Raw genomic sequence first — 144179 nt, 5'->3', positions numbered from 1 at the left:
GTACTGCCAACATACATGATCTACACCCAAGGTAATGTTAATGTCTAAAAACTGTAATCGCCCCTGCAAGGGTAGCTCATGCGTGAAAACCAACCCCCGTCACTCCTCTTTAAAGCTGTCTAGGACAGTGCTTACACCATCTGTGTAAGTCAACACGTTCAGTTTGTTAAAAACTATTAAAAAATCGTCAACATACCTGAACACTTTCAGTACACCCTTTCCCGTTAAAATTGGCTCCAAGGCGCTGTCAATACAGGTTAAGAAAATGTTAGTAAGCACCGGGGCTACGCAGGATCCAATACAAATCCCTTGTCTTCGTCGATAAAACTTGTTCTCGAAAGAGAGAAACGTCACATCAAGGTAAAATTCTAGCATTCTCATAAAATTGTCTATTGACACGCCAGAGGAGTTCTGGAACTCTACTGCACCGTTGCATTCTATAGCATCTCTGACAGAACGAAATAAGGCAACGTGAGGCACAGAGTAAAACAAGTCTTCAACATCTACTGAAAACACATAACCAATGGAAGTACCTTCCTCAAGAAACCTAACAACTTCTTTTGAACTCTTTGTGGCGTACGGATCTTGAACTTTAAGGGATGTAAGGTGCTTTTGAAGAAACTTGCTTAACACAATCTGCCAAGTTCCATTTTCGCTGACCACTGCTCTGAATGGCACAAACATTTTGTGCGTCTTGGCCGTCTTGGCCGTGCGTCTTGGTCGCATGTAACCAAAAAGGGCACTCACGTCCACTGGAACGAGTCCCTTCCGAAGGCAAAACGAAACATATCTTGCACGGCATGTTGATGCAACGATGATGGAAACGATGGCATTCAGTTGAAAATCCGACGCAAGGTTGTCACATAAGAAACGGCCCCGTGTTTTCTTGAAAGCAGAGTTGTGGCGGCAGATTAGAAGATTAGTGGCGGCAGGGAGAGGCATTTGCCCTGCAGTGGGCGTAACAAGGCTGATGAGTATGATGATGATGATGATGAATTTGGAGGACAGCAGTGATTAGGCAGCTGCAGTTGGACGAGGCCAGCAGCACAGTCAGTGCTGGATGGTGCGAAAAATAGTCGTGGCCAAAGATCAAGTCAAAGACAAGGGATTTGTATTGCATCCTGCGTAGCCCCGGTGCTTACTAACATTTTCTTAACCTGTATTGACAGCGCCTTGGAGCCAATTTTAACGGGAAAGGGTGTACTGAAAGTGTTCAGGTATGTTGACGATTTTTTAATAGTTTTTAACAAACTGAACGTGTTGACTTACACAGATGGTGTAAGCACTGTCCTAGACAGCTTTAAAGAGGAGTGACGGGGGCGACGGGGGTTGGTTTTCACGCATGAGCTACCCTTCCAGGGGCGATTACAGTTTTTAGACATTAACATTACCTTGGGTGTAGATCATGTATGTTGGCAGTACGCACCTAGAGCACAAAAGGAGCTTCTTCCTTATGCGTCGGCGCATTCAAAAACCGTAAAACGTTCGATTGCAAAACTTTGTCTTGAGTCTGCTCTCGAGAAATCGTGTCACCACGCAATGAGTGCGAGCTTTGACAAGCAGGTTGATAGGTTGGTTACGGCGGGGTTCCCAAGCACGGTTATCACAGCAGTGGCTGAAGTGATCTTGCAAAATATCAAAGGTGCCATGGTCAAGAAACCGTGCGCACAAGAAAAACTAGCTGCAAAGCCGGAAGTGGTTCCGTATGTACATAGGATAGCCCACAATATGAAAAAGGTGGCAAACAGACACGGCGTCCCAGTCGTGTTTTCGGCTCCTCGAAAACAAGCCCAGCTCTGCGCCCGCGTCGCGAGCGAGGGTACGAGGAGCAACTGCACCAAAAAACATGGAAAGCAGTTTGTAAAGTGCTGCACCGGTGTGGTATATGAAATACCTTTGACGTGCGGGAAAACCTATGTGGGCCAAACGGGCAGATGCGTGAACGACCGTGCTGCTGAACATGTGAAGTCGCTGAAAGAAGGAGGTGCGCATCTTTCGCAACATTGCGCAACTTGCACCGTGTGGGACCAAGCGGCAGAACATTCGCCACAAAAACAATGCCAGTACTGCAAGAAGTGTGAACCACGGTTCGGAGAGATAAAGATTCTTGGCAGAAGTAGGGAAACTAAGGCACGTGAGGTTTTAGAAGCATTCCATATAAAGAAAAGAGGAAAAAACCGTGTTAGTGATACTTCCGTGACCCTCTTCAAAAGCGAAATGTCCTATCTGGAACGGTTTGGCAGATGACGCATGATGGTCATTGTGCGCATGTCTGTGTTTTTCCTATATATTTGCTGAATTTTCGGTGAATAAAGATAGATGAAGTTGGCGCTTGTCCTGTGTCGTTCTCCCCTCTTGTGATCGTCTTAGTTGGCGCTGTTCCTTCCTAATTCAAGTATGCACCATCTAGCCCAAATGAATGTTCTCCTGTACCTGATCCTCCCCAGCTGCCTTCCCCCTTTGCATAGCTCCCAAGGCTTTCTTTATTTCTTCCAGCGTTACCTGTGGGATTTCGAATTTCTCTAGATTATTCTATCTTCCATTATCATCGTGGGTGCCACTGGTGCGGTATAAATCTATCTATAATAAATCTCATCCATATTAGTAGTGATATTGCCGTCTTTGTCTCTTAACGCATAAATGTGATTCTCGCCAATTCCTAGTTTCTTCTTCACTGCTTTTAAGCTGCCTCCGTTCCTTAGAGCATGTTCAATTCTATCCATATTATACTTCCTTATGCCAGCTGCCTTAGGCTTGTTGATCAACTTCGAAAGTTCTGCCAGTTCTATTCTAGCTGTAGGGTTAGAGGCTTTCATACATTGGCGTTTCTTGATCAGATCTTTCGTCTCCTGCGATAGCTTACTGGTATGCTGTCTATTGGAGTTACCACCGACTTCTATTGCACACTCCTTAATGATGCCCACAAGATTATCGTTCATTGCTTCAACACTAAGGTCCTCTTCCTGAGTTAAAGCCGAATACCTGTTCTGTAGCTTGATCTGGAATTCCTCTATTTTCCCTCTTACCACTAACTAATTGATCGGCTTCTTATGTACCAGTTTCTTCCGCTCCCTCCTCAGGTCAAGGCTAGTTCGAGTTCTTACCATCCTATGGTGACTGCAGCGCGCCTTGCTGAGCACGTCCACATCTTGTATGATACCAGGGTTATCGCAGAGTATGAAGTCTATTTCATTTCTAGTCTCGCCGTTCGGGCTCCTCCATGTCCACTTTCGGCTATCCCGCTTGCGGAAGAAGCTATTCCTTCCGCAAACTCTGCTAATAACTCTCCCCTGCTATTTCTAGTGCCTATGCCATATTCCCCCACGGACTTGTCTCCAGCCTGCTTCTTGCCTATCTTGGCATTGAAGTCACCCATCAGTATAGTGTATTTTGTTTTGACTTTACCCATCGCCGATTCCACGTCTTCATAGAAGCTTTCGAATTCCTGGTCATCATGACTGGATGTAGGGGCGTGGACCTGTACAACCTTCATTTTGTACCTCTTATTAAATTTCACAACAAGACCTGCAACCCTCTCGTTAATGCAATAGAATTCCTGTTTGATACCAGCTATATTTGTATTGATCAGAAATCCGACTCCTAGTTCTCGTCTCTCCGCTAAGCCCCGGTAGCACAGGACGTGCCCGCTTTTTAGCACTGTATACGCTTCTTTTGGCTCCTTAACTTCACTGAGCCTTATTATATCCCATTTACTGCCCTCTAATTCCTACAATAGCACTGCTAGAGTCGCCTCACTAGATAACGATCTAGCGTTAAACGTTGCCAGGTTCATATTCCAATGGCGGCCTGTCCGGAGCCAGGGATTCTTAGCACCCTCTGCTGCGTCGCAGGTCTGACCGCCGCCGTGGTCAGTTGCTTCGCAGCTGCTGGGGACTGAGGGCCGGAGTTTGATTGTTGTGTTCATATAGGAGGTTGTGGCCAAGTACTGCACCAGGGTTTCCAATCCTGCTCTGGTGAGGGAGTGCGTTACCGGTTCTGGTCACCGGAATCAGGCCACACTCCAGGCCTGTTTATGCAATTTTATGAACACACGGATTTTTTTCTTTTTTTTTAATCCAGTGGAAAATTGCGCAGCACCGGGATTCGAATCACGGACCTCTTGCAAGCGAGGCGGGTCTTCTACCTCTACGCCACCGCTGCACCTTTGAAATTCATCAGAGCCCCTTTTATGTTCTGTAGGCTTCGTACCGCTGCCGCCTCAAGATGCATTATGTACGTTTGACGTGCTTCCCGTTGGTCAATGCTCTCCTTCTACGCACAAGTGCCGTTCCTCATACCATTGTGACTATCGCCGACAACCACATATTTCTTCCTGTTTTAAACTTTGGTCTAAGTACGCAACTTATCCCGAAATACATGTCGCTCAGCAGCGCTCCTCCCGTCGACGATGCTGCCCTCTCAGTATTGGATGCTCCGCCCTCGCCTGCACCAACCTGCGGTCAGATCACTTTCGCAACGTCAGATCCCGGCATATTTTCATAGATGATCGATCATGACCTGCTTCCCGAACAGGTTGCGGATCTCTGTAGCGTCCTAGCGTCTTATCGCGAAGTCTTTCACTCTGATCGCCCGCTGGGACAGACTTCCGTTGTCACCCATAAGATTGACACCGGTGATGCCAGTCCTACCCACCTTTTTTCCATGCCGTCAATACCGACGCATAGCATTTATTCCGTGTCGACATGAACCTTTTTGGCCCCTTCCCCACATCTATAACTGGGAGCAGAAGGATAGCCGCTGCAAGAGACTTTGCGACGCGCTCTACTATTACACATGGCCTGCCCACCAGCTGTGCTACAAATGTAATAAACTTTTGTTTCAGGACGTGATTCTTGACCACGGCGCACTAAGACAGCTGCTGACAGATCGTGACCACTACTTCCTGTCGCAAGTTGTGGAAGACATACTTCGTTTCTGACCTATCGAAGACAAGCTTACAACTGCATATCGCCCACAAAGGAATGTACTGACTGAATGACTGAATCGCCCCCTACGGTACGATTCTTCACGTCGTGATACCACCGGCTTCTCGGCTTTCAACCTTTTGTTTGGCCGCCATCCACTATGTCTTTCGACACCACACTACCTTCGGTATGGCGGAATACCACGGAATACGCCCACGACGTCGTAGTCGGGCTCGTATGGCTCGCCAAATTGCCTGTGACCGACTTACAGCATCTCAGGCGTCACAAGAGACTCGCTTCGACAGTGGCCACCGGAACTTTGACTTCCCTCCCGGAAATCTCGTTCTTATGTGGTCTACAAGTAACCACGTCGGCCTGTCCGAAAAACTGTTGTCACGCTATGCCGGGCCCTACCGGGTATTGGGAAGATTAAGTAACTTAAAGGGCCCCTGAAACGGTTCGGACAAATTTTGTAGGCGCATAGGGTACAGCTTAAGTAGAACATTCGTACCACAATTTAGGTGAAGCGTTACGTATTAATGGAGTTACAAGCGATTAGAAGTTACCCTCCTCCCTAGCCATGCCTTTCCTCCTCAACTCGCTCGCCGAGCGAGCGAGCGGCGCTAAGTTCCGCCTTCACTGGTCCTGCGTCACGATGCGACGTCACATCGTCCACTTCCGGTTGTTGGAGCACGCCTCCTCCCGCGCGAGACCTCTCCGCTGGCCGCTTGGGTGTCGACCGAGAGCCATCGAAGCAGCGTGCGTTGCGAGCATTCTGTCGTAGCGCCGAAGGTGGCCGGTATTCCGGTAACCACAGGCAAGCTGGTCATTTCGGCAAATGACTGGAGGCATAAACTCAAGCTGATGAAGGAACTTCAGAGTAGACGTACGTGAGCAGCCTGATCGGTCTGCACGGTCCAGACACTTGTTGGCGCAGCGCTTAACCAGTCAAACGAAGCGCTAATATTGCTCTAACCAAGTGTAAAACATTTTAAACATTGTGGGGATTTGGGGGATTCGATGCGCCATTGCGCTGGCGAATTTCACCCATGTCTGTAATCCTAAGCCATGCCGTTCTTGCTCCGAACCAGTTTTAGCGGTGGCGCTCCACTCGCCATGGTTCGTGGGTGAGGGCGGAGCTAGTGACGTCACGGGAGTGGCCCCTCGTGGCTACTGCCGTGACGGTAGGGGCTCTCTTCTCCTTGGGGACAGCGCCCGGTACGTACGATGCTCTCTCTCATCCGCCGACACCTTTGTGACTAGGATTGAGCTCACGCACGGCGCCTTTGCCCGTGCGGGGAGCGCGTACCTCGTGTTGTTTCCTATCCCGACGCTAAGCCTAAGAACGGGTGCCTAGTGCTCGCGCGAGGTCGTACCACGCCGAGCCGCACTCATCGAAGGCCCAAGCCGAAGGAGATTGCCCGAGCTCTCGCGAGTTGGCCCATTGGTTATCGCCAGAGCGAGTAGCATAGCCGCCGGGACTTTTCCTAGCGGCGCGTCCCAGCTTGAGCCTGTGCTCTCGCAGCGACGTGCTACAGGCGCCCCTAGCTGTATTTTTCGCCCTTGGTGCGGGACCCCTTTGGTTCCCCGCCGTCCCGGGACCGGGCGTTTGTGCAGTGTTGGGTGCCGTTGGAAACAATAAACGGTTTCCTTCATTTTAGGGCAATACTGTGTTTTTGCGTGCGTCGCTCGGTAGCCCCTTGTGGCCTGAGCTCGCGCGCAGCGGCGCTAGAGGCTGACGGCTGACGCGGCCCTGTGGCTCGCTAAGCTCGAACCCGCGGTGGTCGGTACTCCTGTGAGACCCGAAGACCCACACTGGCGCCCAACGCGGATTCAAAGGCTCATTAAGCCTTTGTCTGTGCTTAGCCGAGTTAGTACGCCTTTGCATATTATACTTGCCGCGTTATGTCTGCTAGGCCGAGTGACCTTTGTCATTTGTTAGGGGACTTTTGCCCTTTGTTACCGCGAGCAGACGCCGCGTTGCTCGATAACGGGGGGGCCAGTGCTCCCCTTGAGCAGCGAACTTATGCACCCTCACCTGTCGCAGCCCCCTGTGGGGACCACAACACGAGGCGCTACGTACCAGCTCCCATCGGAGCAGTAGCGTTGTTTGGGAACGGGGCCAGAGCCCTCCCCGAACAGTGCACACCAGCACATTCGTCTGCCACAGCTCCCTTTGGAATGCAAGGCAGTGCGATGTCGCAGCGCTCTCGATCGGCTCCCTGTGGAGTTTACGGAGCGCGGCACGGAAACGGGGCCTTAGCCCTCTCCGACGTTTGCCCGATGGCTGCTACTCAAATGAGCAGCCAAAACCAGTGGTCTGCCACGGCCCCCTGTGGGGATTACAATGCTGCAGCCACGAATTTCGCTCATTCGTCTCCCTTTGGAGTACATTCGGTTGTGCCCAGTGGCGCAACCTTCGAGCGCGCACCTGTTTTGTCGACGCTGGCTGCAAGCGGCCTAAGCAATTCACGTATAGCTGCCTCAAGTGGCAGCTGTGAACGACAGCAGGCGCACCCCGCTAGGAGCCCGTTTTGCTCTGGGGCTGGCGGCGCCGCGGCCGGTATCCCTGTGGAAACCGCGCCGCTAATCGAGCTGGACGACTGTTCACCCTTGCTCGACCACGCCGCTAACGCGCCAACGGTTCCCTTTGGAGCAGGCGCACAGACGCTGTTGCAAAACGCCGCTGAAATGATTCAGTCACTCTCGGGGGCAGTTAAGGCGCTTTCGGCTGTCCCGAAATGCGCGCACCCCGCTGTACGGTTGGCAGTCCCGACTTACAGCGGATACGGTGACATGCTCAGTGCCAGGGATTATTGTGACTCCCTGGTACGCTACCAGATGGCAAATCGTTTGGAGGATCAGGAGGTGCTGGAACGCGTCGTTCCCGTAGCACTTACTGACACGGCGGCTAGGTGGTACCGGCTTTCCGGATACCGTGCAACAACCCTCGAGGAGTTCCGCGTGGCATTCCTGCGCGAATTCCTGCCCGCTGACTACCAGAGTAGGCTGCGGCGAGAGCTTGAGCTACGTACACAAGCTCCTGACGAGTCGCTTCAGGAGTACGTACGCGCGATGCAAGACCTTTTCTTAATCGCCGAGCCCAATGCTTCGAACGAGGAACGCGTCGAACGGGTGATCAGGCAGGCACATCCGACCTTTTCGGCGTACCTGCGCGGCGGCCGCTTCCGAGATCTGGAAGAATTGGCCGCCGAGGCGAAGCGCATTCAAGGCGACATTCTCGCCGCGCGAGCCTATCGCCCACCGCCGCCCGCCAGCGAGGCCCTTGAGCCAAGCTGCGCGTGGGGAGGGCCTGTGCCCCTCCCCCAACGGCAACAACCCGGCCAAGCTGCCTTTGCGGCTACAAGCGGGTGTGTTTGGGAGCTGAGCGCGCGCGCTCTAGATCCCTACACGTACGGGAGGCGGGCAGCCTGTGCTGCACCACCGCCCGAAATGCATGCGCAGGGACGCACTTCGACCCAACGCATCGCAGAGGTGGACGCTCGTCACAGCAGGCCCTTTGGTCATGCAGCGAGTCGACCCCGGCAGGGAGCTGAGGCCGCTCCGCCTCGGGAAAGGTACCGAGAAGGAGTGCGCTGTTTTCGCTGCCAAGAACGAGGGCACATAGCAAGGGACTGCACCGCGCCCAGGCCTCCTGCGAGGTCGGGAAACGGGAGCGCGGGTCGCTCGTGAAGGCACGAGTGACCGAACCCTTGCTTGTCCCCTCGGCGTATCGAGCAGGTTGTGTTGCTGGGGCGCACGCGCCCTTCATTCCGGTGACCATTGTCGGCCGCGAATTTCCTGCGCTGCTGGACACGGGCGCAAGCGCTTCGTTGTTCGGCGAACAGGTGTTATCCCACTTGCAGAAGCACTCAGTGCGCTTGCGGGATTGCCGAACGACATTCAATCTTGCGAAAGGCGTGGCCCATTCGGCGGGCGCCGCAAGGCTGACTGTCAGGTGGGGAGAGCGAATGAGACGCACGCGTTTCGTTCATCTCCCCGGGCTCAGTGTTCCTGTGATCCTCAGAAGGGACTTTCTCCTTAAAACAGGAATCGTTGTGGACATTGCGAATGGCGGCTATCGCGACGGACCGTTCACGTTGCTAAAGCCGTTCATCAGCCCGCCGGCGTCCGATCTTGCCTGTGCAGATGGGGCGTCGGAAACGTGCCGCGCGCCGAGTTCGGGGGCAAGCCCTCGAGCTGTGCGCTCGCCTGCTGCTACTCCCCTTTGGGAACGAGAGGCACGGCACGAACCGCGTCGCGCGCAGAGTTCGGGGGCAGGCCCTCGAGCTGTGCGCTCGCCCGGTTGCACCAACGTGGTAGCTGACGCGCTATCCCGTGCCCCATTGTGCACCAAGAGCATTCCTCCAGGTGTTACAGCCACTGCCGGTGCCTTTGCGCCAGCAAGCGTCGGGGGCGAAACGAGCGCAGAGAGAGGCGAGTCCGCAAGCGGGCAAACCTGTCATTCCGCTCTCCAGGCAAGCAGCGCGCCGCAAAACGAGCGAGCGGGGGAGCTTCTCGAAAGCGAACCTACAACGCCGTTGGCTGCAGTCCTGAGTGGGGACGAGACCAGACTCCCCTTTGGGAGAATTGGAATCGCATTCAGCAGGCAAGAGTTACTGAAGGCCCAGCAAATTGATTCGTTTTGTCGCGGAGTGAGCGACGGTCTCAGGGAGACGGAGCGCCGAGACGCTGCTGGTAGTGCGGCGGGCGCAGGGGGGCCGGAACCAGCGTGTGTCGCTGGGTCCCCCGCGGATTCATATTTGCTGGATCACGATGGGCTCCTGCTGAAATACATAGCTACCGATGACGAGGCTGTGGACCCGTTTAAGGTGGTTATCCCCAAGAGTCTGAGAAGCGCACTGTTGCGATCATCTCATGACGAACCCTTGGCCGGTCATTTGAGTGGCTCCAAAGTTTTTGCGAAACTAAGCCAAACTGTGACCTGGCCTGGCATAAAGCGTGACATTTTTCGCTATTGCCGTTCCTGCCATGTCTGTCAAACGGTGAAATCAAGGGGTGGCAAGCCGCCCGGGTTGATGAAACCAATTGACAGTGAGCGTCCGTGGCAAGTGGCCACCTGCGATCTTATGGGGCCTTTCCCCAGGAGTAAGCAGGGGTTCACACACCTGATGGTAGTCGTCGATCATTTTTCGAGGTGGGTGGAGTTGTTTCCGCTTCGAAAAGTGACCGCGCGAGCGGTGCTGGAGAGGCTACAGGAAGTTTTTTGTCGGTTCGGCTTTCCGAAAAGACTAATTACGGACAACGCGTCTTATTTCACCGCTCGGGTGTTTGGTGCTACGTGCCGTTCCCTGGGAATTAATCACTCCACCACGTCACCCTACCATCCCCAGTCCAATTTGACGGAGAGGGTCAATAGAACCCTCAAACCAATGTTGGCGGCCTTTGCCGTGAGTCAAAAGGATTGGGCAGACCACTTGAGTGAGCTCGCGTTCGCAATCCGAACCGCCGAGAATCGCTCGACTGGTTTCTCTCCCGCTTTCCTCAATTTTGGAAGGGAGCTGGCAAATCCGGTGACCAGTGTCATTCAATGCCAGCTCGGGGATGAGGAGGCGCCGGCAGACTGTTCTGCGTACGCTTCAGCACTTCGGGACAGGCTTTGCCGGACTCTCTGTAGAGCAAGGCAGAGTTTGGCTTCGGCCAGGGCCCAGCAGAAGGCTCAATACGACCGGAAACATCGCTATCTTTCATTTAAGGTAGGTGATCTAGTCCTGAAGCGCAACCACGCTCTTAGCGACGCGAGCAAGGGGTTCTCAGCCTCGCTCGCTCCTAAGTGGCTTGGTCCGTACCGAGTAGAGAAAGTTTGGTCTCCGCTCGCGTACTTGCTGAAGGATTCCCCTTCGGGAAAACTCAGCCGTGCCCATATCGCCGACCTGAAAGCCTTTGCGTCGCGGTCCGACGAGCTCGCGCCGGTGCCCAGTGGCACCACCCGCAAGCAACAGGGCACACCCGGGGCGAAGGACCGCATTCGGACCACGCACCGGTACAACCTGAGGAGACGGTCACCTGTGTGATATCGCGCCTGACGGCGGACTTTTTCCGCCACCGAAGGCCCTCAGTAACATTGCTTAGCCTCAGTGGGTTAGCTTCTTTGCGGCCAGTGCACGAAAAGAAGCTGGCCCCAGCCCAGCTCTAGCCTTGTTGGCAGTGTTGTGCAGTGTGCATTTTTTTTTATTTTTGGGTACGCATGCTGAGTGTAATTATTGTTTTAATGTCTTAAGTGTACAGTTGTATAGTTCATTTTTGTTACTTGTACATAGATTTTGACCGTTCTTGTTTTCTTCTGTGGGTGCTTTTTTTTCTTCTCGTTTTCGTTTTTTTGCCAAGAGGGGGGTCTGTGACTGGCGTGTCGTGCAGCGCGGGGGGGTGACAGTGGTCCCCTTGACTCGTTGGTGCGGGAGAGAGGGGCGCTTCGCGCCTGGATCGGCGCGGCGCGTTGTGGCCAACGGGCGGCATGGCGGACGGCGAGGAGTGAGGCGCGGTTACCGTGATGCGCGGTGCCACGAGGATTGTGCGCGTGTGTGTGTGTGCGTGCGTGCGTGGGGGCTGTTGCTCGTGGAAGCAAGCTGAAGCAGCCGCGCCAACTCCATCGGATCGCCGCGGATACCGATGGTGGACGGGACCCTATGACATCACGCCAGGAGCTCGGCTCTCTGCAGTCGCCGACGCCGTGCGAACGCCCTGCAGCCGCCGCTGTGGCTGCCCATCCATCCTGCATACGGCGGCGTGGCCAGCTGACCTGGCAGTGTCCTGCCCCGTCCACCTGGAGTTCGGGACCACCACCACCACGAAAGCAGCACTCATCGGGCTCACCGGCAACTTCGACGGAACAACGGTGAGCCCGTTCCTGCGTTAACTGGCCTGCTATCAAGCCCACGATCGCAACTCCCGCGACTTCAGCCACCGCCCTAGCCACAGAACTATACGCGCCGCGTTCTCTTCGCACCCCCGGACATTGTCCCGCGCTAGCAGCAGACTCTTTTGTTAATATTTCTTTCCCCCTTTGCGGCGTCATTTTCTTGTATTTTAGAGTGTATTTTTTGATTATTTTTCCATTATCATTGTATGTATGTTTTCTTGTACGCATAGTGCTTGCTGGGCTGAGGTAGCAATTAGCTAGTGCATGAAAGGCTCAGTTGTCTTTGGTGCATTAGCCCCTACCAGCTTCTTCGCCAGACTGGTAGGGGGGCAATTAAGGAGAGGAGGATGTGGGGATTTGGGGGATTCGATGCGCCATTGCGCTGGCGAATTTCACCCATGTCTGTAATCCTAAGCCATGCCGTTCTTGCTCCGAACCAGTTTTAGCGGTGGCGCTCCACTCGCCATGGTTCGTGGGTGAGGGCGGAGCTAGTGACGTCACGGGAGTGGCCCCTCGTGGCTACTGCCGTGACGGTAGGGGCTCTCTTCTCCTTGGGGACAGCGCCCGGTACGTACGATGCTCTCTCTCATCCGCCGACACCTTTGTGACTAGGATTGAGCTCACGCACGGCGCCTTTGCCCGTGCGGGGAGCGCGTACCTCGTGTTGTTTCCTATCCCGACGCTAAGCCTAAGAACGGGTGCCTAGTGCTCGCGCGAGGTCGTACCACGCCGAGCCGCACTCATCGAAGGCCCAAGCCGAAGGAGATTGCCCGAGCTCTCGCGAGTTGGCCCATTGGTTATCGCCAGAGCGAGTAGCATAGCCGCCGGGACTTTTCCTAGCGGCGCGTCCCAGCTTGAGCCTGTGCTCTCGCAGCGACGTGCTACAGGCGCCCCTAGCTGTATTTTTCGCCCTTGGTGCGGGACCCCTTTGGTTCCCCGCCGTCCCGGGACCGGGCGTTTGTGCAGTGTTGGGTGCCGTTGGAAACAATAAACGGTTTCCTTCATTTTAGGGCAATACTGTGTTTTTGCGTGCGTCGCTCGGTAGCCCCTTGTGGCCTGAGCTCGCGCGCAGCGGCGCTAGAGGCTGACGGCTGACGCGGCCCTGTGGCTCGCTAAGCTCGAACCCGCGGTGGTCGGTACTCCTGTGAGACCCGAAGACCCCACAACATTTACAAGAACAACGTGTTGATGATTACACTCCTGCGAAAAATACACACCAGCAGCAAAGAAGAATGCATTTCGTTGCTGCTCCTGTGTATGGTTGAGCTCTGTGCCAGCAGGTGGCTGCACCGTGCAGACCATTCACATTTACCTTTCTGCTCATCTCATGGCTCATCCCGGCACAGTCAAGCGGCCAGACCCTTTCCCCTTGCGCTTGTGTTTGCCCTAATACCGGACTTGCGAAACGCTATTGCGTTAGTAATCTTCCGCTGTAAAGTGACGGCCACAAACGCGCAAATCCTGGCGCCTATCGGATAGCCGCAGTCCGATGCGCAGCAGCCAGTTCGCTCGTATGCTGCCTTGCAGAGGGACACGATTTCGCAACTTCACATCTTTCCAGTCGCTACGTCTGCAGCGCACAACGCAACAAGGATGATTCATCGTGCTCACGAAAAGACTGATCGACACAGACGGCGGAGCTCTCGTCAAAGACTGCGCACGTTGTAACACAAGCAGACGACACTTGCTGTGTGCCGGAAGTGCTCAAGTGTACTAAAAAACTATTCTTGTGTATTCTCTTTAAGTTATTTTCTTTTTACAAAAACAAAGTAACTAACATTCCAACTATTACGAGCATCATTTGTTCACCATAAAGTTGGAAAAATTATCGACCACGCGCCCTGGTCAGCCAACCAGATAGCTCGGCCATGTGACGTCATATGGGTTATTTGCATCATATGGGTAGTTGCGGCTTAAAATTCCGCCGAGCAGTGCGCTGCGATCGACAGCGATGTGCATTTTTAAAACCTTATAATAAATTACACGCTTTACGCAGAGCCCTTAGATGTGTCAATTAATGATCAGAAGGACCTACTCTAACGACTCAGTACGTTTGTAGAAAATCGCCAAAATCGTTTCAGGGTCCCTTTAAACTACAAAATCGCCTTCGTTCAAGACACCCAGTCCTCATACCAGCTACGAAATGACATTGTCCATGTGTCCCATTAAAAATCACACTGTTCATTTAGTTCACTATCATTCTAAGAAGCTATGGGACGGCGCTCCAGCCATGGGTATGCTGCGGTGCATTTGGACAGGACCATGAGGGCAAGAAAAAAGACGAAGAAATGGTAAACTCTGCTGGAGCTGACACCTGTGTACCATCCTGCGGGTTTGCCAGTGACCTTTCACATGTTGTTGATACGTTTGTTGTATATGCGTTTTTTTTTCGGAGTTGTATACACGTTTATGCATTGGTCTTCCTCTTCGCAATAATATATTTATGCCTACCTGTGACAATACCTTAAGGAAATTCATTTCTTTGCCCGCGAGCAGGTGCGCATCACTTGCAGGAGAGAAATGGATGCATCGCTGCTTGTACTTGTATTCCTGTTTCGCTTGCGAAAATAGGTGAAAAATTCCATTATGCTACACGCGTGTGATATTTGATTATTTGAACGAGGTGCGTGGGCACGATCACTCGAGAAAAGAGGAGGAAGAACGAACTGGGCTCGCGCTGTGAATCTAAGCGGTCAGCGCTGTAACCGCTGTTGTAAATATAACTTGTAAATAGTTACTCGTGTTACCGACTTGTCCTTCGCCTAAGATTGTGATGGAGGGTGCCGTTCCCCGTTCTCGCCAAGGAGCTCCGCAGCGGCCGCACCGTCCCGCTTTCCGCCATGGCTCACCTTGTCTCACGATGTCTTGTCTTTCCGCCATGGCTCACACCTTGTCTCCTTCTACTCCTGCGACCCCGACAACAACGTACGTTGCGGTTACGAATCCCCACGATTCTGGCATATTCTCCAGCCAAGATAATGTCGACGTTGAGGACTGGCTCAACCTACATGAGCGTGCTAGCCAAAACAACCACTGGGACCCTACGATTATGCTAGCGAATGTCCTATTCTACTTGCGCGGAATTCCTCGTGTCTGGTTCCGGACACTCGAGGACGAGATCTCTAGCTGGGATGCTTTCCAGGAGAAGCTCGTCGACCTCTTTGGAAATCCCACCAGTCGGCAGCTGGCTGCTAGAAAAGAGCTTGCTACCCGAGTTCAGTCTTCTAGTGAATCGTATGTCTTGTAGTACATACAAAACGTGCTCGCTCTTTGCCGGAAAGTCGACGAGAAAATGGCCGAGGTTGAAAAAGTCGGGCGCGTACTTAAAGGGATCGCGGACGACGTCTTCAACCTGTTGGTCTTCAACAATGTGTCCACCATCGACGTCGTTGTCAAGAAATGCCGCCGCTTTGAGCTCGCCAAAAGCCGCCGCGTCATTCCACAGTTCTCCCCGCTCCTTAACACGGCTGCGACGTCGTCTTGCGTTGACCTTTCCGCTTCACCACCTTTAAATGAGCACGTCACGCGTATTGTTCGCCGCGAACTCGAGGCTACAAGTCCTGTGCCGTTCCATTCATGCCCACTTGAACCCACCATTGACCAACCAGCCCCAGCAATCTCCCTCATTCAGGCAGTTGTACGGCAAGAATTTGCAAACCTATGTTTTTCTGCTGCCTGCTCCGTCTCCCGACCTGACACCCAACCGGTACCGACTGCTCCGCCTCACGGCGATCTGTATTCCCGGTTGCTCAGTGGCTATGGTGTTAGGCTGCTGAGCACGAGGTCGCGGGATCGAATCCCGGCCACGGCGGCCGCATTTCGATGGGGGCGAAATGCGAAAACACCCGTGTACTTAGATTTAGGTGCACGTTAAAAAACCCCAGGAAGTCGAAATTTCCGGAGTCCTCCACTACGGCGTGCCTCATAATCAGAAAGTGGTTTTGGCACGTAAAACCCCATAATTCTTCTTCTTTCTGTATTCCCCTCACAAATACCGCAACCCGGCCGATTGGAGAACTCTGGACGACAAGCCCATTTGCTTCCGTTGCCTCCGCATTGGCCACGTCGCTCGCCATTGCCGCACCTCCTAGACGTCGCCATATTCGAGCTCCTTTTCCCCGTCTCCTCGCTCCTCAGCCGACCCGCGCCGTTACTCGCCTCGCCGTATGCCTCCAACCTCTGATGTATCCGTTGATGTCAATCGTCCTGCTCGCTCGCCGTCACCTCAGCACCGTCGGTCCCCGTCACCCCAGCCACGCCGCTATTCGTCGCCGACCAATTATGGACCCTCCCGGACGGAAAACTAGGCCATGCAGCTCTTGGAGGTAGTGCTGCATCACGTTCGTCCTGTCTAAATCCTCCGTTGACGCTCCTCACCAACGTGAACCTAATTGAAGTAGACGTAGATGGTGTTCCGTTGACGGCATTAATTGATACTGGAGCCCAAACATCCATAATGAGCGCTAATGTATGTTGTCGCCTCAAAAAAGTTCTTACGCCTGCCATCACTCGAGCCATACGCGTAGCCAATGGCGCCACTGTTGCCGTCACGGGTATGTGCACTGCTCGCATAGGAATTGCTGGCCGCCAAGTTCCAGTATTGTTCACCGTGTTGACCAGTTGCCCTCATGACCTAATCTTCGGGCTCGACTTTCTGATGACGCATTCTGCCCTTGTCGACTGTTCCACCGGTGCGCTGTGCCTCGAGTTTCCTCTTCTTTCAGACGTTCGCCCCGAACAACCAACACCCTCTGCACTACAGCGCTTGTTCGCTTACCTCCAAAAGCCCTAACCTTCGTCGAATTGGCCTCAACGGCAACCGTGCCTGATGGCGACTATGTCGTCGCACGTATTCGTGATGTCCTCCTGGCGCGCGACAATATCAAGGAACGCGGGGAGCTGGGTCTTCCTTGAATACGTGCCTGATCGAACGCATAATTAGAAACTTTGTAATTAACCTTTATGCCCTCAAGAATATATAGCATATGTTTATATTCGAAACGCGTACAATCATTGTTGAATACGACACAACTATGTTAAACGCTCCAGGACTGATTCTGTTCCGAGATATTCGTCAAGTTTCACACTCAATCAACTAATTTCGTATTCAGGGACCTGGATCTCGGCACAATGCCCAGCTCCCATTGTGACGAAGCTTATTGCGTGTGGCACACCGTATGCATGCTGGGCGAAGCTGATAACAGTTGCGCTCTTGCTTTCTACTGGTGAAAGCAATCGATGACTGACTGTTTTTTTTTCTTTTACTCACGCGTTACAGCGTAATCGTCAGGCTTGACGTTGTGTCGAGATTCGCGCCTCTGAATGCTGAATTAGCTGACTGAGTGTGAAATTCGATGACGATTATCTCGGAACCAGAGCACTCAAGTACAATCAAAGTTAGGTTTTGCGCTCTTTGGCCATAACTGGCCGTTCCGCCATTGAAATCGACACATCATCAAAGTTAGGTTGTCTTCATACATGATTTTCCAAACCTTTCAAATGTCGTTAGATCGCAAGCTGTCCACTGGCGACAACTACAAACCAAATCATACAAGAGCCCCATACTAATGCACGCTATTTATCCGGACATATACACAACAGATAGATGCAAGGTGTGTGGCACCAGAGCCACGCTACAACACATGCTATGGGAATGCCAGGAACTAATACAGGGCAATGGGAGCGAAGCAGTGGTGTAGCAATGGGGGGGGGGGGGGGCGGGGGGCCGTGGGCCCCGGGTGCAAGGGGCCTGTGGAGGGGGAGTGTCATATACGTCTGAAGACACCCCTCTTTCCGCCGACTATATACACCCGGGAAGGGGGGGGGGGGTGATAGAAGACCTATGGGCCCCGGGTGCCAGATGACCTAGCTACGCCACTGGAGCGAAGCCTTCATCGACAGCCTCCGCGAGCGATGGCAGGCCACGCTGCTCAGCTCGAACCTGAAAGACCAACTCTGGGCAGTCCAGCGGGCCAAGGAAGCCGCCGAGAGGCAATTGACCGTAACCTCGGCGCGTGCCCCAGCCCGCTAACTCGCCTAACGCGAATCGTTCTGATTTTAAATAAAGTTTTCTCACTCACTCACTCTAAATCAACAATGGTGATATTAGCAAAAAAATATTGAATAAGCTTTCTGGTAATTACGTGTTTGATGACTGTCATATGTAGCGAAAATTGTGTCGCAAGGGCGCACAGACCACCTGTTCAAGGACATTTTGCGTAGCTGGCATATAGCGGTTTTAATAAAATTATTGTTAGGGTAACTTTGGGGACCCGTTGTGCACGTCGAATATTCAGTAGACTGTATTTCAAAACGAACGTTTGGTGCTTTCACAAATTGGCAGGTTTGTATTAGCATGCAGCGCTCTTTACTTTGGCATATAGAAAGCTTGTCGGTGTACCAGAATATTGAACTGGACTTTCTTGACTGTTAATGGTTACACTAAAGTTCCCTTTCCAGGAACGTACAATGACTCAAAGCTAATTCACGCACTGGTGAGTGGTCGAAGGCAGCGTTCTGCCGTCGATCCATTGGGCATTGAAACACTCGGCAGCTGAAGCGTTGCTCACGCTATGTGCCATGACTTAATGCTAAGCGTTGCGCGACATCAGATTTTGAGCTGCCAGCGTTATCACTTAAAGGTCTCAAAAACGTCCACCACACAAGCGCAGAAGGCAAGAAAAGTAGACAAAGGCTGCAATTTTCTCATATTTAGGAAAGCCCGCTGCATCAAACGGTGGAGCATGCCCCAATTACCGCAGATAACCTTGCTATTGTGTTATGTGCTGGAAAGCGGAAAAAGAAGGGAGATTACTCCGGTTTGTGCGCAGCCGCGTTATGTCACCGACAAAAAAGCAGGAAATAAAAAAAAGAATCTTTATTGCTCTCTTCAGCCATTGTTGCACAAGCGCCTTCCAGAAACGCTTGCGGTAACGTTGAACGGCTTCGTGAGTTCTAAATACGACGCGGCCGCGGGACTTTGCATGACCGTCTTCCTGCTTCAGCGTTCTTGGTGAGTAAATGCCCACCTTAGGGACTTACAAAATAAATTTCTTGGCGTGATCACAAAGAGGAAATTTGCACAGCTCGTAGCGATGACCCCCAAGGGCAAATACATCGAAATGCCGACAATGGGATTGTTCTTTTTGTGCGCTTTCATTTCGTGCGCCAGCAATGCTTGGAATAGCAGGTCCCCGATGAGAGTACTGTGCATCTATACACAGCATTATGTATCTAATACTATGCATCTATAGCAAAGTACCGCAGCAGACCTCTAGACTATACGGAAATTGTCCGATGCGTATTAACAATTCACGTGTGAAGGTTCCTCGCCTTTATCGACGAAGAGCTTTTACTGTGCGCATGACGCCGTAAATCGTGTACACTAACTAGAATTTTGCGTGGCTACGTGCTTTAAGTGAGCTTAACCTACTCAGCTGCAGTTGATGTTTGCAGAAGTAGAATGCCTGTACGCTTTTAGCGATTTATATCGTTGGTATTATCCACGTTCGAATAAAAAATATTGGTTGCCAAAGTCATGATCTCATTATGAGACATGTCTTAGTGGGGGACTCCGGAATAATTTTGCCCTTCTAGGTTTCTTTAACATGAACTCATTGCACGGTGCACAAGTGGCTTTGGATTCCGCCCCCATCGGAGCGTGGTCGCCGCGGCCGGGATCGAGCTTGCGACATTGTACACAGCAGCGCAACGTCGAGTCACTTAGCTACCGCGGCGGACGGCACGGTCGAAACTTTCTGAAAGTTGTTTCGTCTATTGATAACGTCGCAAGATTGACACCACCTCACTTTGACTCCTCTGACTGGCTCACGGGCCTAGCGTTTACAATTTCGCTGCACTGTAGTAAGATGATGAGCCATGCAGCGCATAAACTAGCTGATGACTCAAAAAGCTTCACTGAACAAGGCATACTAACATCAGCCATTCTTTGCTGCACTGAAAATGTAAAATTAGAGCTCAGCATATAAGGTTGCGAATTAATAAAGGCGCGAATGCACGGGATTATTAATGCGGAAGCCTTACATGCACCATGACGTGTTAACATCCGGTGGTACCAAAATCCACGTCACCAAGTGATGACGTCACGTTCCCGGCTCTGGACCAGCTACGGCTCGCACTGCGTTATCCCACGGTGAGCAAAAAATTGACCTTGCCCAAGTCGAAAATTAAGTTGACCCACGTTCAAAACCGAGCTGGCCAACTCCTAAACTTTGGGCGGCCCACCCCCCCAAAATTCACTTTGCCCAATTGGAAAAGTGAGTTTACCCACGTTCAAAACCAACCTGGCCCACTTCCACAATTGACTTGGCCCACACCCAAACTTTGGTTGGCCCACACCCAAAAAATTGCCTTTGCCCAATTCAAAAATTGAGTTGACCCACCTTCCAAACCGACCTGGTCCACTCCCAAAATTGGATTGGCACATCTCTAAAATTTGGGTCGTGCACCCCCAAAATTGACATTGCCCAATTCGAGCACATGACCAAGTGAAAGGTACTGCAAGGAAGAGTTACACTGCTTTCGCATTCAATGCCTGTGAGGAGACCGAAGTGTCTCAGTAACTCTTTCCGGTGCAAGAACTCTGTCCTTACCTAGCAGAGTGCACCCTCTCACTTTCACACTTTCATAAGTAAAACGGTGTACGGCACGGCGCACGCGCAAGATCTCCACTAGCACTAGCTTTTGCGAAGCAAGTACTGGTAGTGTTATTGTGTCGTTCTGTGTATGCGTCCGTGGCACAATGGGTAGAAAATTGGGCTCCTGAGCTTCGGAAACCGAGGTCAAATCTCACCAACCGGCACGTAATATCTAAATGCGAAGCATTTCTTGGCGAACATTTGCCACTTTGACAGTAGCTCTCTAGCCGCCTACGTCTTGGTGCTCTCATAGTCGTTTCGTTAACTTGGTATGTACGAAAATTGGCGTAGTATGGCAAGAGTGTATGACGAACACAAATGATAAGTCATGTCATGAATGTCACGTAGGTTATGAAACAGCCGCCTACATCCTTGCATTTATCAAAATTGGCAAAGTATGACGAGAGTGTATGAGGAACATAACTGATAGGTCATCACATGAATGTCATTACATGCGTGTCAAGTAGGTCATGAAACAGCCACCTACATCTTGGTGCTCTCATTGTCCTTTCGTTACCTTGGTAGGCTCCCCGCACACTGTTTTGCATGACGATTCCCCAGGGCGTGAGACACGCCGGCTTCTTATTGAGCGGCAGCTTGTTCTAAAGCAACGAGGCAAGAAATTGATTTGAAACGAGGCCAGGGGGGTAGGAAAAAATAGAGTTTCGCTTAATGATTTCCACAAAACCCAATTCTCTATGCGTTTACCCGACTAGCATTCAAGCAATGTAGCAACAGCGTATTGCTGAAGGGAACTTTGGTTACAATCTGTACTGGTTATTCTGGGACTTCCAGTGCTTCGGATTTGTTACCAATTGCACATATGAGGGATCTGTCGATTATGATGTGTGATAAGTATTTAGGTGCATTAATGGCGGTAAGTTTGCTAGCGAACACATGGCCGATGACCCGTTCTCTTTGTGCTGCGGGTACAAAGTATTCGAAGGCCCTTTCGACATCGAATGCCTCTCTCATAAACTCCGTAAATGAGACATTTGAGTATGGGGATTATCGACATTAATGTCCCCTGTTGTAAACATTGGCACCTTCTGGCGTCCATTCCGTTCTAATTCTAGCTCGACAGCTGATAAAGATCAGTTAGGTGGCATGTCTTAACAGCAAGGGAGGATCTGTAAGAGGTTTCATATATAGTCGGGACTAACGCCATCGCGGGGTCAACGCACAGCTCTTTTGTGTTGTATCAGGTGACCTCGGGCGTGTGCGATTGTTTCATGAGCGAGAACGACGTTTTAAGGGCTAGATAGCAGGCAGCAGCAGCGTGCCAAAATTGCGCGTTAGCGCACTTGTAATCGCTCCTGACTCTGAAACGCATATCGGAGCGGAGACATGGGTTTGGAGCCCCGTAGCAGTTGCTGTGGTGAATGCTTTCTTTTTTTCCCACTCACTTGCGAAGGGGAAGAGAAAGCGACGTTTCAGGAGCTAGACAGCAGATGGCGCATCAAAGTGGTGGAAACAGACTGAACCCCGTATTATGAAATGCCCTCGACTCCAAGCTCTTTCTCCACTCGACCAACTTGAGCACCACTCCGCCCCTCGACTGGCGAAGACGCCACAGTTATAAAGAATTGCCGCGAATGATTATGAAGCGCGTGCCATTTCTGTGGAAGGGTGGCTATCATAACTACATTATCGAGTCAAGGTAGAGTGCTGAATGAAGAAACGTTCTAAAATGGGGGAGTAAGAATGCTACAATAAGCGTTATATCTTGAGAAAACCACTGTAGGGCGGGTTCCTGCAAGTAATAACTGACACCAATCTGAATTCCCAAGTTCCCAATACACCATTCCTTCCTGATACAGTTGTCTACGCCAGTGCTCACAAAAATCTCTCATGACAAAACCGTTCGTAAGAGGAAGTCTCAGTCAATCATGATGCTGATGTTATTATTAGAAAGGCGGTTAGCTGGCGCGAAGGATACTTACGAACAATAAAGCTTTATGAATTCGGTTCCTGATATTCAAGAGCGATTGTCCGTATATTTAGTAATTGAACGCTTTGCCGGAATGCTTCCACATTGCGCGTCACGTAAGGTAACGTGATGCGTACCACAGTAGACCAACTGGGGTTTGCTGGGTAGATCCATGGATAAAGCAGTTGCCATATTAAATGTAATTTTGTGGTGACACTCAAGCGCTGTTAGCGTCCCCGTGCATGCCGGTATCTGCATAGCATCAGTGCAATGTTTCAGTATAACGTGTTCAGATTGGCGAACATTGTTTAACTGCGCGAGCAAACGAACGCAGTTAAACAATGTTCGCTAATACCTACCAACTCGCCCAACAACAAGTTCTACTAAACTGTGTTCAGATTGGCCGCGTTGAAGTTCCAAACGCGGAACATTCTCCCTTCAGTAAAACTTCTTGGGCGAGTTGGTTGATATGTATTGAAGTCATTGTAGCTCAAAGAGGCACGAACAAAGAAGAGGACAGGATTAGCGCGCGTGATCTCCTGTCCTCCCTTTGACTGTGTTTCTTTGTGCTACAATGGCTTCGATACATTCTCTTTTGTATGGCGACCACATTCATTCCGCGCCACCACTGGAATGAAGCTCAAAGTTTTACACCGAAGCTGTCAATGCGACTAGAAGCGCACGCAAAGGTTATATGCTAGCTTCCACGGTTTTCCGAAAAAGAACTTTAACACTCGCCAAGTTTATATCTTAAGCAAATGTGAGGAACATTAGGAGCAACATGCAGAGTGATTCTGAAGCCTGTGTGCCGATGAAGAGTTAAATAATAATTAGTCATTTTTTTTCTTTCCTTCTCCCTCTATTTAAAGGCGTTATATTAAACCCTTAAGGAAATTGGCCGCTTTACTTAAAGAAGGAACACGGCGGAGGTCTCATATATACAACAAATAGGGGCCACTTTATGGGTGACATGCACAGAAAGTTTGACAGCTGTATTTTAATTATTTGCCTTAACAATAAATATTCAGTAGCTATCTTCCAAGTTTCATGCTTTTTACAGACAAATTGCGTGATAAAAGATTCACTGACATAAAGCATTGTACAATATGAAAGGGCATGACACTGATGCGTGCGGGAAAACTAATGAAATTCATTAATATACTCAGACATGCGTGGAACAGTGCCAGATATGTGGCTGCAGGAACTCCAATCTATCTGATAAAGAAAGGCCAAATTTGTAGTTTGAGACGGCGGCATGTACAGACTCTTATCATATCAATTACATAAAACCATAATTTGGTATGAGAACCATATTGAAATAGCACGTAACGGATGGCACTACAGAAAGGAAGACGAATACAGGCGCAATTTAATTAGTTTAATAGTTGATGGTTTTTTTGCCACAATTTGTGCTCGGCCTGTTCACCACTATTGACGTTGTGCGCTACTAATGACCCAGGTTCTCGTTAAGAAACGTTGGTACCTTCAAGGAGCGTTAAAAAACCGGCCGATCGTCGTGATCTGCTGGCATGAGCTATATATTGAGAAGAAACCAATGGAATCGAGCGAAAGGAATCGCTCCCTTATAGAGGCCCTGAATTTAGTGTGTAGTACTCCATACATATGCTCAAATACTTTTTCACGTGGTGCGTAGTACCTTAAGCGGAATAATTTTTACAATCTTTTTGATCAGCTTGTAGTGGGGCCGTATTCATAAAGCTTTTCATTCGTAAATGCTCTTTGCCATGTGCCGGCCGCCTTCGCTAATAGTATGTCCGCCATCAGGATTCCCTTGAATTTTTTCTTAAGAATAGTTATCGAGTAAGAAGTTATCGTGAACACGTGCCCTGGTTTTTGCATCGCATCCCATACCAGGCGCCTTTTACCGGCGCGTTATATGCACCGTTGTGAATGTCAAGGTTCTTGATGTTTGCTTTCATCTTGCTTGCATTAAACTTTGATCGAGCGCGACCAAACACTGCATCTTCTTAACGACAACGGAAAACAGCAACATGCTCCAGCCGATACCTATGGCCAAACTGTGTACGAAATTTGCTTCATGGTATTCCAGAATAAGCCTCTGACAAGATCCCCAAAAAGCGACTCGCACGGACTCTTGACTGATTATATTTATCTTGGCCAGTATTACATTTCTCTTGATCACTGATGACCTCCTACTTGCACTTGTGACTTCATTGCTGACCGGTCTCAAGTCGGCCAGAATCCTGCTTCGGAACATTAGTGATGTACTTTAGGATGCAGCGGTGTGCTGTCAAAGCTCGGCGAGGTCCTGGCACCACCCGTCGGACTGCAAGCCGCTCTTGTTGGGCCATTCGTGTTTAGAAGCGCTCACGTTGCGAGCGCGTACATGGCGGTGAATAGGACCGAACTGGCTGAGGACGAGTCATCACGACGTCATTGGAGACAGAACGCTTCCGGCGACTTGGCCCTGGGACAGTGGGGTCACACTTGTTATCATGCTGTTTGACAGCCTTCTTCATGGTGACGTTCAACAGGACCACACTGCAGAAGTTCAAGTTAGAGTAACCTGCGTTAGGTAGATGTAGATGTGCATTTACATCCTTGGAAATACTGGCACGTCACCACTTTAAACGATTGGCCATGAATCAGGACAGAGTACAAAAAGAAAGAATAAAATTTCATAAAGTTCATGACCTCTTTCTTTCCTTGAACAATTGCAGACTGGAACGCCTTATCTGCTGATGGGGTTGAACGGCCAAATATTGATTCATTCCAACAAGCGATCAGAAATTGTGCGCTGTACGTAGGCATCTTCACTTTTGAAGTGCGTGCGCACGTTGTCATTTTGTGTATTGGAATCAATGTTGATACTTTCGCTTGTACGCATTGGCGCGTGTGTGTCATTTGATGTTTTCTTTTCTCTTGTTATGTGATTTTGTTTTGCTTTAGTGCACTGAGCTTGTATTGGGTTGTATTCCTGTTCCCACTCCTGCCTAAGGCCTCCAAAAATGGCTGGCAATATGCAACAAATAAATAAATTTAATATTATATAAGTTAGAATCAAAAAAGAGAGGTTGAAAGGGCAGATGTTATCAAAATATATACACGAGAACCATAAAAATAAACAGTTTAATTTCAATTTGGTTGAAAGAAAAGGAAGATTAATAATTAAAATTTAGAGTTTAAATCTCATTTATATTAAAACGAAAGTCTTAGCTGGCAGCGCTAGCCTTCCCGTCGCAGCATCCAAGAGTAAAGCCACCCAAGGATAGCAAATTTTGAACACTTAATTCTAATCCAAGACGGCGGAGTGCTTTTTCGTTTTCCTAATCAAATGAATCATCGACGCGAAACTTAAAAATGTTCTGTGGTCTCATGTTCCCTACACAAACGACAAATCGGTGAGGGTACTAGATCAGTCCTGTGGTGGTGGTGGTGAAAACTTTATTGAAAATGCCCGGCGATTTGGGTGGGGTGGGGCCATAAGCACCCCAGCCTAGGTGACAGCCTCGAGTCCTTGGACCCGGGCGGCTTCCTCGGCGTGCCGGACGGCCCACAGTTGATCGGCGAGGTCGTGGCTGAGCAGGGCCGCCTCCCAACGCGCCCCTCGGTTCGAGACTGCCATTTCTATCCCGTTCGTCGGAGACTCCTGCTGCTGGCTACCGGCGCATGCCCACAGCATGTGCTGCAGCGTCGCTCTGGCTCCGCACGCTTTACAGTCGTCGGACGGATATATGTTGGGGTAGCAGAGGTGAAGGATCACCGGGTTAGGATATGTGTGTGTCTGCAATTGCCTCCAGGCAACCGCCTGTTTCTTGTTTAGGTTGGCGTGCGGTGGTGGGTATTTACATCTGTTCAATCTGTAGTGTTGCGTGATGTCTCTGAAAGTGGTCATGCGATCCCCCCACGTCCACTCCTGCATCGCTCTCGCGGTGGGCGAGACGTCGGGATTGCCGGCGGGCGCCGCGGCTCGGCATGTAAGTCCCCGAGCCGTGGCGTGGGCCGTCTCGTTTCCCGAGAGCGGAGGGTCCGTGTGGGCGGGGGTCCATACGAGGAAACGGTCGTTTTTGCGGCAAATATTTCCCTGTTGAATTTGGAGAATGTGGGCCGCTTCCCGGGAGATTCGGCCGCTAGCATAGTTGCGTATCGCTGCCTGCGAGTCGCTGATTATCACCTCGGCATCCGTGGTGGCCACCGCGAGGGCTATCGCTGCTTCCTCGGCCGCCTCCGTCTCTTCCGTGCGTATCGTCGCGCTCGCGACGCAAGTTCCGCTATGGTCCGTGACTGCAACCGCGAAACCACGCTGCCGCTCGTAACGGGCCGCATCTACGTAGACAGTTTCTTTGTTGCTGCCGTATTTCTTTTGTAAATCTCGCGCGCGCCTGTTGCGCCGGCCAGCGTGATGCGTCGGGTGCATGTTCTTGGGCAACGGCGAAACGGCGATGCGCTCGCGAATCGGTATGGGTATCGCAACCTTTTCGCCCTGCTGTGTGTAGTAGCTGATGCCCAGCGTCTCGAGAATGTGTCGTCCGGTTCTGCTTTTTGACAAACGCCCGTACTGCGCGACGTTGTGCGCTTCTATTATCTCGTCTAGGGTATTGTGTAAACCCAGTTCGAGAAATTTATCCGTGCTGGTATTGATCGGCAATCCTATGGCACGTTTGTACGCCTTGCGGATGAGGCGGTCTAGTTTAGTTCGTTCGGCCACCTGCCACTTGAGGTAGGAGGCGACGTACTTTATGTGACTGGTTACGAACGCTTGTACCAGGCGGATATTTTTGCACGGTTATATACAAAATAGGTGTTTAAGATCCAAGGAATTTGTTATAGATGGTAGAGCGAATTCTTGCAGCATAATTTGCCACCAAAATCTTACAAATATGGTCAAGGCTGATGTAGGGAGAACTTTAATGGGTGGGCGAACTATCGACGCCTTCGCCAACAAATCGGTCGTTTCATTTAGAGCTAGGCCCGTATGCCCGGGTACCCAGACCAAATAGACATTAGTTAAGTGTTGAATTACTAATAATTTAACACTCGCAAAACCTGAGAGTCATTAGGTGCTGTGAGCGAAGTACACAAAGGACAAAGAATCATTTACAATGACTACAGAATCTATTCATGAGTTTTTACGAACGGCCAGAACTACTGCTAAAGATTCTGCAAGAAAGGTACCAGGTCTTGAAGCCAAAGGGGAAATGTCCAATCGAGAATAGGGCTGAATATACCAAAACCCCATTTTCCTTTGTTTTTCGCGGCATCAGTCACTATGACCACATTTGTTTGTGATTTCATTAAATAATCCTGTAAAGTAGCACAGGTGTTTCGCATTACTTGAAAAAATATTGCCAAATTGCATGCGAAGAGAACTTTCTCCTTAGCAAATCGGATTCCCCTCCTTGATTGTAAAGATTAACCGATAGAGAAGTGTTGGTACAAAATGAACTTGATGTGCAAACAATCCAGGTCAATCACATCGCAAGACATACCAGGCTCAGAAATGAACACTGTTTGGCGCCGTCTTAACGGTGATCAGCAGTACGGCCTTACAAATGTTTGTACTGTGGGGACTTGAAACTGAGTTACAAGATAAGGAATCCTTGCTTCTAGATACAAAGTAGCATTTGCTACAAATTTATGTAGCCATAAACAGTGTCTTAATGCTTGCTTTTCAGACGAACAAGGGGTTGAGGCTTTTAGGGCGGCGCCCCAGAGTATAGCACACACCAATATTCCAGGACCGAGGGTACATACGTAAGACAGATTAACAACAAAGTGGCTGTGCGCATCCTTGGTCGACTGTTGCTCAGTCTAAGTAATAATACCATCGCTCGAACACCTTTTGTTGCCACATCGTCTACATACGCACGCCATGAAAAAAAACTGCTATATATCAAGATAAGTGACAGCATCTACATGTGAAATGATGTCAAGGTGGCACGAAGGAGATATATGCACTGGGTCCTTGAGAGAAAATACGAGCAATGAGAACTTGTTCACGTTTAAAGGCAGATGAAAGGTACTAAGCCAGTTTTTTAGAACAGATAAATACGTTTGCAGGCTTTCCTAACGTGTCTGAATAACGTTTGAAGCAAGAAGAATGCTATGTCATCCGAATTCGCAAGGACACACGTCCTCTTGGAACGGGATGGAGCTCAGTAAAACATTAGATACTTTGAATAGCACAGCCCTCTGTAGAACTTCTTTTGCCTGCTTATGTGTACGCGATGAAAAGCCGCCCTGAAAACAATAAAATTATCTACCACTTAAATATGCCGTAATCCATGTTTGTAAGTATTTCGGAAAGTTCTCAGAGCCGGCTTATTAATACATCGTGTTCAAATCTATCGTATGCCTTGGTGATGTTAAGAATAACCAATGCCGCATACTGGCCTAGGCGCGGTGCAACTTGTACATGACTTTCGAGGTCCATATGCGCCTGCCACATTGAGCACTCCGTCCTGAGACGAATTTGAGATGGGCTAAGAGGCATTCTATTATGCGTTGCATATTGCAATCACTCAGTTCAGCCCTTGGGCGCGGCCGGGCAGCCACCATTGAGGGTATGAGCCATTGTTCATTGCTGCGCGTCTCATATGTGGGTCTATTCTTTTTTAAGTTTGCTATGCTTGTTATTAAGTTGCTTCTATTTTTATGCGTTGCATATTGCAATCACTCAGTTGAGCCCTTGGGCGCGGCCGGGCAGCCACCATTGACCATTAGCGCAACCACGTGAAGTGACGTCACGACAGCCGGAGGAAAAGCTGGGCCCCTATTCGCGCAATATGCAACGCATTCTTGGCTTAACCAAGCTAAGCCTGGCCATTTTTATTAACAACATTAGTAACACGAATATATAAGCCTCTTTCTATCAACTGTGTTTGGCTGCTGAGCACGAGGTTGCGGGATCAAATCCCGGACACGGCGGCAGCATTTCGATGGGGCGTTCCAGCGCTCATTCCGGCAGTTTTCCAAGAACCTCTTGTACAAATAACAGATTCTCCGATACAGCTGCTTCACCATATGCTTTATGTTGACATCGATGGGTTTGTGAAGGCTGCTATAAAATACGTCCTTTTTGCGCATCATAACATTGATTAACATCTGCTGCAACAGCCCCACGTAAATGAGAACATCACCTGTGTTTACTTACTATGTAGCCTTGGAGGACTATTCAATGTTGAAAGCCAGTCTTGTATTTTCTATTTGTTTCGTTTGTATCAACTTTACTTATCTACGGAACAGCTATGATAGTGCACTCTTTAAAGCTCCTTTTCGTGCCGCTGTGATGCCTGATCGTCACCTCATAAAAAAAAATGTGGAGAGCAGTTCCACTCTGTCAAGGTGAATCACTAGTGAAGCTGTTTAGCACACGACACGAAGGTGGTTTTGAACAATGGTACGAACATATTTATTGTCCTGATCGGTGGTCATCGTGACGATAGGTATGCACACACATTCACCTATCATCTCTCTTAATAAATGCATCGGTTACGCAGGACAATCAATGGTTCATACCCCCTTAATCAATGAGCGTCAACAGAACCCGCTGTGGAAGGAGACGACGACGACGAACACGTGAGCAGTGGCACGAGCGGGTTCGCGAGGTTGCGCCGAGGGGCGCCACCAGGTAATTCACCGGCTGTTCTCCGACGACGGAAACGTCCTAGCCATATACTGCAACATATTGTGGATTTCTACGGATAAATGTTCACCACCTGGGGTTTTCAACGTGCACCTAAGCACCGGGACCCGATCGTTTTTTTGTATTTCTCCCCCGGAGAAGTACGGCCGCTGGGGCCGGGAATCGAGCCCGCGACCTCGTGCTCGGTAGAAGAACGTTATCGCCACTCAGCCATCTCAGCCGGTGGATACATACCCAATATGCCATTGGTAAAAAAAACTAAAAAAATGAACCTTATTTTATGTTTTCTTTTTTTTCTGGCGCACCTGAAAAGATTGCCCAAATGTTCCAGCTACCCCGTTGTTCACGTTGACCGTTCACGTTGCAGTTAAAAGGCTGTTCACGTTGACCGCGATAGATGCCTTCATTTTTGCACTTGTAGTCTAGCGAATAAAGCATATTGACAGTCTGTTCAAATAGTTTACTTATATGCAGCATACAAAATCCCTCTGCTACAAGTATTTGTAGTGAACAATGTGAAACCTAGTTTATGACCATTTTTTTCGATTCTTACTTAAAAAAACAAGTTTTTTTTCTTTCAGGCCATTATTTTGCATCTCCACGTAACATATGTCAGTCACGAGTGACAGTGACGTCTTCATTTTTTCTTTCACGCTGTAAAGACAAAATAGAGAAAACACACCCATCCCTGTGCTCCATGATGGGAGCTTGTGCTCTTTACTACCCCTGAGTTACATTCGGGTAGGAGCAACGCTCGACCGGACTCATGTGCGAGCCTACGGGACAACCGAAGGTTCGTGCGAAGCCTTCCGAGTTCCTGGCCACGAGGTTGCATCTGTACGAGACCTCCATGTTGTCCTTCGTGCACATGCTCGCACAGGCACCCATGTAGAACATCATGCCCTCGGTGACGGACTCCAGACCCGGGAGCACCAGCCGGTAGCCCACCTTCTGGTGGCTCTCTACGAACGCTGCCACCGCCTCAGTCGCCAAAGCCAGTTGAGCCGTAATGTCATTCTCTGGCCTGATGTTCAGTTGCGGCTCCAGTTGTTCGAGACATTCCAGCCACGATTTGTCGAGCGGCGTTCCGCGCAGCAGTGCGGCGGCAAGTTCAAGGCCAAAGGCGCCGTAGTTCAGCGTGGGTGGGAAGTCAGCACCAAACCGTGGAGGAAGGAGCCACGTCAGCGGCACCCGTCCTTCGCCCCTCTGTGTCACCTGGAAAGTTGCAATCTTGACTTTCAAATGAATCAGTAAAACGACCTTTCTAATCAGCAGAGCATGATCATTTCAGCGAACCCACTACAAATCCGTGGAGCAAAATAGTGAAACTCAATCGCCGGTATTAAACAGGTAAACTGAAGCACACCAAGATATCGCACATCTTAAACTTTACGGTGCCTCAAGCGTTCACAGCGACGGCAAAGTAATTACTGCATACCATATAACAAACGTTTACCCGCCGCGGTTGCTCAGTGGCTATGGTGTTAGGCTGCTGAGCACGAGGTCGCGGGATCGAATCCCGGCCCCGGCGGCCACATTTCGATGGGGGCGAAATGCGAAAACACCCGTGTACTTAGATTTAGGTGCACGTTAAAGAACCCCAGGGGGTCAAAATTTCCGGAGTGCTCCACTACCGCGTGCCTCATAATCAGAAAGTGGCTTTGGCACGTAAAACCCCATATATATATATATATATATATATATATATATATATATATATATATATATATATATATATATATATATATATATATAAACGAGAAGAAAGGGGGTTAACCGAGGGTCTCGAATCCGGCTACATTGATGCCTTCAGGTAGCATATGTGGGTTTATTGACCAGTTGCCTTCACCCAAAAAGATCACGTTCGCGTGACGCCTGCGGCGAAAAGGACGTCCCACGTCCGCCGCCATGGTCTGTGTGTGGTGGCGCTGGCTAACACTCCCAGGGTTCTACTAGGACACATAAATACCCGAGAAAGTGGAGGGAAAAACAGCGCCGCGGTTGCTCAATTGGTAGAGCATCGCACGCGAAATGCGAAGGTTGTGGGTTCAATCCCCCCTGCGGCAAGTTGTTTTTTCACCCACTTTAATTGCCATTAATTCTTCGTTTCTTTACTTCATTTATTAAGCCCAATAATTTCCCCTATGTTGTCCTTGGTGTCAATGTTTGTTGGCTTCTTATGATATATATATATATATATATATATATATATATATATATATATATATATATATATATAAACGTTCCAGGATGCGGCGGAGTTTGTGGAGCAACATTTCACCCACTACTTATCAAATGCAGTCTGCAAGGTACTGTTGGCACTGAAACAAGATTTTGAATGCGTTAGGTGCCGCTCGACACCTGGTGAGATGAAAAAATTCTTTTAAAAAATGTCACCTAGCCAGGTGACGTTGAGTTTGCTTACGTCTATAGTGGACCAAATAAATTTGTTTTACTCACCGGGAACTACGATACTCCCTAATACGAATTTTGAACGTAGCTGCTTTTGTTTTTTGAATTCGCGATATAGTGTGGCAAATAATTTGGTTCTGAACTACAAGGTCTTCTGGGCGGCGCCGCTGAGCCTATATGCTCGGGCCGCTCGTTTAGCAGCAGCAGCAGCAGACGAAGCATTTCCAGTGGTTGCACCGCTCATCGTTTAGAAAGGAAGCGGGAAGGCGGGAACACGAGAACGTGTGGCTTGGGTGGCGCGCATCCTCTAGGCGCCGCTAGGGAATGCGCGCCACCCAAGCCATCCGCGAGTTGCGCATGCGCAGTGGGTCCGAAGACCACGCCAGCACTAGCTTGCACGATTTCCGCGCTCGCCGCATGCCAGGTCGCCGCCGGCAGTACGCGCTTTCCTCCTTGCGCGTCGTCGCTCTCGCCGCTTTTTTCATCCCCGCTGCGCGCCGCATATGCTCTCATCTTTCGCTGTCCTCGTTCGTTCGGCCACAAGTGACGCTGACGCTCGCCGCAGGAACGGGCGCATATAAAGCTCAGAGCACACGTACGCTTGCGGACGCGCGCGAGCTCGCGTTCGCGCGTCCACGCATGCGCAGACGGTGCAGCATGGCTCGTACGCGTCGAAACGCGGCGTGATCTCGGGGAACAGCTCCTCTCTCTTATCGCGCGCTTGGGTTGGCTCGCGTCGGCGCACCTGGCTACGCAGCTACGGCGCAGAACATTCAACTCTTATGGTATCTTCGACTGGTCGCCTGTGCGCCCCGAAGCAGAGTCGGGTAGATCGGGCGTTTCCCGAGCTCAAAGGTAGAGGACAAGCGCGCAAGCCGAACGTGCGACTCGCTCTCGGAGGAGGAAATTGCCGATGCGAAACCACGTGACTACTGCCAACGTCCGATGATTCGCCTATCCAAAGCTCCCGGCGCTGCCAAAAACCGGCGGACGTGCCAGCGGGACGAGCGTTCGTCGAGACGCCAGCATGCAGTGGCCTAGGTTGCCAAGGTTACGGTGGGCCGTCGCCAACAGCAGTGACGCGGCGCTGCGATGACGTTTCAAGGTTTCAATCTCGATGACTGCTCCGACGATAGGGCTCGGAGCGCCTCAGAGCGCTCCAAGATGGAGGAGAGCAATCGAGAAGAACCAGCCGAACGCAGGGCGCGCACCCTCTTTCAACCAGCCGAAGCCAACGCCGCTCGCGAGAGCGCTCCAGAGCGTTCAGAAACGACCAGCCGAAGATAGCATTAGTGAAGCAGATGCTTATTTTGCAAGAAAGTGATTCTTCTTTACTTTTTGCGCTGACCTAACAGCTATAAATACATAACAGTTGCGTTCATAGATATTGAAGCATTTTGAAACAATGTCGATAACAAATTACGAAGTGGCGCATGCCAAGGCGGCTGTGAATCAGCCCAGTGAGCGCGCACTGTGTCGCGTCTTTGTGGATGTAAACCGCCATTCCACGCGAGGCGCGGCAGGCGCTAGACGCGCGGACGCGAGCTTGCGCTCGAATGCTAGAAAACCCGCACATCATGATATTAGCGCAACGTGAGCAATAGCACTGTGGTTGCCGCATTCAGCTCATTCGTTCCGGCAGTGACATTACGACTTGGATCTCCGACAAAGGCGCAGCCTAAAGTTTCGTTTTTATTGACCATGTGGTGGTGAGGCCGAGGTTAGGAAGGTGGTGGCGACGAGGCACTTCGAGAACAAACGGCCATAACATTATTTCCGCGTGTTTTGTGCCGATCGTCCCACTTCTCACGATTATAAGTTATGCGTGCCGCGACAGAAGCTGACTGTTGGCAAGAATGCTCGCGCGTCTCTTCTGGGGCGCGCAAACTTAAAGGGACCCTGAAACGCTTTTGACGATTTTCTACAAACGCACTGAGTCGTTAGAGTAGGTCCTTCTGATCATTAATTGACACATCTAAGTGCTCTGCGTAAAGCGTGTAATTTATTATAAGGTTTTAAAAATGCACATCGCTGCCGATCGCAGCGCACTGCTCCGCGGAATTTTAAGCCGCCCCTACCCATATGACCGAAATCACCCATATGACGTCAGTGGGGCGACCTATCCGATTGGCTGACCAGGGCGCGTGATCGATAATTTTTCCAACTTCATGGTAAACAAATGATCTTCGTAATAGTTGGAATGTTAGTTAATTTGTTTTTATAAAAAGAAAGTAGCATAAATATAATGCACAAGAACAATTTTTCAGTACACTTAAGCACTTCCGGCACACAGCAAGTGTCGTCTGCTTGTGTTACAACGTACTCCATTTTGACGAGAGCTCCGCGGTCAGAGTTGGTCTCAGTCTTTTCGCGAGCACTATGATTCGACTTTGTTGCCTTGTGGACTGCAAACGTAGCGACTGGCAATATGTCAAGCTGCGACATCGTGTCCCTCTGCAAGGCAGCGTACGAGCGAACTGGCTGCTACGCATCGGACTGCCGCTATCCGATCGGCGCCAGGATTTGCGCGTTTGTGGCCGTCATTTTACACCGGAAGATTACTAACGCAATAGCGTTTCGCGAGTCCCGTATTAGGGCAAACGTAAGCGCAAGGGGACAGGGTCTGGCCGCTTGACTGTGCCGTAACGGGACGAGCCGAGATGAGCAGAAGGGCAAATGTGAATGGTCTGCACGGTGCAGCCAACTGGTGGCATAGAGCTCAACCATACACAGTAGCAGCAACGAAGCGTATTCTTCTTTGTTGCTGGTGCGTATTTTTCAGAGGAGTGTAATCATCAACACGTTATTTTTATAAATGTTTAACATATTTTACACTTCGTTAGAGCAATATTAGCGCTTTGTTTGGCTGGTTAAGCGCTGCGCCAACAAGTGTCTGGACCGTGCAGACCGATCAGGCCGCTTACTTACGTCTACGCCAAAGTTCCTTCATCAGCTTGAGTTTATGCCTCCAGTCATTTGCCGAAATGACCAGCTTGCCTGTGGTTAACGGAATACCCGACACGTTCGGCGCTACGACAGAATGCTCGCAACACACGCTGCTTCAATAGCTCTCGCTTGGGGTCGACAGCCAAGCGGCTAGCGGAGAGGTTTCGCGCGGGCGGGGGCGGGCTCCAAAACCACCGGAAGTGGACGATGTGACGGCGCATCGTGACGCAGGACCAGTGAAGGCGGAGCTTAGCCCCGCTCGCTTGGCGAACGAGTTGAGGAGGAAAAGCATGGCTGGGGAGGAGGGTAACTTCTACTCGCTTGTAGCTCCATTAATACGTAACGCTTCACTTAAATTGTGGTGCGAATGTTTTACTTAAGCTGTACCCTACGCGTCTACAAAATTTGTCCGAACCGTTTCAGGGGCCCTTTAATAAAGGGTCTAGAGGCAACCTGCGTGCGGAGGCGACGACAGCAGACTGCACAACGCCTGAGAATAGTTGTTGCCCGTCAATATATCGGATAGTGCAGAAGCGCGTCTGAGTCTGCTGAGTTCCTCTCCGGCTAAATGAAGTGCAAACGGCGTGGCCATGAAAAATTGCCTGCGCTTGTCGGCCAAGTAGTGGCGGCAGTGGGTACGAAGTACTGGGCTCCTCCATGTGCACCACGCTGAAAAGCTCCTTGCTGCGGATCTGAGACAGAGCGGACAAGTACTTGTCCACGAACGTCGGCTCTTCTTGCATCCTCTGGTCCTCTCCCAGCTCGCTGTAAAACGCGTCTAGCTGGCCCGTTGTTGGGAGCTTCAGTTCAAAACTGGCATCGCTAAAGTAAGAAAACAAAGAGAAAAAAACGAGGAGAGATTGACGTAAGCAGTCGTTATGAAGGTGCGCTTCTGAGTATGTTTCCTCTGAGAAAGTTTAGCGTCAAGGAACACTGTATACCAAAAGTATTGATTAACGACAGCATACTTGATTGCATTGTAGAGAGTTTGGACGCTGTGGCTGCTCAACAACGAAACTATGGGCTGAACTGCAATTTTTCGCGCAAGCATTGCGCCAGGCCCTCCTAATGGTCTGCGAAGTGCACTTTGAATAAGTAACATGGCCCAGGAAACGTGACCACTCTATTCCTGTTATATTTCTTTTTTCACGCTTTGTTAGTTGTCAGAACCGCGCTTCGCCCATAAGTTGTCAACAGGATCGGCTTTTCATGAGTGGTGGATGACATGTTCGTTGACTCGATATTTCTCCTATGCATAGGATAACAGTCGAGCGATAAAAATCGTTGAATTATACAGTGCCTGGTCTATAGCGAACGCTAGCTGTGCTAACTTCTACCCACGCCACCTGCCTTAAAAAAATCAATGATGCGGAAACAGAGACAGCCACAATGTTCCTCGATTCACGACAGCAAAGACAGAGAGAGAAAACAAAGAGAGCAAAGGCAGGGAGGTTAACCAGAACGAAGTTTCGGGTTCACTACCCTAAGGGACCGCGCTATATCCCAGATTCCTATCGCTTATACTGCACGACGATGTTGCTGAAATGTTCACCAAACCAATTGTGACACATATATCGTGCCCGGCAGCCTGTGGTATATAGCGCACGAGCTCGTCATTATCCATCTACGAAAATGAAATTTTGCCACAGTTAGTATGAGGAACGGGCGTAAACCTTACTGTGTCTGATACGACGAAGCTGACTTAGAAAAAAGGTTGAATTCACAAAGCTTTTTGTTCGTAAGCGCTGTTCGTCATTGGCCGGCCGCATTTGTTAATGATATGTCTAGCATCACGATTGGCTAGCATTTGCTTTTATGAAATGTTTTTGCAAAAGAACTTTTCGTGAACACCGGCTGAGCACAACACGTTCTTACACAAAAACAGTTCATAAAACTATATGTGAGCCCATCGTGGTGTTGGACGTTTCATTTAAGAATGCCGTCGGCCAATGGCGAAGGGCACTTTCGAGCACAGCGAACTCGACCCCAGAGCCTGTATTTACGTATGTGATTTGTATTAGGCAGGTAGCGCTCTGCTGTTGCCTGTTGCGGCGACGATTGTCTTTCTGTCACACCGAACGATATCACAATTGTGATAGCTGTCTGCGTCATACGCATCTGCGGCTTACGTCGCGGACGGGTATGCACCAAAAACTGGGAACTCATTTTTACGCTTCTAGGTAATCGAGTGTTCTGAACATGGTTCTAGGTGCGGAATCCCCAAACCTCTTTTGTGTGTGACAATTATTCTTCCTACATTTTTTAAATAGAAGCAAGCTTCGCTGCAAAAGAAGGAATTAATAGTATTTCAGTATGAGCGGCCATGGTCACTGGTGTGCGAACACTAGCGTCGAAGCTTTATTAATGCCTGGTCTGATAATGAAGTACTACTGTTCCATTTTTTTCTTGTTGTACTCCGCCTGTGGTTGCAGTGGCTCAACACCATCGTTATCACGCCGGACGGAGCCATTCGGCTGCGCTATACGCGCTGTTCCCCAGTGACAGCGACGCATGCGCAGATGGCCATCTCCAGGCGTACCTGCCACGCATACCGGTATGGGGAACCAGCGCTGGCCAGGAGGCGCTACGACATTTTTCATGCGTTACTAAAATATGCTGAAACCGTCCGATAGGGAGGCTACGAAGATGGCACGACATATTTAGCGATAAGAAACGTGCGCCTGTATCAATGTTTGTCTAGCCCGATGCGGCCAGCCAAGTTCTGTCCATGGCCATGCGCGCTGCGTAGAGCGCATGCGCTGCTACGTCCTAGCACGTCGGTTCCCTGCCGTTTGAGGAGCCGTGAAAAGTGTGACTCAAGACAATCGTTGAATTTGCTGACACGAAATCACTGCGTGTGCTACTGGAAACTGTGTCTACCGCTCGCTAGGCTGTGTGTTACGGCGCTGCTGTCGGCACGCGAAGCTTCAGCGCTGGTTGCCCATTGAATACGCCTGCAGGTAAGGGTGAAAGTGTGCCGACGCCAGAATGGACCTTGCGTCAAGACAGAGCATGTTCAGTCTCCGCGCTGCCGACGTTCAAGCGCGCCCAATAACCCTGGTCCTGATGGAGATGTCGGCGCGCCGGACTGTGGGGTGTAAATAGAGTTATAGCCCAGCGAGTCAGTGTGCCAGCAGGCCCAGCAGGCCAGCGTAGACGCCACTGCGCATGTTGCACCGCGCATGCGCACTCCATGGCGTCTACACTGGCCCGTCGGGCCCGCTGGCCCACTGGCTCGCTGGGCTATAATTTTCCATTGTCGTCGACATAACATCGCCACGATAAGCGCTCAACAAACCGGTTGAGCGGCATTGAACGCGGTCAGACGTTGGTAGCGCGGAGTTAAACATTTTCCATCTAGACGTTTATTTAGACGTGGCACAATTAAAACAGTGATTAAATTTTCTGTTTTACGGGGAAAACTACAATATCATTAGGAGGCACTCTGTAATTGGGGACCCAGGATCGATTTTGACTACGTGAAGTTCTCTAATGTACACCGAATCCAAGGTAAACAGGCTTCTTTCTTTTTTTTTTCATTTCGCCCGCATCTAAATACGGCCGCCATAGTCGGGTTTGATTCCGCGTCCATAGTCTTTGCAGCGCCACGCCATAGGCATTATGCCACCGCGGCGGTGTGAATAAATAGACGTAACCGACAATTCTTATTGCCACTATAAAATATTTATCTGACTTCTGCGAAAAATATAATACCACAGGTAGTGCTTAAAGGCTTGTGTACCATCCAAAGAATCCTTGAAGCACGAACAGTGGTTGCCAAAGTCATGATACCTCGTCTAGGAGCATTTGCTGCAGGCACTTGCTTGGCAGCTAGCCTGTATGATTAAGCACTAAAACCGTTTTCGAGTGAGAGCTACTAAAGCTGTCGCAGCACTCGACTGGGCATAAAAACTTTAGTATTTCAATTCCCCTTTTGGGTCTTTTTTATGGTCACCCTAGCAAAGTATGACTAGAGATCGAATTATTTTGCAGACGTTCGCTACTAACGATCCTCCTTGCACTAATAACACAAACGTTATTTGTCATGAGGCAACGCTACTCTTTCTGATTGTTCAATTTTTGTGAAGTTTTCGGTCGGTTTTGAAACACCGCCTTAGAGCATTTAGGGAAACATGACCCCTTTCCTTGCCTGAAGCACTCAACAGGCAAGATCGTTTGTGCGTATCGCCGCACACCAAGCAACTAAGAGGGGCCATGCGTTCGAGGACTTCGTTCGGCAGCTACTGGAACAACTCACCGCTTTTTCGCCTCTCCACCCGTTCGCATTCTTGTTGCATAACTAGAGATCACATGTTAACCAGCTTCTCCCGCAGGCTGCATGCAAAATACACTGTTTTTGGATGTCTGCAAAGTAACCGAATCCAAGTTAAGCAGAACTATATCGTGTGCTGCAGCGCAGCATTTTCTCTCAGTGCCTGCGTTCCGAAGCACCGCATGCGCCTTAGGGACTTCAAATTACGCCTGCAGTGACACAGGCGGGGTCGGAGTGGGAAAAAGAATGCAGTGTTATCGGGAGAAGTGGGGACCGCTAGCCTGTCACACCTAGATCGGCACTTCTGGACGCTTTAGTTATACAGGGAGTTTTAGCAAGACAATGCATACTAGCGCAGGCGTATACTTTAATACCGTATGAGGTATTTTAGCAGCAGCTCTGGTGGTGAAATCTTGACATGATGTGAAAAGTGTCATGTTGCCAGGCTCTTAAAAAAATTGTTGGCTCTCCCGTAGTCGAGACTGGATGTAAGAATGAAATGGCAACCAGCGAAGCAGATTGCTCGGAGATGACACTAGTCACAATCTTAAAATGGATGTAGCGCATGTGCGCAACGCGGCAGAGTTCTGACTGGTATGGTAGAACTCTGTTGCTAGCTTTGCGGGTCAATGTTGCCAGACTGCCTGCCAAATTTGACGGGCAAACCACCGTCAAATATAACGCATGCAATGAGGCCGTTTCCGAAGCACAGAGTTACTAGATCAGGAGTATAACACGCGCGGACGCTCCCAGCTCCCGATAGTACCGTAAGGTCGATGCATAACCCGCGTGCTTTCGAATCGCTTGCTTGTTGCGGGCCCTGTTCTCCGACGGTACGAAGCGCTTTCTTTCGCTGCGCACGCTGTGGCTGGTCCGCGCGGGACGAGGCTTTCGCTGGATCTGAAACTGAGACGCGTTGCATAACACTCGGGGCGCTTTATATCGCTGCGCGCGATCGCAGCAACGGTAGAAAACCACTGCATCGCCTTCCTTTGCATAGGCAGTCTCTTGGGGCTTACGCTGCTCGCAATGAAGGCTTTTGTGAAACTGAGACGCGTTGTATAACGTTCGGGCTGCCAGCTGCCAGCTACGCTGCCAGCTAGAAAAAGCAAACCGGGCAAACGCCGCACGACAGGCAGCAAAAGCCGCCAGGAAGACAGAAACCACTGCCCTGCTATAGAAAAATTTAACTTAAGGGTTTCACGTGCCAAAACCACGACTTCATTATGAGGCGTGCCGAAGTTGGGGACTACGGATTAATTTCGGCCACAAGGGGATTTTTAACGTGCACCCTGTGCATGGGACCCCGTCGTCTTTGCATTTCGCCGCCATCGAAATGCGGTCACTGCGGCCAGGATTTGATCTCGCGACCTTGAGTGACACGATAACCGGTAAGCCCCCGCGGCGTGTAGAAGCGCCTTAAGGAAGCGCCACGCGGTGTGACGCCATCTGTCGAGGTGAAGTTACAGCTTGAGTGATACTGTGAACAAACATCAGGAAGAACTCGGAAGCAATACTTTTTGTAACTTGTTTGGAAAGTAACTAGCCTATGCAATGCGTTCCTGTATAAAGAATGGGGGGCCCGGGAGTGCATTTTTTTTTAAATTTTGATTGGTTGCCCAGATTATCTAGTTTTTTCTCGCAACTTGCCCGGATAACGGCTCTGGCTTTTGGCTCAAGGTCGCTTGAAGGTCGCCGACAGCGGGGGATGAAAGCATTTTATGCTTGAAACACCCAAATATATAGCGGTGCTTATATTAAATCCAATAAATATATGAAAACACTCGTTCACTGCAAAAAATATTAATAAAGAAAGCGCCTCATGCGTTTACACTCAACACTGATGCCACCATCAATTCTCTGCTTATCTCTACGCCCTTCTAGCATTCGGATATTGGCCGCGTGAGCATGCTCAAACTGTCCGATAATTCTAGGTGCGCGTAAAGTGCAAGTAAATTGCGCTCACATTGCCGGAAGCGTGACGCCTCGCTGGCTCATGAAGCTGATCATGGCCTCGGAGACATCCTTGAAGATCATCTCGGCCTCCTCCCAACCCCTGCTGTAGTCCAGTTCCTCCATATAGGGCATCACGGTGGGGTAAGGCATCAGTCGGCTGATGGCCTCGAAGCACTTGGTCTCGGAAATGCCACGCGAGAGCCTTAAATTGAATGGAAAAGAACAGGTACCATGAGAGCAGACAGTTGGTAGAGTTGGCTCTATTATATTCTTAAACACAGCCCAAATATACACACTGTGTTAAGGAGGCATGCAAACTCTAACGTGGCTTTCAATAGAATGAAACGCCCCATATGTATGACTGCTGGCCCCCCTTACTTTAAAACACACTAAAATAAACCAATTCTGAATTAAGCAACAGGAGGAGGAGGAGGAGAAACATTTATTTAAAAAAAAATAAAAGAAAGGACAAGCAGGTGTCTATCTGCTTGTGCGGGAGGCGCCCTTAGTCCAGGGCTCCTGCGGCTCTTGCTGTCTCCCGGGCCCGCCGCACCAGTTGCTGCTGGTTACGAGGGTCCGAACTAGTCAGCACGGCCTCCCACTGCTCGGGTGTGGGGTTGGGTATTTGCGGGGCCGCCTTCACGTTGGGGCACGCCCATGTGGTATGATAAAGGGAGGCGTAATCATTACAAAAAGGACATTTGTATGAATATAGTGTAGGGTGGATTGCGTGTAGTCTGCTTAAATGTGGGTATGTATTGGTTTGTAGTTGTCTCCATGTTACGGCGTCTTCACGTGAGAGGGTCTTGTGTGGAGGTGGGTATTGTCGTCTGTTCAATCTGTGGTGTTGCAGTATGGCGTTGTATAGTAAAGGTACGGGCTCCATGGATGCGTCCGCACCCCTCTCTTGTGGCGCCCGGGTGGCATGAGCTCGGGCTACAGCGTGCGCACGCTGATTTCCACGGAGGGACTCGTGTCCTGGAGTCCACACTATTTCAACGTCCGGTAATGCGGAGGCCTGTTTGAGGAGTCGGTGGGCGATTGAAGATATTCGACCTCTCGCGTAGCTACGGCAAGCTGCCTGGGAGTCGGTAATAATTGTGATGTACTCGTTGGTCAGACTAGAGGTGATGGCCAAGGCGATGGCTGTCTCCTCCGCTACGAGGGCGCTGGCAGTGCGGACAGTCATCGAGACCACCTCTTGTAGGTTATAGTCGACAACGCTGGCCGTCATGGCTGCTTTTTGGGGGTACTGCGCGGCATCTGTGTATAGTGTGGCGGGGGGACTGCCATATCTTGTCTGTAGAGCTTTTGCGCGAGCTTGGCGACGATCGGCATGATGTTCCGGGTGCATGCTTCTGGGGATAGGGGCTACCTTGATGTGCTCTCGCAAGTTGGGGGCCAGATGGATTGCTTGTTCGTGGCCTTTGCTGTGTGTGGGGTAGCCTAGGCGCGCTAGGACTGTTCTTCCTGTTGGTGTGAGGGCTAGTCGTTCTCGTTGGCTTGTGAGGTGGGCGTCTATAATTTCTCTTATAGTATTATGCACTCCTAGGGCTTCAAGCTTGAGTGTCGCTGTTCCCGGGGGTAGGCCGAGCGCTTGCTTGTAGGCTTTCCGAAGAAGTACGTCTAATTGATCTATCTCCTTGGGAGTGAGGGGCAAGTACGGGGCAGCGTAGGCAATGCGGCTGATTATCAGGGCCTGGACGAGCTGTATTATGTCGTCTTCTTTCAGTCCGTATTGTTTGTTGGTGATACGGCTGACCATTCGCATGATCTGGAAGGTGGTCTGCTTGAGACGTTGGATGGTGTATGCGCCTCCGCCGTCCTGTTGTATGTGGAGTCCGAGAATGCGGACGCGGTTTACTGTGGGTATTTCTTTGTCGTCGAGGATGAGTGTGATGTTTGGTAGTTCATTGAGTTTTCTTCGGGATTTCTGTCGAACGACTAATAGTTCTGACTTCTCGGGGGAGCACCGGAGACCACTTGATTTTGCATATTGCTGGACGACGTCGGTCGCTTGTTGAAGGGCGTCTTGTTTCTCTCCTTCGGAACCAGCGGTGGTCCAGATAGTGATGTCATCGGCGTATATTGCATGCCTGAATCCTGGTATTGCGTTGAGTTTGTCAGGTAATTTCATCATAGCAATATTGAAAAGGGTGGGTGATAGAACAGCACCTTGTGGGGTTCCTGTGTTGCGGGTAGGTAACGTCGGGGTTCTGAGTGAGCCAATGCCTATTGTGGCCGTGCGGTTGCTTAGAAAGGCACGTATATAATTGTAAGTATTACGACCACAGTTCGTGAGGCTTAGGTTTGTAAGGATGGTATGGTGAGCCACATTGTCAAAAGCGCCTTTGAGATCGAGTGCTAAAATCACTCCGGTGTTGTGCGGTGAGACGTGTTCAAGGACTTGTTCCTTCAGCTGAAGAAGTATGTCGTGGGTAGAAAGGTGGGGCCGGAATCCGAACATTGTTTCGGGAAAGAGGTCGCTGGATTCTAGGTAAGGTTGAAGCCGATTGGGAATGACATGTTCCAGAAGCTTGCCTAGGCATGAAGTCAGTGAAATTGGTCTCATATTTTCTAAGCTGGAGGGTTTGCCTGGCTTCGGAATGAGTATGATGTCCGCGTGCTTCCATTCTGCTGGTAGTGTACCCGCTTCCCAGTGATGATTAAAGAGGTCAGTAAGAGATTGAATGGTGCCATCATCCAGATTGCGCAGGAGCTTGTTATTTATTTTATCCTTGCCTGGGGTGGTGTTTTGTGTGAGTGCATGGAGTGCTTGTTGCACCTCAGTGATAGTGATCGGCTTGTCGAGGTCGTAATTGTCGCTCCCGCTGTAGGTTGGAGGTAGTCCTTGTGCGGGTTCGAAATCGCCTATGTACCGCGCCCGCAACTCCTCCAGGATATCGTCATCGGAACCCGGATGGTTGTGGAGGATACGTTGGATTGTTTGCTGGCTAATCGCCTTGCTTTGTGTGGGGTCAAGAAGATGGCGTAGCAGCGACCATGTCTTGGCCGTGCTAAGATTACTCTGCAACTTGTTGCATAGTTGTCGCCAGTTGTGACGGGTGAGCTCCCCAGCATAAAATTCCGCGGTTGCCGTGAGTTTCGCTATACGTAGTTTCAATTTACGATTATGTTTTTGGCGCTTCCATCTCCTAACAAGGCCTCGACGTGCTTCCCAGAGGTGAAGAAGGTGTGGGTCTACGGCCGGTATGTCTGTGGTGAGTGTGATCTGTTTTGAATGTCTGGCTACGTCTTGATGGAGCTCTCGTACCCACTGCTCGAGATCCGTAATACCCGTTGAGAAGTCATCCGCTCGCTCTTTGCGAAAAGCTGTCCAATCTGTGAGTGTTGTCTTTTTTATCGGGTGGCGTGCATGCGTAACGTTCAATGTGGTGGCAAGTATGCAGTGGTCACTGCCCAGAGTTTCTTCCGTGTTGTGCCAGGCTGCTTGCTGTATCCCTTTAGTGAGGGTGAGGTCAGGGCATGTATCTCGGGAGACGCTGTTTCCTAGACGTGTGGGGTATGCGGGGTCTGTGAGGATGGTGAGACGGTGCTGCTGTATCGTGCACTGGAGTGCAGTGCCTTTTGATGTGGCTGTCGTGTAGCCCCATGCCTGGTGAGCAGCGTTGAAGTCGCCTACAATCAGCAGACTATTATTTTTGGCTAAGCCAATCGCTTTAGTGATCAAGTAGTCGAACTTGGCCTGCTTCTGCTTGGGTGGGCTGTATATATTCAGTATGAAAAGGCTCTTTCGGCCTCGTTGGAGCGGCAGGATCTCAATTAGGTTATGGTCGACGTCACTGCCGTCTATTGTGTGTTGTGTGGTTGTGAGCGTTTTAGCTGTAAGTGTGGCCACGCGGCTTTCAGGCGTGGTGGTATGTGTGTTGTAGCCAGCTTGAGTTGGGTGTGTGCCTGTTTCCTGTAGTGCGATTACGCTTGGTGTCGTTTTGGAGTTACTTATGTACTGTCTCAGTGATCCTTGCTTGCGTTTGTAGCTGCGGCAATTCCATTGCCAGATTATGAGTGGATTTTCGTTCCTGTGGTTGGTTTTGCTATTCGTCCTGGCTGACGGGTGGATCGGCAGGGTGTCCCTGCTCTGCTTCCTGTTGTACTAGTGTTCTGACTTTCTTGCGTCGCTGACCTTTTGCGAGCCGCGTTTCTTCAATAACACTTGCCAGTTGCTGGATGCTTTGTTGCATTGCTAGAAGCTGCCGTTGCAGTACATCAACTTTTTCCTCGACTTGTGCGATTTCTGTCGGTTTTGCTGATTCCGCGAGAATCATGGGTTCAGAATGCTCCGAAGATGATGGCATTGAGGGTGCGGTTATTGGTGTGGAATGCTGAGTGTCAGTACGAGTCGCGTATAGTTCTGCAATCTGCGTGCGAAGTTTGTTGTTTTCTTCATGAAGGCGTTTGTTTTCTTCTCTGATTGCCTTTAGTTCAGCTAGAATTTGCAGTTGAACATCAGTATTGTGTATGGATGAAGAATTATGTGGGGTGGGTGCTGTGTGTATTTTGCTTTACTTTACTTACAGTATTTATTATTATTATTTATTTATTATTATTATTACAGTATTTACTTTACAGTATTTTGCTTTACTTCGCATCTCTTTTTTGTCTGCGCAGAGTGTGTGAAGGTATTCGGATATATTTCCAATGTATCGCATAAAGCATTCAGCGCTCTAAGATCATGCTTTGTCGTTGTGAAAAATAGGGCAAGGAACGCCAGGTCTCCCGTCCTGAATGAGAGTCTATAATTATCGCAATCGAAGCGCCACAAGTACAGCAATCGTAAGCATTGACAACAAGCTCTGAGAGGGATCGCGAGTTGTAAACGAAGATGCTTTCTCTTGCAGCAAATAGGTTTCGGAGACGCTGCATCCCGTGTTCAGTGGTACTGTTATTTTTTTTTCGTTGCCCCTTTTTATGCAATAGCAAAAACATAATGAACTCTGATGCCGGGCAGGAGATTTCTGCTAAAAGTATGAATGACCCTACAGGCATGTGGAAGTGACATGTGAAGTCAACAGCATTACTGCATGCCTTTTTTGAAGAACGATTGCAGCAGATGCAAAGCAGTGACACTCTACTTACTTTGAAAATGCTCTCGTTGCATTGTGACTAATGTACTCGACATGAACCAGGTTTCAGCAAGTGCACCTCTAAATGCTTCAGCGCTGACCGAAAGTACGAATGCCAGGCGCTTCGAGGCAGATCAAATAAGTTTTATTTGTTTATTAATCTGTCCTGAGAGGAATGGCCGTTTCCGAGCGACGTCCAGATTAAAGAACACTCAAGAAGTAGAATATATTGCTACACTCCGACAAAAAGGATTGTGAATACAAGGAGCTTAAGGCAACTTCATGATATTCGTGTTTTAGGGAGAAGACAAAATTGTAACTTTCGATTATGTGCAAGCCAGCACAGTCGTAGCATTTATTGTCCATCCATCTTGAGGAAAATATAGTAAAAATAAAAACTAAGTACCATCAGAGAAACACTTTCGAAGATAATGCTTTTGCACAAAGAACTCTTCGAATTGAAAGTTTGAAAACTGGCTACTTTTAATTTTAAAATAATGCAGCATCCGTACGATGATATAGAGCTTGCGTGAATGTCTAGCCGCAGAAACTTAAAAGGCACACAATTCTTCCCGTATAGAAGAGACATTCGGTGCACGTAAAGGCCGATCCACACGACGGACCAAATTGCTCTTTTGGACCGCGGTCCGCGCATCACGTGATAGGACGTCACCAGTTCGTGCGTACCGCCGTTGGCCCACGCAAGACCGCGGCCCTCGCGGTCTAACAAATCGCCGAGGCTTTTCCCGCTTCCGTTTTGGCGGCGGGCTGCATGCAAACCGCAGCGATTTTGGCGTAGCCAATGAATGTTGTCTGGCAACAGAGTGTCTTCAGCCAAATCCAATCTAGTTTTTGGTCAGCAAAAGCCAGTCAAGCCAGTCGTTTCATGTCCGCCGTTCCGCCTACACGTGCGCGCACAGATATATTTTTTAAACACGGTGTCCTCTTGGAGTGACGAGGAGATTTTTTCATTTTGTATACCTCGTTGAGCAGTTCCCGGCTTTGTGAGACTCGAGGCGGAATGATAACAGTGATAACACTCTGGCCGAGAGTGTAGCTGATTCGTCTGCTCTGTCGTCTGCTATGGCGGTCCGCCGTGTTGATGCTGCGCCGGACGGGACCGCGCCGGGCCGTGACGTCGCATCACGTGACCGAGCGGCCCGCGGACTTGGTCCGTCGTGTGGATCGGCCTTAAGTCGCTTCATTCGAAGAACATTTTCTTCGAGGGGTTGTACGAGCGTTCTAGTGCTGGTATAAACAGTCAATTTGCTGTTTGGTACTGACTCATCATTATTCTCGTCTGTATACTCATTCTATCAATTGAGCAGACATGGCATTTGCGCCATGTGTTTTGTAATCGATGAGAATTTTGAGTTTCAAAAAGGTTTTAATCTGCCGCGTGATGCACCGATAAAGCAGGCAAGCTGGATCAGGTGTTCCGAGCTTTCCGTAATGCTGACAATTGTGTCCAATTGTACCAGCATAGGCACAAACAAACAAGGAAGCAAACAAAACAGAAATTACTCGACGTGCTGCGCGTTGGCAGTCCGAAGGGACAGTCCAGAAAGCGTCGTCGTCACTTTTCTTATATTGCGGCAAATACGGGCATCTATCGCTAAAAGTGCGGCGCCGGTGTTGACAAGCGCTAGCGTCAATTTTCCTTCTATTGCGACTTCAATAACGTTTTTCAGGGAAGTGTGGGGCCTTATACATGTCGCTGACACCGCAGTTCTCGCCTCCTGAACTGCGATTTTTAGTTTTCCTGGCACAGAGGGCTCCGCCGACGGTGCATGGGGGAAAGGGAGCGGCGGCGAGGAGAAGGTGAACGGCGAGCGGAGAAGGCGGTCTCGACGGCAGGAGGAGATTCAAAGCTGTCCGAATAGTTGCGGCGTTGTTGGAAACGTGGCGTATATGGACGCACATTGTTGGGGACGTTTGGTGTAAGGAGGCGACAGTGACGTGCTACGTGTCCAGCACGGCCACACACAAAAAAAAAACAAATCGGACGACTGTCTACCTTGCACCAACGGTCTTGAGGTCGTGCATACTGCACCAGTGGCCGGACTGGAGGGGATACGGTCTGGCGCTAAGGCGGGCGAAGGGGGCTGTAGGTCTGTGGTGCAGGCCTCGTAGCGTCTTCGGCGTACGTCAGTGGAGCGGCAGTCAGAGCCTGCTGGAGATAAGGCGAAATGTGGTCGGCTACCTGCTCCTTGATGACAGATGACAGAGAGCGGGCGCCAACGGAGAACTCGACTGGCCGGGTGTAAGTTGAATCAGAGAAAGCTGACGAGCCACCTCTTCACGGACGAACTCCTTGATCTGTAGCAGCAGCGACGTGCTACCTGGGGCAACAGCCAAGCTCGGCATTGAAGTCGCATGAGGAGGAGATTGGCGGGTGGCTATGCGTTGTTTGCGTAGTTCGTCGAAGCTTTGACAGATAGTGACGAGTTCAGAGACAGTCGCCGGATTTTTCACCGACAGCATCTGGAAGGCGTCGTATTCTATGCATTTTAAGACATGTGGGATCTTCTCGGCATCAGCCATTGTGACGTCAACGCTGTTACAGAGGTCGACAACATCTTTCATGTAACTGGTAAATGACTCCCCGCACTGTTGCGCACGACCGCGCGAACGTTGCTCGGCGCAAAGCTTGCGAATGGCGGGGCGCCCGAATACCTCCGTCACGTTAGTTTTGAAGGCCGTCCACGTCGTGAGATCACGTTCGTGGTTGCGGTGCCAGACGCTGGCGACACCGCTCAAATAAAACAACACGTAATTAAGTTTTTTGGTGTCGTCCCAGTGGTTGTGGATGGTCACCCGGTCATAGTCAGCGAGCCAGTCTTCTACGTCATGGTCTTCAGTACCGCTGAAAATGGGTGGGTCGCGTTGACGCAACGGGCCGGGGCAGACCACAGTAGTCACCGGGGCAGCGGTTTGTGGTTGTGATGGTCCTTCTTCCGGCATAATGAAGAGAGGCTGCATTTTCCGATTACGAAGTTCCGGAATTCCTGTTTTACCCCGCACATCCACCAATTGTAAAGGGGGCTTATTCGGGTCGTAGAGCAACAGCGATCAACGCAGCACTAGCAGCTCGGGCGCAGCCAGAGAGCGAACTGGGTATGAGCCACGCGATGGCAACAGGGTTTTTTAACATGCCGATCTTCTTCGTTACACAGGCCATAACACACTCTTGGCTGCTCGTAATGAGAAATAATAATAAATTACGGGGTTTTACGTGCCAAAACCACTTTCTGATTATGAGGCACGCCGTAGTGGAGGACTCCGGAAATTTTGACTACCTGGGGTTCTTTAACGTGCACCTAAATCTAAGTACACGGGCGTTTTCGCATTTCGCCCCCACCGAAATGCGGCCGCCGGGGCCGGGATTCGATCCCGCGACCTCGTGCTCAGCAACCCAACACCATAGCCACTGAGCAACCACGGCGGGTCGTAATGAGAAACATTATCTGCTTCCTAAACTTAATCATGTCCAGGTCTGTCATTGTACAGGTACTGATAGCATCGTTGCAGGCAGCCCAACAGCACAATTCATTGCACCGAATGCCAGGAAGCTCCTAAGAGACTAGCTCATTGCACATCTGTTCCAAGAACGATTTTCTAGTGCAAGCTTTTTTTGCACTCATTCGCTATTGCCGTTAAGTGCACTAACGTTCCTGGAATATCACCGCCATTGATTGTTTCTTTTACTTGATTCACACCATTGTGTTCGTCCATTTCATTCAGCCAACGTGCCGCGATCAAATGTGCATTGCAGATGCCCCCGATATAAGATCTACTTTAATCGAGGATGCACTAAGCAATTTCTTGTCTTGCGCACCCGTGTGTTCCATCATGCCGGAGCATGCTATCACAGGAAACTCATGCTCTAAGATCAAAATCCAGTAGGAATGTTCACCTTGTTGTTTAAGATTTGACTAAATATGAATTAAAATAAATTCTATAGTATTGGTTGCCCGAACCGTGATCTCATTACGAGGCACGCCATACAATGAGAGGAGGGGGGGTGGGGTCCAAACGAGTTTTCACCACCGAGGGTTCCTTAACACGCACGCATTTCAGGGTATAGGGATGGTTTTGCATTCCCCTCCCAATCGGAATATGGCCGCCGAGGCCGGCATCGAGCCCGCGATTGCTCAGCAGTCCAATGCCATAGCCACTGGGTTACCACGCGCTGGATAAGGTTTGCCTGAGCAGCAGGTTTTCGCAGTGAGCATAATATTTGATGGATATAGCTCAGTGCCCACACTCGCAACGCAGTTCGCATGCTATGAATTTTTGCAAGAGCAGCTGAGTGAGCCTACCAACGACGCATATTTTTTGCGATCCAAAAGCTATTCACATTCAGCTCTGCTTCTGTCCCGGAAGTCCTACTATTAGCGGTGAGAATTTGGAGTGGCGCCCTCTCGCAAGTGACGTCACGGCCAGTACGCCGCGCGCTCGTTCCCTTCGTGCATGCTTGGGGTATGAGTGGCTCGAGCAGTACTTATTGAAGAATATGTCGGCTTCTTTCTGCTACCATGCCTGAACCATAGTTCCTTCTTCTAAAGCGCGTGAGTTGAGAAAAGTTGCTGCTTAGATATCGCAAGCTATCTAGCGACGAAAAGGTCGACTGGTTTTAAAATGCATATATGCACCGTGTCTCTCTATATATTTTGCGTGAAAAGAATGTCTGCCAATTCAACACGGGAATTTGTGTATGATGCTTCGCTGAACACTTAACATTCCCTTAGTACTTAGCTATGACAGATATTGCATTTTGCATGGAAGAAAAATCTTGGTATTTGGTGTAAACATGTTATCCGTGTTAGAAAGACACTGCCCAGCGAAGGTGTTATCACGATTATTATTACTCTGGTGAGTTGTTCTGGTCAAATATGGCCACTTTATTATTGCGTACAAGAAAGAGTTAGGCACGAATTTCGTACCAAATTTGCTGCTACTTTCACCGCTTTCTGAAACAGGCCCCCTATAAAACGAATTGCTCATGGCTGCTAACATGACTGCGCGTTATATAGAGTATTTACATAGTTAATTCGCAAATACCATAGTAGCAATCACTTGAAAGAAGAGGTTCGTGGTTAAGATCGTGAGCCAATCAATTGCAAGCGATGAAATGTTTTATGGTGGCCCTCAGTAACCTTTACCGACAATATGGTACACCCCTCACGCAACGGAAGCAACCGAATGTCGTTATGGCGAGGCACGCATTGTTCGCGAAACACATCAGTTAACCACAACTTCGAATTGAAATCGTGAATCAGTTTTTTTACACCGCCAATTGCAATGCCTAAAGTATACTCGACGTACTAAAGCGCAGCTTAGGCTGCCTACAAAAGCAAATTTCAAGCACATTCTGCCTCACCTTGCTTGTATCCAGTGTTATTTAATTACATAAACGGAGAACTATTCGCTTCATCGATACGTAATAGAGAACCTCGCAAACCTTCATAACGAAGACACCACAACCATCACATATTTCACTTGATTTTTGACCCTCCATCGCGGAATTATCATATCTTCAATATGTGCCATACTACTAATTGACGCTTCCGCATTGTGACGTCAACCCGATACGCCCTGTGTGTGAATGAGCCACAGAGACGCGCTGAGATAAGCGCTATGCTTTCATTTCCTTTAACCAGTTCTCACACAAGTCATGTTACCATTCTGGTTGTATATATTTCACGACTGTACATTAAAAGGGATCATTCTTGGTCATGGGAAAACGAGCATCTGTCTGACTGTCTGACACGCATCTTTCTGGCTGCGGTCATACGGTCAAAAAATCATATTTCACTAAAACATTTCGGCCGAGCAGCCTGTGTCAGTTCGCGAAACAGATTCGTCATGTATATTCCTCAAGCAACAAGCACCACTAAATTGCTCGAGTTGAACATGTAGCACGGAAAAGGGAATATACACTGGTACATTCCTTTTCGTATTCTGCAAACAGCTGTAAGCCTCAATTAGCTTTTCTTCAAATTACCGCCACTTAAAATAAACACGTGAAGAACCACCACATTTTGAGAAGCAGTTACAGAAGCAAGTAGTGCTGGTAGAATCTAAACTGCAGTGTTAAGGCCTCGTGTTACTGCCGAGCGTTTCTGTGAAGAAATGCAAGATTCACTATTATACCATGAAGTACTCGTCGTGAGCAAGTCTGTTTTAGCGGATTAAAACCAAGGTAACTGTTGTAGAAGCCATATATAGCCAGCGTTTGTGACATATCTGTCGCACCGCGGCAGGTATGGTATCATAACTGGATTCTGATATGCTATGTTTTTGTGCTTGCTGATCCGAGCATGAAATACCCGCAATGGGCTGGTCTGAGCTCCTTCGACTGAAACTGTAACGTTACCTTTAGGAATATATTGTCGTATGTTAAATGAGCTCTTTAAATAAATCTTTCGCTAACGAAGACGTCGTAAAAATATATTTGAACGGCCGCCATAAGTGTACAAGCAGAGGGAACGAGAACGAACAAACGAAAACGCTGCAGAAGGCGCCCGGACACCGCCCGAACCGACAGGCGCGAGTCCATGCCCTGACGACACGCAAGCGGCGCTCGCAGCGCCCCTGTAGTTCGTTCTCGTGACTAATAGCTTCACTTGATGAGCGGCAAAAAACTGGAAGCGGACATAGTTTGCTCGAATGGTCCCCAAAGCGTCGAATATCTCCTGGGGAAACCCTAAATCATGTTCATTTCAGTAGGCATAAAATAGGGCAGACGGGCAACTCCTTCTTGGTGCCCTCTTTCTGGGACGTATTTTCTCAGCTATGATTACTTCATTTGCAGTAATTGCAGCATAAGGTAAGTCGCAGTCGCAACAATGCATAACGTGCTGCTAACTCAATGTTTCAACAAATATTTTGAAAGAAACTGAGGTCCCATGTTCAAAGCATTTAATTCTCTAACAATGTTTAGTCATTGGAAGGCTGGTTGTCTTCGCCAATCACAAGTGACCTGCAGATATACTGACGCCCGGCTGTATAGCGTTCTGAGCAATTTGTGAGCTCGGGCACTGGTATAAGTACTTTTGTTTGTAAGAACTGTCAACAGCCAGGCTGGCTTCTTAAATGTAACATACGCAATTACGACAGGCGGGCGATTAGCCTTACCATCCAATCTATTGTTGGTTTGTGAATTCAGGCCCTAAAAAACGAAACATCGAAAGCATCGTGCGCGTGAGCACTCACTGTCTGTCTGTAAGAGGGCCCAGCTGTCGCGCCAGCTCCCAGCTGACGTAGGCCGCCGCCTGCGAGTGTCCCACCTCTTCAGCCAGAAAGCGCCTGTAAGCCAAGAATGACGGATGGCCGACGGCCACTTCGCTCAAGCCTTGCAGTGTGAGCGGCGCTGAAGACGAAGAATCGTTCTCGTTCGACGAGTTGCTAGTCGACAGCAGCGGGATCATGGCGTAGTACCTGTCCGGATCTTCCTCGGGAATGATTCCGGACACTGCGAGAACGGACTCTTCGGTGGCCATGATGTGGTGCACGATCAAGTTGATGTCTAGGTTGCCATGCAGCAACACTTTGCTGCGGTTCGCCTGCCACCAGATCCCGGCGAGAAAAGGAAACGCAAAACGTGAAACGCAGTGGTTGGGTTCTGAAGCGATGAGAAAAATCGTTTCGTGGCGAATGATTCAAACTGGTTAATGCATAAGCTTTACAATAAGCTTACGTGCCGAAAGTGTGTACCGTATTTTTAAGCCACATGACAGCATAAAATGTACGATAGTATTTTTTTTTTCTGTGAAGACATTGCGTTTTTTCTGCAACGCAGTGGCTTCACACTCCTAACCACCGTGAACGAGAGAAACGAGAGAGGGTGAAACGAGAGAGAGAGAGGGTGAACGAGAGAAAAGTCACACACTTGAAAGTTGTCACAGACTTCACAGAGGCGGCGCATTCTTTACTCCCTCTGCGAATCCGTTGCGGGAGATACCTCGGAAACGGTGGCGGATTTAGCGGACGCTTGGAAAGAGACATCGCTAAACTTGCTTTGAGTAAGCGTAATATCTCAAAAGTTGAGAGACGAAGTGATCACTCGAGCGTCAAGACTCTCATGAAAGTCACAAACCTCTGCGGCCGTTGCAAATGCTGGAGCGGCTCCACTGTTTTCGCATTCGCAACGGAGGTATTATCGTAGCTCTTCTGTGCTATACAAGTTATTTTGTTGCCGTGCAGGCCACATTCTCACGGACGACCTGTTTCACTATCATTATTTTTAAAAAAATAGCCTGGTTACTTAGGAACACTCGGGAATAGCTTGGTCGATGACCGATCTAGAGGTTTCCCTCGAGCAAAAGTCTAGCAGCTGCAAAACCTTCAAGTCTAAATAAAATTTAATGTCACTATATAATCTAGATAACGCGTCCCTCTAGTACTCACAAACATACTTTACCGGCAACGAAATTACGCTTTTACATGAACTAACTCCTATACGCCGAGACACGTGGCATGGAAGGGTGAGTCGCCATGTGTGATAAAGCAGTTAGCCGCACGCATGCTGCCTTATTCAAAACAAAGCTCGCGATGAGAACCCTTCGCTCTAGGTGAAATTAAGCGAATTTTCGCATAGAATATGGCGTCTGCTGATCCTTTCGCATCTCGCAAGAATTGTGATATGTAATAACGCCTCTTAGGCCCGTGTATTGAAGTGGCCCTTACGTCACTAACTGATGTTGTAACATATGCCTTCCCTAAGGGCAGTTTGATAAAGCCGCCACTGGTGCTGTTATCATTTAACGTATGGAATACTTAGAATACTTACTCAGACCACCCTACACTTCCCCTCTTACCGCAACCCCCCAGTCGCGCGCTCAACCAATTCAGCTTCTGTCTAAAAATTTTTCTCATTATTGCAGTAAGGCACGTACTTAGTGCCTCGAATCATTTGGGAGCCGCGGACTGAAAAGCAAGATGTGTTCTAACGCGAGGTCACCTCGATTTCTTCACGGTATAATGAGCGCATTTTCTTGCCACGCAAGGTTTTAGCGTAGTGAGGGAGCAAGGCCTGGGTCTGTCTTGTTGATTGGTCAGTCCTACAGCTGGGTCTTATTCGCCTATATTCCCTCCGAGCGGCGTGCCGCAACCTTCACAGCAACTGCGAAGACCCCAAACCTTGAACTCTCCATGACGTTTCTTTAACTTGGAACGACCAGTACACAAAGTTAGGTACACGGCTAAAACAGAAAAAAAAAACGAAAGGAATATCTGCCGGAATCGAATCGGCCTTTCGGCAAATAAAAAAAAGAGCCAATATTACAAGTGGCGTTTTATAGTGACAGAATCCGAGCCATACAACGTACCCCTCCGGTCCTGTCAGATTTCGAACCGCATTCACGCTCCAATCAGCACGCGTGCACCGGCACACGCGCACCTGCACCTTCACTCAATATTTCATGCCGCAATTTAGGTTGTCTAGTCCTGTCAGGATGGCTTCGTGGCTTACGTTGTCAAAGGCGCCTTTGACGTCCAGTGCCATGATGATGTGCTCTCCGTTGAGCGGGATATTGCTCAGTACCTCTTCTCTGATTTGCAGCAGTACATCTTGGGTCGAGAGCCTGGTTCTGAAACCAAACATGCTGTGGGGGTACAGCTCGTTTTCTTCCATATGATTTTGTAGCCTCCTCGTAACCACTCTCTCATAGATCTTGCCTAGGCATAATGTCAGAGAGATTGGTCTGAGGTTTTCCACTTGAAGTTTCTTGCCTGGTTTCGGGATCATGATGACTTCCGCGTGTTTCCATTCTTCTGGTACTGTTCCCGCTTGCCAGTGTCCATTGAGGTATTCGGTTAGCTTTTCGACTAGCTCGTCTCCGAGGTTGCGGATGAGCGCGTTTTTGATCTTGTCCGCACCTGCGGCTGTGTTCTTTGTTGCGCTTCTTATCGCCGCGTACACCTCTTTCCGGCTGATGGGTCTATCCAGCCTTCCATTTTCTTCTCCTTTGTAGCGCTCTGTGTAGGCTGCTGGGTCGCCGTCGCCGTAGCACTTTTTGCGTACTTTGTCCAATAGTTCAGAGTCTGTTCCCTTGTACTGGTGCACCAGTCGGTATATGTCTTTGTTGTTTTCGGTCATTGATTTTACTGGATCTAGGAGTGCCTTGAGTACGCGCCATGTTTTTGCAGTGCTCAAGGTTCCGTTTAGAGAGTCACTAAATTGTTGCCAATTTTGCTTCGCTAGCTGCGCCGCGTATTCTTCTGCATTTTTCGTGATTTTCGCGATCTTTAGCTTGAGCTTTCTGTTGTATTTCTGTCTTTTCCACCTTTTTGTGAGCCCCCTTCTGGCTTCCCATAGCCTGAGAAGTCTAGAGTCCACGTCCGGCGTCTGCGGCGTACGCTCAATTTCTTTGGTGAATTTGCGTTGTGTTTCTTTGAGCATGTTCCCCCAGTCTGTTATAGATTCGATGCTTTTTATTGTATCGCCACATGCTTCTCTGAACGCTTTCCAGTCCGTTATGTTTGCTTTCCCTATTTGTCGTCTAATTTTGTCTGCTATTGAGATTGGCGTCTTGAGGATATAGTGGTCGCTACCTAGGTTTTCCATTAGGTTGTCCCACTCCGCTTGCCTTGTTCTTTTGACGAACGTGAGATCGGGACAGGTGTCCTTGTTCACGCTGTTCCCGATCCTCGTAGGGGTATCAACTTCCGTGATGAGTTCACACTCGATATTGTCAGCTGCTTCCGTTACCGGTCTTCCCTTTTGATCCGTTCTCGTGTATCCCCAGCTCTCCTCTCTGGCGTTGAAATCTCCCAGTATGACTAGTGCATTTCCTTTAGCCAGCTTGTCTGCTCCTTTGAACAGCGCGTCAAATTTCGCCCTGCTTTGTCTCGGGGGGCTGTATATATTTACGATGAATATGCTTCCTCCCTTCCTTTTTTTTTGGTATGATATCGACTATTACGTGCTCTACGTCTGTGTCGGCTATCCTGTCATGGCTTATAGCGATGAGGGTTTTGTTGACTAGGATTGCCGTTCTTCTCCCTTCCTCCGGATTCTCGTAGCACGTGTAGCCCTGTAGTGTTGGGGTAATCCCTGTTTCTTGTAGAGTATATTACGTCGGGTGGAATTAGTTGTGTGTTGATGTACTGTTGTAGTAGTGCTTGTTTTCTTCTATATCATCTGCAGTTCCACTGCCATATTTCTAGTTTTCTTCTTTTTTAGTTCTTTTGGTTGTACTGTCTATGCTTAAATTTCGGGGTCGTCGTCTCTAGTACTGTAGTTTTCTAACGTCGGACGTCTCTGGTTGAACTTGTCTTTGACGCCTTCGGTAATTTTCTGTTTTCGTAGGGTGCGGATTTCTGTTCCCGGCATGGTTATCTGCTGTTCCATTCTTTGCATAGCTTGCTGTATTTCTGCTATAAACAGAACAGCAACAATCGGCCTGGGCGAGCTCAGATCCGAAAAGTTCAACACCCCAAACAAAGGCACACCGCAGGGATCGGTCATCTCACCCATCCTGTTCAATGTTGCCATGATTGGACTGGCCCAACAACTAGACCAAATCGACGGCGTACGCCACGCCATGTACGCCGACGATATCACTGTATGGGTCACCAAAGGCTCACTCAGGGAAAAGGAAGAAAGATTACAAGAAGCTGCGACATGCGTAGAGGAATATGTCAAGGCAAGAGGTCTAGCCTGCTCAACGGAGAAGTCCGAGCTCCTAAGAGTATGGCGAGGCAAGAAGAATCGCACCATCCCACAGGAAGTAAACATGAAGTAGAACATCCACCTCGAGGGACAGCCAATCCCGGAGAAGACGCTCATCAGGATATTAGGAATGTGGATACAATCGAACCAACGATGTACCCACACAATAACACTACTTAAAACTGCAGCCAACCAAGTGGCCCGCATGATAATGCGGGTCTCGCGGAAAAGACACCGCATGAAGGAAGCAGACACACTCAAACTGGTCAGAAGCCTGGTGGTCAGTAGAGTGACGTACAGCCTCCCGTACTACCACTGTACGAAGCCCGAAATGCAACAAGCGGACGCAATCCTGAGGAAAGCCCTCAAGACGGCGCGCCACCTACCGCAGTCAACATCGACCGACAAACTCCTGGCCCTGGGGCTACACAACAGTCTCTAGGAGCTCCAAGAAGTGCAGATAATCGCGCAAATGCAAAGACTAAAGCTATCGGCAATGGGCAGAAGACTCCTGAGCAGATACGGCGGTGAAGCTACCATAAAGGAGACACAAAGCACGGAGACGATACCGGACGAATACAAAAACACCATCAAAGTAGCACTGATACCCAGCAATATCGACCCGAACCTACACATGGCACGAAGACAAGCAAGAGCAGAGTATGTACAAAGAACACTGGCAACTAGACACGACACAGTGTACGTAGACGCCGCTACCTACACTCAGGACAGAAACCACAAGAAGAGCAAAGTCGCAACGGTGATCAACTCGGACCTAAAAAAAATCACCAGCGCATCAATTCGGAGCTGTACGGTAGTTGAGGCCGAAGAGGCAGCCGTGGCTCTAGCGGCAGCGGAGGGCTGCCGATCCAACAGGTCCTTAACCATACTCACAGATTCACAAGCAGCATGCCGCAACTACCTAAACGGCAGAATCAGCCACAGCGCGCTCCGCATCCTCCCCTCAAGTGGCAAAACCGTCAACAACCAGGCCAAACACGCGATAGTTTGGGTGCCGGGACATACCGACATTACGGGAAATCAGGAGGCCGATAGGATAGCTCGAGGGCACGCAACAAACCAAGCATCCAACAATCCCGACCCCGCTGAGGAACTTCCCTTATAAAAATGAACGTTAACATTCTTTAGAACTCCTACCAACTTTCTATTTACTTTATTGACAGTCTATTTACATTTACATTCTAGTAACATTTGTTCATACACAGTCAAAAGACTTCCTTCTTACTTTTGTATAAAGAATATTTTCAATACACCGTTAACAGACTTTCTTCTTACTTTTGTATGAAGAATATTTTCAATACACTGTTAACAGACTTCCTTCTTACTTTTGTATAAAGAATATTTTCAATACACTGTTAACAGACTTTCTTCTTACTTTTGTATACAGAAGGTTTTAAATACACCGTTAATAGACTTCCTTCTTATTTTTGTACAAAGAATATTTTTAATACACCGGAAAAGACTTCCTTCTTACTTTTGCACATAGAATATTTTAAGGTCCCCATCAACATGTATTTTTCTAGCTTTTGTCTCTATAACCACTTTAGTAGTGCGTCACAAGGCTCGTTACTTTTGTGTAAAGAATGTTTTACTATACGTCATCGAACTATAACTATATTTTTTTGTTTGAAGGACATGTATCCTCAGTAGGTCCACAGCTCGTACTGTTTGCCGAAAAATATTTAGAATGGGAAGTAACTTGAGAGTTTTTGATAAATTTTTCTAACACACATTAATGCCTACATATGACATACTCAGGAGCCAAGCTCTTTGTTTTAAATCGTAGTCCCAGTCCAAGTCGGTAGCGAATTGTTGACGGAGCGCTACTAAAATGTTTAAAGAAATATCTTCGTAAACTGTTAGAACTAATCTTTCTATAGATTCTACTGGACTACGTGGGCGTGCGGTGACGTCAGCACACTCCGAGAAAATTTGCTTGCGCTACACCACCTGACCGGTGTGATAGCGGACTACTGTGCAGGCCGCGCACCTGTTGCAGAGCTTTATCTGGACCTTCGGGCTGGTTAATTAAAGGCCAATTTACACTTGAGCCGTGACGCGTGCGGTCGTGCAGAAAACTGTACATTTCGCCCACTGGTTCACAAATTTTGGCATACACTGGGCTCGCACATGCAGTGTAAACCGAAATGTCTGTACCAGTCTACGAAATGTGCAAATTTTCACCCGACCACACGCGTGCGGGCAGGCGGGTGGTGTGGCGTGGGGCTGGAGCGCTTATTTGCCCTTACCACACACTGCTATTGCAATGCCACCAATTAGCTTTGCAACGAGATAATCAGGTCAGTGCATACTGCGATATAAATAGTACGCCCTAAGCTCGAACGTGTCAGCATAGTAGTGTCAAGATATTAGTTAAAAAGAATAAAAAGAGCCGAAACTCAGGGTAACACGGCGCTGGAACGTTGCCGCTCAAATGTCCAAAAGGCTGCAAAATACAGCTGCTGTTGAGTGAGAGCGAGTATTGACCTGAGAAGCGCACAGTTCGAATAGAAAGAAAAGCTGAACTCTGAGCAAGTAACACCTTTCTGTGAAAAAATAATTAAATTACCCTTACTGTATAAAAAATGTAGCTTTCTACGCGTTCCTATTCGCACGCTTTCGTCCCTGCCTCCTACTGACGGCTGCTGCACATTAAAGGAAATGGACATTGCATCAAAGTGAAGGCAAAGTAACTATGTCAACTGATGTGCTTTATGGCGATGGTAGCTTGCTGTGTGTGAAAACAGATAGAAAAGAAATAATTATGCACTCTTAACATTCAGTGATCTTGCTCCACAAAACGGCGACAAAATTTTGAGTTCCGACAACGGGTCATCATGACATCCGTAATAATGGCATTCCGTATGCCAAGAGCCAGGATATCAAAGGCCATGCTTTTGCCGTTCTTCGGGCGTCTGAAAACTGCTAACGTCATAGGCGCCACGCTTTGGAATTGTATTTGACTATAAAAATAGTACTACAATGTGCTTCACCGCTGGGCGCTAGGGAGCAAAGCTTTGTCTTTGAAAGCAGCAAGTGCTAAAGGATGCTCTTGCGCAAAATAGAATAACCACATAATTTACCGAATATTATATTTTTCTATGTTTATTACATTTCGAGAAAAAAGTCGGTTTTCAGAACAATAATTGTCTAGAAAGATAAAACTATACAGCCCCTAAATGCCCAACAAATTGAGCCGGCTGTCTTGTCAGTTTTTTTTTCTTTGTCAACACCGCGTTGGCCATGAGGTACATTCCTCCCTCTAAGTGCAGTTCCCAGAAAGGGGTGCGTACAAAAGGCCGGCCACAACTTTCACTGAGAGGCGACGAATGTCTAGGTGTGAGTCAACCATCACAAAGTAGTGGAGAAGGGGTGGGGGGGGGGGGGGCATGTTTCGGCTTGGATGGATGGATGGATGTTATGAGCGTCCCCTTTGGAACGGGGCGGTGGCTTGCGCCACCAAGCTCTTGCTACTATGCTGCCTAATATCCTACCTAGGTTAACCCATGAGAACAAAAAAACACACTATGAACTACCACGTCCAAATTTTCTGATACCCTATTGCGAACTGTGCTTTTGTACGTCTCCGTCCTTTGTCGTTTCCCTACTTTTCTTCCACCAATCCTCCAATCGCCTCTTACTGATGTCTATTGCGGACCTGTTTGCTTTTCCACTGTTCCCGCTGAACCCAAGGGCTTCAAGGAGGCCAGTGGTGCCTAAATCGACCGCTGGATAGATGTCTTCACATTCTAATAAAATATGCTCCGTCGTTTCCCTAGCTTTACCGCAGCAAGCACATGCTTCTTCTTCCTTCTTATATCTCGCTTTATACGTGCGTGTTCTAAGGCATCCCGATCTCGCTTCGAAAAGTAATGAGCTTCCCTTTGAGTTATCATAAATGGTTTCTTTCCTAATTTCGTTTTTTCCCCTTAAGTAGTTACTCATGGCAGGTTTCTTTTCCATTGTCGCCACCCATGAGATTAATTCAGCCTCTCTGACTTTCCGCTTGACCTTCTTTGTTGCTGTGTTGCCCACCCCACAGGCCGCATACTTGCTGGTAAGCTTCCTAGTTCTTTTCCTCCACTGTGAATCAATGTTTTGCCTGTACAGATACCTGAACACTCTCCCAGCCCATTTACTTTCCTCCATATTCCTCAGCCGTTCTTCATACTCAATTTTACTGCGAGCTTCCCTCACTTCAAAACTAGTCCAGCCCATATCCCCTTGCACAGCTTCATTTGTAGTCTTCCCGTGAGCGCCCAATGCGAGGCGACCCACTGACCTTTGGTTCCCGTCGAGTCCTGATTGTACCCCTGATTTAAAGCAAACAACCGCATTTGCAAAAGTAAGTCCTGGAACCATTACCCCTTTCCACATACCTCGGAGGACCTCGTACCTATTGTATCCCCATAGCGCTCTGTGCTTCATTATGGCTGCATTTCTCTTCCCCTTGACTGTTATGGTTTTTTCCTGTGTTTCCATATATCCGTTGCCTTCGTTTATCCATATACCAAGGTATTTATATTCTGTTACCCGAGGTATTTCTTGGCCCTGTATCTCCACTGTCTGTTCACTGTTTTCATTGAATACAATAACACCTGATTTTCTAACACTAAATTTCAAACCTAAATTGTTGCCTTCCTGTCCACAAATATTAGCCAGACGTTGCAAATCACTTTGGTTGTTTGCGAGCAACACAATGTCGTCTGCATAAAATAAACCTGGGAGTTGCTGCTCTATTACTGTACCTGCCTGTTTGTATGAGAGATTAAACCCGATATTACTTCCTTCTAGCGCCCTCTCCATCCTCACCATGTACATCATAAACAGCAGCGGGGATAAAGGGCACCCCTGCCTCAGTCCCTTGTTGATATGAACTTTCTCCGCGCTCCTCATCCCTTCCCATTCAACGCAAACAGTATTTTCTAGGTAAATCTCTCTCAAAAGCTGTATACAATCGTTACCTAAGCCTTCCCCTTCCAGAATATCCCACAAAATGCTGCGGTCTACGTTGTCGTATGCTCCTGTAATGTCCAAAAAGGCCACATACAACGGTCTGCTTTCTGCTTTTGATATTTCAATACACTGAGTAAGAACAAACAAGTTATCATCCAAACGCCTACCTATTCTAAAGCCATTCTGAAGCTCTCCCAAAATGTCATTATTTTCTGCCCATGCTTGAAGCTTTAATTTGATTGCCTGCATTGCTAGCCTGTATATTACCGATGTAATGGTCAACGGTCTATACGAGTGAATTCTGTCTTTCTCCCCCTTACCTTTATAAATTAAATTCATTCTACTTTGTCGCCAACTGTCTGGTATTCGTCTATCTTTTAAAGTTTTTTCAACTGCTTTCACGAGAGCTTCCTTACTTTTTGGTCCCAGTTCATTTATCAGCCTAACGGGAACCTCGTCTAGCCCTGTGGCTGTGCGCTTAGGTATTTTCTCTTCCGCTTTCTTCCAGTTTAAATTTGTAAGCACTAGCTCCTTTCCCCCTTGGGTCTCTTTCATGCTCTTTTTCTCTTCAAATACAACCTCGTCCTTGCCTTGGAAAGATTCGGCTGTTACTTTTTGGATGTAATTTATTGCTGCTTCTCCTTCCAGTCTGTTTTCATCTTCAGCTTAAAGAGGGGCTTTAGTTCCGCGGCGGTCAAGGCGAAGCAGGTGGATGGAAAGAATGTAGCATGCCTCTCCCGCGCATGCGCAAAAATTTGACAGTTGGCCGAGTCGAGGCAAAGAGGGTGACTATCGCAATCGCCATCAGTTCTTTTGCGACGCCGGCATGGTACGGTCGAGGGATGTAGGTGTTTCGTGGCGTATTGTAGCCGCAATCTAGCTGTTTTTGCTGCTTTTTGTTCTTATGATGTGTTGTGGCTAATTCATCAATGCAAGCCAACCAGCAAGGTGTTTGCGAAGCCCACGGTGCTTTCTTCATTCCGTGATGTGCGCGTTTCTGGAACTTCTCTGCCAGCTGCGATGCAGTGTCGTGTGAAGTGATTCAATATTGGCACTGCCCGTGTTTTAAACTGCACGAGTAGCGAATAGCTGTTCCTCAAGACTGCTATGCGCCGAAGTTTTCTCTATCTCCAAACTATAATAAAAGGTATGTTCTTTTCCATCATTTTTCATAAACATTTTATTTTGATGTTATTTTATTTCTTCCTACGCCGCATTCTGGCAGGTTATTATAGCGCGAACTGTAACGACGTGAAATGTTTTAAGAATGATTGTCTTACATTTGTCAGCTGCCCCGCGTCATGCGGTTCGCTTGAAGTTGCTATAAACAAGAAGCGTACAAATACTTCGTTTTCACAGTGTTCGCATTGACTTAATGTGTGTTAAATATTGTCTGATCATGAAATCATTCTTTGCTCTTTCGTACTCTGGCTGCACAGGATGAGAGATAGTAAAATATTGAGCGTATAGTTTCATGGTTCACAATTACATATGTTTCAGCGAAACGGTTCACAATGACGTAGGTTGCACTGGTTAGACAAGTGCGAATGTGAAAGAAAATCATTCGCGCTTGTTAACCATTGCAACCAATGTCATTGTGAACCGGTATATTTTGACACTGATATTTTGTTTCCGAGTAAAAATAAACGATCACGTCAAATTACAGAAGCGTTCCATATAATAAGGCGTGCTTAAAAATGCGTCAGTCAGCCATTGGTTGCTATCACTGACAAAGCATTTGTATTGTTGAATACTCCTTGATGCTCTGTAATCTGTTTATATAAATATGGATGACACGTTTTGCACATGCTCGGTGCAGCTAGCTGGCGCTGTTACGTTCAGTCCTTCCAAAAATAACCAGCTGTGAGTAAGCGCTCGCGTGTCCACCGTCTCTGCGTCCGTGTCTATTGTGCGCGCTACAAGTTTCACCACGAATAAACCATTTAATTAACTTTTTGAGTGAGTAACTCATTTATGCGGATAATTGGTAGAGAAAACATTCTGGACACTTTCCTAATTTTAATAACATGTAGTAAATACTACGCAGCAAATGATATGCATTGCAAAATGTTCCCAATCCTTGCCAACTCCTCTGCAAGTAAACAGGGATGACGGTTACAATTTTGGATTCATCTGAACCTTGTTAAAAAGCTGCTCTGTGTATGTGATATGCTAACCTGAACATGATGTTAACACTGACCATCTTGTTTCTGTGCAGGGTTGGTTCATTCTGCAAACATTCTGGACATCAGCTCTGAATCTAAAGAATACATTATAATCGATGCTTCCTAGAGATTATGCGACAGCTGCCATGCCGTAATCAACTAAGTCATTATTAATTTATTATTTTTATTGATTTCTCTACTACTTCTTTCACAATTCTGTGTGAATATTTTTTGTGTGAATAAACTTATTTCAGTGCAAACTTGCATTTGTTTTCCATGTACATGTACCTTCTGGGTTTCATACTGCCTTTTACCAACATGTTCACGCATACTGACACATTTTTACACTATGCTACTAGGTCGCATGTGGGACAAATGTTACTAGGGGGATAGTAAGACGTCAGTAGCAAGTACATAAGCACATGGAAGTAAAATATTGCCAGAGTGTTACTAAAGAGCCAAAAGACTTGTGTTGGTTGGCGGTTAGTAGAATGTTTACAGACCATCTATGAACATGCTTCAATTGAAGTACGGTAGCCAATTCTTGATAGGGTCCAATTCTTGATAGAATCCAATTCTTGGTAAGATGTTACTAGGCTGTATAAAGATACCAAATGTTAATAGGTGATTGGTAGGAAGATGGCAGAACATTTACAAACATTGTTCAATTGGAAGAACGTTAATACGGCGTATAAAGAAAGCTTGCTAATAGGGGATCGGTAGGAAGTCAACAGAAAATATATGAACATTTTTCTTTTGAAAGAATGTTAATATGGTGTATAAAGAAAGTTTGTTAATAGGGGATTGGTAGGAATTTAACAGAAAATATATGAACGTCTCTCTTTTGAAAGAATGTTACTAGGGTGTATAAAGACAAATGTTCATAGGAAATTGGTAGGAACTTTAAAGACATCCTATGAACATGTTTCTATTGGTAGTTGGTGGCCAATTGTTTCTAGGATGTTACTAGAGAGTTGGTAGGATTGTATAAAGACATTTGGTAGAATTTCAATTGACTGTTATTAGGTTCTAGTAACAAAAGTCTATAGACTGTCTAAAAAATGTTGCTAGAAATTTTTATAAGGGTTGAGCCGGTGGCCCAAAGCTATTCAGAGATACTAAACTACAACAGAGGCATCAGACGAAAATACCCGCCCCCTCACCAACAACTAAACAGAGAAGACGCCGTAGCATGGCGACAGCTACAAACCGGAACATTCCCGTGCCTAAACATGCTAAGCAAGATCTACCCCACGCAGTACGAGAGCAAGTGCCCATGGTGTGGAGACAAACCAACCCTATACCATACCACATGGGCTTGCCAGAAAACAGAAGGGCTAGCCATAATAAAAAACCCGAGTGCGGAACAGTGGGAGAGGATGCTATCCAGCGACATCCTGAAAGTCCAACAAGGACTAGTAAGGCGTGCACGCAGGGCAGCTACCCTCAGCGGAGCCCTGGACTAGGGGAACCGACCCTGGAGAGAAGATGGAAGACTCCATCTGATGCCGCAAGAATCACTGCAAAATAGAGCAAATAAACGTTTTTCATCATCATCATTCACTCAATATTATAAATGCATGGCCAAGGGTGCTGCTCCAGTGCTCTTCATTTCCTTCCCAAAGTATATACTCTTCACTTCACTGCGGCTCAGGATGAAGAGAAGCTGGCAGGCTCGCTTTAGCGAATTTAATCCGTTGCTAACCGCCAATACAGGGGTACGCAACTATTGGCACACCGTTTTACAGAAAAGCCAGAAAGCGAGCGCCAGACGAGGGCTTGTTTAGTGCGCTACGAGCCGCGACTGGGCGAAACGAGCACGTACGTGTAAAACCATGACGATGACGTGAGAGTGTACCAGCTCCTCGTACGCCCCACGACGGCGCAAGCGGACGCGCTCGATGCGCCACGACTCCAGGTCGAGCCGGCGGCCCATGGACAGCATCCGGCGGCCGTCAGCATGCCTCCACGTCGGGTGGAGACGTAGGTCGAAAAATGTCTACGAGATGGTGTCGAGACGCAAGATATGTCAGCTACGCCAGCACTTGACTCGGAGAAGTCCGGCAAGAGACATTTAATGTTAAGAAACGAGGGACGAACTTGAACGCGAAGCCAGCGCATTTCGGCAAAGCGGCCGCTGTTGTTAGATAGTGGCAGCCTCTTAGCAACTTTGTCCTTTCAATGAGACCCTCTTACAAAACTCCAGTGCCTAAATTGTTTCGATCTAATGACTCATAGCAGAATGTTGCAAAATGATTCATGTTAGCTTTCGAGAAAGAAACTTCGAAATGGAAATTGGTCCTACTCTACGCTGGCTTTCAATAAGGTGTTCAATATATAGGCTGTTCTTTTAGCTGCATCAAATTTTTAAAGATTGCCTATGGCAGACAACACAATTCTAACCCTTGGTCTAAATAATAGATGGAGCTGCCTTTACTTCTGCGAGGAATCAAAATGTTCAATTGAAGAATGAAAGTAATTACGGTAATCACCTTTCTTTTTATTGCGCTACATATTCAATACAGGAATTATAGCCGCTGACTTCGCACGACGTATGCACTTGGAACGAATTCTCTGGGCAGCCCCGGTTCCGAGATAATTTTCAATGTCAAAATGCAATGGTGTTCCAGTTATTTTTTTTTGCTTCATTGCATAAAACAGCGATTTCTTAGAAAAGCTCCATTTCACGATGCGAAGGTGGTTAGCCAACGAAGCTGTGGTATTACATCACAGACCACTGTGACGTAGCCTTGAATGATTGACGAATGCACTACGTGAAATGATTGAGAGCAAGACAAATGCGCTGCAACAAAGCAGTAGCTAAGTGTGCGTGGCTTGCTTTGGCCAGGAACCACTGCGTCCTGCCTAGCCTGAGCACGACGTCATTATGCATACTGACGTTGCTGTTGCTGTCGACGCTCATCATCTTCACGCTGCTCTTCGGAAGTCCTAACTATGCGTGGCCTTCCCGTAGCGCTATCACCACACAAATGAAATCAGTTGCTAGGCGGGTTCTTCTACATATGTAGCGAAGTGACGTCACTCCCTCCTTCGTATGTTGTAGTTGCCGCTTCCCGGCAACTGCAGTTTATGCAACCGTAATCTTCACAAGGAAATGGATGCGACCAACGCTACCCGCTTTGCATTGGTCAAACGCGCCTTATCATATACCATGTGGATTTGACACTTGTGTGGTTCTTTTTTTATTGTTGAACGAATACTAATGTGCCTTTTGCATGCGTAGTTTTAATGGAGATAGGCACTTTTGGCTTCAATTCGTGGAATGGTTTTCTGTCAACTGTTCTGTCGACGGAGACGAAAAAATCTCGGGATCCAAGTCATATACAGCTTTGCTGTAAAACGCCCGTGTACCGTGCACAGTATGCACGTTAAGAACCCATGGTACAGTCAAAACTATTCCGGGATCCCCCACTAGGCAAAACCTCATCATATCGTAATTTGAGCATGTGAAACCCCAGAATACATATATTTTTTATTTTACGTAGAAGGCCTTATACTATTAGGGTCCTTTTGATGCGTGTCGAAACTTACGCTCACTCTCGGGGCTTCACTGTATCTCGTCCAGGCTATTCGGAAAACCCGAGACTGCAAACTAGTGTAGCACTGAAGATTTCTTAGATTTATAAAACAGATATTTTGCGTTCTGTAACCATAATTTAGAAAAGCACAGTTAACCATGACATCGCCCTCAGAGCATACACGCTCACATATATGGGCCATCGGTTCTTTTGCATAACAAGCAGTTGTCAGTGAGGACGAAAGCTCAGGCACGCGCCCGCGACATGCTGCATTTTTTGTATATTTCTCGTATCCTCACTTTCTCGAATTCATACCCGCAGCCACACTGAACAAGGTAATATGGCAGCGTTCATGTAGGGTCTTTTAATTGCTTTTGACAGCAATCTTGGCACAGTACGACCAATCAGATGCCCTCTTACAGCGTTCTTTGCTCTATGCTGTAACGTGTCGTAATAATTGTCGTAATCTTCAGAGCAATCTATACACCGCGTGCAGCGCCTATAGAGGCGCCACAGATGGCCACCTAGCGGGCACTTTCAATAGCACGCGCCGGAGCACTAGCAGCCGACAACCCTTTGCAGCAAGAACGGCTGAAGTTCGCGGCTGCGATTTCTCCTTTGTTCGGGTGCCAGACTGCTTCTTCCTGCAGTGACAGCTGTAGGGAAGACGTTGACCTCTGTGGGAGTGGGTATGAACATGATGTTACCGGTATTTGGGACAACATGGCCCACATACGTGCCAGGTGCGTCCCGCGGACAAATAACACGAGCCCCATTCACATGAAGTGGAGGTCATGTTAACTAGTCGATAAATTCTGTTGAGTAATGCGAGGTCTCGATCGTTTTTTTTTTACTTCTACCGTTGCCGTAATGCTCCTGCTGTACCTCAGTAATAGGTACCCATCATTAGTGCAGACTTATATCAAACAAATCCACACGGTGTGATGTTTGCATATGCCGTTGTGATTTTTCTGCCGATGAATACATGTGACATCGCCGAATAAGTGTTGTCAAAGTCGTCTCAAGAAGAGTAATTGCGAATTTATTTATGGAGACGCGTACACTAGTCGACGAAGTCACCAAACGCACGGGTTAACAAAAGCGCGTGTTAGCGCTGTACCGCCGATGCAATTCTGTTGCATACGCCGATCAACTGCAGTTCCTGCAATATTATATTCCCCAAGGAGGCTGCTTGGAAACGTACAAAGTTAAAGTCTGACTAGCATTTCAGTACTTTTTAAAAATGTTACTAGGGAGAGGTGCCACATGATATATTTAAAGGCAGAGCAGCGCCAGTCAAAGTAGATGAGTGCTGGCGGCAAGGCCGGGTTTAGTCCTCGGCGGCGTAAGCTTAACAATAAAGAATTCAGTTGAGTACTAAATTCGCATGCGAGAAGAGACTACTTTGCGAAACAAACAAATCACTCGGCGTGTTAAGTCTGCTCAGACAGCATCGAGGTGTGATGACTTACCAAACGTTACGCGAACTTTTCAGCGAAAAATGGAACAAAAATACCAGATGCAGCAACTATTAGCAATTCTCGCCCTGAACTACCTATTTCCTAAACACGTTTCTCAAGAAACCACGATATCTAGATGCCCTCGAGCGGAAAGAATAAAGTTGTTAAAGAAGCACTTGCTTGGTATCATCCTGATAAGACACAGCGTGATTTATACCCCTTACAAACGAAGCAGGGTGAAAACCTCGCAGCTCAAAAGAATCAAGAGTTATGCATGAAGCAACTAGCAATAGTTAAGCATGTGCGAAGCCACGCATAAAATAGATGTAAAGACATGAAGTGCGCGACAGCTGGTGCAAGGATTTACCGGGCCACATAAAACTAACAATTTCAGTTCTTGCAAGCTTCAGTAGCTTCAGCATACAACACAATGCGCTCGTGCAGTCGTGCTGCCTAGCTAGCGCAACGCCGTGAAGAAGCTGAACACAATATAAGCGGCAACCGGCATTGCGAATTTTAGCGAAATGCCTTTAAACCGCATGCTGCACTGCAGACGAACTTCGTCGCTTACGCGTCTATGACCGAGTGGAAAAAAACACCTACGCGACAAAGGAAAGGATGAGAACAAAAAATTTCCTGCCGAAACGACGATCCATTGGTACCGTTGCTCCCGATGACGAGGCTTTGCGGGGAATGATTAAAACCATAGAGTTTCTAAAAATACCCTAGAGGGAAATGTGGCGCTAGTGTCTACGGGGGTTCTCATGAGCGTCGCCTCAACCTACATGGGAATGATGGGAAGTACAGGCTTCGGATTGACTTCGGTCTTTAGACTAGTGGCGTTTGCTTCTGGCGCAGTAAACAACGCTATACTCAAATATTATCGCGTAAAATCTAATTCTATTTCCGCAGTATGTTATATAATGCACAACACGCTACATAAACTTTGCATGACGTTGAGATGGAAGCATGGTTTACTATGGTTTGTCAGCAGGACACACCAGGGTATGCATACTCGTGCGATTCTCTTCCCAATTTAACGCCAAAGAATAATTATTTATTCATTTTTGCAACAGCAAAACAACCGTGCATGTACTTATATAAAAATACTCATCAAGTATTTCTGGAAATAAAAATGTTGTATTGTGACAAAGCGTTGCGTCCTTGAGAGGAATTCTACAAGTGTCGTCTGCTACGAAGCCTGCTCGCTGCAAACGCGAGACTTTTCTCGCAGACGACAGGCACTTGCGAACTCTCTCGCTCTTTCGAAAGGTTGCGTCGGCTGTCACAATTGCTGAACGCCTTCAAGTAATTTTAAGCACATCTGCTGCCGTGCTAGGTAGGACGCTAGTGGCCTCCTACGAGTATGCTCCATCATATTTTATATTGGCGTACCGCTTCCGAAGCGTTACAGCGTGGCTTTGCGGGTACCCATTGTGCGACACTAGACTACAGCTAGGAAGCAGCTATCTTTCCTACCACAAGTAAGTTTGTGTTCTCAAAGTCCTAAAACACGCATTTCAATGAGCACATAAACGAGCACATAATGAAGCCCTCAATAAAATTTGATTGTCAAGCCACTAGAAGTACAATTGTATATGTCTTGTATCAGTAGTGCCTTCTTTGTTCTATTCTGAAGTTTCATAAAGCACGTAACGCTACAGTGCCAACGTAACACACTTAACAAACAAAGGTCTAAACGCTCAAAACATGTTCTTTCAACGTTTACGATGCCGCCGCTTTCTCGTCACGGCTTCGACGCCACACCGCGAGACAAGCATCGTCCCAGTCGCTGGCCCAGCGCGCTATCGCCACTCTGAGCAACCTAACAAACGCAGAGAGCTTTGCGTTCCACTGTCCAACTGCAGGTTATAGCAATTGCGCTTGGAGCGAAACCGAAACTTTTTAAAAAATACTTGTACACTAGTTCGCCAGTCAACAGAATGCCAATCCGAAGCCTGTACTTCCCATCATTCCCATGTAGGTTGAACGATCGCAGCGCCAGATTTGCCTCTAGGTATACTAATATGAAACTCTATGGATTAAAACCGTATCGCCGGGACGTTCTCACCGGTATTTTAGCCCCTTACCCTGCCACAATTCTTCTTCGACATTCCTTGAAGCATTGGCCACCCCACACTTGCGAAGGATGTTGCCTATTTTTCTCTGAAAACGTGAATAACACAGAGAAGCACCATCAACGCCGTAGCAAACTACGGCGCGCGTCTGGCTCCTTTCCCTTGTGTTCCAAGGTAAATATACCTGGTAGCGAAGCTTCCATAGGAGCCCATATCTTCAAAACATGGCGGTCCATCGCCGGTTCATGGGGCATAGCGCCATCTGTATGTGGTGGGAACACTTCCGACGGAAGAAAAAATAACGTGACGCCATGTCCGTTAAAAGCAGAAGTGACGTCATTTTGTTTTCGAAGGCGCGAAATTTGTTTTGTTGTTCTTCCCTTGGAGCTATATATTCAAATGCCCCGCCATTCATCTTGATGGGCGTTTCGAGCTTTCAGCGTGGAAAGCGATGCAGGAAAAGCCCAGCCGTACGGTTGTCGAAATCGCATCCCTGCACAGAACATACTTTCTTTGGAGGCCGACGAAAGCTCTAGGTGTAGAGTGCTGATCCTGTTGTCGGATGCCAAGCCCGTCGGCCAGCGCAGTCGTACGAAAAGAACTACACAATTATCTGGCGGTCGTAACTCACTACTTTTGACTGAACAGATTAAGAAGCGAGGAAGCTACCCGCGTCACCAAATTCAGGCAAACTTCGACAAGCAAGAAAGCACAAATTGTGAGGGGGGCGTATTTCAACAGGTGAACTTTACAAATGCGCCTTTCTGCCCGTTTCAAGACGTGCATTGCACTGCGAGTGGTAGTGGCGTCAACGCCCCCTGTAGCGATGGGCGCTGAAAAGAAATGCATTTATTCATAATAATAAAATTAAACGTATTTTCTTAACTCATCACGAATATATAAAATTGACTAGGAATCTTATTTTCGTTGAATGAAGCTAACTGTGTCTCGTTTGAATAAAAAAACGTGTTTTTCTTTCCCAACGTTTGTTCCCTCCAAACATAGTCGCGCTTCAATCGCTGCTCCCATAACCCCCCCCCCCCCCCCCCATGCTGATGTCGGTGACAATCTGTACTGAACCGCTTTTCGCCCGAAGCTTCGCGACCTATTTGAATCGACCTTGTGTGTTCTGCGGAAGGTCGCCACCAGTGGCGCGTCCATCCGCGCGCACTACAAGTATATGCTTCGAAGTGCATAAGTCTCTGCGAACACGCAACATCGCTGCTATTTACTATTAAGCTTGCCGAGGCGGCCAAATCAAAACGCGTCAAGCGTCTCAAGGCACTGGCATGCCGTGATACATTCATAAGGACATTTCACATCGCTTGTATCAGTGCACGTGTCCGTGGCGCCATGGTTTCAATATCAGGCTGCTGTGCTAGAGCTCCTGTGTTCGAATCCAGCCGTTGGACAATTTTAATAATGTGTAATTATTTATTACGCCGTACATTGTTGAAAATGACGAGTTTACGAACTAACAACGCCGCTTGAAGCCGGGAAGGACGAAGTTTACACAAATCCAATCACTTCGCATAATTCCCATGCTGGCTCAACCACTCTGATTGCAGCTCCTGTAGACACTAGCGCCAGAATTCCCTCTAGCCGCTGTCTAGGAGGCACTGAATGATGGGGAAACGAAAGGAGGCAGTCACTTCGTTCTGTTAGAGAGTTGATTCGTTGGAACCATAAACATTCCTACAATTACAAGAGGTACCTCTGGCACTGCGATTGTTCAGCCACTATGGGAATAATGGGCAGTACACGGATTTCTATGGGCTTCGTGCTTGGGGCTTCAGATGTTCCTGCGGCTTCATTTATTACGTTTATCTGCGCCTAAATTGGAGTAAATTGCACGGCACCTCATACTTTTTGTTAATCCACCTCATACTTTTTGTTAATTCCGTCCTTCCCGCACGCTCGGCGTTGACGCCTTGCTTCTTCAGCTTAAGCATCTTCTCTGCAACTGCAGAAAGCATTGCCCGCGGGCATACCGTTTCAGTAAGGCGACGAACCTTCTCGTCGAAACTCTTTTGCCGCCGATTGACGCATGATTTCTTTAAGGCAGTGTCAAAGGATGAGTGAATGATACTGCGCTTTACAAGCTTAGAATGCGAAGAATAAAACATCAAAACCTGTTTTTTTTTTTTTTTGCTCTAGGCTGGAATTCCCAGCAGACCTGTTTGGATGAGAAATGCAGCCCTAAATCGCGAAAACTTAAATACGAGTCAGCAGGAATCTCGTCAGTCAGTATTAAAGGTGCGATGCACTGACGAAAAATTGAAAATAATTCGGAACACTGCTTTTGCAAGCCTTTCGCGTCATATTCTAAGACTACTAAAAAGTCCTCAACAAATCTAAACACACGTAGTACTTGGATGGAGGTCAGTCGCTGTTGCAACAATCTGTATAATTTCGCTAAGAAAATGTCACTCAAAAAGGGAGAAATGCAAGATCTAATGCAGATAGCGTCCTTTTGTAGAAAGATGTCCCTATTCCACTCCACACAAGTGGAGCCGAGGTAGGTACTTATGAATGTAAGGGATGCGTACGCTATTCCTTACGTACATTCCGTTTCGCATAACGTGAAGTGGCGGAAAGGGCGGGAGTAATGGTAGTTTTTACCACACTCGATAAGCTAGCAAAAATGTTCAGAGCCATCAATAAAGGAGCTAGGGTATCTGTGTGTACTAAGAATCACCACGCTCAGCCTGTAAAGCGTGCAATTCCTTTGGATTGCAGCACGTCATACATAGGGTAGACGGGAAGATGCCTAAATGACAGATTGAAAAAACATAAGTAGAACACCATAAAACTAATATCCGGACATCTATGTTTGCACTGTAGGGACTGCGACTGCGCGCCTATATAGAAAACAAACAACAAAAAAAGACTAGCATCATGTCCAAATCAACACATAGGTTAACAAAGGATATCGTTAAAGCCCGACATAAAAAAATCTGGGTGACTCGTGTCAGCTAGCGGCCCGTCACGCTCTCAGCTGGAAGACGTCAGATTCCTTACTGGAACCATTTTTCACGCGTAGTAGGCTCGACCATGTGATGGCCTCTCATATCTCTCATCTTTTGCTGTCTTCTGTTTATTCATGCTCAGTCAGTACTTATTCTGGGCATCCAGTAAACAAACCTTCAGTTGTTAGTGCGCCCTGTGTGCGTGCCATTATTCTTCGTCTGGTCCCTTGCGTTCTCTGGCGCTGTTTTACTACGGGTATGTGTTTCGCTCTGATTATCACTTCCAGAATGAGTCAGCTATAGGTGACAAATCACTCGGAGAATTCGTGACGTCAGGCGTGCCTTGAGGTTGTAGAAAAGGTCGAGCTTGATCGCCAGCTCGACGGGGTTCTCGGTGGTGTTGACGAAGCTCAATCCAACGTCCCCGAGGAAAATGACCAGGGCGTCGGCCCGGTGCCGCGTGGAAGCTTCCAGGCACTCGCCGAACAGCATCGCAGCCTTCACCGAGCTGGGCGTGGCTTTGTCTAGGTAAGTCGGTTTTTTGCTTGCTGGGATTTTAGTCGCTTGTGTGGTTATTCTGCGTGAAAGGTGGCAGGGGTAGTGCTCATGAGCCTCGCAGTCATGCAGTATTAAAACTGAATAAGGCCACAATACTCTTATAATCGCATTCTACATAGAGTCCACTAAGCAAGCGGTCCTTGAGCGTTACCCCTGCATTCGATGGAGCTTCTTTCCGCTAATACTATATAACGTTTGATTTCGGTCTACGTATGTTTCACTTATTAAGTGGGACATATAAATCTCCTTTTCATATAGGTTCGATGATGTAGCTTAAGTGAATCGAGATTCAAAGTGTAGAGAAAAGCGCTGGCGCACGTTCAGGTCACGGCTTAGGCTAATTAGAGGATATTTTGCGCATCACGGTTAGTTCGCAAAAACTATTTGTAATTCCCTTCCTTTGGCGATATGTTCTCTATTGCTTTTCACGGGTCTCTTTTTAAGCACTGCTGTAGAGTATAAAATGATTTCTAAATATCCTTCGAGCTTGAACAGCTTTATTACGTTTCCGTTCCAAACGACACAGCAGAAAAAAATTGCCGTGGTTGAACGCGGTCGAAGTAAGCTTGTCGAGCGATAGCTCGATTTTTCTTGCTTTGGGAAAGCGCGAAAACATTGCTTTGATGAGAGAACTTTTGTAGCAGCAACTACCATATCTACAATTGCACCAAGCACAAGACAACACACAGACGCTTCTCGGCGCCATCGGCATTCCGGCGCGAACGCGCAGTGAAGGATTGATGGATGCTGTGAGCGTCCCCTTTGGAACGGCGTGGTGGTTTGCGCCACCAGGCTTTTGTTATCCAAGTTTGCACCCAAGTTGTTAGGCAAGTTCGAAGTTTCATGGAGCCAGGGCCCCTGGCGGTGGCAGCATGAAAGACTGACCTTGAGGCGCTGTTCGTTTTGACTCCACAACGCATTAAGCAGGCTAAGTCCCTGTTTGACCTTGGCTTAGCTTGAAGGTCACATTTACGGAAATAGACGTTTTCTGTGTTTGCACCTGGAGTAGTAGAGCTATTGCTCTAAAAGGTGCAATAATGGAGGCTTATTCCTGAACCGTCATGAGCTTTGTTGACAGCGTGATTTTTGTTGTTGATCCGCTAGCTCTCTCTGTAGGGCAGTAAAGTGACCTGAAGGGCCTGTTGATCAACAGCAACATAGTTCACAAATTTGCGTTAAAGCAGTTCGCCATTGGCCGGCCAACGTATAGCGAATACTATGTCCATCATTCCAATTGACTTGCAGTTTCTCTTAGGAACATATCTAGCTTATGAACGTTTTTTTTATTGCGAATGCGGGACTTGATCAACTTAAGTGCATTTCTTTTCTTGCGCCAAGTACAACACTAGAGAGTGCGTGCACAAACGGAGGAATATAGGGGCAACAAACAGCTTGGTTACATTGGAACGGATAACTTTATAATATGAGTTACGGGCAAGCTACCAGAAAAGGGAAAGGAATTGGGTGATGCTCGCAAAAGCCAGTACGGTTGGAACACATCTTTAGTGAGCGAAGAAATACAGGTGATGAGCGAGCGCTGTCTCACCTTGCGGTAAAGCCGAAGCGTGACGTCGTCGTCGTGCTCGGCGCCATATGTTTGAGCCCGGAGCGCGCGTGTGACCACAGCCGCGTCTCCTGCTCGTCGTGCGTGCTGGTAAACGACGGCCTATTAAGCCACCCCGAGCACACGTACGCGTAGAAGTCGTCGCAGGGGTCGCCGCTCACTGTTTCCTGCGTATGCAGAGGTCAAATGTTGCAGGCAGAATCGATTTGCGCACCTGATAGAAATGCGCTACAGAAAAATACTCAACACGGAGTGTACAAGTACGAACAGAATTTGCGAAATTACACTGCCTTATTTTCCCGTTCTTTGGGCCGAACTTGTCCATGCCTAGAATCCTAGATTACACCGGTCAATGAAGCCGTTTGATTCTTAACTTCGCAGCCATAGCTCCACTTGAAATATGTCCCATGGCACTAAATCGTAAAGTTATTCCAAACTTTTCTATTCGATTTCTGCAACCGGCCCTCCACCATTGGTGAAAAAATTTAGGGACACCCTCACTTCCCTTGTCTGTCACGCGACGCCAGGAAAACCACGAAAGCTCATGTGATACGACGTGTACACACTGATTAAGCCTAATTAGACCGAACAAAGGAAAATTATTTCAGATGGGAAGCCTTTTTCGCAGTCAGCCCTCTGCAATTGGTGAAAAGTTTTCGGGCTGCGCCTACTGCACCTCTGTCATGCAACGTTACAAAACCGCGAAAACTAATAGCGTCAAAGTAACATATACGCATTAAAGGTGCGTTACTGTGCCGAACAACATTGATATCTTTTTAATAGCCGGATACTGCCACGTTCTGTAACAAGTTGAAGAAGGCCGCCAGCCGATTGCTCTGGTACAGGCTACTCATAGCTGTCGAGGTGAATGGATTTATTTGCGTACAATAAAAAAAAATTCTTGGCAGCATAGGTTCTATCGAGTCCTTTCAGCACGTACGCGACATCTGCATGCTAAAGTTTCTTCGCTGAGCATCCGTTTAAAGTGCATTTTTACTCTTCCGTCTCACACCACCGCAATTTTCTACCAGGTACCGAAAGCTAATCGAAGAGAAGTGGGCCAATCACGGACGATGGCACCATTCTACTTTCACTGCGCTAGCCCGGCACCACCGAAACTCTCTCCACTTCTGCGTGCTCCTCGCCACTGCTCAGCCAATTATACAAGAAAAACCTTCTAAGTAAGGCAATCCTAATCGTTTTGAAAGCAAACAAAAGTGACTTCTATAATCGAGGAGAGCGCTTCATTGACCTGCTCAAACAGCGCCGCGAGTCACTGCCCAATGCTTGTGGCGGCGGTTATCTAAGTCTGACGTCAGGAACTTGACACAAAAACATATTGAAATCGGTCTACGTTAGAGGGCCCTGCTCTCCCATTGTACCGGTCCTGCCGCGTTTTGCTAACTGACAGCTACAGGCGGCCCTAGCCACAAGCATTAACACTACTTCTAGCACTGCTACTGACATGGTAACGACCACACAGGTCCCTGCATAGCCTGCAAACGGGTGTTCGGATAACACGCCCTACATCAGTTCAAGATTTCAGCTTCAGCAGCAGCTAAGACAGCTAAGACAGCTAAGAAAAGGCTGATCGTGCTCGCTCGTTGTTTCGTGCGTGAAGCTTCGGTTCATTAAGTACACCATTGCGACATAAAAAAAAAGGTATCTGGGCTCGTATTCAGCAAACTTTCTTCCGCTAGAACTGCTAGTAGGAGAAAATACATGACAGCTCTCAAGCTGCACGTATTGCCGAAGGCGGCCAGCCAATTATAGGCAAAGAGCACTGACGAACAAAAAGCTTTGTGAATTTGGTTCTGTGGCCCGTATGCCAAAAAAATGTCCCTACCCTTGAAGTGGTCTTAAGAGTAGACGCTAGCTAATCGTGATGTCGCACATGACGTCAGAAAACACAATACACATGACCTCCTCCTGTGTTTTACTACCTTGTACTATATCTTGTCTATTAATAATCAAACCTCATTCATTCATTATTACAGAAGGTGACTGGTCAATGGCAAACAGCTCTTACGAGCAAAAGACAAACGTTGCGCGATACAGCACTTAGAAACTAACGTCGTTACAACTGACATCACGCTATGTAATAAAATACGACAGTTCAGGCATTAGCAACGGAAGCAAAGATGGACGTCGCTATATATGGCCACGTTCATTGCAAGAATAAGTGCGTCTCACGTCCGTGCCCACCTTGCCACGCATGTAGACGTGGGAAGCACTTTTAATGGCAGCACTTCAGCTGGCAAACAACGTGCAGAAGCTCACTAACCCTGTTTGCACAAGCGTCTAGATATTGTCGGTTGCTTGATCGTCCACCAATCATCCAGTGCAGAGCTGATAGATACAAAAATTCAAGCAGAAGCTTCTCTTGTAATTGTCTATGTATGCGTAAGTATTGAGTTGAGTTGAGTTGAGTTGTTGTAGGCTACTGGTGGGATTAGCCTTGCAGTTGCTGCCGGCAATTGCTCCACCGTAGCGACACTTAAAATAATTAAATCACGTAATCCGACACAGACCTCCCAATTACAAATGTTCACTCCTCAGTTCACCATGTTGAAGCCAAATCCGTGTCCTGTAGGTAATTAAGTATTGTGCCACTTGCTCACCTCCACACAGCACGGTGTAGTTATCAGTGTTATGAAACTTGATCCGGCTAGTAAACACGACAGCGCTGCGGCGACACGAATTGGTGCAGACGACGGCGCACGGTGAATTGATAACGCAAGCAAAGTACTGCAGGTGGTGGCGCCAGGTGCGCTGGTGAGATTCCGATCAATATAAGCCATTATCCCTCTTTAGCGCCTTATCCATCCGCGTCGAACCGTAATCAAACGTACTCCGGCAGCGGCTACGTATGACACGGCCGCTAGGGCCGTAATTTGGATGGGATCTGCAAAAGGGGCATGGGGCGGCGTGGGCTGAGAGCTGCGTGAGCGCTGTGGTGTCGCAGCTTCGTTCTGGTTGAAACGACAGGCAGCATGAAGGTAAAGTCGCTCGCTGCTGTGGGCTCTATCTTGAAAGCGGCTATCATCTTATGTGACAGACAGACGGAGGGATGGACGGACGGACGGTTTTTCTCATTGGGTAGGCATAAAGATAATTACGCATTAAAACAAGAAGGTGCATAGTGATTCGCGCGGGGGTGGTGTTTAGCCAGTGGGCAACCAAGCATCACTTCGTCGGAGCACGAAGCCGAATTCACAAAGCTTCTGGATCGTAAGTGCCCTTTGCGATTGGCCGGTCACCTTCGCTAATAATGTGTACAGCTTCAGCATTCTATGGAATTTTCTTTTAGAAACAATTCTTGCGTAAAAACGTTTTGTGCATACGGGTCCAGGTTCTTCCAGGTGGCACGCGTACAGCCAGTTCCTTCTCGACTAGGTAGCCGCGGGGTGCAAGCAAGCAGATCAGCCACTACTTTTGGGCATAGGCAGCCAGTTTGAGCGTGATCGTGCAGCTTTATAGTGGGAAGTGGACGCAATGAGGCTTTGTAAGAAGTGCGTCTAGATTAAGCAACTGTCGCAACTTCTGAGAAGCCCATAGAGAAGGACGTTTGTTTAGAGCGCAGTATTGGCAGAGTAGGGCGCACTCAGTGGTCTAGAAGTAAGGCATCGCGGTCCTGCTATCCCGTTGTACTCGTCGACCAACAGTAAGACTATACTCGCAGGAAACTGGCGGTGGTAAGATGGTAAGACTATCTGGCTTTGGTTTCCTCGAGTTCATAGTGAGATTATATGGTTGATATGCGCGTTCTTCTTATGTGCGTTCTTCTTCTTATATGTTCTTCGTATTTTCATAAAGGTGTCGAAAATCTCGGACGTTGAGGTGTCCACCTCTCATCCGAAACGAACAAATGAAGAAAGAAGCAAGCAAACAAAATTAGTCCCAAGGTTATCATCACTCTGCTCGCTAAGTGGAGGTGACATGAATGCTGCTAATTAATATCGTACCGTATCCTCGACTTGTCTGAGCAGGTTAATGTCGGCTGTTATATGCTACATGCATAGCATGCATGCAACCACTGCATTGAATCCTGCGCTTTCGCACATCGACATCTTACACGATGACGTCGTGCCTGCACTTGTGTTTGACCGGTGGCAGCACCGCTGCCTTCCGCACCTCAGTGATTGGGGAAGCCTAATGCGCGAGAAGAAGCATAAATACGCGAGAAAAAGCAACGACCCATGTTTGATCACACATGCCATGCCCAGTTCAGCGTACTGATAATTTTGAGTAGTTGATTTTCATTATTATTTTTCTTGCTGCCTCTCCAAAATCTCTTTAAATATCGTGCCATAACAACTCAGTACGGCTTTTCGTTTGAAAGGGACTCTTTACTCCTTGATCCCTCCTATAACAGATGACCGCAGTTTTGATAAGCTTTTAAGGCACTAAGTGCGTGCTCGACGCAATATGTAACGTTTAAAAGCCAGCTGGGAAAAGCTCAACTTAGCTTTTCGCACGTGGTCTTTGGCTCACTGAATTTGCTTCACTTTCTAGAGTGTTCGAAGAACTGTGTGGCCTGACGCTTGTCAGTAAAACGCGCCTGCTTAATCATCATCCTTGTCTCGTTACCTGAGTTAAACTCATCAGTGTAGACATTTGGGCTTGTTGGTGTAGCATTTTGTGTAACTACAAGAAAAGAGTTACAAGTTTTCTTGCTAGTTACTGTCAATTAATTCTGGCTAACAACATCGATACAAAACCAAGCACTATGAATTATGTCGTACCGCAGCGGTTGGTGCATACCGAAGCCTTCGTATCTTTATTATATTTCAATCTCGATTTCGGACCCTGTGCTTTACCACCTTAGTAGCACTCGATGCTAACTAACGCTTCAAGGAATGAGCATTTAACCAATGGCTTTGATGTTCCGAAATCTGACCTAGGTGCTGTCTCAGCGTCATGTGAAATATGGCTCTACGGAAAAAACAACTGTAAATTTACGCCTGTTTCTAGAGCCAGTAATTCATCTGCACACTATATGAATACCACCTCATCAAACAGTGTGTCATCTAATTGGTCAGACACGTCCACACACGTTACTTATAATATCACGCACCCGCCGTGGTTGCTCAGTGGCTATGGTGTTGGGCTGCTGAGCACGAGGGCGCGGGATCGAATCCCGGCCACGGCGGCCGCATTTCGATGGGGGCGAAATGCGAGAACACCCGTGTACTTAGGTTTAGGTGCACGTTAAAGGACCCCAGGTGGTCAAAATTTCCGGAGTCCTCCTCTACGGCGTGCCTCATAATCATAAAGTGGTTTTTGCACGTGAAACCCCATAATTTTATAATATCACGGATATTATGTGTTATATGTAGGGATAGCTTCACTGTAAAGCGTCGCAGCATTGCCATCCGTCAAAACATAGTTATGCAATATATCTATTAGCGTACAATTCGATCATTAAACATTAGTTTGGGATTTATTATCGGAGTAATGCAGGACACTTCTTAGAAATGGCGCGCAAGAGTTTGGTCCGTTGAAGTTGTAAGAGAGTCATACGCATAACATTAGTGAAAAACATGACATACAATTTTAACAAAGCGTTCATTATGTTTTCTATCAGCATAATCTGCGTGACAACAAGCCTTCCTCTCCAATACGTACGGCGCCGTTTGGCCCACGTTCATGAGGAAAGACGTTTCCCCAATAAGGCATTCAGATAACTAAATTTATGGATCAAATCAAGCACGAATATCCCAGAAATAGATCCGTAGAATATCCAATCAAGTACAGAATAGTTTTATACTGCTAAACAAAGTGTAAAATAAAATTTGCATTCCGTGCTTAAAGTACAATGAAATCCTTATGAAATGGCTGGAAATTATCGAGCAGAAGTTGAACGCCGTGCCTATGCTCAACAGTCGCGGTCTTCATGCAGCAAAAAGCTGTGGACTAGTTTATGTATAAGACTAGAATTCATTCTTTCGCTCGCTCCAGCATCAATTGGAACAGCCCCACTTGCATTGATTTGTCTCGCTAGAGACTCCACTGTTATTTCTTATATTTAAGATAATGCGCCGGTAGCCGAATGGTTCTATGGCTTTGCGCTGCTGAGCTCCAGTTCATCGGTTAAGCCTCAGGAGTGGCGGCCACATTTTGATGGGACTTAAATGCTGAAGCGCTCGTGCGCTTACATTAAGGTGGACGTTAAGAAACTCCCGCTTGTCAAAATTCTTCTGGACTCCTTCACTACGGCGCGCTTCGTAATCACATCTTGGTTTTGTGGTGTAAAAGCCCACAATTTCTTTTTAAATATTCGAACAGAAAAAATACTGCACAATTTTATAGTGGGTTCTGGAATTGAATACAAATCAAATACAAAATGCTATTTGATTAGCATTCAGATTTTGTACACTCCCAGTCTAAAATAAATTCTGCCTTCCAGTATTTCCCCTGCGACGAGCCTTCTGAAATCCCGATTCCCTTTCTGCACCAAAAGTAGCACTTGGAAGACATTAGCGAATTCATGCACGTACTAGAAATTTTTGCAACATAAGGCTGCGCAAACAAAAAAGGACCCGCCTCGGTTAGTCAGTGGCTATGACGCTTACTTTTCTGGAAGCATAAATGAGGTCACTGGTTTGAATCCTGGCCGCAGCTGTCGTATTTTTGATAGGAGAGAAGCACGAAAAATGCTAACGTAGTTTAACTTTAGGTGTATGCTACAGAACCGGATGGAGGTATTCAAATTAATCTGTTGTTTCGACTACAGCGTCCCTCATAATCAACTGCACAGGTTCGGGGCATTACACTCCACCATTTAATTGTAATTTAAAATAAACGTAAGCAAAACTGATGGCTTCCACGAGGCAAAAATTAGGTGTCTCTAATAGTTACGTATATAGCAAGCGTGTTTGTTTCCAGCTGCATACCACTAATTAACTACGGCCGACTGCATGCAATGGTCATCACGTATATAGCACATATGCAGCTGCAAAGTCTTGTGGCGGGGGTCCTGCGGGTTCCAACAATCGCATCGCACGAATTTGTGCTGAGCTCTCTCTTTCGTTTAGCGGATTGGCGCGGACCGATACGACGCTGTCGTGCCTCATCATGTCACGAGACTTTACGCTGCATGAAGGAGTAGGAATTTCTGTAGCTTGTCTATCTGACGTGTCGCACGATGGTGCAGAGCTGCCTCCCTCCAGAGAAACTAAAAACCGCTCAGCACGTAATCGTTACTGGCGTCAATCGTTACACGCTGCGCGTAAACGCAATTCTATCAGCCCGGGGCGCTTGCCCTGAGTAGCGACGCTGCCAGGCGACAGGAGGTAGTGTTGCACAGTTGCGCGGCCCCATGCGGCGACTTCTTCGCTACGGCTTTCAGGTCGAGAGGCATCGCGTGGTGGCTCCTCGTCAGCACCAGCACCAGGGTCGTCAGAATCACTGCCGCCACAAACAGGACGAGTCCAACTCGCAGTAGCAGCGCTTGCTGCCTGGGGCTCAGGCGAGGTTCCGTCAGGCGAAAATCCATTACGGCGACAGGGTGCACACAGCAGGGTCCGATATTGTGCGTCAGCTGGTCAACGCCTGCAGGTAAAACAGTGAGCGCTCAAAATGGGAGCTGCGATAGGTCTGAATGCCTTTGTCTGTTATGGCACCTCGCGAACCTCGCTACAGCAAAGGCGATGTTTCGTTCGAGAAACGACCGAGCACATTGCCCAGACGAATTGAGGCAAATCTCGTTACTTCTACGTATTTACATTTCGCATTCTTTCCACGAAAATAGTTAGTCTGTCTCTAGCATTGTCGCAGAAAAACAATTATGAGAAGACTACTACATCAAATACTTCCGCAAGCCGCAACTAAGTTGCGGTCCAAGTTGCGAAGCCTGCAGTAAGGAAGCGGCTCATGGAAACACGCTGCTGCAAGTTCCCATTTCTTGTGCGTGAGCCACGAAACCAGCGGCGTATTGTTTTTGCTGCTACACTTACATCGTTCGGGTCCACTACGCGCCAGAAAATCATATCGACCCGACGGACTGACATTGAAGCCGATATGTAACGTGGATGGATGGATGTATGGATTTTATGAGCGTCCTTTCGGAACGGGGTGGTGGGTTGCGCTACCAAGATCTTGCTATTATACTGCCTATTGTGCTACCTAGGTAAAAAAAAGGAAAACGAGAAAAAAAGCACGATGAATTCCCATAACCAAATTTTCTGACCCCGTATTGTGAACTTTGTTTTTGTACGTCTGCCTTTTTTTTCGTTTCCCTGCTTTTTTTCCACCAATCTTACGATCGCCTCTTACTAATCTCTATTGCGGACATGTTTACTTTTCTCCTGCTCTCCTGAGCCTAAAGGCTTCAAGGAGTCAATTGGTGCCTAAATTGACCGTTGGCAGATGTCTTCCCATGCTAGTTACACATGCTCCATCATTTCCCTATCTTGCCGCAGCAAGGACATGCTTATTCTCCCTTCTTATAGCTCGCTTTATAGGTGCGTGTTGTAAGGCATCCTGATCTCGCTTCGAAAAGTAATGAGCTTCCCTATGAGTTATCATAAATTGTTCCTCTCCTGATTTCGTTTTTTCCTCTTAAGTAGTTACTCATGGCAGGTTTCTCTTCCATCATCCAGATTGTTTCAGCCTCTCTGACTTTTCGCTTGACGTCCTTTATTGCTGTGTTGCTCACTCCACAGGCCGCATACTTGCTGGTAATATGGCCAGTTCCTTTCCTTCACTGTTAATCAATGTTTTTTTTTTCTCTACAAATACCTCAACACTCTAGCAGTCCATTTACTTTCTTCCACAATCCTCAGTTGCTCTTCATAATAAATTTTACTGTGAGCTTCCCTCACTGCAGAAGTTGTCGAGCCCATATCATCCTGCACAGCTACATTTGTAGTCTTCCCGTGAGCGCCGAATGCGACGCGTCCCGCTGACCTTTGGTTGACATCGAGTCCTGATTGTATCCCTGATTTCAAGCAAACAACCGCATTTTAAAAAGTAAGTCCTGGAACAATTACGCCTTTCCACATACCCCGGAGCACCCCGTACCTATTGTATCCCAATAGCACTCAGTGCTTCATTATGGCACCATTTCTCATCCCCTTTACTGTTATTGTTTTCCCTGTGTTTACATATATCTATTGCCTTCGCTTATCCATATACCAATATATTTATATTCTTTCACCCTAGGTATTTGCTGGAATTACTAAAGGCAATGCGCAGAAGACCAGGACTGAAGAAGAACACAAACGACAGGACCGGCCCCACTCACAACTAAGTTTATTCCCGGGACAAGGCTGCCTTATGTAGGTTAATCAAGCCGAATCACACACGAAACTTTAGAAGTAAAATACAGCAATCTCTTGACCACTCAGGTATCATATCTGGCACAAAATATCAAATGAGCAAACAAGAACCACACGTGGAGCAGCCCGAGAAGCAATTCGGAGTGGTCGATAGATTGCTGTATTCTGAGCGGTCTATAGATTGCTGTATTTTACGTAGTATTTACTTAGGCCTTAGTGTTGAAGCAATGAACGACAATCTTGTGGACATCATTAAGAAGTGTGCAATGGAAGTCGGTGGTAACTCCGTTAGGCAGGATACCAGTAAACTATCGCAGGAGACGAAAGATCTGATCAAGAAACGCTAATGTATGAAAGCCTCTAACCCTACAGCTAGAATAGAACTGGCAGAACTTTCGTAGTTAATCAACAAGCGTAAGACACCTGACATAAGGAAGTATAATATGGATAGAATTGAACATGCTCTCAGGAACGAAGGAAGCCTAAAAACAGTGAAGAAGAAACTAGGAATTGGCAAGAATCAGATGTATACAAAGCCGGCAGTATCATTACTAATATGGATGAGATAGTACAAGTGGCTGAGGAGTTCGATCTATAGAGATTTATACAGTACCAGTGGCACCCAGGACCATAATGGAAGAGAAAATAGTCTAGAAGAATTCGAGATCCCACAGGTAACGGCGGAAGAAGTAAAGAAAGCCTTGGGAGATATGCAAAGGGGGAAGGCAGCTGGGGAGGATCAGGTAACAGCAGATTTGTTGAAGGATGGTGGGCAGATTGTTCTAGAGAAACTGGCCACCCTGTATACGCAATGCCTCATAACATTGAGCGTACCGGAATCTTGGAAAAACGCTAATATAATCCTAATCCATAAGAAAGGGGACGCCAAAGACTTGAAAAATTATAGACCGATCAGCTTACTGTCCATTGCCTACAAATTATTTGCTAAGGTAATCGTGAATACAATCAGGAACACCTTAGACTTCACTCAACCAAAGGACCATGCAGGAGTTCGTAAAGGCTACTAAACAATAGACCAAAATCACAGTATCAATCAGCTGCTGGAGAAATGTGCGGAATGTAACCAACCCTTATGTATAGTTTTCATTGATTACGAGAAATCGTTTGATTGTGTGAAAACATCAGCAATCATGCAGGCATTACGGAATCAGGGTGTAGACGAGCCGTATGTAAAAATACTGAAGGATATATAGCGGCTCCACAGCTACCGTAGTCCTCCATAAAGAAAGCAACAAAATCCCAATAAAGAAAGGCGTCAGGCAGGGAGATACGATCTCTCCAATGCTATTCACAGCGTGTTTACAGGAGGTATTCAGAGACCTGGATTGGGAAGAAATGGGGATAAAAGTTAATGGAGAATACCTTAGTAACTTGCGAGTCGCTGATGATATTGCCTTGCTTAGTAACTCAGGGGACCAACTGCAATGCATGCTCACTGACCTGAAGAGACAAAGCAGAAGAGTGGGTATAAAAATTAATCTGCAGAAAACTAAAGTAATGTTTAACAGTCTCGGAAGAAAACAGCAGTTTACAATAGGTGCGAGGCACTGGAAGTCGTAAGGGAATACATCTACTTAGGGCAAGTAGTGACTGCGGATCCGGATCATGAGACAGATATAATCAGAAGAATAAGAATGGGTTGGGGTGCGTTTGGCAGGCATTCTCAGATCATGAACAGCAGGTTGCCATTATCCCTCAGGAGAAAAGTGTATAATAGCTGTGTCTTACCAGTACTCACCTACGGGGCAGAAACCTGGACGCTTACGAAAAGGGTTCTACTCAAATTGAGGACGACGCAACGAGCTATGGAAAGAAGAATGATAGGTGTAACGTTAAGGGGTAAGAAAAGAGGAGATTGGGTGAGGGAACAAACGCGAGTTAATGACATCTTAGTTGAAATCAAGAAAAAGAAATGGGCATGGGCAGGACATGTAATGAGGAGGGAAGATAACCGATGGTCATTAAGGGTTACGGACTGGATTCCAAGGGAAGGGAAGCGTAGCAGAGGATGGCAGAAAGTTAGGTGGGCGGATGAGATTAAGAAGTTTGCAGGGACGGCATGGCCACAATTAGTACATGACCGGGGTTGTTGGAGAAATATGGGATAGGCCTTTGCCCTGCAGTGGGCGTAACCAGGCTGATGATGATGATTTTAATTCAAGTTTCGTGTGTGATGTTGATGTTGATTAGTTCATTGATGAGCCTAACAGGAACCTCGTCTAGTCCTGTTGCTGTCCGTTTTGAAATTTTCTCTTAGGCTTTGTTCGAGTTGAAATTTGTCAGCACCAGATCCTTTTCTATCTGGTACTCTTTCATGCTCTTTTTTTCTTCAGATACAACCTCATCATCGCCTTGGATAGATTCGGCTGTTATTTTTCGGTTGTAGTTTAATGCCGCTTCTCCTTTCAGTTTGTTGCCGTCTTCATCCAGGATATGTTGTTGTATTGTTGCTGACTTCCTGCCTAATAATTTTATGTGGTTCCAAAATATTCTGGGTGAGCCCTTCTTTTTTTCACGTATTTTTGACAACCGGCGTTCACTTTCACCTTTTACCTTTGCTTGTACCAGTATTTGATCAATATACTTTTTCTCCCGGTATATTTAACATTTACTGGCCCCTTCATCCTGCGGCAACTCCGCCTTCTTTGCCTGCCTGTGTTCTCGGATTGCTTTCTGTCGTTCGGCGATTGCTTCGCGTATCTCCCTATTTCACCAGCTTTTCGGTTTCTTTTTTTCGTTTTCAATGTTGCCCCGCCGCATGTGGGGCAAACATACACTAGCGGGTGTAGGCCTCTCCCATCTTTCGTTCACACCGCCTTGATTGCCTCCTGCACTGCGCATGTTTGGTCACGTTTCGTACCGCGCGCGGTGTGTGCCCACGTTTGTGTGCGTGGACGTTTTATTCGAAGGATGATGTACACGCTTCTATTCGCCTTTAAGAAGATCAGTACGCTTGATGGTTATTTTCTTAGCTGCAATGCGGCGAAAGAGCAGCGTCTGCTTAGCCATGTAAGTGTCACTGAGCAGGTAATTGGAAATGACATCGCATGTGCCGCTAGAAAAATCACCGGCACATACGATGCGAGTTAGCTAAGACAATTTTTGCAGTTTCCCACAAAATGTTTGCTACAAATCCGTGTTGTCTCTGATGGCGACAATGGACTTCCATCGACACTGGGCTGAAATAAACGAAATATATCGCATATCGCATATCGTATATCGCATATCGCAAACGATATGCGCATATAACATTAGCTAGTACGTCGCCTACAATATAGTATAGAGGCAGCAATGTAAATAGCTTGGCCATATTTTAACAGTGCTCAAGAGACGGAAGTTGCAAGTATTAGTAATCATTTCTGCTTCAGCAATGCCGACGCGACCAAGACGCGGGCGTGTATCGTCCCGTAACTCGATAGATCGGTGCAGTGGTGATGCAGGAATGAACTCCGGCCATGTTCAATGCATCGTGCACCTGTTCAATTTCTCGGCACGCGTGAACTTCGGCCATTGCTAGCGCATGCAACACAAGTGGTTTCCATTCTTTGGCAGCGTACACACAAACGAAACACGAGAAAGAAGACAGGGGAAGCGCTGGTCGAACAACTGAAAATTTTCATTTGAATAACAAGATTATATACCCAGTAATCATGAAATTCATGTGGATTACATGTAAAAACCGTCATGCACACACGAGTGATGAATGAAAGAGATCGCTTCGTTTGTCAGTTTACTTCGTTCGGCACACTCCAGTAATCCATGTCTGTCGTCTGCTTTTTTCGTACCATTTTCTTGTGAATTGCCAGAATTTCACTGGTGGCATCAGCCCTTTCCTGTTTACATTATTGTCGTGACAGGTAACAACACAGCAATAATTTCCAGTCATCCGAAAAGGCACCGTCGTAAACAAGAGACGTCTCGCGCGCAGCTCGAACCGAACCGAACGCGGGCGCGACCGCGTGAAGGGACGCGGCGGCAGAAAGCTACACCCGTTGGGGGTGAAATCGTCCCGCCAGGGGAGAAAAGAGCGCTGGCGTCTAGGATGAAACTTGGCGTGCGGACGTCTATTACATGGCTTTTTCCAATGCAAATACTCTAACACTATAATAATGCAGAGCACGTGCCTTCTAGCAAAAACCAATACGTACAGTATCTAAATTCTTAAAATGTCGCAAAGTAATTCTCACCAACCTTTTAAAGCAATCAATGCCGCACAGGCTTAAGGTATGCCACGTTTTTGCATATGTTCAACCACGCAGCCATGCTCACACATTCTTACCAAAGCAATATTCCCGCTACCAAAGCACACACAGTAAAACCACTAAAAACTATTAGCCTTGCCACTTCCAAGCTGCTATTTAATCGATATAAAGACTTAACATCCTACCAGCTGCATATGTTGAAGCACATGGCGCGAAAGGACGCTCTGACTATCCTGCAAAACCAAATATACACGAAATACTCACGCGCACAGGAAAAAAGAAAGAGAAAAAAAGACGAACCTACCCAATTATTATTTAGAGCCTAAAAAAAGCCAGCAAATGAAAAACAGAAGCAAGCTCAAAGCATGCGCAAGGAAGACATGATTTCGTCACCACCACGGAGCCCTCAAAAAACACGTCCATCCACTGCAAAACTTGTCACGTCCCCGCGTAACCGCGCGTGGTATGGCGGGCACGATTCACTCGATGGACTGACAGTACGGGGCGCCCAATTTTTATCGACTTGGCGAGGGTGTCGAACGAACACTCCTGCGCTCTACGCTGCGATATCGAACGCAGTCATTCTCTAAGAAGAAATTGATTTCTATTGCCAGTTTCCGACCACCATAGAATTACTTTTCTTGACAATGTTTTACTAATTGCCGATTGATGCCGACGATTTGTCGGGGCACGAAAGAAACTGAAATATAGACAATTAACGTGCAACGTTCTTGTTTATAACGTGAAGAAACATGATAAAGCTGTTCGATTTCCAGAGGAAGCGCCTTCGTTCGACAGCTGTTAGGTCCAACCGGCCGTAAAAATTAGGTATTATGCGCCCACGCATTCCGCCGCTCTCGCGAAATCGTAAACGCGGTTTCACGTGACGTCGGCTTCCAGGGCAAAAAAGGTGGTTTCTTCTATCGTGAAGACGCAGCTGAATGAGCGCGTAATTTTGTGGATAAGAAGTCTGTGTTCCTCAGCAGAGCTACTGCATTGAGCGACTGGATTGAGCGACGAACCTTCCATCTTAACTACACAGGGTAAGTGCATACATGTACGAAAAAATAATAAAGAAAACTTTATTACCGAAAACAAAATCAGCCGACTATGCTGGTGGCATTAACAATTCCGCTGACCGACGTTGCTTTTCTTTCATACAATTTTCGTTAGCACAATAAAAAGGAACATTGATTTACAGTGCGCACTCTTATTAAGAAATTATTGACTCAAATATCGCATACCTTTATTTTTTTGCGCATACATTGTAGCTTAAATAACTAGCTCGCAATCACAAGCAGGAACATAAGTCGCACAGTCACCACAAAATAACCATACAGTCAGCATTGACAATATCAGAAGAAAAAAAAACTAACGACAATGGGGCAGATATCAAATTAAGTGTGAAAGAAAAGAATTAAAGACCTATAGGAGGTGCTATCGTATACGCTTGGAAAACAGGGAAAATTGAATTGCCCATTTAGGTCGTACTCGATATTTCGCTGCTATCTATATTTTTTTCAATGTCGCTCAGCACGAAACATCATTGCGCTGAAGTTTGTGGAATGAATCAGCGAGCAAAGGGCGTACCTTGAGCGGAAGCGGGTGGTCCACTGGACAATGGCTCGCAGTGCGTGCAGTCAACTGCTGCAGAGAGGCATGCCCATTAGCGATCAAAGAACCAGAGCAAACGGAGCACAGAACTTTCCTCTTATGATTATCATCATCATCATCATCATCATGATCAGCCTGGCTGCGCCCACTGCAGGGCAAAGGCCTCTCTCCCATACTTCTGCAACTATGTGCTAATTGTCACCATGTCCCTGCAAACTTCTTAATCTCATTCGCCCACCTAACTTTCTAGCGCCCTCTGCTACGCTTCCCTTCTCTTGGAATCCAGTCCGTAACCCTTAATGACCATATAGTCATCTTCCCTCTTCATTACATGCCTTGCCCGTGCCCATTTCATTTTCTTGATTTCAACCAAGACGTCATTACCTGGCGTTTGCTCCCTCACCCAATCTGCCCTTTACTTCTCCCTTAACGTTACTCCCATCGCTCTTCTTTCTATAGGTTGTTGCGTCGTGCTCAATTTAAGTACAACCCTTTTCGTAAGCCTCCAAGATTCTGCCCTGTAGGTGAGAACTGGTAAGACACAGCTGTTACACATTTTTCTCTTGAGGGATAAAGGCAACCTGCTGTTCATGTTCTCAGAATTCCATCCAAATACACTACACCCCAGCCCATTCTTATTCCTCTGACTATTTCAGTCCCATGATCCGAATCCGCGGTCACTATCTGCCCTAAGTAGATGTATTCCCTTACCACTTCCAGTGCTTCGGTACCTATCGTAAACTGCTGTTCTCTTCCGAGACCATTAAACATTACTTTAGTTTTCTGCATAATTATTTTTAGACGAACGGTTCTGCTTTGCCTGTCCAGGTCAGTGAGCATGCATTGCAATTGGTCCCCTGAGCGTGATAGCAGGCAATATCATCAACCAATCGCCAGTTACTAAGGTATTCTCCATTAACTCGTATCCGCGATTCTTCCCAATCCTGGTCTCTGAATACCTCTTGTAAACACGCTGTGAATAATATTGGAGATACGTATCTCCCTGCCTTAGGCCCTTCTTTATTGGGATTTTGCTGCTGTCATTATGGAGGAATACGGTGGCTGTGGAGCTGCTATACATATCTTTCAGTATTTCTACATGCGGTTCGTCTACCCCCTGATTTCGTAATGTCTGCATGACTGCTGAGGTTTCGATTGAATCGAACGCTTTCTCGTTATCAATGAAAGCTATATATAGGGGTTGGTTCTATTCCGCATATTTTTCCATCACGTGATTGATAGTATGAATATGGTAGCGAGGCAGTGGAAGTGTTAAGGGAATAGATCTACTTAGAGCAGGTAGTGACCACGGATCCGGATCATGAGACTGAAATAATCAGAACAATAAGAATAGGCTGGGGTGCGTTTGGCAAGCATTCTCCGATCATGAACAGCAGGTTGCCATTATTCCTCAAGAGAAAAGTGTATAACAGCTGTGTCTTACCAGTACTCACCTACGGAGCAGAAACCTGGAGGCTTGCGAAAAGGGTTCAACTTAAATTGAGGACAAAACAACAAGCTATGGAAAGAAGATTGATGAGTGTAACGTTAAGGGATAAGAAAAGAGCAGATTGGGCGATGAAACAAACGCGAGTTAATGACGTCTCAGTTGAAATCAATAAAAATAAATGGGCATGGGCAGGGCACATAATGAGGAGGGAAATAACCGACTGGATTCCAAGAAAAGGGAGGCGTAGCAGGGGGTGGCAGAAATTTAGGTGGGCGGATGAGATTAAGAAGTTTGCAGGGACAACACGGCTACAATTAGCACATGACCGGGGTAGTTGGAGAACTATGGGAGAGGCCTTTGCCCTGCAGTGGGCGTAGCCAGGCTGATGATGATGATGATGATGATGATGATGATGATGATGATATATCCTGTCTTCTTATACGCGCCGACAACCTCAGCGCCAATGAAGGGTTAAGCTACAGGGGCGGAGCATTGCACATGTATTAACACGCCATGTAGTACGGCAGCGTTTGGAAGCGCTTTCGGTTATCTCACAACTGACGCTGCAGAATCTATGCAGCTTCAACATGCGACGATTTTTGCCAAGACACGGGAGGCAGAAGCCGCCAAATCAGACCACTTGAACGCCAAGTATAGAGTTCTTTCTAATTTAGCAGTTGTAAAAATATGCGTTTATGCTTTTGTTTTCCCCGTCTTAATGTAAAGCTGATGAAAATGTGCGACTACTACTAGACACGCTCCGACTTTTGCGGGCTTTGCCTCCGCAGCATTCCTTTCACTACCACTGGAAGTTGTCCGTCAGTATAACAATTTCATTGCCGAAGGAGCCGACTGGAATATTATCTTTAAGAGGATGCGTTAGCTCGGGGGCTCTTGTCTGAATACATACGTATGGACAAATCATTTTTCTCCGCATCCAGTACACGGAATTGGATGAGCTTTAATGCAAATGAAAGGCAAAGGTAGAATGTAGGGACTGTTGCAAGTGAAATTTTTATTTACGCCGCTCATGTCTTAATAAAAACGACTCAAAACTCAGAATTTCAAAACACTCTACTACCAAGTTTACAACTCTAAGTCAGCAATGAAATGTAATATCACAATTCTGCAAACTTCACCTAATAAACTGCAAAAGAGTACGCATTTGGGCTGGTTGGTTCATGATTACGAGCAATAAAAACAGCGCTAAACGACGGGACGAGTGAAAGGACAGCGCCGTTATCCGTGTCCCTTCACTCGTCCCGTCGTTTAGCGCTGTTTTTATTGCTCGTATTCACCTAATATTTCATGTGAAGCAAAAAAAAAGAAAAATCTTGTATTATACAACACTATGAAATATTCCATTACTATGCGAGTAGCACTTTTGCAAAGCATGCGCAAATGTTGTAATGAGTTCGCGTGAGCTGTCAGCTCATATGCCAAATGCGTCCGCTTTATATATTCTAGCAGACGAATATTACAATAACAGCGATATCTGCTTTCGGACTCTAGATACACATTCGTAAACATTCTGCTAGCAGTCACTAGAGTTTACATTTTAATCTCAAATACAACCAGTTTCATTGAAGTTGGTGCAGGGGCTCTTTCACGAAAGCTTTTCTGCGTTTTACATGTGTTTTAATAGCCGGCACTGAGTTGGCGCCGAGCTAAAGCTTCGTCTTAACCCTGAGAGCTGATCGAATCGATGTTTTCGTATTTATTAAAAATTAAAAACACCGCACGTCGCGGTGTCTGTTATATAGTTATTGAAGAATAGGTCACGGGCCACATCTGTAAACTCAAGCTAAATTGAAGTAGTGAGCCAAGTTGAACAGAATGAGCTATGCGACGCTCTAATTTCAACTTTCAGCAACAGTTTTCGGCTCGCTGAAATCCAAGGGCTTGTAATCCGCTCTGCTTAGTGACCATGTGTTTTTAACAGTGAAGACTAAGCACTTATAAAAGGTAAAATTATTTATTACACGAGTCATTATTTAAGCAGCGGAAATAGAGTTTTTTACTCATATGAACCAGTAATATCTCTTCATAATTCCTCATCGACTTCAATGCACGCTATGCTCAGATGAGCTTGCAATGTTGTTGCTTAACAATATTTTGTAATTCGGTCTAACGTGATCTTCAAGCACAGAGCCACCCGGAATCAACCTGATACTGACGTCTGACATTGTAGCCATTGTGTGATTCAGTGCATTAAAGGGAGATGAGGGCGACAATCCATTAACAGCACTTAATTCACAGTGCACGTACCAATTCAGAAGCAGGGACGCGAACTTCAATATGCAGTTGGGTGTGTGACAAAGAAATATTCTTGTAGCGCATAATTAAAGCAGGCAAGCAAAAACCAATTTTGTTGGAAGTTTAGTGTTTAGCTCGCGTTGGAAGGTTTTGCAAACTGAGAATAATTAGGTCTATGCTCGACTGCATGGACCCGCCGAAAGCTAAGGCAACTGTGTAAATGGCATCAATTTCTGTGCCTGTAGGCGAAAGTGACGGTGAATTTCGGATGCCGTACCGTTATATCGAAGCGAAGTGCTTGTAAGCGAAGTAAGTGATAACTTGCGCGATCCTTTTCGAGCAAGTAAATGTGAGTGAAAGCAAGATGATATACTTCGACATTGTTTAGAGGTTTGCTTCGTATGAACGCTGACAACGAAAGGCAGCGGCGAGTCCAGTTTCGGTCAACAATTTTTAACACGAACCATAACAGCATCAAGAACGGGAGATGAAGAAAAGCGCACGTATTTGATCATGTCCGCTTAACGACGGTGCGTTGACATTTCACCGTTAAGGGCGTATTCAATTGGAAAGTAACACTAATGAAAAGCACCGAGTAAGAGAGACTAATTGATTTATAAAATAATCGAAAGCTAAGAGAGTTGATACATAATGGGAACCTAGTAGCTGCACCGAGGAGACGAAGGATTGTAAAAACAAGCACCCGTGTTTTCGCTTGCACCGTCCTTCGTCTCTCGTGCGCTGCGATGGCAGGTTCCCAATAATCCCCCTATCACATACCGCATCCTAATAGACGATTTCACAACAGCGTTCAACGCTGTTCGTACCTTAAACGCAAACTTTTTACTGCACTCTACCAGGGACGTCCCTTGAACACTTAACGTGTTCGGGAGAGCGAATGACGAAAAAGAAATAAAATAAATATAATAGCCCTTAAAAGTTAGGAGACAGGGCGCCACTTGATGCATCGTGTCGAACCATGCAGTTCAAGCCAAGATGGTGTATTAGTATGCGTCCGGCCGTTTCTGTATCGGCACGACTAATCAGGCCTTCCGGCACTAGGGTCATCCAACGATCACGGAAATTAGGCGCAGTAGCCGCTCATCGCTTCTGATTAAGGCGGATTTGGAATGAATTCGAAGCTTGCTTCACCATCATTTCGCCAAAATCAGCGATAGCGAATGTGCCGCCATTCGGACAGTTCGGGTTCCAGCAGGAGAGACGGGTGCCATCACGTTTGACAACACTGTTGCTTGTAGAGCATGCGAAAATTATGTGCGTTATAGAAAGCGAAATAACATGTATACGCGAACATAACGCACGTAATACGAAAATCGAATAGCTTACGGAGCACGCGAAATGAGGACAACCCTATTTGCTTAAGTGTAGAAGCCGCTTACGCTTGCTTATGAACGCTATTCTAAAACTTTCTAATATCCAATATAATCGACCTTCCTGTAAGCTCCATAGGATGCATGCTACGAGCTCGCGCAAGGGAGTTCATGTAGTCCGGAGATTCTGTCATTTTCGTTGAACGACCATTAAAAGCAAAGACGGTAAGTTGTCCTAGAGAAAAATCTTCATCGTAGGTAACACAGCAAAAAATTACACCGATACGAACGAAAGCAGCAATGAGCCAGCACTGGACACCAGAGCCTGTCCCATAGATTCTTTTGTTCTTGTCTGATTCTGCGTTTGCGCTGTGTTGCATAAGATCAAGCTGCACCAAGTGGGCTGAATGGCAGCGTCTGCCGCAATACGTCTACCTTTTCACAATATTTTTCTTGTTAGGACTTCTTCCGATGCTACAAATGCTTATAAATATAATGTGACTCCGGGACAGAGTTCACAAAGCAATTCGGCCGCAAGTGCACTTTGTCATTGGCCTTCGCTGATATGTCCTGCGTCAGGATTAACTTCTTAAGAACAATTTTAGTGTATGAGCTATTTATGAATACAGACCTTTGGTTGCATGCAGCTGCACCCTTTGTCAACCGTATTTGTCTGCCTAGCGTGTTAGCTTGGGAGGAGCAAGAATTCATGCTCGATTCGTTTCAATTTACATTCTTTTAGCCCTCTGTCATTTTCTCACCCGAAGTCGTATTGCCGTTATTGCTGCCATCGGTACCTATGGGCGCGGTATATAAGAATAGAGAATGTTTCGTTGCCGTGATCGAACCAGGCGTTGAGGTAGAGCAGACGCCGCATTTTCTAGCGATTAATTTCGACTTGCATTCTTGTAACTCTTCGTCTTTTACTCTCGCACGGATATGGAAAACGTTTCGTGGCAGCGATCGAACCACGCACCACATTATCTAACACATTCTTTTCATTCACCATTCTTACTGCCCTTCCTCATTGACTGTCGTCACGCGAAGTCATCGCTATATGTCGCCACTATCAGCAGCCTGCTGCGACGAATGATACAAAGGGAAGAAAAATAATTCTCACATAATACGACCACAGTTCTCGGCTACGCTCCGCCTTCATCTACGCCAAGATTATTACCCCAGGAGTTCGCATGCGCTTTTAGTGTTATTTCACAATGACCGCCTCGCGCACAATAGATATTTCTTTCTTTCGTTTGCCACATCTCGACTCACATATGCATGACAGCACAAAAATGAAGCTGAAATTACAAAAGATAACAAATAAAGAGATGGTCGGGGAAGTGTCGGGTAGGCACGTTAACGACGGACGTAACCGCAAACGAGCCAACACCAGTTAACATTTGCCTCGCTTTAGCGTTCCCGAACTTCTACAGACAAACGCCGTGCATGCTAAGCCACGCGTTTTAGCTGTAAATGTGCTTTTTTTTTTCAATATTCACCGGAATGTCGCGGGAAAACTCGATGCATTTGTTAACTACTCGCCCTTCCAACAGTCCGCCTACTGTTAGGCCTATTGCAAGAGCTACTGCTACGGTAGCTGTTCTGAAACACGCAGTCGTCATCCCCGTCTCTTACGCGAAGACGAACGAAGAGCAACGAGACAGCTGAATGGCCGCCAGAAGAGCGGGAAGAGTTGAACGGCAGGCTCACCTTGCTGCGGCTGATTCGGTCGTCGGGTCCTTTCGAGGCTAGCGCGCGAGCATGTGAGTCTCGTGACGGCTAGTCTTCCTCATCTTTCTACATATTCCAAACGCGTGCGCAACCGACTCAGTTTTTTAGTGTGCACAAATTCTGATATCCAAGTCAACGGGCTAAGTCTATTTATTTTTCAACTAGCGCTTTGTTTTGGCCATTTCCGTTGCCCCAGGATTTCGTTGATGATGTTCCTCTCGGTCAGATAACGTTCGTCGGACATTAGGACTGTCAAAACCTGGAAATCTTCGGGGCGAGTCAACAAAGCTTTCCTTTCTTAAGTGCTGTTGGTCTTTGGATATATGCCTTCGCTAATCTGTCCAACGCCTTGATTTGCTGCCATTTTCTGCTACGAACAGCTTTTGCGTAACATTTTTGTTTATTACAGGTCATGGTTGACTCACGCTGTGGCGCTGCATTAAGCGAAGTTAAACAGATAAAAAAAAAACAGCGCGATAGATTCCGTCACAGCGACAGACGCTTTCTGTAGCAATAAAGACCCTGCTGTCGTATAGTTAGCGATCGCCATTTTCGTCATAATGCCAACTTTTTGAAACGACGACGCATTTTGGTAGTTAAAAAATAAAGTAAGAATATACTTAGGTTTCTATCACTTTATGACACAAGGTACCATCACTCAATTCATTGTTTCCAGCGTGTTCAGTATGACAAAGCAAAAAGGGGACTCCGGCACTGCATTCCGAGCGCGTCCACGTTCTGCGTTCTTAAAAACGTTTGCCCACAGCAACAATCGACATCTGTCTTGCGCGCATTTCCTCTCTGCGGGCAAGAAAGAGCTGCGAGCCTGGTACTTACAAGTCCCGAATAGTATGCGCGTTATCAGCGCGTTATCCCTCGCCAAATAACGTGCGTTATGATAGTGCACGTAAACCACAGAAACCCAAGAATGATCGGAGCATGCGCAGTAATTACAACGCTATTTCTTTACGTACAGTCGCCCAAATCTTTAACTGGTGTGCGGGAGCGGCGACTTTTCCGGGCGTCAGCGCCGTATGACGCGGCGAGGCTGGAAACAGCCTATAGTAGACGATGGGCCCAGCTGAGCGCGCTTTGTCCGCATGCGCTTAGCCTCAGACTGTTTCCAGCCTCGCCCCGTCAAACGGCGCTGACGCACGGAAAAGTCGCCGCTCCCGCACACCAGTTAAAGATTTGGGCGCCTGTACGTAATGTGTTTACGTTTGGTTGCAAACGTTCTTCTAACACTAGAGAGTTTTACCAGTGCCATGTTACTGTACGGTAAGTGCGGTATACGGTCGGTATTACCGTTCTGTACTGACCTACCGCGATGACCCAAGACGTTCTAGCTGCGTGTGCCGCTCGATGCGTACGGTAATGTGATAATCATGATAGCGGCTAACATTGGGGCTGTTGAAAGTCGCAAACGAGCAGCTAACATTGTTGCACCTGTGGTTGGGGGACCGACGACACAAGAGAAAGAGGGAGCCGGCGAACGGACGAGAGGCGCCCCACTGCAGCACGTGCCAGCCGGCGCAGCTACCAACAACCTGATCCGTTCCACCGCCTTTTCGGCGAACCGCCCATTCAGTGCGAGGCGCGGGCGCCCCCGACAAGGACGAAGGCATCGGTGCGGCCAAAAGAGAACGTGGAGTGTTTCTTCTCACTTTCCCTTCTCCTTTCTTCAATATCTTTTGTAAATAAACCAGTCTCGAAACGGATCCCAACGAGTGAAGTTCCTTCCTTCGAGGCTCCTGCGTGCACGGCCGACGCCGTCCACCTTAGTTAACACGCAGCAAAAGTTAGCGGAGTCGTCCAAGAGCGACAGCAATTAGAGTCAGCCCAAAGGCGCGAGCATTCATTTACATTTTTTGGTGCCGAAACCCGGGAATACTTCGCCTGCTGACATCGAAAGCGCTATGGAACGACTACAGAAGAAGCAAGCTGCCCTGCGACAAGCAATAGAGAAAATCATCGCAGCGGCCAGCGACCTACTGCAATCGCCAACCGTCAAAGTCGGTGAGCTGGAGGAACGCCTCGACCTTCTCCTTGAACAAGCAGATGAATTGAAATCTGTTAACGAGAGCATCGAAAAGAAGATAGATCTTCAAGAATTGGATGCAGAATTAGAAGCCTGCGCTGCATACACGGAGAAGATCTGCTTCCTCAAAACAAAGATCCGGAGAGCTCTCAGGAGTCAGACAGCGAACGAGAGCCGGCCGACAACTCCGTCAGTGATAGGCACCGCGTCAGAGCAGGAAGCATACCAAATTGGTTCCGTCCCACCTGCGGCATTCCAGCCACTATCAGGAACGACCGGAGTGATGCAGGTAGGTGTGACCACAGCACCCGACGAAATTTCTCGTCAACTAGGATCATTCTGGAAGATGGAGCACCTTGGGATCGTCGACGATGTACAGCTGACTACCAAAGACGACAGCGTTCTGCGGATCTTTGAAGAAACCATCACCCACAAGAACGGTAGACACCAAGTAGCTCTCCCATGGAAAGAGAACGCGTCAGACTTGACGGACAATCAGTGCACATCATCGCACAGACATCGCTCATTAACGGCGAAGTTGCTGCGACATGAAGAAGCCATTCTAGACTACGATCAGGCAATCAGGAAATACCTGCAAGCTGGACACACCGAGGAAGCGAACGAACTGGGTGAGTCCCCGCTGGGGCCCATTTACTACATGCCACACCGAGGTGTTGTCCGGCCTCGTAGCGAAACTACCAAGTTGAGAGTCGTATTCGATGCCTCCTCCAAAGCGGCGGGAAAGCTGTCACTGAACGACGTCCTCTTCGCAGGACCTAACCTAAATCCAAACCTAGCGGACATCCTGATTCGATTCCGAGTCCATAATGTGGCCATAATGTCCGATATAGAAAAGGCTTTCCTTCAAATCGAGCTTGCAGAGAGTGAACGCGACGCTGTCCGCTTTTTGTGGTATCAAAGTACACCAAGGCAGAGTTGCCGAGCTGCACAAGAGCCCACTGCCCCGCTTCCCCTCTACAGAGTGACCCAGGCTGAGCCATTTGAGACGACGGGTATCGACTTTGCGGGGCCCATATTCTACAATGATAGCGGGTCCAAGCACAAAGCTTATGTTGCTTTGTTTAATTGTGCGACAACACGAGCCGTTCACCTGGAGCTTGTTAGAGACCTCTCGGCGAAGTCATTTCTGACGGCGTTTAAGAGATTTGTGTCAAGGAGGGCAATCTGCAAGACGGTTCTGTCCGACAACGCATTGACATTTAAACGGGCATCTAAAGATCTGAACCAGATGTTCCACGCCATAAAGGGAAGCGAGGTCCAGTCCTTTTTTAGTGCACAAAATATCAGTTGGAAATTTATTGTTGAGAGAGCGGCGTGGTGGGGTGGCTTTTGGGAGAGAATGGTGAGAACCGTGAAGGCCACCCTTCGCAGAGTGCTCGGAAGGAGCTGCCTTGACCATGACAGCCTCTCAACGGTTCTAACCCAAGTCGAGGCGACCGTAAATTCTCGTCCGTTGACTTTCGTCTCTTCGGACGCGGGGGAGCTTATGCCCTTGGCTCCAGCACATTTCCTAGTCGGTCGCAGGCTAACGAGCTTGCCTCCCTTCCGAGAGACCACCGAAATCAAATCGTCAGCACAGACACTAACACGCCTATGGAAGAGACGCGCCAGGCTTGTTGACTCATTCTGGAAACGGTGGAGACGCGAATACCTACTGCAGCTTCGCTCAGCGCATGTTACAAAGCCAGGCAGAGGAAGAGGCATCGGTGAGGGAGACATAGTTCTCGGGGATGATCGGGCTCCACGCCAGATGTGGAAAATGTGTCGTGTTTTGCAGACTTTTCCAGGAAGAGATGGCCGAATACGTGCTTGCAAGATCCTTCTCCCGAACCAAAGCGAACTGCGACGACCCGTACAAGCCTTGTACCCACTCGAGCTCAGTGAGGCGCCAGCCTGTGCTAACAATGGTGGCCGGGAATGAGCCGGCGCTCATTGCGGGGGAGGATGTTGAAAGTCGCAAACGAGCAGCTAACATTGTTGCACCTGTGGTTGGGGGACCGACGACACAAGAGAAAGAGGGAGCCGGCGAACGGACGAGAGGCGCCCCACTGCAGCACGTGCCAGCCGGCGCAGCTACCAACAACCTGATCCGTTCCACCGCCTTTTCGGCGAACCGCCCATTCAGTGCGAGGCGCGGGCGCCCCCGACAAGGACGAAGGCATCGGTGCGGCCAAAAGAGAACGTGGAGTGTTTCTTCTCACTTTCCCTTCTCCTTTCTTCAATATCTTTTGTAAATAAACCAGTCTCGAAACGGATCCCAACGAGTGAAGTTCCTTCCTTCGAGGCTCCTGCGTGCACGGCCGACGCCGTCCACCTTAGTTAGGGCCCGTACATGGTCGCTCCGCCCGTCCGTTCCGCCCTCGTCCGGTCGCGAGCGGAAGCCCGAAAAGCGGAAGGTGTCGCAAAATTCGATGCACGCTCAATCCGCACGAACGGAACGCACGCGCACTCCTATTGGGCGACGCGGTCTGTTGACAGCTGGCAACCGTTCGGCGGAGCAAAGGTGTTCAAGGTTGGCAACGACCTTTGACAGCAGACGACACTGGCATATTTTTGCAGATGTGATTTCAATTTTCCGCGTTCCGGCGAAAATGCGACTCTAGGCTGCCACATTCTGTTCTGCAGCCGTATGTGTTGCATTGGCACCGTCATCCTTCTTCGAAACATTGCACAGTCGTCTTATCTGCGCCACCTTTTACAGATGTATTGCAATCGCATCACGTCGCAGCACGCGACGTATTCTCGGATGATTGCTTTCAGTGCGCGCTGCCTTGGCTGGTTGAACAAAACCTCTCTAATTATCCAACTTTGCTGCGTTCTGCGACACGCGAAACTGATAGTGTCGCCGGAAGCGTGGTGGCGCGGTTTCTCTAGTGCTAGTGACAGCTTGCAAGAATACGGAACACACGCACATCTGTCGCGGAATGCATTTGCGTAGGTCGCCAAGACGCACCTTTTTACCACTGAGCACGCGTGTGAGGCTCCGAGTACAGCTTGCTGATACGCTTGCTCGTGCTTTTTTTTTTTTTCACTCTGCCAATTTCAAGAGAGTGCTTAAAGCAGTTGGATTCATGGAATGCCTTTTCCTTAAATTATTTGCTCACCGATGACTGAAGTTCTCACCGTGTGCAAAAAAAAAAGTTATGCATAAGTGGTTAACTTCATGCAGCAAGGAATTGAAGGTTAAGCAGTGAATCTACAATTCATTATGACTGGCTTAAAGCAATATGTATGTATAGCGGTGACCTTATGCAGATATATGCACACTCATGAGATATGTTTCCAAGGGGAGTACTTATTTGAAAGCATATAATTTACATTGCTGATAGGAAAACTTATTTTGAGTGAAATCAAACAATTGCATTCTTTCTTGCCAGCCTGGCTACCCAATATGTTGCCACCTTACTACTTAACATACCTAATTTAACATTTCAACAATGTACAAACACTACCAAAGCACACAAAATTAAGCAGTACCTTGACAGGCATGCTCCCTCTCTCACCCATGGCACCAAACAAGGATGTTCGACTTGAGATTGTTTGATACTGTCGGCATCATACATGCGTGTTCTATTTTGATTACTCTACATATAAAAAATAAGCTCTAATCAGGTTATACGAGTTAGTTGGGCATGAGCTGCATGTTGTTTATGTATTTGTGTAGTAACAACCTTGCTAGCTCATGCACAGCCATATTTTAGGAAAATGAAAAATGCATAGCATAACATAAACAGCTGGCCAGTGCCTGTATTTATTTGAAAGCAAACCGACATTATCAAGTGTAGCTTAGCAGTGAGCTCAGTGACCTCATGTAGTGTGAAAAGGTTGATGTAGTTAGTAGTTTTGTGTTTGTCTTTCTTACTTAGTTGCTGTTTTAACATGCACATGACAATGAAATGAAGGTGCGTAGGGCAGAAGACAGGGCCACACAAAAAACGAGGAAACATTCATTGTCATTTTTTTATTTCCATAACAAACCAGCGAATAGTTCCTTAGGTTCAGTTTTGTGAATAATGCACAAGGTGTTCTGCGTAAAACTGAAAGATTGTAGTGCTCTATTACCTATACACTATTTGGGTAGCCAAATGAACGATACTCCCATTAGCACTGTGAGAGCACAGAAATTTGCAGTCAAGAGGCCGCGGTGGCTCAGCCTCTGTGCCAAATGTAAAATTGTTCCAAAAGGAAACATGCATACTGGTGAATCGAGTATGCATTCACATCTGCTATTCAAATCCACACATCACAAGTAATCTTTCATTCCTTGGCACATTTCTCACCATTGTGCAGACTTTGTTTCAGCGCTCTGTGTGTGCAGTAATATAACTTGGTAAATCAAAGCTGCGGTTATTTAGTACACTGAAAGCAACTTTGCGTTTGGGTTAGATAAAATAATGCTCCTACATATGGGTCAGCTTAGTATTATCAGCCGCTTTGTTTACTTGTTCACTGTTACGCCTGAACTATACGGTGCCACTGGACAATGCTGTATCCCTGCAGGCACGCTAGAACAGCTTGGATATGCACAAACAATCCTTTACACCGCACTTAAATTAAGGTGGTGTAGATTTGCTGTCACAGTGTGCTTGTAAGCATAACTGCCGAGCATTCAAAAAAATGTTTGAAATGTAAGGGTGGATGCTCAGGTTTGCAGGTGTGACATTTTACATTTATAGTGCAAGGACACACCGATGAACAGGAAGGATACCACACAAATCCTCATGTTGTGACCTCGCAGTCACAATGCAAGTAGTTTTCAGTGGTGTTTAGCTATAAACATGTGAAGCAATCTGTAAATTCAAAACTGTATTAAGTAAACTGAAACACAATGAAAAGCAACATAACACTATGGTGTACACATTTTTTTGTCACATCAGCTCTTTGCGGTGCAGGTCAAATATCTATACAAGCTATTTGTAGGAAGTAGGAAGCCTATCCAATATAAACAAGAAACTTGCAGGCAAGGTAATCACAACAAACCAGCTGAGATGGTGGTACTATTCTACTTGTTTTCGTTTGTGATAGCACAAGTGTTCCCACTTGTGCTGCTGGATGGTTGCGACTGATATGCTCGCGAAGGTTTGGGTCATTCACATTTCAAGGGATGAGTAACTGTTACATACGTAAATTATCTTCCTCTGCATGCAGCCGCTGTGGCTAGCAGTCGATCCCGTAGCCTCATGCTTAGCAGCCCAACACCACAACCACTAAGCAATCACGGCGGGTAACTGCTCCTCAGGTTGTGCAATCTGTGTGGCTGTATCAAAGCGCTGATGTAACACGTGTTTCAGTGGGGTCTAACTACCGCACAGAAGTTGTGGTGCAGCACTTCCTAATGGCAACATGTGTTGCAGCTGGGATACAAAGAGTTGAGCCTTTGTATCCGATGAGCATATGGTAAGTGGAAACTTTGTTTCCACTTCTAAATATTTTTGAGTATGTTCTAAATGACATGAGCCAATGTTGTAATGCTATTTTAATTTTTAAAATAGCTGTACACGTTTGTGCACATCAAGTACACCATGAAATAACAGTCATCGGGGTATGCTTGAAAGGCACCTTCAGCATCTGCACTTCAAACCGCAGCTATGTCGTAGCCATTGTAGGTGAAACAGCAGTAGTCAACACGAAATTGACCGCCACTTTAGCAGTTTGCATGCAAACACACATTCATGTGGTGGCATTGTTTATTTTGGTTACCTGGCCCAGGCAAGCAATGTGAATAAGAGAACAATTATGAAACATCATTAGCTTAGTGAGGCCCAAAATACTAATTTGGGTAACTATTAATAGCAGTAGTCGAGGGCACGCTTGAAAGGCATCATTAGCAGTCTGCACATCAAAGCGCAGTCAAGTCGTCGCCACTGTTGGTGAAACGGCAGCACTCAATGCGAAAATGGCAGCCACTGTTGGCAGCTTGCATGCAAACACACATTCATGTGGTGGCATTGTTTATTTTGGTTACCTGGCCCAGGCAAGTAATGCGAATAGGAGAACAATTATCAAACATCATTAGCTTAGTTAGGCCCAAAATACTCAGTCGGGTAACTATTAATAGCAGTAGTCGAGGGCACGCTTGAAAGGCACCATTAGCAGTCTGCACGTCAAAGCGCAGTCAAGTCGTCGCCACTGTTGGTGAAACGGCAGCACTCAATGCGAAAATGACAGCCACTGTTGGCAGCTTGCATGCAAACACACATTCATGTGGTGGCATTGTTTATTTTGGTTACCTGGCCAAGGCAAGTAATGCGAATAGGAGAACAATTATCAAACATCATTAGCTTAGTTAGGCCCAAAATATTTAGTCGGGTAACTATTCATAGCAGTAGTCGAGGGCACGCTTGAAAGGCACCATTAGCAGTCTGCACGTCAAAGCGCAGTCAAGTCGTCGCCACTGTTGGTGAAACGGCAGCACTCAATGCGAAAATGACAGCCACTGTTGGCAGCTTGCATGCAAACACACATTCATGTGGTGGCATTGTTTATTTTGGTTACCTGGCCAAGGCAAGTAATGCGAATAGGAGAACAATTATCAAACATCATTAGCTTAGTTAGGCCCAAAATACTCAGTCGGGTAACTATTCATAGCAGTAGTCGAGGGCACGCTTGAAAGGCACCATTAGCAGTCTGCACGTCAAAGCGCAGTCAAGTCGTCGCCACTGTTTGTGAAACGGCAGCACTCAATGCGAAAATGACAGCCACTGTTGGCAGCTTGCATGCAAACACACATTCATGTGGTGGCATTGTTTGTTTTGGTTACCTGGCCCAGGCAAGTAATGTGAATAGGAGAAGAATTATCAAACATCATTAGCTTAGTTAGGCCCAAAATACTCAGTCGGGCAACTATTAATAGCAGTAGTCGAGGGCACGCTTGAAATGCACCATTAGCAGTCTGCACGTCAAATCACAGTCATGTCGCAGCCATTGTTGTATTTGTTGTTGTTGTATTGTACCCTGAATAGCTTTGCTAGCATTCTTTGTACTAAAACATTCTGAGTGAACTTGAATGTGTTTTATTGAGGCAATTATTTAATTCACAAGCCATCGGCATAGTGATCGACGGCCAGGTTCAAACAATGACATTTGTGAAGTAATAAATGGTGAAAGTTGCAAAAGCTATCAGTGCACTGCTTTGCTGGGCTCCATTTACTGAAAAATGTCTTTGCAACGACAAAAGCATCAGACAGGAAATGACACCCCACTGCACAATGTTATTCGTGTTGAACTTTTTTGCCATCATATGTGATGGGCAGCGAAACCATCCGTTTACTAAGACTGATTGCATGAAAAATGCAACAGCATAGCAAGGTGTAGTTTCACAATATGGCACCCTTTCATGTGCACTTCTGGCGAGCTGCCACATGCACTGATGCATAAACATGAACAGAGGTAAGAGGCTAAGTTGCTGTGCAACCCCCACGATGCTTTTAAGAAAATCTATCTCTAAACCTTTCTGTTTTCATAGGCGATGAAAATCTGTTTTGAGCAAGTTGGTTAATCACACTGCAGCAACAACACAAGAAGGAAGGCCAGAAAACACAGCGAGTAGGCAGCTTGAGAAGACGAGGTAGACCAGTGAGAAAGGTTTTAATGAGATAGAAGAGGCCTGCCCTGCCGTGTACATGAGTTAGTGCTTTGAATGAGATTGGTTTATGAAAATGTGTAATGACTTTCCTGAAAGAAAACTAGCAAAAGCAAATGCTAATATAATATAAAAGGACAGAAATAATGGTAAGCGCAAGCACGCATGGAAACAGGCACGTATTCACACACAAATGCGAGAACTAAGAAAAACTCCAACGTAAAGAAATCTGGGAAATAGAAAAAAAATTGACAAACGCAAGAAAACATACATTTACAAACAGACGCGGGTCGAGGTATTATAGGAGCGGGTTATCAAGCTGCTGTGCTTACCTTCTCATATGTTTTCTTTTTTAACCGTTCTCTTAATACTGTCTCGGGAAATTTTAATTGCATTCATGACATTAGTGCTCTCAGGCGCGTCCACATTTCACGACAGCGCTGAACGTCTTGACTTATGCAATTATAATGTTGTTCCCTAATTTCCCCCACCGATAGAAGCATCTTTAACCGTGCAGTAACAACTTTTGAAACAAACGATAGATGTACGAAGCAGAAAAGGCCGGTGTGATAGGGCTTCTCTATCGGGCTACTACATAAGAAAACGCAATCGGCAACACTTATGCTCAGCTCACTTCTGAGCACACGAACATCGCGTAGTACGACCACTTCTACACCCAGTAACGCTGCAACACATCGCACATATATATCACGATTTGTAGCTCGCAAACGCACTTCATAACGGCAAGAGCACAGCTCGAACGTCGCGGTCACCACGGCGCATCGCAGCCGGCAAAACGGCTCATACGCAGTACAGCACAAGCAGAATGGCAGCGATAACTAGGCGATAAAAACTTATCGCTACTGATCGTATCGTTACTTTTGGTAAGTTGCGAAGGGCTGGCGTTCACCACACCGCGGCAACGATCGGCATACACAGAGCAGAAACCAAACGTGTACGCTGGGTGCGCCAATCGGACGCTACTTATTTCGCCACGCCTTGAACGTGTGTGCTGCTCAGAATGCACGTGTATGTGATGGAGTTCTCGTCTGCGACGCACACGCGAAGCATGGCACAAGAAATCAGGAAGTCGACAGCTTCAAATATTTCTTCCGACGCTCTCGTAAACACAACACACACTTGCGCTCCGTCTGTTTCTGTTGGCGATCGCACGCACTGATGAGGTCTGGAAGGGTACACTGGCTTGCTTCTTCCGATGACTATCTCCGTGGGTGCCACATATCTCGAGTAAAAATCACAAAAAGGAGAAAAAAATAGACTGTTTCTGACGCGGCTGTAGCCTAGGCCTTGCGTCCCCGTTTCGCTTCGCTTCGAGCACGCGCCATGTTTGCTGTGACGACAGCCGAACTATCCGCCTCGGACCAGCCAATGAGAGACGAGCAGGCGGCCGGACGGGAAACTTGCGTCCGCTCCTCGCTCACCAGTAGAGAGCTATCCGCACGCGACCGGACGAGGGCGGAACGGACGTGCGGAGCGACCATGTACGGGCCCTTAAGGGCCCGTACATGGTCGCTCCGCACGTCCGCTCCGCCCTCGTCCGGTCGCGTGCGGAAGCCCGAAAGGCGGAAGGTGTCGCAAAACTCGATGCACGCTCAATCCGCACGAGCGGAACGCACGCGCACTCCTATTGGGCGACGCGGCCTGTTGACAGCTGGCAACCGTTCGGCGGAGCAAAGGTGTTCAAGGTTGGCAACGACCTTTGACAGCAGACGACACTGGCATATTTTTGCAGATGTGATTTCAAGTTTCCGCGTTCCGGTGAAAATGCGACTCTAGGCTGCCACATTCTGTTCTGCAGCCGTATATGTTGCATTGACACCGTCATCCTTCTTCTAAACATTGCGCAGTCGTCTTATCTGCGCCACCGTTTACAGATGTATTGCAATCGCATCACGTCGCAGCACGCGACGTATTCTCGAATGATTACTTTCAGTGCGCGCTGCCTATGCTGGTTGAACAAAACCTCTCTAATTATCGAACGTGAAGCGTTCTGCGTCACGCGAAACGGACAGTGTCGCCGGAAGCGCGGTTTCTGTAGTGCTAGTGACAGCTTGCAAGAATACGGAACACACGCACATCTGTCGCGGAATGCATTTGCGTAGGTCGGCAAGACGCACATTTCTACCACTGAGCACGCGTGTGGGGCCCCGAGTACAGCTTGCTGATACGCTTGCTCGTGCTTTTTTTTTTCACTCTGCCAATTTTAAGAGGGTGCTTAAAGCAGTTGGATGCATGGAATGCCTTTTCCTTAAATGATATGCTCAGCGATGACTGAAGTTCTCACCGTGTGCAGAAAAAGTTGTGCATGAGTGGTTAACTTCATGCAGCAAGGAATTGAAGGTTAAGCAGTGAGTGTACAATTCATTATGACTGGCTTAAAGCAATGTGTATGTATTGCAGTGACCTTATGCAGATATATGCATACTCATGAGATATGTTTCCAAGGGTAGTACTTATTTGAAAGCATATAATTTACATTGCTGATAAGAAAACTTATTTTGAGTGAAATCAAACAATTGCATTCTTTCTTGCCAGCCTGGCTACCCAATATGTTGCCACCTTACTACTTAACATACCTATAATTTAACATTTCAAAAATGCACAAACATTACCAAAGCGCACAAAATTAAGCAGTACCTTGACAGGCATGCTTCCTCTCTCACCCATGGCACCAAACAAGGATGTTCGACTTTAGACTGTTTGATACTGTTGGCATCATACATGTGTGTTCTATTTTGATTGCTCTACATATAAAAAATAAGCTCTACTCAGGTTATGTGAGTTGGGCATGGGCTGCATGTTGTTTATGTATTTATGCAGTAACAACCTTGCTAGCTCATGCACAGACATATTTTAGGAAAATGAAAAATGCATAGCACAACATAAACAGCTGGTCAGTGCCTGTATTTATTGAAAGCAAACCGAGATTATGAAGTGTAGCTTAGCAGTGAGTTCAGTGACATCTTGTGGTGTGAAAAGGTTGATGTAGTTAGTAGTTTCGTGTTCGGCTTTCTTAATTAGTTGGTGTTTTAACATGCACATGACAATGAAAAGAAGGCACACATGGTGGAACACAGGGCCACACAAAAATTGGGGAAACAGTTACTGCCATTTTTTTTATTTGCATAGCAAACCAGCAAATAGTTCCTTAGGTTCAGTTTTGTGAGTAATGCACAAGGTGTTCTGCGTAAAACTGAAAGATGGTTGTGCTCCTTTACGTATTCACCATTCGGGTAGCCAAATGAATGATACCCCCTTTGGCACTGTGAGAGCACAGAAATTGGCAATCAAGAGGCCGCAGTGGCTCAGCCTCTGTGCCAAATGTCAGATTGTTCCAAAATAAAGCATGAATACTGGTGAATTCGGTTTGCATTCGCATCTACTATTCAAATGCACACATCACAAGTAATCTTTCATTCCTTGATGCATTGCTCCCCGTTGTACAGACCTTGTCTCAGCGTTGTGTGTGTGCAGTAATATAACTTGGCAAATCAAAGCTGTGGTTATTCAGTACACTGGAAGCAACTTTGCATGTGGGTTAGATAATATAATGCTCCTACATATGGGTCAGCTTAGTATTATCAGCCACTTTGTTTACTGTTTTCTTTCACTGTTATGCCTGGACTATACAGTGCCACTGGACAATGCTGTATTCCTGCAGGCATGCTAGAACGGCTTGGCTATGCACAAACATACCTTTACATTGCGCTTAAATTAAGGTGGTGTAGATTTGCTCTCAGAATGTGCTTATAAGCATAACTGCTGAGCATTCAAAAAAGCGTTTGAAATGTAAGGGTGGATACTCAGCTTTACAGGTGTGACATCTTATATTTATAGTTCAAGGACACATCGATGGACGGGAAGGATACCACACAAATCCTCGTGTTGTGACCTCGCAGTCACAATGCGAGTAGTTTTCTGTGGTTTTTAGCTATAAACATGTGAAGCAATGTGTAAATTCAAAACTGTATTAAGTAAACTGAGACACCATGAAAAGCAACATAACACTAAGGTGTACACATTTTTTCTCACATCAAGTCTTTTTGTGGTGCAAGTTAAATATGTATACATGCTATTTGTAGCTGAAAGCAGCATGCATTTTACATTCAGAGCTCAGAATGTTCAATGGAAAAGATTTTTAATGTGTCAGACATACATATGGTACTTTGTCCAATGCTTTGCACACAAATGGCTATGCTTGGCACAACTTGAGTAGCACATTCATAAGGGACTGCTACATGCAAAATCTGTTTTGCACCTCTCCTTTGATGTTCTACCCGCCGACACAGAAGTACAGGCTGGAATTTTTGTTTATGTCAATATTTAAAAGGCAAACAGGTTTTTGGCATCACAGGTCTCAATCTTCCACACAGGGCACTTGTTGCATGTTCTGAATGTGCATTAATTGCTGATGGTATATCTTCTACGGTGAAAATAGTTTGTTTGACATAGTTGTACCTGTTTATTTTTTAGCTTACCCATAAGTTCTCTGCCCTGCTTGTATATACCTCCTTTATATACCTCCTTTATAAGCACCTTCAGTACTGGTATCTATGATGTGCCTTCATTAGCGCAGTAAATGTTGTGAAAGCTGTTGATTCATAAAGTAGGAAGCCTATCCAATATAAACAAGAAACTTGCAGGTAAGGTAGTCACGACAAACCAGCTGAGATGGTGGTACTAATCTACTTGTGTTCGCTTGTGATAGCACAAGTGTTCCCACTTATGCTGCTGGATGGTTGTGACCGATATGCTCGTGAAGGTTTCGGTCATTCACATTTCAAGGGATGAGTGTTACATATGTGCAACATGTTGCTCTGCTTATATCAATGACTTAACTATATGTGGCAGGTTTAGCTGTGTGACTATTGGTGTAGCTGAAGTAATGTATCACACATAGTTTTTGCACACTACCCGATTGGCAAAAAGCATGCAGGAATTGGTCTTTGAGCTATTGGTTCAGTGGTGGCTTTCCACTAAACGGACTGTTGAAGAGGCAGATTGCACTTCATCGAAAGGCCCATGTGAAAATTAGCCTAGAACTCATGACTCCAAATACAGTCGCCATGTGTGACAGAACAACATGTGACAGAACAATGTTCAGTGGAATTATTCTCACTAGGACGAGGAGGAATAAACTTTATTAGTGCACAGCAGGTTTGAGACCTAGGCCTCTCTGCCTAGATGAAAGCCTCAAGCCCTTGGGCCCTATTGATAGATGTTCCCCTATTTTCTTTGATGTCTCTCCGCACTCCGTGCTGTGTTTCATAGTTTATTCCGATGTCACCTAAGATGTGCCTCCCTGTCAAACTCTGTGTAAGCCTTTCATACTGCACTACTCTCTGGGTCTCAATAAGTTCGTCTAGTGTGTTGTGCACGCCCAGCGCCAAGAATTTCCCATTTGACGTACTTGCCGGAAGTCCCAAGGCTTGCGTATAAGCCTTTCTAATAATGCATTCTATCTTGGCTTTCTCTGTAGTCTGGAGCTTGAGGTAAGCGACCACATATACAATACGACTGATTACGAATGTTTCTATTGATCACATCAGATTGTGCTCTTTCATGCCATAGTGCCTGTTGGATAGCCACTTTATTAGTCTGATTGTTTGTTGAACACTATTGTAAAGTGGTCTAATGGTTTCTTCGTTATGGCCGTTTTTGGAAATGCGGAGTCCCAGTATTCTCAGGCTCTCCACTTTCGATATCATTGTGCCTTCTACTGTGGCCACAATGCCCGGCCTTTCCCTAATGCTTTTTTTACCCCAGCGTGTGGGTCTACAGATCAGAAGTTCTGATTTTTGCGAGGAGCATTTCAGTCCCTTGCCTCTGATGTAGTCTTCGACCGTGTTTACTGCTGTTTGAAGGATCTCTTCCACATGCCCATCGCTTCCACCCGCCAGCCAAAGGGTGATGTCATCCGCATATAGGCTGTGTCGGAGTCCTTCCATCTTTTCAAGTCTCGCAGGGAGACCGATCATTGCCAAGTTGAATAGAAAGGGAGATAGGACTGAACCCTGCAGGCTACCCCTATTACCTAGTTTGATCACCTTCGATTTGGATTCTCCAATTGAAATCTTTACGGTATAATCAATCTAGAAGTCTTTGATGTACGTATATGTTTTACGTCCTACATCCAGCTTTTGGAGATATTGTAGTATTGCCTTGTGCGTGACGGTGTCAAAGACCTTAGTTAGATCTAGACCTAGTATTGCTTTTGTGTCTACAGTTTTCTCACCTGCATCTATGATCTTATGTTTTAGTTTCAGCATAATATCCTGCGCCGATAACTTGGGTCGAAATCCAACCATGGTATATGGGTAAAGTCCTCCATCATCCACGTATCTTGTAAGGCTTGCGAGAACCACATGTTCCATGAGTTTACCAACGCAGGATGTTAGCGATATGGGCCTTAAGTTCGTCAGTTGTGGTTTCTTTCGAGGCTTCGGTTCGGTATAAAAATGATTTGGGCTGATTTCCATTGGCTTGGAATGCCACCTTGCTCCCAGCAGTTATTCATGTTGTCTGTGAGCGCTCGGATGGATACATCGCCGAGGTTCCTGAGGGTTTGGTTGCTTATCCCATCAGGTCCTGGTGCAGATTTCGGGTTGAGCCAGGTAGGTTCATATGACTTCTGGCTCCATAATAGGGGTACCAAGATCAGGATTCTCGTTACCTAGGTAATCTGGGAGTTGTTCTCTATCCGCATCTCCAACGTACATTTTTTTTAGCTCTCGGAAGAGCTCTTCTTCTGTACTGTCGTAGCTGTGTGTAACCTTTTGTAGATTGTGCCTTTGTATGGTTTTTGTGCTGCCGAGCTCCAAGAGGCATAGGAGAGCGTTCCAGGTCATGCACATGCCTATCTGCATTTCCATCAAGTCACACATGGCTTCCCTCTTTCGTTGGGTTCCTGTTTGCATATATCTCCATTTCCTTGTTTGATTCCACAATTGTCTTCCTTAATTTCCGATTATGTTTTTGCTTTTTCCATCTTTTCAGCATACTACCTTTCGCTTCCCACATGTGCAATAATCTGCTATCCATCTCCTCTATACCTGCCTCCTCTGCAACAGTTTTGGTAGCTCGTTTAATGCTTTCTTGTAGTTCCTCTGCCCATTTCTCAATGTCCATTATAGTGTCTTCCGCATCTTGTCGAATTTTTAGAAAGAGTCCCATTCTACAAGTTTGATTTTTCTACCCCTCTTTTTCCTTAGCCCTGCTTGTACCGTTGTGACGACAATGTAGTGGTCACTACCTGAGCTTTCCTGCATGTTTGTCCATTGAGAATCTGCTACATTCTTTGCAAATGTGAGACCTGGTGTCGTGTCGTTGGTTAAGCTGTTTCCTATTCTTGTTGGTGCCTGAGAGTCAGTTATGAGCGTCTGCCCATAGGCTTCGGCCCTTTATGTCCTCTATGCTGTACCCCCAAGCTGCGTGTAGCGCGTTAAAATCGCTGACCACGACTAGCGTCTGCTTGTGCGCTACGCTCAGCACTTTGCGGAAGAGTGGGCTGAATTTGGTCCTTTGTCGGAGTGGGCTGTATATGTTAAGAATGAATACACTTCCCTCTCCTTTACGGGAGGGGATTATTTGAATCAGGATGTGGTCTATGTCGCGCATACCGGTATCAAGCTCGACAGCCGAGAGGTTTCCGTGTATCAGCGTCGTGACGGTTGCCTTCCGCCAGAAGCACTGCAAGATTTATACCCCAATAATTTTGCCATCCCCCTGATCTACTGCAGGGCGATGACATCTGCCGTCTCCCTACTTGTTACGAACTGCTGCAGGTTTCCTCGCTTGCGACGATACCCGCGGCAGTTCCATTGCCAAATCGCGTATTGGTTACATGGCGCCATGTTGATTTATCTGTTCTTCCCCAGTGGCCTTGCTATTTTCTACCGCATTCGGTCTGCTAAACAGTTTGCTTTTAACTGGTCCTGCGCCTGCTGGCCGAATATTCTTTGCTTCTAGTGCCGCTACTCTATTCTCTAATCCTTCAAATCGTTGTTTAATCTTGGCATACATGTTTGTGATTTGTTGCTGCAACCCATCGAACATTCCTTTAAACGTTCCCATAACATTGCTGATTGCAAAGACACTCTTTTCTTCAAGCGTTTCTTGCGCCCTCCTTTTGTGTGGTGGTGCTTCGCCGTTCGCTTGAGTGGGAACGAGTGTTGGAGCTCGACTAGACGTCGACATCGTATTGGCGGAGGGTGTGTTGCCATTATTTTTTTGTTGCTGAAGCTTTGCGTTTTCTGCCCTAAGCTGCTTGATCTCATCTTTAAGCATTGCATTCTCTACAGTAATCTGTTCTAACATGTTTCTAATCTGTGTCATTTCTTGTTGTAGGGTGGAACCCTTAACTTTAGGCGATTGAGTAGCAGTGCCAGAGACCGCGCTTGCCCAGCTCACCTGTGCTTTGCTTCAATCTCCACCTCAATTAGTTCTCGAACCGTACTTCAACCTTGATCTCATCCACGATCTGTTCCTGGATCTGGGGCGTCCGCGACTGGCTTCCCCCGGCAGTCTTGGGAAGGAACCGGAGCGGTCTCTTCCATAGTTTTTCCTGCTTGTTTCTTTTTTGTAGGTTGAGGGCTGCTTGTTCGCTACAGTGTTATGGTTATTGTTGCTCCCTCTGGTTTCTTTGTAGTTGTGGTAGTAGTACTCTTCCTATTCGGTCTCTTCTTCCTCCCTCTTCCGTCGCTCCCAGCGGTGTCTCCTGACCAGGTACAGTATCTTGTATCTTGCCTTGCACTTCCCGTCTCCCGGGAGGTGGTCTTTGCAGCACAGTTGGCACTCCGCGTCGCAGTTGTGATCCTGCTGTGGATTCTTGCACCCACACCCCCGGCAAATCTTGCCTTCAGGGTTGGGGCACACGTCAGCCCTGTGCCATGTTCTTCTACATCCATAGCATATGTCGATGTGCGTTTTATACAAGGAGCATTGGATAAGCATCACTCCATACCTCACATATCTTGGGACGTGAATACCTTCAAATGAAATTATCACATTGTCGGTGTTACCCATTCTCTTGGCGTGCAAGACTCCGGGATTGCCTGGCATGACCAGACTGGTCACTATATCCTCTGAACTCTCCTCCTGGGATATTCCTCTGATGAGACCCTTGGATGTGTTATCAGGAGCTACTCTGTAATCACTTGCTTTGAATTCTTGTTCTCAGAGCTTATTGATAGCCCCATATTTCCTGGACCGGCCCTCGGAAGGCGTGCTGAGCACCACTATATTTTGCTTGCTGTTTATGCATATGCTGTCTTCTTCCGCTGTCTCTCGGCCGACCCCGGCAGCGCTACGCAGACAGCACCAAATGCAATCTAGCTTGTAGTCCGATACGGTAAGTCCCCCATGTCGACGCACGATAACTGTGCAGTCTTCTTTTGGCAGGTTAGGCAGCCTACTTGCTTTGATGATTTGTCGCACCTTGCGTTTCTTATTCCATTTGTTTCTATTTGTTGCTTCCCCAATGGAGGTTCTTCCCTGCTGCTCGTGTTCCGCCAAACGGGCCCCAACGCTTCTTTGTGCCTCTTCTAACTTCACACCAACCTGATTCTTTTCCGAACTCCTCCAGTTGTATTTCTTCGCCTTCCATGCTCACGACTTCCATCATGGAGCAGGGCCTGGGTATCTCTGTTGACGCGGTAGGCTGAGCTCTCTTAGTCACCGCTGCGGCGGAAGCGTTCGAGGCGTTTGGTTAGGCGTAGTTCTCCCACCACGCGTTGCGAGCGAAATAATGATCGACGGCTGAAAAATGGGCCCACCTGGTAGAGAATGGTATCCCTGGGTTCCTTGGCACTTATTCTTTCGATTATCAATAGATTTCTCCACAAAATGCGATTTTCCGCCGAGAATAGCAAGAAAATGCTGAGCTGACGTGAAGTGCATCCGCACTACATGGCTTCTTCTACCGATCTCACTAATATACAAAGAATTGCAGCTGCATTCAGTATTTCACTGCTGGTATACTAAACACAAACCTTTATGTGAGTTGTTTGGATGGCATAATCCACAAGATCCCTTTAATAAGCTATGGCAAATGCTAAATAAAAAGCTGCTACCTCAGGTACTGCATTGGCCTAAAATATGCACTCTCACATGCAGTGTAGAAAGTTTTTAAATTGGTTTACATACAGGTATGAAATGTTGTAACTGCACCATGTGATAAAATTTCAATAAGATCAGCTGAATACCGCATAGAACATCTTTATTGGGGTGTAGTTGTTGCAACATGCCTTGATATTAGAAGTGCTGTTTTAGTCGCACACGCATGCACGTAAATGCAAGGTACACATACATTTGTGTTTACGTGTTACTGTGTGCATCAAATGAACAGCACCACTTATACAACAAGCCATAAAGACCAGTAATTTTTCCATACCAGTCTAAATATGCATCAATTTCTAGTATCTATGCAGTTATGTTATTCTAACATGCAGCAACTCAACTCCGTGCATAAGTTAAGCTGATGTTGCTAATCTAAGCTAGACATGGGTGTCATGTCCAGAATATGATAAAATAAAGTGACCATGCATATGGGCCTAAAATTGATGGTTTGACAATATCTTAAGTAAATTAGTAAGTAAGTAAGTAAGTAAATTTCTGTCAAAAAAGAAAAATTAAGCACAATGACAAAGCAGTGTGGCTAACTTAATATAGGGAGAAGACACTCTGCCGGCAGAGTCACTTGAAAATTTTCCCAGCAGTTCGTCCTCATTGGCTGGCTTCGATCACTTAACTAGTGCTGGCATAACTGTGAAAATTTGTGTTCAGGATAAACTCATAGCAGCCAATAGGCACATTTTCTATTGTGATAGCAGCTGACTTCTCAGAGGGCAATGCACTGTGGCCATGAACATGCTAAAGAATGATAAGAGGCGAGGCCCCCCTTTCCATAGTCTGGCAGCGCAGCTGAGAACGGTTCAGTTAATGAGTGGAACTGTAGCCTGTGCAAAATAAAAATCAGTGAGACAGCCACTTATAATGTCCAACATCCTACCCCCACGAATGATAGGTAGCAGTAAAGTTACTGGCAGATGAAAGTGCACCGGAAAAGCATTAAATGGACATACTTTGCAGGCCCAAGTCAGTATAATGCACACTATTTGCTAATGACTGTTGGCAGAATGACCACGAGGAAATTAAATAAAGCAGCACTTATCAGGCACATAATGCCGGTACTTCTGCTACTGTGCGCTTTAAACTGAAGGCTTGTACTAAAACAGGTGACACGAACCAGGTAATCAAATAGGCTGGATATACAAAGTAACGGCGAACTTTCGCTTACCCAATTCTGCCTGCATTAGTAAAACAACGATAGCTCGCCAGTGAGAAAGAACTCTAGGAAAAATTTCTTTCACGCAGTTCTGTTGGCTGCTAGCAGAACATCATATATCACCATACCTCTGGCACTTACTTATTATTTGTCTTATGTGTTCATTTTAATATTCACATTGCTTTTTGTCAGCAAACATAAAATTTGTATTTAAGGAAATATCCAGTTTTTACCTATAACATACTCATCTAACATGCCACTGGTGTCTTCACGGAGTCTGTGCTTATAGTCACCAGTCAAAAACAAGCAGTTAGGATTTTGGGGTATGTAAGCCGCTTGCATCACAAAATATAAAGCAATTTACTTCATGAAATCCAGATATCTTGCTATTCACACCAATGTCCACATGATAAAAAGCAAGGTTGCCCGAAATTTGCATTCATGACATTAGTGCTCTCAGGCGCGTCCACACTTCTAGTAATAGTCAAGTTGACATTGTAGTTAAACAGGCAATGCAAACCGCAAAGCGTATAACTGGTTGTCTATTAGAGCAACAGAATGGGCGCCAAGAAAAGGAGACGCAGTCGAGGACATCACGGGATTGAGTGGTGTGATCAAGCCACCCGATGCTAGCCAGGGATAATTGGAGATTGCTGGGAGAGGCCTCCAACCTGTCATTGATGTAAACTAGCTACGCAATGATGACGACAGAAACCTGCCTTTTTGTGGGCTGCTTAGCATATACAGAATGACCATCTTTAAAGCGTCCCTGTAGAAGGATCAGTATTAGTCCTTCGAGCCTGCCTCGCCCAAATTCGTGAAGATTTTGACAAAGTTGTGTCCACACACGATTGAACTTTTTTTTGTTCATAACTACTACACTCTCTGACTGAGTCTGTGCTGTGTATGTTGGACCCCATGAGAACGGTTTGATTTTAGTACCTCTGGAATGTGACTATAGCCCTGTGCCTTTCCAAGTGATAAAGGACTCATGACAATGGACATCAAGAATTTTGTGCTTTTATTTTCTTTTGCATTTCCCGTGACTGTGAATAAATATTGTCAGTTCTGCTGACGCATGTGGCCTGTCGAGCCTCCTAGTAGAACTTATGTGGATGTATTGTATGTATTCTTTATTCAGTAGGCTGTAAAAACGTCTACCACAGCTTCACTTCAATATATGGTGTAAAATTACCCCTGCAGAAACTTTTGTTGCACAAATCGGCAGCGTAAACTCACACATAGAGGGTATGAGAAAAAGATGAGAAACAAAACCCCCAACATACAGGGGACAACGCTTCTTGGCAGATGCCGAAATGTCTTTCCCGCAATAGACCTTTCCCTAACGCACAAGATTTACCAATAGCCATACAGTTGTTTATAAGAAATGTGTGTATGCCATAGAGACGAGCTTTGCACTTTAGCTTTCCGCCTGTGCCATTCCAGCACCTGTCGATACCCCTGCATACAATCCACACACCCTTCTACACTGAGGAATCCTGTGTGGTGGCCAAATCTGAGCTACATGGCAAACACATAACAACATGATTGGCCAATGTGTAGCTTTAACATTGAACCCAGCACATACTCCACAGCTGCACAGGCAACTGTGAGGTGGATCCATTGTGTGGTCAGCCTTGTATAATGCCACATATTTTACAAGTAAATATTGTCACTTTTCAAGAAAAGGTGGGGGGGGGGAAGAGTTATCTTCAGTTTCTTGCATATTATATTCAAAGCTGAATAAGAACACTTTGTTTCGCTGTGCTTGTTGTGCAATAATGCAAAGCATCGCATGTCATAATGATGTTGAGTGCCACATGTGAGAGTGAAAGTGTGAATGCTTTCAATGTGTCTCGCAAAGTTGCGCAACTTCTGTGACAGACCATGCGGCTTAGCTGCGATCAGTGGTTTAATGTCTCAACCCTGCTGCATATAGCACGTGCTGAAAATGTAAAAACTATGCTTTGACGTAGCTCAGCTGGTTAGAATTGCTGCGAAAAATATTTTCCTCCAAAGCAGCACCCTACGTCACTTGTGACCAATACGCAACATTGAAAACATTACTGTGGGCTACTCCAATCCTCTCAACATGTAACACAATGGTGAGAGGACAAAGGTCATAAACTCAATCCTAGTACATTTTCTCATGAAAGCGAGAGTAGTAAGGGCACAATTTTGTTTTTACATAAACATAGGAGCACATATAGCGCCCAACCTGCAAGTAACTAACTAGCAAGCACCCAGACCATTTCCAAAAATTGCACACGTCATATGCGGTTCATTTACGAGGTCATTGTGGCAGCAGAAGGGTGATAAAACTTTTTTTTGACAAGCCATGGTCTCATTGGCTGCTTACATGCCATCCGACAATGCATCATATTGTAAGCTAAGTTCTCAAAGATGAAGGCGACATGTTTACCATCAAATTTAGAATTCTGTGAAAGTGCAGCTGCTCAGCGACATCTGCACTGATTGTATTGTTTCTTTCACATTTCTTGTATTGAGATTTCATTTATTTATTTACATTACCCCCAAGGGCCCTCACGCCAGGGTATTACATGGGGGGGGGCACAAACATGAAATATACACAAGATATAAAACTACATCAAATAAACATACACACAAGGAACATAAAATAAATAGATATGAACAAGGGGTATGTGCACTTCGTCATGAAAACACATCAATATTTTACATAATATTCCATTCTATTATTGTGCGAGGAATAAATGACTGTGCGTAGAGCGACGAGCGGCACATTATGTGTTTTACTTTGTTAGCGTGGTCACGGCGTGGGAAAACTGCAGGGGGTGGTGAAAAGAAGTTATCATGAAGCGTGGGATGGTGCTAAAGTTTATGGTATAAGGTTAGGCGAGCAAACTGGCATCGACGTGATAGTGATTCCAACTCGGCACGTTGTTTTAACGATGTGATGCTGGTGAAGGTTAAATAATCGGAAAAGATGAAGTGAACAGCACAGTTTTGCAGAGATTCAATGTTGTTGATTATGTATGCTTGATAGGGATCCCATATGGCAGAAGCATATTCAATTTTTGGCCGGATCAGCGTGATATAAGCAAGTTTTTTTAAGTGTGAAGGTGCGTGCCTGAGGTTACGCTTAAGAAGACCGAGTGCTCGGTTAGCTGATGCTAAGATAATGCCAAGTTAAGTGAGACTGAAGATGAAGGCCAAGATACTTGTAAGTTGACGCAAGTTCTACCCTAGCATTATTGAGAAAGTAGGTGGTAGGAAGTCGAGTGGAATGGTTGTTGAATGACATTAGCTTGGTTTTAGATGTATCTAAGACATTAACCCCGAGGAGCACCAAGCGGTCACGGCATCAAGATCAGTTTGTAGGGAAAGTCGGTCAGCGTCATTACTAATATTACGATACATAACACAATCATCTGCGAATAATTGAATTGTAGCTGAGACGCATTTGGGTATATCATTAATAAAAATTAAGAAAAGTAGGGGACCGAGGACGGTGCCCTGGGGGACTCCAGATGTTAAAGGAACAGAAGAAGAGTTACAACCATTAGCACAGGTAAATTGTTGTCTGTTGGAGAGAAAATCTTTAATCCATGAACGAACGTTTGGGTGAATATTTAAGTGTGTTAATTTGATTAGAAACCTGTGATGAGGAACACGATCAAAAGCCTTCGAGAAGTCAAGAAACACTGCGTCAACTTGAAATCCTTCGTTAAATGCGGAAAATATATCGTTAGTAAATCCAGCGAGCTGAGTGTTGCATGAATAACCCCTGCGAAAACCGTGCTGGTACTTGAAGATAATATCATGGTCTTCTAGGTAGTTGATGACTTGTGTATGTATGAGGTGCTCGAGAAGTTTACATATGTTGCTAGTTAATGAGATAGGACCATAGTTAAGTGGGACAGAGCGATCACCCAATTTAAATATTGGTATTACTTTAGCTATTCACCAGTCATGAGGAATAATGCCAGCTGATAATGATTGTGAAAACAGGGCTGATAACACTTGAAAAATGTTTAAAGAAGCATTTTTAAGTACCTTATTATTGAAACCAAGGTGATCAGAGCTAGTAGTAGTTCTGAGGTTATTCAACAGGGCAAGAATACCAGATTCACTGATGACAATTTCTGGCATAGAAATGTTAGGCAATGACTCTAATATAGGCGAAGAAGTTATATCTGCATTGGTGAACACTGATGAAAATGCATAGTTCAGAACCTGCGAACACTCAGTTTCAGTGACTGGTTGTCCGGCTGCATTAATTAGTCCTATATCAGTATAGGAACTCGGATTGATAATGCGCCAGAATCTATGAGAATTATTGGTTAACATAGTAGACAGGTCGTGACTGAAGAAATTACGATGAGTTGTTCTAAGCAGGGACTGATACTCTTTATTGCAATTCTTGTACTTGTTCCATGATGACAGGAGACGTGTGGACATTGCTTGGCAGTACAAACGTTTTTTTCTTATTATTAAGACGATGAAGAAGATGTGTGAATCAAGATGAATTTTTATGATGTCGGATGTTGACGATTGGCGCATACTTATCAACAAGGTGAGACAAGGTGGTTTTGAATGACAGCCAGTTTAGTTCAACTGAGCGTGATGAATACTGAGCCAGGAAGTACTCAGAGAAGGTGTGCAGTTCCGAGTTAATCAATTAAGCAATTGTAGATTCTTGTGGGCATGTGTCATTATGTTGTGAGGTATGTCAAAAAAGAAGCAGTGCCTTGTTTTCATTTCATACAGCACCAATGCTGTACATAAGCGGCGAATGACCAGGCAAGCCTGCTCGCTCGATGTAACCGCTTTCACTGTAGTGTACAGCATGCCGCGGGGCACTGTGACATTCCATGAAAAAAATCTATTCACGTCCCCTCTGTGAGTTGTGCCATCTAGGTGGGGTCCAGCAAAATGCTGATGTAGCATGCATGTTACTATTAGTAAAACATAGCTCTGAGTATATACATGAGCTGTGGTACAGTAACATGGCAACATATGCTGCCACTCGGTTACAAAGGGTTGAACTTGAAATCATGTAATGACGTAAGAGCCTTCCCTAATCACCAGAAAAGAACTGTGGTGCCATATTTGCATAACATTTAGAATGTCAAGCTACTCTTTTCCGAACCATGCAATTTGTCTATGTTTCTTAAGATTAGTAATCCGTGTGCTCATGATAGGCAGGACTACATGTCTTGCAATATGCATAACAGCTGATGCCTATTAAGTTCTTTCATTTGGCAAAGTATTACACAGGGACTATGAGCACTAACAAAATAACATTCGGGGAGCATTATAAATATGTGAAAACAGGATATTTTGGTTGGCTGGCTTTGCATTGGTGCATGTTTCAGACATGCCTTGTTGTGTCCAGGCACAATTACATGGATGATCATTGTGGCAGAAAGAAACAGCAAGCTTGGGTCCACATTATGCAAGAAAGTGTGCCACCTGTATAAGAAAAGTGGTTACCATTCATCTAGTCAAGCTTGCACATGGTGTCCTTGGACTGAGCATCAACATTTTGTGTTCATGTATCATAGGTTACTGAGGGCTAGGATTCACCTCAGTTTGAACAGAGAAAGAGTAAAATTGGTCTAGAAGAAACAGGTCAACCTAGAGGCAGACAAATTCTGGCCGGTACTTGCAAACAAATATGCAGCCTTAGAACAGAGAGGTGATGATGACATAGAGGTAATGAATGAAACCGGCTGGCTTCAGAGGCAGCAATTGAAGTGGGAGGCAAGGCACCAAGGCAACCAGTAGGCAAGCTGTCCCAAGTAACAAAGGAACTAATAAAGAAACAACAAAGAATGAAAATGCCTAACTCAAGAGATAAGATAGACTTGTGGTGGTGGTGAATTGTAGCAACAGGCGGGTTTAGCCTGGCGAACAAGGCCGGCAATTGCTCCGCCCGAGCGTCTCGCACAATACCGCTGATGGGTTTCACCATATGTCCATCAACCCAGTGTCTCTTAAGAATTCGATCAGGAGACGTGAAGTTTCTTTGCGGGCCATCACTGATCCCTCGGGAAATATAAGGTGTTGCAGGCGCGCATGCGGAAGGTCCTTGTTTTGCAAATTCTTCAGGAGAGTGTCTCTTTCATTTTGGAATTGCTGGCAGGACCACAAAAAGTGCTCAATGTCTCCTGTCTCGTTGCATGCCGTACAGTTCGGAGAATTGAGTCACCCCGTTTTAAATAACCAGGCCGGTGTGTTAGCAGATCCTGTCCTTATACGATATAGAAGTGAGGCTTCCTCTCGGTGCAATCTCTTGGTTACGCAGGGCATATGCGGTGGAACCCAAAGCGACGCAAAGTGATTTCGAATTTCAGATTTTTGCACGTTGTTACTCATTGGAGCCTTGATTTTGGGAGGATGATGGAGTGCTGCGTATGCAAGCGCATCAGCTTTTTCGTTTCCTGAGATACCAATGTGGGAGGGAATCCACTGAAATTTTACTGTGAAGCCTTTGCTGTTGAGTTCTTTCACGATGGCTAGGGATTTGCGTGGGAACTTGAGGGATGGCAAACCACGGTATACTTGTTGTAATGCGGCCTTTGAGTCCGTAAGGACAACCACATTCTGCGGAGGCAAAGTCTTTAATTTGCGCAGAGCAGAAGCTATCGCTACGCCTTCCACAACTGTCGACGAGGCTATACAGTCCAGACGCCCAGACCACGTATATCTTAGAGAGGGAATGTAGTATGCAGCTGCACAGCGGTCTTCGTCTGCCTTGACAGAGCCATCTGTGTATACTGGTAGGTGATTCGGGTAAGTCGTGTTCAGGTGCTCCAGGACTAATGACTTGGCTTCTGCAGATGGAATGCAGCTCTTTGATTGCAATCGTGGTACACTTAAGTTGCATGTGATGTCCTCGAATGTCCAGGGTGGTTCTATCCTTTCCCTCGATCTCGAGCAGCGCAATCCTAATACGCGAAGCGTGTTCAATGCTGCATAAAAATGTGAGTGCGGCCTCTTACCTATACGTCATAAGAGGGCTCTCCCGGGCATAGACTCACTCAATCGTAGTAGCTGGATCATCAGAGCCTCGGAAGCCTGAAGTCGTAGAGGGCGTGACTCAGCTTCGTAGAGCACTTTCTTGTTTGACGCTGGCTGAGGGACTCCAAGGCAAAGTCGGATACCTTTTCAGTGGATGGCTTCTAAGCGCTTGTATTGGCTGTCGGAGGGAGACATCAGAGGTAGCTGATACAGGACTCGACTGGTAACCAACGCTGTATGTAGCCGTAGCATTGACGTCGGGTGGTTGCCCCAGCGTATGCCAGCGACTCGCTTGAGCACATGTAGCCTGGGTGACGATGACGCCACACCGTGGTCAACGCCGCGGCGCCAGTGTAGCCTGTGGTCTAAGGTAACGCCCAGGAACTGGACGTTGGTGACTTGTCGAATCTGGTATCCGTCCAAAGTCAGCGTCAAGCGTGTAGATTTTCTTTTCACTCCAGGAAATAGTATGAATGATTTCTCTGCTGATAGTGTTAATCCAATCGTTGCCAAGTGACCCTGAATTGCTTTTACTGCTCCCTGGGCTATTCGTGCGAGGCGGCGATGCTGGTAGCCGGAGACCCATAAGCAGATATCATCGGCATATATAGATATCTTCACTGGTGTTCGATGGTTTAGTACTGTTGGGAGGCTACTCATCGCAATGTTAAATAATAAGGGAGATAAAACACTCCCCTGTGGCACACCATGAAATATACGTATTTCATCGCTCAAAGTGTCGCCAAGACGAACTCTGATGCGACGATCATTGAGGAACGTATGTACGAAGTGCAAGAGATGACCCGTGACGCCTATAACTTGTAACTGGCTGATGATGGCTCTTTGAGACACGTAGTCGTAAGCTTTAGAGACATCCATAAAAACAGCAAGTGTCGACAGGCCGTCCGCACTGTAATGTTCTATGTGGCTTAGCAGGTCCAGCACATTGTCTTGAGTGCTTAGACGCTGCCGAAACCCAGTCATGCACGATGGTAGTTTTCGACCCTGCTCGACATACCAAGTGAGTCTTGTGCACGCCATCTTCTCCATTAGCTTCGCTGCACACGAGGTCAGTGATACCGGTCTGTATGAGTCCAGAGCTGCAGGATTCTTTCCAGGTTTCAGAACCGGTACCACCCATGCTATCTTCCATAAATGTGGGATAGCCCCACTGGCATAGACTTGGTTGAAAAATGCCAGCAAATCACGCCGCCTCTCAACCGGTAGGTTTGTCAGCATCTGATTACTGATAAGGTGACGTCCCACCGCACAGCGACGTCGGAGGCTGCTCATGGCTAGTTCCAGCTCTCTGAGTGTGAAAGGAGCATCCATTAAAGACGACGACAGCGGCGGTGGCGGGTCGGTTGTGCCGGCTGACCTACCGGAAGAGTATATTTCAGCGAACGCATTCGCAAGACAAGCGAGTGTCTTGCCTAACTTCATTGCTAGGGCTTCAAATGGCTTGTGTGGTCGAAAGTTCCCAGCAAGGTTATTAACAACCCACCATATCCTTGGAACTGGTGTGAAGACCGATAGGCTTGCACAAAATGATGCCCATTGATCTCTTCTTAGTTTTCTTGTATACCGCCGAATCACTGCGTTAATCCTGTTGTATATAGTCTTCATTAGTGGGTCACCCTTCGTCCTCATCAGCCTCCGTTCCGCTCTTCTACGGGCAGCGCATAGATTTTTGAGCTTTAGATCCGGAGCGGGGAAGTGGTCGGGTAGCTTCAGCTCAGCGGTAGCCAATCTCTTGCTACGTAGCATGTCCGCGAACAGGTCTCCAGATGATTCGCTTAGGCCATCCCTGTACGTATCCCAATGCGTCACAGGACAGGATCTTCGGCCGTTGGTTCTATATCCAGCAATGTTAACGAAGACAGGAAAATGATCACTGCCCATTCTATCCTTGCTAGTCGTTGACGATGCGAGGATGTCCGTTGAATGTAACGTCAAGTCAATGACACTGTAAGAGGCCGGTGGTCGAAAAAACGTTGGCTGTTTGTCATTTTCCACGCAGAGTCCCTCGGTGTTTAAAGCTCTAACAATTTGCTTTCCACGTACATCAGTCGTCTTGTGGCCCCAGAGAGTATGGTGCGCGTTAAAGTCCCCACATATAACCCTCGGAGCTGGGCAGCGGCTGCAGAGGTCTCTTATAATTTCTCCCATCGGGACCTTCTGACGAGAGCTCACATATACGGAGGCCACGCTGAGACTTCGGTTTCCCAGCCGCACTTGTACAGCAGTGACTTCCAAAGCACTGCTGCAAAGGTCTCGAACTGGTAGAACGCAATGTGGTATTTCCCGTCTCATATATAGCATGGCGCTTCCGTTCGGAAATGTCGGAATACTTTGATTTCCATGTGCGACATAACCAGCAATTGATCTGGAACTTGGAAGACCAGCCTCGGACAGGGCCAATATTGGCACAGGCATGTTGCGTAAGAAAAGCGACAGTTCAGGTAAGTGGCACGCAAGACCCGCACAGTTCCATTGCATAATAAGTGGCACCTGTGGACGAGATGGTGAACATTGTGTCCTGACCGCATCCATATTGCTTGGTGCTTTAAGAAGAGGCAGAGCTTACAATCACTGACTCGAGAGCCAGGACTACTTCAAGCATTTCCTTCATCGAGCTCGCCGGCATCTTCTCTATGTGCGATCGCAAGGCCTTGAAGAGAGCACGTAGCACCTGCTGACAGTCCTCCTGTTGATTTTTTTCGTCGCAACGTGATTAGGGTCGCTGCAGTGCAGACGCATAACTTCGCTGCTCCGGTTGTTCAGAAGTCTTCTCTTCCACGGGGCCTCTGTTCACTGATTTGACTGCTTTAGCCGGTCCGCTGCGCGATGGCACCATTGTGTCCTGGATTCCTGGAGAAGGCTTCAGGCTTGGAAAATCAGTTTCACTCTTTGAGCTCCATTGGATTTTGTCCGACTCTCTGTGACTTTCTGTCTTTTTCTTCGTCGTATTTTTCTCATCGTTTCCTGTTGGCCCCAAGATAAACGTTTTTTTACGCTTTATTGCCGCTGCACGCGTAGGACACTTGCTGTAACTAGCTGGATGGCAACCACTACAGTTTGCACATAGAAAGTTCTCGCTGCACGTGCATGTTTTGAAATCATGCTGTCCTCCACATCTCTTACACCGCTGCTCACCACGGCAGTACTTGGCCACATGTCCATAGCGCTGACACTTGAAGCACCGAGGTGGTGTCTCAACGTAGTCAATGGTCTCGTGTCTTGTGAAGCCCAAGTTGATCTTCTCTGGACGGTCTGTATTTGGAGCGAACGTAAGAACGACGGAGCTAGTTTGCCTGGACTCCCAATCGGTTTCGGAAATTTGGACGCGTCGCGCGACTCTCCTTTCATGGTAAACACCTTGTGGTTTTAGGTATAGCAGCAGTTCCTCGTCAGTGTACCACTTCGGTACTCCTCTAATAATGCACGTGTTTTGCAGGTACGAATTGGGCACTCGTGCTGATATTGCAGTCCCTGAGATTGACTTGCAGCTGAGAAGGGAATTCACATGCTCTTCTGTCTGTACATCTAGAAGCAGGGCTCCTTGAGCAGTAAATCGGCTCCTAACTGGCGATGTGCCAAGAATCTTTTCAATTTCCGTAGACAGAACAATGGGATTTACCTTTTTCAGGTCGGCTCCTTCTGTGGCAGGGGTAATAATCACTGGGATTCCGACGGGCCTCTTCTTGCGGTGACGCACAAGCCTGAAGCCTTCATCGTCCAGATCTGTGATGTCAGCTATGTAACAATCGTCAATAAGCGTAGACTCGTCGTCTGTTTCTGTAGCCTTGTATCGCTTACAGCCACGGTTGCTCTCAGGGTCAGTCGGTGGCTTCTGGCCCGGTGTCAGGTCAGGCGTAGTCATGACCGAGCTCTCGCCGCTACCAGATCGGGCTCTTCTGCAGGCTCCTATCGAAGCGACTTCACGAAACTGTCAAAACTGATCACAAGGTGAAAATCAGGGATATTCGAAATTATAACGTGAGAAAGACTGAAGCTGTACAAAATGGACGCAGCCTGAAATTAGTGACAAGGAGACTTGGCACAGGACAAACCAAGATCTGTGCGCTGAAAGATAAGCAGCGTAATATCATCTGCAATCTTGAAGGTATAGTAAAAGCAGCGGAATAATTCTATACTGACCTGTACAGTGCCCAGAGGAGTCGGGATACCTCCATTAGAAACAGCAATGAACAGGATAGAGAAACTCCTCCTGTAACTAGTGATGAGGTCAGAAAGGCCTTGCAAGACATGAAACGAGGAAGAGCGGCAGAAGATGGAATAACAGTCGATTTAATCAAAGATGGAGGAGACATAGTGCTAGGAAAACTGGCGGCTCTTTATACAAAGTGTCTGTCGACTGCAAGAGTGCAAACATTTTGCTAATCCACAAAAAGCGAAACGTTAAAGAATTGAATAATTATAGGCCCATTAGCTTACTCCCGGTATTATATAAAATATTTGCCAAATAATCTCCAAGGGAGTAAGGGCAACACTGGACTTTAGTCAACTAAGGGAACAGGCTGGCTTCAGGAAGGGATGCTCTACAATGGATCCCATCCATGTCATTAATCAGGTTATTGAGAAATCTGCAGAGTACAATGAGCCTGTCTATATGACTTTCATAGGCATTTTAATCAGTAGAGATACCAGTAGTCATAGAGGCATTACGTAAGCAAGGAGTACAGACGTACCCACTATAAGACGTGCGTGTATAATTTGACATATGCAAATGACATGTTCGACATCATGATGACCGAACCTCTTGCAGTGTACTGCAGCGAGCACAAGGCTACTCTGCTCGCTTGCCAAAAATTTACTCGTGAAGTTTCCGTTGTTAAATATGTGCTTCACTGCCAGCAAAGCAAGGACAGTGGCTGACTACATTCACATTTGAATGCTTCTCACTGCGGTGTTGCACACAGGTGAACGTACCTGCTATGGATGGATGTGTATAATTTGACAAATGCAAATGACATGTATTACATCAAGATGACCGAACCTCTGGCAGTATACCGCAGCGATCACAAGGTTACTCGGCTCACTTGCCAAAAATTGACTGGTGAAGTTTCCGATGTTCAATAAACATGTGCGTCACTGTCAACAAAGCAAAGACAGTGGCCGATTACATTCACGTTTCAGTGCTTTTCGCTGCGGTGTTGCACTCACGTGAACGTACCCACTACTATAAGATTGATGTGTGTAATTTTACATATGCAAATGACATGTGTGACCGAACCTCTTGCAGTATACCACAGCGATCACGAGGCTACTCTGCTCACTTGTAAATTATTGAGCAGTGAAGTTTCTGATGATCAATAAACGTGTTTCACTGACAACTTGACTTCATTGATGTCACCAGTATTCACACAATGCACATCTTGTTAATCACAGAGGCACATTCAAGAAAACATAAAAAAACATAAAGTTAATGGCAAAGGAGACGGTTAGTTATACAAAAGGACAAGCTTCACTTATCATCCATCTTAACGGAGTGTAGGGCCAATGATTTTTTAGCAAGGATGATCGTACATTTAGCAGGGGACTTTAAGTATTTCTTTTGAGACCCATACCAACATGAAAATAATATGGCCAAGCTTTACTGGTCAGTGTCGTTTCTTTTTACATGCATATGACCTTCTATCAGTAAAGGCACATTGGTAAGACCCAAAATCAAGCATGCGGTTTTCATCCACAATAAGGCCTGCTGCCATGTCACTGGTGTCTGCACAAACAGATTGTATGCTCGGGCACCAGCAAAAACCAGAGTTTAGGTTCAAGCTTATGCAAGACGCTTGCATCCCCCAAATGTAAGGCTATTTGTTTGGCGTAATCTTAAAATCCATATCACAGCTGTTGCTCTTCACACTAATGTCCACATTATGAAGATCAAGGCTGCCAGAAGTTTACATTCATGACACTAGTGCTCTCAGGCGCGTCCACATTTCACGACAGCGCTGAACGTCTTGACGTATGCTATTATTATGATGTTCCCTAGTTCCCCCCTCCCCCCACCGATAGAAGCTTCTTGAACCGTGCAGTAACAACTTTTGACACAAACGATAGATGTACGAAGCAGAAAAGGCCGGTGTGATAGGGCTTCTCTATAGGGGTACTACATAAGAAAACGCAATTGGCAACACTTATGCTCAGTTTACTTCTCAGCCCACGAACATCGCGTAGTACGTCCACTTCTACACCCAGTAACACTGCGACACATCGCACATATATATCACGATTTGTAGCTTGCAAACGCACTTCATAACAGCAAGAGCACAGCTCGAACGTCGCGGTCACCACGACGCATCGCAGCCGGAAAAACGACTCACACGTTGAATGGCAGCGATAACGAGGCAATAAGAACTTATCGCTACTGATCGTATCATTACGTCTGAAAGCTGCGAGGGCTGGCGTTCACCACTTCGCGGCAACGATCCGCATACGCAGAACAGAAACCAATCGTGTTCGTTGGGTGCGCTAATCGGGCGCTACTTATTTCGCTACGCCTTGAACATGTGTGCTGCTCAGAATATATGTGTATGTGATGGAGTTCTCGTCTGCGACGCACACGCGAAGCATGGCACAAGAAATCACGAAGTCGACGGCTTGAAATATTTCTTCCGACGCTCTCGTAAACACAACACACACTTCCTGCGCTCCGTCTGTTTCTGTTGGCGATCGCACGCACTGATGAAGTCTGGAAGCGTACACCGGCTTGCTTCTTCCGATGACTATCTCCGTGGGTGCCACATATCTCTGGTAAAAATCACAAACAGGAGAAAAAAATAGACTGTTTCAGACGCGGCTGTAGCCTAGGCCTTGCGTCCCTGCTTCGCTTCGCTTCGAGCACGCGCCATGTTTGCTGTGACGACAGCCAAACCGTCCGCCTCGGACCAGCCAATGAGAGACGAGCAGGCGGCCGGACGGGAAACTTGCGTCCGCTCTCCGCTCGCCAGTAGAGAGCTATCCGCACGCGACCGGACGAGGGCGGAGCGGACGTGCGGAGCGACCATGTACGGCCCCTAAGGGCCCGTACATGGTCGCTCCGCACGTCCGTTCCGCCCTCGTCCGGTCGCGTGCGGATAGCTCTCTACTGGCGAGCGGAGAGCGGACGCAAGTTTCCCGTCCGGCCGCCTGCTCGTCTCTCATTGGCTGGTCCGAGGCGGATAGTTCGGCTGTCGTCACAGCAAACATGGCGCGTGCTCGAAGCGAAGTGAAGCGGGGACGCAAGGCCTAGGCTACAGCCGCGTCAGAAACAGTCTATTTTTTTCTCCTTTTTGTGATTTTTACCAGAGATATGTGGCACCCACGGAGATAGTCATCGGAAGAAGCAAGCCGGTGTACGCTTCCAGACCTCATCAGTGCGTGCGATCGCCAACAGAAACACACGGAGCGCAGGAAGTGTGTGTTGTGTTTACGAGAGCGTCGGAAGAAATATTTCAAGCCGTCGACTTCGTGATTTCTTGCGCCATGCTTCGCGTGTGCGTCGCAGACGAGAACTCCATCACATACACGTGCATTCTGAGCAGCACACACGTTCAAGTCGTGGCGGAATAAGTAGCGTCCGATTTGCGCACCCAGCGTACACGTTTGGTTTCTGCTCTGTGTATGCCGATCGTTGCCGCGGTGTGGTGAACGCCAGCCCTTCGCAACTTACCAGAAGTAACGATACGATCAGTAGCGATAAGTTTTTATCGCCTAGTTATCGCTGCCATTCTGCGTGTGCTGTACTGCGTATGAGCCGTTTTGCCGGCTGCGATGCGCCGTGGTGACCGCGACGTTCGAGCTGTGCTCTTGCCGTTATGAAGTGCGTTTGCGAGCTACAAATCGTGATATATATGTGCGATGTGTTGCAGCGTTACTGGGTGTAGAAGTGGTCGTACTACGCGATGTTCGTGTGCTCAGAAGTGAGCTGAGCATAAGTGTTGCCGATTGCGTTTTCTTATGTAGTAGCCCGATAGAGAAGCCCTATCACACCGGCCTTTTCTGCTTCGTACATCTATCGTTTGTTTCAAAAGTTGTTACTGCACGGTTAAAGATGCTTCTATCGGTGGGGGGGAAATTAGGGAACAACATTATAATTGCATACGTCAAGACGTTCAGCGCTGTGAAATGTGGACGCGCCTGAGAGCACTAATGTCATGAATGCAATTAAAAATTCCCAAGACAGTGTTAAGAGAACGGTTAAAAAAGAAAACATGAGAAGGTAAGCACAGCAGCTTGTGAACCCGCTCCTATAATACCTCGACCCGCGTCTGTTTGTAAATGTATGTTTTCTTGCGTTTGTCAATTTTTTTTCTATTTCCCACATTTCTTTACGTTGTTGTTTTTCTTAGTTCTCGCATTTGTGTGTGAATACGTGCCTGTTTCCATGCGTGCTTGCGCTTACCATTATTTCTGTCCTTTTATATTGTATTAGCATTTGCTTTTGCTAGTTTTCTTTCAGGAAAGTCATTAGACATTTTCATAAACCAATCTCATTCAAAGCACTAACTCATGTACACGGCAGGGCAGGCCTCTTCCATCTCATTAAAACCTTTCTCACTGGTCTACCTCGTCTTCTCAGTCTGCCTACTCGCTGTGTTTTCTGTCCTTGGTTCTTGTGTTGTTGCTGCAGTGTGATTAACCAACTTGCTCAAAACAGATTTTCATCGCCTATGAAAACAGAAAGGTTTAGAGATAGATTTTCTTAAAAGCGTCATGGGGGTTGCACAGCAACTTAGCCTCTTACCTCAGTTCATGTTTATGCATCAGTGCATGTGGCAGCTCGCCAGAAGTGCACATGAAAGGGTGCCATATTGTGAAACTACACCTTGCTATGCTGTTGCATTTTTCATGCAATCAGTCTTAGTAAACGGATGGTTTCGCTGCCCATCACATATGATGGCAAAACAGTTCAACACGAATAACATTGTGCAGTGGGGTGTCATTTCCTGTCTGATGCTTTTGTCGTTGCAAAGACATTTTTCAGTAAATGGAGCCCAGCAAAGCAGTGCACTGACAGCTTTTGCAACTTTCACCATTTATTACTTCACAAATGTCATTGTTTGAACCTGGCCGTCGATCACTATGCCGATGGCTTGTGAATTAAATAATTGCCTCAATAAAACACATTCAACTTCACTCAGAATTTTTTAGTACAAACAATGCTAGCAAAGCTATTCAGGGTGAATAATTGTGCTTACATTGGTGTTACTTGCCGTGAGATAAACAAATACAACAATGGCTGCGACATGACTGTGATTTGACGTGCAGACTGCTAATGGTGCATTTCAAGCGTGCCCTCGACTACTGCTATTAATAGTTACCCGACTGAGTATTTTGGGCCTAACTAAGCTAATGATGTTTGATAATTGTTCTCCTATTCGCATTACTTGCCTTGGCCAGGTAACCAAAATATACAATGCCACCACATGAATGTGTGTTTGCATGCAAGCTGCCAACAGTGGCTGTCATTTTCGCATTGAGTGCTGCCGTTTCACCAACAGTGGCGCCGACTTGACTGCGCTTTCACGTGCAGACTGCTAATGGTGCCTTTCAAGCGTGCCCTCGACTACTGCTATGAATAGTTACCCGACTGAGTATTTTGGGCCTAACTAAGCTAATGATGTTTGATAATTGTTCTCCTATTCGCATTACTTGCCTGGGCCAGGTAACCAAAATAAACAATGCCACCACATGAATGTGTGTTTGCATGCAAGCTGCCAACAGTGGCTGTCATTTTCGCATTGAGTGCTGCCGTTTCACCAACAGTGGCGACGACTTGACTGCGCTTTGACGTGCAGACTGCTAATGGTGCCTTTCAAGCGTGCCCTCGACTACTGCTATGAATAGTTACCCGACTGAGTATTTTGGGCCTAACTAAGCTAATGATGTTTGATAATTGTTCTCCTATTCGCATTACTTGCCTGGGCCAGGTAACCAAAATAAACAATGCCACCACATGAATGTGTGTTTGCATGCAAACTGCTAAAGTGGCGGTCAATTTCGCGTTGACTACTGCTGTTTCACCTACAATGGCTACGACATAGCTGCGGTTTGAAGTGCAGATGCTGAAGGTGCCTTTCAAGCATACCCCGATGACTGTTATTTCATGGTGTACTTGATGTACACAAACGTGTACAGCTATTATAAAAATTAAAATAGCCTATTACAACATTGGCTCATGTCATTTAGAACATACTCAAAAATTTTTAGAAGTGGAAACAAAGTTTCCACTTACCATATGCTCATCGGATACAAAGGCTCAACTCTTTGTATCCCAGCTGCAACACATGTTGCCATTAGGAAGAGCTGCACCACAACTTCTGTGCTGTAGTTGGACCCCACTGAAACACGTGTTACATCAGTGCTTTGATACAGCCACACAGATTGCACAACCTGAGGAGCAGTTACCCGCCGTGATTGCTTAGTGGTTGTGGTGTTTGGCTGCTAAGCATGTGGCTACGGGATCGACTGCCAGCCACAGCGGCTGCATGCAGAGGAAGATGATTTATGTATGTAACAGTTACTCATCCCTTGAAATGTGAATGACCCAAACCTTCGCGAGCATATCAGTCTCAACCATCCAGCAGCACAAGTGGGAACACTTGTGCTATCACAAACGAAAACAAGTAGAATAGTACCACCGTCTCAGCTGGTTTGTTGTGATTACCTTGCCTGCAAGTTTCTTGTTTATATTGGATAGGCTTCCTACAAATAGCTTGTACACATATTTGACCTGCACCACAAAGAGCTGATGTGACAAAAATGTGTACACCGTAGTGTTATGTTGCTTTTCATGGTGTCTCAGTTTAATTAATACAGTTTTGAATTTACAGATTGCTTCACATGTTTATAGCTAAACACCACTGAAAACTACTTGCATTGTGACTGCGAGGTCACAACACGAGGATTTGTGTGGTATCCCTCCTGTTCGTCGGTGTGTCCTTGCACTATAAATGTAAAATGTCACACCTGCAAACCTGAGCATCCACCCTTACATTTCAAACACTTTTTTGAATGCTCGGCAGTTATGCTTACAAGCACATTGTGACAGCAAATCTACACCACCTTAATTTAAGTGCGATGTAAAGGATTGTTTGTGCATATCCAAGCTGTTCTAGCGTGCCTACAGGGATACAGCATTGTCCAGTGGCACCGTATAGTTCAGGCGTAACAGTGAACTAGTAAACAAAACGGCTGATAATACTAAGCTGACCCATATGTAGGAGCATTATTTTTATCTAACCCACACGCAAAGTTGCTTTCAGTGTACTGAATAACCGCAGCTTTGATTTACCAAGTTATATTACTGCACACAAAGAGCGCTGAAGCAAAGTCTGTACAATGGTGAGAAATGTGCCAAGGAATGAAAGATTACTTGTGATGTGTGGATTTGAATAGCAGATGTGAATGCATACCCAATTCACCAGTATGCATGTTTTCTTTTGGAACAATTTTACATTTGGCACAGAGGCTGAGCCACTGCGGCCTCTTGACTGCAAATTTCTGTGCTCTCACAGTGCTAATGGGAGTATCGTTCATTTGGCTACCCAAATAGTGTATAGGTAATAGAGCACTACAATCTTTCAGTTTTACGCAGAACACCTTGTGCATTATTCACAAAACTGAACCTAAGGAACTATTCGCTGGTTTGTTATGGAAATAAAAAAATGACAAAGAATGTTTCCTCGCTTTTTGTGTGGCCCTGTCTTCTGCCCTACGCACCTTCATTTCATTGTCATGTGCATGTTAAAACAGCAACTAAGTAAGAAAGACAAACACAAAACTACTAACTACATCAACCTTTTCACACCACAAGAGGTCACTGAGCTCACTGCTAAGCTACACTTGATAATGTCGGTTTGCTCTCAAATAAATACAGGCACTAGCAAGCTGTTTATGTTATGCTATGCATTTTTCATTTTCCTAAAATATGGCTGTGCATGAGCTAGCAAGGTTGTTACTACATAAATACATAAACAACATGCAGCTCATGCCCAACTAACTCATATAACCTGATTAGAGCTTATTTTTTATAAGTAGAGTAATCAAAATAGAGCACGCATGTATGATGCCGACAGTATCAAACAATCTCGAGTCGAATATCCTTGTTTGGTGCCATGGGTGAGAGAGGGAGCATGCCTGTCAAGGTACTGCTTAATTTTGTGTGCTTTGGTAATGTTTGTACATTGTTGAAATGTTAAATTAGGTATGTTAAGTAGTAAGCTGGCAACATATTGGGTAGCCAGGCTGGCAAGAAAGAATGCAATTGTTTGATTTCACTCAAAATAAGTTTTCCTATCAGCAATGTAAATTATATGCTTTCAAATAAGTACTCCCCTTGGAAACATATCTCATGAGTATGCATATATCTGCATAAGGTCACCGCTATACATACATATTGCTTTAAGCCAGTCATAATGAATTGTAGATTCACTGCTTAACCTTCAATTCCTTCACTGCTTAACCTTCAATTCCTTGCTGCATGAAGTTAACCACTTATGCATAACTTTTTTTTTTTTGCACACGGTGAGAACTTCAGTCATCGCTGAGCAAATAATTTAAGGAAAATGCATTCCATGAATCCAACTGCTTTAAGCACTCTCTTAAAATTGGCAGAGTGAAAAAAAAAAAAGCACGAGCAAGCGTGTCAGCAAGCTGTACTCGGAGCCTCACACGCGTGCTCAGTGGTAAAAAGGTGCGTCTTGGCGACCTACGCAAATGCATTCCGCGACAGATGTGCGTGCGTTCCGTATTCTTGCAAGCTGTCACTAGCACTACAGAAACCGCGCCACCGCGCTTCCGGCGACACTCTCAGTTTCGCGTGACGTAGAACGCATCACGTTGGATAATTAGAGAGGTTTTGTTCAACCAGCCAAGGCAGCGTGCACTGAAAGTAATCATCCGAGAATACGTCGCCTGCTGCGACGTGATGCGATTGCAATACATCTGTAAAAGGTGGCGCAGATAAGACGACTGTGCAATGTTTCGAAGAAGGATGACGGTGCCAATGCAACACATACGGTTGAAGAACAGCATGCGGCAGCCTAGAGTCGCCTTTTCACCGGAACGCGGAAACTTGAAATCAGATCTGCAAAAATATGCCAGTGTCGTCTGCTGTCAAAGGTCGTTGCCAACCTTGAACACCTTTGCTCCGCCGAACGGTTGCCAGCTGTCAACAGGCCGCGTCGCCCAATAGGAGTGCGCGTGCGTTCCGGTCGTGCGGATTGAGCGTGCATCGAATTTTGCGACACCTTCCGCCTTTCGGGCTTCCGCACGCGGCCGGGCGAGGGCGGAACGGACGGGCGGAGCGACCATGTACGGGCCCTAACACGCAGCAAAAGTTAGCGGAGTCGTCCAAGAGCGACAGCAATTAGAGTCAGCCCAAAGGCGCGAGCATTCATTCACAGGGGCCTTGCAGAATACAATAACTATGTGCTGAGTGCGAAATATTCATTTTGACGAATATTAGAAAGCTTTAGCTTGTCCACACACGCATTATTAATGGCACGAACGTCGAGTGACACTCGTGTTTCTTGCGCAGCACTTGCAGTTCACCTACAGAAACGACCGGGGAGGAACTTCAAAATAAATCAGAAAAATATTGAAAAAATAGTACAGGACAAAACTAGTGGGTTTCGTTATAGATATGATATCAGAGCTTAAATTTAGTCACAAGTGGTCTTATGTTATTAATTAGACATTACTGAGACGACCAGGGACGAAGTTCATTATAAATCACAGTCAGAGAAAAAAATAGTGCACCCCAATATTCATGTGTTTCCTCATAGATATGATATCCGAGCACAAATTACGAGTTGAGTTACTGAAGTGTCTGGAATAATTATTAATAATTATAAATCACTGATTACGGTACAGCAAAGCACATAATCGTAGTCTTTAGAGACACGCCACGTGAGCACTTTAGTGGAATTCCTGGAAACGCAGAAGTATAAAGCGGAAGCAATGACGTCACTAATGACGTCACACACGGGAATGTGGCATGATATTCCGTCAGTTAATTAATATAAAACAGTTGCCTATGAGTTCGGTTCGTTCGTTGCGTTCCCCTAAAGTTAACCTAAAAACGCCAAACCCGAGGCGCGAGTGCCGCTGAGACACAGCTAACGCAAAGACTACGGTCGCCTACCATTTTTTTTCTTTACAGAAGTGCCTGGTTACGCCAAACGTAGGCGCCAGTCACAAGGACAGCACTGACATCTTGTGGCACAGTGTCCTACAACACGTGAAACCGTTTTCTCGTGAATTCTCGTGATGGTTACACACTGACTGGCGTTAACTGCCACTATCTACCAGAATGAGCTTTTGCCTTCTCTAAACTCTCCTGAAAAGTTAGTTATGAGCGTGTAGAGCGTCCAATTTCTCAGATCTTTCGGCGAATCCGGCGCCCGTAAGCCTAACGTGATGCTGCTGCATAACAGCAACAGGATGGTTGCTAATGGATGGCATTGGCTTGTATACATTTGGCACGAGGCACCAGACCACGCCCTCTTTTATAACGTCTTAAGCAGAAGACACACGGTACGATTCGGCGTCCGATCCGACGTGCGGCGCCGCATGCTCCGGCATGCGGCATACGACGATTCGGGACACACGGTGCGTGCATCCGAAAGATTGAGCGGTGCGTAAGCTCCGCCCAGATCCAGCCCTCCAGCTTGACTTCAGAGCCACGTCGAGAAATGCAATATAAACAACTCTGCACAACACTGCGTCGCTTTAAGCGAACACTGCCAATAACGTTATGCCCCTGCGAGTGACAGAACACTTCAGGACGGCGCGTCGTCCACTGACGACTACGCTAACAGCCAGCGATATAGGGCCGGTCGGCCTAGCTAGGCAGACGCCGCGGCCGACGGCGCTTGCGATCCAACCCGAGCTAGTCGAAGAGCGCTTATGTTTGCCAAAACAATTAACACTGTACACTTGGGTCACCCGTAATTAAATACAATTGGTTTACTCGACGCAGTCGTTGCGAAGGGCAAACGTGCAAGCGAAGCGAGCAGCCTCGCTCACACGGTCGGTGTGTGCTGTCTGCCCACGAAATGCCCTCGTGTCGCGGCTCCCGATCTTGCCAGTAGCTTGGTGCTAGTGTATTAGGCGCTGCTTTGCATAACAGGCACACGTTCGAGGTAATTTTACTGAACTGGTAACTATTTCGTGTCGGAAATAAACTGCAGCAGGCAAGGAAAAAAAAAAGCACTGCGAGAAACCGGCCGGCCAGCGCCGCCTCCGTGTATAGGGAACGTCAGAGAACGTCACATGCCAGCCGCGCTGTCATTGGCTGTGGCCAGACGACGGTGCGATTGTCGGGCGCGTCGGACGATGAAAATCTGCCCGGTTTGTCGCACGCCGGACGTCCGATCCGGCGCTTCGGCACGGCAAAACACCTCGATTCCGGCTGCCGTTCCGGCGCGTCGCACGCCGGATCGGACAGCGAATCGGACCATGTGTCTCCCGCTTTACGTGTGTTTTCGTTCCTGTGCGGCAAACTAAATGTCTCTAAAGGACGCGTAATGTAACGTTCGGCAAAGGTGCTTAATTTGCGTAAGGCCGCAAACGCTATTCTAGAACTGTCTATTCACTGCTATATTGACATCAAAACTTTAAAATGCTTGCCTTATAAAGACAACGTGAACAAAGATTGATAGCGAACTGGCCGAAAGGAACATGTTCACAGAGCCATACCGCTGATGACAATATCACAAAAAGGCTGGGCGCGGTATGGCCGATGTTACCGACACTCTTTTCTCGCGCCCGTTATGCTTCCAGAGAGCCTTTAATTACAACATAATTGTTCGCATAGCTCTTACAGAAGCACCTTCCGTAAAAATTTATCCCTCGGCTAGAAAATCCCGAGGAAGGGCTCCAATCTACTCATTTGCTTTAGCCACCTCAGATCAGTTATTGAAAGGTTAATTAACGTAGCTCTATTTATTATGCAGACCACTGCTTAACTTACTCCACATCCAGAGGTTTCCATCGGAATAGTCCAATGATAATAACGGTGATGTCAGCCAGATTTAGATTGGTCATCTTAAGAAAAAAAATGTGAAGTTTAAAAACCACCGCCGGAATAAGAGATTTTCAGAATAGAGGCCCCAAACGTTTGGGGCCCCAAAGAAATAGCGTCAAAGCCGCTGGAGAATGCGCGAGATGCGAACTGCGTTTGGGTTTTGCGTCGGGCGCACAATTTTTCAATGATTTGGCGGGATTCCCAAAAGCTGCCCCAAAAGCTTTGCGTCAGGACGGCGCCTATCGAAGCCACGGCTCTAACCTAGCAGCAAACTGGGCTTGACTCGTGATAACGCGTGAAGTTCGCAAGCTAGGAGAAGTGACTGCGGTTATCGCTTTTCTCAGCTAGCGTGTTTTATGAAGATTGATTTATTAGACACCGCTGATTCCGAATTCGATTGTAGATCTCATGACTCGTACACTCTAAGAAAAAAAGGACTAAAAGGGGTAGGGAGGTTAGTCTTTTTGGGGACTAACTGGTTTGCCACAACCATTAGTCCTTTTGGGGACGAACTGACATGGGATGAACTGTTACTCCCCATGCGCTTACTCCTTCGGGGACTAACAGTTACCCCTGCCCGATGGTCCTCAAGGGAGTAACTGTAATTCGTTCCGATGCCCGCAAAGGTG

The 144179-nt window shown here is 47.0% G+C and overlaps 1 protein-coding gene and 1 long non-coding RNA gene across 2 annotated transcripts; one reads left to right on the top strand and one right to left on the bottom strand.

Annotated features, from left to right (window-relative positions):
• Positions 1–30607: 30607 nt before the first annotated feature.
• LOC135914949 (endothelin-converting enzyme 2-like) lies at positions 30608–99621 on the bottom strand. The gene is made up of 10 exons (XM_065447881.2): positions 99543–99621; positions 92772–92828; positions 84942–85231; positions 77660–77844; positions 75898–76132; positions 67335–67508; positions 53909–54258; positions 41617–41808; positions 35980–36199; positions 30608–31234 (listed from the first exon to the last, which is right to left on the bottom strand). Exons 3-10 carry the CDS (start codon positions 85173–85175, stop codon positions 30740–30742), a joined length of 2085 nt encoding a protein of 694 aa, XP_065303953.1. The 5' UTR covers positions 85176–85231; positions 92772–92828; positions 99543–99621; the 3' UTR covers positions 30608–30739.
• A 3485-nt stretch (positions 99622–103106) lies between these two features.
• LOC135914950 (uncharacterized) lies at positions 103107–103877 on the top strand. Its single transcript, XR_010568472.1, has 2 exons — positions 103107–103328; positions 103400–103877. It is a non-coding gene; the product is annotated as an uncharacterized lncRNA (long non-coding RNA).
• The last annotated feature ends 40302 nt before the right edge of the window (positions 103878–144179 follow it).

Source organism: Dermacentor albipictus, unplaced genomic scaffold (assembly GCF_038994185.2).
Source record: "Dermacentor albipictus isolate Rhodes 1998 colony unplaced genomic scaffold, USDA_Dalb.pri_finalv2 scaffold_11, whole genome shotgun sequence".
NCBI classification, from domain to species: Eukaryota; Metazoa; Arthropoda; class Arachnida; order Ixodida; family Ixodidae; genus Dermacentor; species Dermacentor albipictus.
Note: the sequence above shows the minus strand (reverse complement) of the source record. Positions and strands in the feature narration are given on the sequence as shown.

Bases quoted from the DNA above. Each gene is read 5' to 3' on its own strand.
- LOC135914949 (XM_065447881.2), bottom strand. From the start codon at position 85,175: ATGGATTTTCGCCTGACGGAACCTCGCCTGAGCCCCAGGCAGCAAGCG. The intron at 77,845-84,941 runs GCAAGCGCCCCG...CTGCATACGCAG, and splicing joins TGGCAGCGTCGCTACTCAGG to GAAACAGTGAGCGGCGACCC. The intron at 76,133-77,659 runs GTGAGACAGCGC...CCTTTCACGCAG, and splicing joins CGCTTCGGCTTTACCGCAAG to AATAACCACACAAGCGACTA.